Source organism: Trachurus trachurus, assembly GCF_905171665.1.
Source record: "Trachurus trachurus genome assembly, chromosome: 1".
Taxonomy (NCBI): Eukaryota; Metazoa; Chordata; class Actinopteri; order Carangiformes; family Carangidae; genus Trachurus; species Trachurus trachurus.
In genome coordinates, this window is record NC_139891.1 from 6,391,548 (window position 1) to 6,530,860 (window position 139,313).

General features: G+C 41.3%; 8 protein-coding genes across 14 annotated transcripts; 1 reads left to right on the forward strand and 7 right to left on the reverse strand.

The window, feature by feature from the left end:
- Positions 1–1,656: 1,656 nt before the first annotated feature.
- Positions 1,657–18,190, reverse strand: rgl3a (ral guanine nucleotide dissociation stimulator-like 3a). The gene is made up of 17 exons (XM_083972517.1): positions 18,023–18,190; positions 15,939–16,231; positions 12,432–12,476; positions 12,106–12,290; positions 10,786–10,970; positions 10,369–10,680; positions 10,164–10,267; positions 8,799–8,883; positions 7,222–7,272; positions 5,193–5,279; positions 5,066–5,098; positions 4,826–4,947; positions 4,639–4,734; positions 3,767–3,902; positions 3,373–3,648; positions 2,648–2,762; positions 1,657–2,134 (listed from the first exon to the last, which is right to left on the reverse strand). The coding sequence occupies exons 1-17, from the start codon at positions 18,044–18,046 to the stop codon at positions 1,962–1,964; spliced, it is 2,322 nt and encodes a 773-aa protein (XP_083828643.1). The 5' UTR covers positions 18,047–18,190; the 3' UTR covers positions 1,657–1,961.
- An 11,119-nt stretch (positions 18,191–29,309) lies between these two features.
- odad3 (outer dynein arm docking complex subunit 3) lies at positions 29,310–37,103 on the reverse strand (the record flags this gene model as incomplete). Its single annotated transcript, XM_083974076.1, has 13 exons — positions 29,310–29,434; positions 29,530–29,617; positions 31,501–31,650; positions 32,007–32,163; positions 32,265–32,425; positions 33,239–33,382; positions 34,582–34,704; positions 34,930–35,055; positions 35,348–35,449; positions 35,567–35,758; positions 35,898–35,975; positions 36,649–36,770; positions 37,025–37,103. The coding sequence occupies 13 exons, from the start codon at positions 37,101–37,103 to the stop codon at positions 29,310–29,312; spliced, it is 1,647 nt and encodes a 548-aa protein (XP_083830202.1).
- A 509-nt stretch (positions 37,104–37,612) lies between these two features.
- On the reverse strand, positions 37,613–59,554 carry slc44a2 (solute carrier family 44 member 2 (CTL2 blood group)). 5 transcript variants are annotated; one of them, XM_083980735.1, is made up of 22 exons: positions 59,415–59,554; positions 51,013–51,061; positions 50,848–50,921; positions 49,336–49,420; positions 49,056–49,140; positions 48,844–48,963; positions 48,677–48,737; positions 48,452–48,578; positions 46,909–46,992; positions 46,504–46,616; positions 46,286–46,417; positions 46,093–46,192; positions 45,081–45,173; positions 44,850–44,934; positions 44,383–44,645; positions 43,600–43,694; positions 42,478–42,581; positions 42,309–42,382; positions 42,145–42,215; positions 41,957–42,045; positions 40,959–41,043; positions 37,613–38,490 (listed from the first exon to the last, which is right to left on the reverse strand). In XM_083980735.1, the coding sequence occupies exons 1-22, from the start codon at positions 59,449–59,451 to the stop codon at positions 38,381–38,383; spliced, it is 2,136 nt and encodes a 711-aa protein (XP_083836861.1). In that variant the 5' UTR covers positions 59,452–59,554; the 3' UTR covers positions 37,613–38,380. The 5 variants fall into 5 exon arrangements, with proteins under 5 accessions (XP_083836861.1, XP_083836858.1, XP_083836859.1 ...); XM_083980732.1 differs by having other exon boundaries at positions 41,957–42,215; XM_083980733.1 differs by lacking the exon at positions 37,613–38,490 and having other exon boundaries at positions 40,683–41,043.
- On the reverse strand, positions 39,128–40,725 carry LOC310990061 (uncharacterized protein; the record flags this gene model as incomplete). The annotated part of the gene is made up of 1 exon (XM_083977288.1): positions 39,128–40,725. A coding segment is annotated over one exon (543 nt), but the record flags the coding sequence as incomplete, so codon positions are not given.
- Positions 59,555–62,945: 3,391 nt separating the features above from the next.
- On the forward strand, positions 62,946–69,160 carry LOC310986481 (glutaryl-CoA dehydrogenase, mitochondrial-like). The gene is made up of 12 exons (XM_083972413.1): positions 62,946–63,023; positions 63,519–63,637; positions 63,857–63,889; positions 64,030–64,170; positions 65,171–65,233; positions 65,384–65,554; positions 65,647–65,776; positions 66,035–66,251; positions 67,360–67,463; positions 67,634–67,759; positions 67,882–68,042; positions 68,405–69,160. The coding sequence occupies exons 2-12, from the start codon at positions 63,526–63,528 to the stop codon at positions 68,476–68,478; spliced, it is 1,332 nt and encodes a 443-aa protein (XP_083828539.1). The 5' UTR covers positions 62,946–63,023; positions 63,519–63,525; the 3' UTR covers positions 68,479–69,160.
- A 10,129-nt stretch (positions 69,161–79,289) lies between these two features.
- On the reverse strand, positions 79,290–80,810 carry acp5a (acid phosphatase 5a, tartrate resistant). Its single transcript, XM_083969625.1, has 5 exons — positions 80,669–80,810; positions 80,390–80,589; positions 80,180–80,304; positions 79,707–80,052; positions 79,290–79,616 (listed from the first exon to the last, which is right to left on the reverse strand). Exons 1-5 carry the CDS (start codon positions 80,757–80,759, stop codon positions 79,377–79,379), a joined length of 1,002 nt encoding a protein of 333 aa, XP_083825751.1. The 5' UTR covers positions 80,760–80,810; the 3' UTR covers positions 79,290–79,376.
- A 1,736-nt stretch (positions 80,811–82,546) lies between these two features.
- On the reverse strand, positions 82,547–98,353 carry LOC310990434 (interleukin enhancer-binding factor 3-like). Of its 3 annotated transcripts, none has more exons than XM_083977802.1 (20): positions 98,253–98,353; positions 97,813–97,956; positions 96,842–96,953; positions 96,192–96,388; positions 95,874–96,042; positions 92,503–92,677; positions 90,614–90,705; positions 89,977–90,072; positions 89,696–89,807; positions 89,484–89,581; positions 89,253–89,361; positions 88,135–88,275; positions 86,291–86,481; positions 86,035–86,154; positions 85,758–85,889; positions 84,594–84,755; positions 84,372–84,498; positions 84,211–84,249; positions 83,282–83,626; positions 82,547–83,129 (listed from the first exon to the last, which is right to left on the reverse strand). In XM_083977802.1, the coding sequence occupies exons 2-20, from the start codon at positions 97,923–97,925 to the stop codon at positions 83,014–83,016; spliced, it is 2,646 nt and encodes an 881-aa protein (XP_083833928.1). In that variant the 5' UTR covers positions 97,926–97,956; positions 98,253–98,353; the 3' UTR covers positions 82,547–83,013. The 3 variants fall into 3 exon arrangements, with proteins under 3 accessions (XP_083833928.1, XP_083833927.1, XP_083833929.1); XM_083977801.1 differs by having other exon boundaries at positions 98,248–98,339; XM_083977803.1 differs by lacking the exon at positions 84,211–84,249 and having other exon boundaries at positions 98,248–98,339.
- A 3,352-nt stretch (positions 98,354–101,705) lies between these two features.
- LOC310986520 (prostaglandin E2 receptor EP1 subtype-like) lies at positions 101,706–105,917 on the reverse strand. Its single transcript, XM_083972456.1, has 3 exons — positions 105,696–105,917; positions 103,493–104,400; positions 101,706–102,727 (listed from the first exon to the last, which is right to left on the reverse strand). Exons 2-3 carry the CDS (start codon positions 104,357–104,359, stop codon positions 102,458–102,460), a joined length of 1,137 nt encoding a protein of 378 aa, XP_083828582.1. The 5' UTR covers positions 104,360–104,400; positions 105,696–105,917; the 3' UTR covers positions 101,706–102,457.
- Between the last annotated feature and the right edge of the window lie 33,396 nt (positions 105,918–139,313).

A 139,313-nucleotide genomic window follows, 5' to 3' on the forward strand; every position in this document is an offset into this window, starting at 1 on the left:
CCACCTAGTGGTCACAATACAAACACTACGCTTGTCCAGACAGTATCGGTGTAACTTGTCACACCCTTTCTGAGCTCATTTACGTTTATACTTATATTATAATAATACTTAGTAGTAGTTAATGTCAAATTTTAAGCTAAGAGTTAACTCTGTGTTGATACCAGCAGCGTTCCCCTGGGCTCAGGAAATGTATTCATCTAAAAAGCAACACAGCACAAAGGAACACATTCAAAAATTATGGCACAATGATGAATTGTAAATTAGCTTTATTAGTGGACATTTGATATAATAATTATAAACAACAAGTGCTTAGATTAAGCTTTAAAATGAAGAATCTGTTGAAATAAAATGAAAGATAACTCGGTTATCACCTGCATTGAGTCAACAACTTCTCTTACATTTTAAACATTATAAGGAAATAATTGGCAAGACAGTTGACTAAAGTCAACAGACAGACAGACAGACAGACAGACAGACAGACAGACAGTAGACTCCTTCATATATTGCAGCTGCCAGACCTCATTTCCAAACCTTTAACCTCAAAGCTCAGGGGCTTTAAAACTGAACTCAGCGATGTGAAACTCTGCACAAAACCAGCCGGGTCCTCACCAGTGTGTGTGCGCTGCTATTTATTCATTTAAAAAAACAGAGATGTGAATCACTATGTGTGCATGTTCCAGCAATGAGTTTTACTTTACTTTTTATTTTTCCTGTACCACCAACCAACACCGGCTTTGTGGAGGACTTCACATCACCGAGACCGTCATTTAAGTCACATTCATTAACTTACTGAGATACCTTGTTTCCACATACGCGAGCCTTCATTCAATTAAATCTCATTCACAGCGTGATCATGTACTTAAAGTCATCAGCAGCTTCACCTGAATCACAGCCTGTCCTGTCGACATATCGGTTCAGGAACGCACACAGTCCGGGCAAGACCGCTGGATTTAAACATTTCAAACATGCACACTTTTATGCTCGCACACAAAGTCTCCTTCATTTGAAAAGCTGCTTTCTCCCTCCAAGCAGACGCAGTCAGCAGCTGAGCCTCAGAGAACTCAAGTCAAACGCAAAACATTTTTATCATGCTACTTGCGCTCTAAAATCTGAATACTGAGATGCATTAAATAATTTAAGGTGATAAAATTACATTAAAACATTTCAACTGTCAACTAGAAGACGATTAAATATGTGAATATTTATTACTAATTCAGACAGTTAAAATCTCCACGGGTCCAAACGGATCCAGATCATTTCCGACGTCGTCATCTTATGGCGCGGATCCCGTCTTTAGTCACTCTGTCTGACCATTCATCGTGTTCTGTGTCAGCAGGAAACTCCTGTTAGTCATTCAGCCAAACGAGATGAAGGAGAAGTCCCACATCTGCTGCCTGCTGCACCCCAGTGTGTGTCCACGTTCACATCACGTTTCCCCGGAGCCTCATAAACACAGGACGCGTGTGTCAGACCAGCTGCTCCCTGATGTTTGTACTGGCTGCAGTGAAAGCTCAAGTTTTCTAACAGGGGCTGGATGGGGATTCATCACCAACAATGATCCGCAATGTAAAAAAATCCAAGCGTGTTTATGTCAGGAAGAAGGATCCTGGGTAAATGTGGTTCATTAATCCAAACATGGACGGAGAACAACTGGAGAATAGAAAAGTGGTTCTTCTTCTTAGTGTCTCTCTTCTGTATACTTGGACGTTTACCTCAAATTCCTCAAACACTATAGCATATTTTGCGGTGCGGCACCTCTCGGTGTTGCTCCCTGTGGTGATGGCTTCTAGCTGAGAACTCCTCCAGGTTCTGTTTCAGATGAAACTCAGCGGCTCATACCTGCTGCACAGCGACAACCCCGTGATGACGAGTGGATAAAAACAGCCACAAGTGTTGTTGTCTGGTGGTGGTTGTTGTGTCAGATGAGGGGCTCCTAACCCTTCAGTCATGGTGCAGGCTCATCACTTGGCGTGGCGGCTCTTGGATTGAGCTCCGGGGCTGGAGGAGGAGGAGGAGGAGGAGAAGGAGCCCAGGTGTTTCCCGTGGCTCCTCCAGTGCTGCCGCAGGACAAAGTCGTAGTTGGCGGTGGTGCACATGGCATAAAATACATTGGCTTTGTCGGGGATCAGGAGCTCTGAGGCAGAAAAAGACAATTTATTTTTCCTCAGCCCGTTTCTGTTTCGCTGCTGTATTTCTGAGGATTACATGCAGAGCTATTTTCAGAAATGTCTCCATTTTAAATCCATTTAGAGAGAATTATAGTATAATTGGAGGCAGTGAGTTGTTTTCCAGCTGAGAATTTAAACCCTAGTTGAAAACATAATGACTGATTTGGATGATAGTTTATTACACCACTTATTGTTATAGTTAAAGATGCCAAAACGTTCCTGCTTTTAAATCACATTTTGAAACATACATTTACAGTTGACATAGAAGTGATTTTTTTATTTTTATTATTGCTGCTTGACTGGCAGCTTTGTACAGAATCAGCTCCTACTTCTACTTGTCAATGGACTTGTTGTGTTATTTGATCATAAGTTAGAGGGAAAAAGAGAAACCTCTATAAAAGTCAGAGTCCTGCTCTATAAACAGCTCAGACCTTTACTCAGAGAAGATGAGACTGACACAGGCCTGAGGAGATATTCACCTTTTCCATTGTTGAGTTTCTGGCAGAGGCTGAAGTCGTGGCAGCTCACGTCCTCCATATTGTGCTTTTCTATGGCTCTCTGAACCACCTGAGGCGTGTGGTCCTGACTGGTCAGCTGGAGAGGGAACGTCACAGTCACGGTGTCAACAACAGTCTGTCATTTTATCTACACATTTTAACATCACTATTATAGTATTACATACTATACAAAATAAAAACACTGTGATTTGAAGTTAGTTAATTGTTTCAGGTGTTTATAAAGCAAAACGCCAGATTGGTTGTTGGTGAAAGCTTCTATCGCATTTATCATCCAACATCAACATTATCAGTTTTATCGGAAATTTGCATTGTTATGATTATTGATGTTAGAGCTGAACACTTGGAGTGAGTATCAGTATGAATTTTGAGTTACAAATCAACTGTTTAAAGCTTTGACAGAGGAAATAATTGATATTTTCAGCCTGATTGTGTTACTTTACCGACGCACTAAAGGATTTATTCATAAATCCTAGGCTAACAACAATAAATCAATTGTAGGATTTCTGATCAGGCATGAAAGCTGCTCAAAAGTAACCTCGGTTTAAACACTTTTGAATGACTGGTCATTGAGCAACACCGCTCCCCTCACACTCACTTCTGCTTTCCATTTTTAGAAAGTGTTAAACTAGATCAAAGGCCACAGACTGCCTGACCTCAAAACATGGTTACAAAACCAGCGTGCTCACCAGTATGCTCTTGTAGACATTTCCATTGCTGACAGACTCCACACTGACCCTGATGATACATGAGTCAGCGACCTGTTTGTTGTAGACGGGCAGCAAAGCCTGAGACGAGCAGCTGGAGGACGAGGACGAGGACGAGGACGACTCAGGACTCATCGGCAGAGACGAGGAGCTGAGGTCTGGGTGAGAGGAGCTGCAGGACGAGCTGGACAGACTTGGAGAGGAGGAGGAGGAGGAGGAGAAGTCCTCTGCTACGTTGTGAAGAGAGCCTGAGAGAGACTGGGCAGAAGACACAGGAGGATTTCTTATTATTTGGTTCCAGCTAATTGCTAAAAGGAACTTTGTCCTTGCTGCCCACCAACATTATGACATGACAGGAACCAGCTGGTGCTTATACCTTGAGTTTGAGTCTGAGGGGGGACGGCTGAGGGACGGAAAGGTCCTCCATGTCCGAGCTGCTGGAGCCTGACGACGACACACTGATCTGATCAGCGTGGGTCTTCCTTAGGGAGCTCTCACTGGCCGATCGCAACCTGCACGCACACAATTGAAGCAGAGCTTTTTCACAGAGCGGTAGCTGAAATCACTTTTTCTTAACTTGGAAGAAAAATACACTTTAGTTTTTAAGTAAAGGAAAATAGAGTTCAGGTTGTTTTCAGCATTGGGAGTTTTTGTTCATGACCTCGGCCATGTGTCACTGAGAAAAATGCAAATGATGTAATGTACAAAGCAGCTTATGTCCAAAATGAAAGGAAACTAGATTAAAGGTCCTACATATAAAATGAGATTTCAGTGTATTTTCGGATTATAAAACAGGTCTAAGTACTGTGCTCAGTCCACAGAGGAATGCACACAACCTGTAAACTGGGCCTTAAAACAGGCTGTCAGGACATCTGTAACTTTATGATGTCACAACGTTACAGTCACCGTTCTTTGCCATGACCCAAGTCCCGCCTACAGAGATCCACCACCCAAACTTGCAGGGGTGAATATCCCTGCAACAGGTCAGTGAGCAAATCTCTGGCTTTAATTGGCTGACTGACCTGTAGTTACGAGAGCTGCAGAGAGACACAAAAAAACACATTCCGACGGCTTCTGTCACTTAAAACCACAAATGTCATCTTGTGGTTGTCAATCCGTCAAAAAAAACAACAACAAAAAACACTTGAAAAGTATCAAATATGGAACCTTTAACTTCTTAAATAAACCCAAAGTGCTGTAAACTCTGACACATTTTACACAAGGCTGATCTCATGAATCCAGACTTACGAGGCAAGCTTCTTTGTGAGTAGACGACTGCTCCATGTGTTGGGAGAACTGGGACAGGGGTCAACTGGAGGCTCCAGCTCACGGGACAGCTCGTAGCTTCAGAGGACATAAAAAGCAGAGACTAAGACACTATGCAAACATTAATTGTCCTGATAGCGGATTGCTGCGGTGTCAGTGTGTGTCTCACCTCTCCTGGTCTGTGAGCAGCGTGTGCGTCTGCAGCCAGGCAGTGATACGAAGGCTCTCTGGGAATTTGTAGTGGGAGCAGGAATCCTGGAGTTGTCGAATCTGGGAAAGAATCTCAAACTCCTGAAACAGAGAGAAATAAAACAAGACGCAGGTCAATTCCTGAAACAGAAAGAATGACGGCGCACAAAATCTAAGTTGAGCATGTTAGTATGAGACACCACTAGGAGGCGACACCTACCCGCCTGCGTTTCTCAAAGTTGATGAGTCCGCCCTGAGAGAAAGGAAAAACATTACGGCATTATAAATCTGTTTACGGTAAGTACCACAAAAAGACAGTTGTGTTTGAGGATGTAATGCGTCCTCACCTCCACAGTGTCCGTCAGCGCCGTGTCCAGCATGGTGAGGACGGTCAGGTACGTGCCCAGGTACGGCACAACACCACTGCTGAAGCCCTGAAGGTACACAACAAGTGTTTACATTCAACATATTCTTAAATATAACATTTTAATTTAATACAGGTGCACACTTCTAATGTTATTGACTCTTGAGTCTGAGCAGGATATGGAGATAACTCAATGACAAAATATAACTGACACAGCTGACATCCAAATACCAAAACCAAATCTCTTGTCTTTTTTTCTCTCTTTTTCTTTTTCTTCCGTTTTTTGTTTTTCCTGTCTTTTAGTAATTTGACATCATTGGAGTATATGTATACATATATTTTTATTTTTTCGTTTTTCATTTTGTTTTTTGTTGACAGTGTTAGAGGAAATGTGTATCGCAATGCAGAGGGTTACATAGGAGTCTCTTTTTTTGTTTGCCTGCTGCTACCTTTTCACTTTGATACTGTAAACCTTTTTTTTTTTTTTACTCAGTTAGACATGCTGTGAATATTTTGTTTCAACAGTGATTGAGTAGTGGAGGGTATTCTGCAAGCATGATCTCTGTTTAATCTAGGCAAAAGGTTGTGTATTGTTGTCAGTTAAAGCAGAAGTAAGCGTTTTGGCTAACTTCCTGTCAGCCGATGGAGTTAGCAGTCCCCGCCCTCGTCCCTACGTCACCACATTCATGCGCATCCCTTGGCTGCACACACAGAGAGGACCGCCCCTTTATGCCGTTCTCTCTCCTCATTGGATAAAGGTTGTAGGATACAAGGAAAGTTTTCTCCTCGGGTTACAGCAGAGCGAGTGACTGACAGACCCGTGTTTCAGACCAAACACTCTATATAAGTGATTGCCGTCAGAAGATAGAACTATTTAAGACTTATATTAACACAAATATTCAGCTTACTTCTGCTTTAAAGGAGATATCAGTGAAATGTTTTTGTTAATATAAGTCCTAATTAGTCATATTTTCCGTCAGCAATCACTTACATAGAGTGTTTCGACCGGAACACGAGTCTCTCCGTCACTCTGCTCTGCTGTAACCCGAGGAGAAAACATTTCTTCTGGGATACAAGTGTTATCCAATGAGGAGAGAGAACGGCATGAAGGGCTGTGTGTGCAGCCAAGGGATGCGCGTGAATGTGGTGACGTAGCACGAGGACCAATTGATGCCTGACAAGGGCGGGGGCTGCTAACTCATGGTGCGTTCAAGGAAACTCGTACTTTGTGTTTTTCCTTCCTGTGAAGTCATACCAGTTCGATCTGGTACGAGTTCACGGGTCAGAAGTTACGAGTGGCCGTTATAGGGAACTTTCACAGACAACAGGATGGTAAAAACACGAGCTACGGGTTACCTGGAACGCTACCAAGTCGTAGTTGTGACTTGAAGCTGTAACTTACGGTTTCAAAAGCCTGCCTTGAACGCAGCATTAGCCGAAACGGCCGTGAAGCTGATATCTGCTTTAAGTATGAATATGGTTGGTCAAATAACTTTATTTGAACTACAAATTACAGGGCCAGCTGTATGAATGTTAACCCTGCTGTAAATGTTTGTTTACCCTTTTATGAAAAAACAATAAACACATGTTTAAAAAAAATATATATATATAACTGACACAGAAACATACACACAAGTGAAACCACACGAACGTCACTATGTAAACAGAGTGATCAGAGTGATTGTGGTGGGTGGGCTATAAAACTTTTACACAGACACAGCCCCACCCGGACTAAACAGTGCAAAACTCTGTACACGTCCTCTCCTACGCAAAGGAGAACCCAAACTGTCACATGAGCTCTACAAGTGCAAATCTTTTCTAGTAAATGAACAGACAGAAAAAGAAGAGGGAACTTGAAATCATGTGATTTTTGGGGAAGCAGAACTGATGATTGAGGCAGAAAGAAAAACACCTCTGCCTTTCATTTTCTCTGCCTTCACTTCATCCTGATGGTCAAACTGAGAAGTGTGGAGCAACAGGGTTATCTCCAAAATAAATGTCCATTTTCTTACCGTCTGTGATTTGGAGCCCGGGCTGGCACTGGCGTCCGACTGAGTCCCATCCTGCAGAAAACACATGACGGTCATGTCAGTTCTGATTGACTAAATAAGTGAAGGTCGATGTGTTGCAGGAGGCCGGGTGACGACTATGGATTCCAAGGAAATCCTGTCACAGTTACACCCTATCGTGTTATTTGCCATCAGGTGTGCACTGTGTGTGTACATGTGTGTGTGTGTATGTGGCTGCCTGTCCTCAGTGAAATTAATACCTCTTGATTAGCGCCACTGGTTCCATTTGTGGTTTTATTTGTGTTGGCTTACAAACGGCCTTTTCATTGTTGTATAGAAACCGGACTGCTGATAACAACAATGCCACTAATTACACATTCATATCAATGGTTTTTCACAGGGGACAAAGGAGACACATTAGAGAGCAGATTCAGAGATAAACACCAAAGAAAGCATGAGGCTGGGCCATGAGGAGCAAAACAAATCGGCTACCAATGAGAATCATGCTGACAGGTTGACGTGTGTGTGTGCAACCCTTAAAGGGACATTGTGTAGGAATTCCTCCCATCTAGCATTGTGGTTGTATATTGCAACAACTCAGTCGTATTTTTCATGCTGCATTCATGTGAAATTGGGCAGACGGCAGACGGACGACAGCCGCTGCACGTAGCGGCATAAACAAGCCTCTATGTAAACAAGTGGTCCGTCAGCACGAGGTAAAACAACACACGTGACAATATGTTGTCATGGCGATGTGGTATTGTTGACCTGACCCACGTTTTACGGGTTTTCTCTGGACTTCTGTGACTAAAATGACATCTGGTTTGTTACCGACGCCGTCTGCCCGACTGCAGGTGAATGCAGCATCAGTGTAACGCTCCATTCCTCCTCACTGCGTTACCGCGGTGACTTTTCACAGATGCCACCTCGACCTGAGCCGAGCTTACCCGCTCCATGTAGATATGAATGATATGAACGGCAAATTCAGAGCTGAAAGGAACACTTCACTTTGTTGATGGGGGGGATTACTGATTAATGAAAAACAGACTTTTGAACCAAATAATCGATTTTCGTGAAAAGACAACAGGAGAAGTTACACAATGTCCCTTTAATAATACATAACACGCCTGATGCTGCAATTACCAATTATATAATTACTGCTTATTGCATCACCTTTTAAATTAACTCAGCAACTTGTTTTGTCTTGTAAAAAGTCTAAAAGTCAGATGCATTCATAGCATTCATAGTAATTCTGTTGATCAATTAACTGCATGTTAAACTAGTTTTCACACCCCAGGGTCATGACAGTATGTAGAGTTTTAACAAGGCTGAGCCCCAGGAGCTCTACGAGGGACAATCAGGCAGCATTAAGTCAAACAAGGCTCCTGTGCAGCGCAGTGGGAAAGGAAGCCCTTCATTTAACAGCACTACATTTAATAATCCAACTCAATCATGACAACACCCTCCACCCATTCCTCTCGAAACAATTACAACACTAAAATAATAGCTGTGCAGGTATTTCCCTCAGTACACACTGTCCCACACGTGTACTCAACGTCAAACACACATGTATTATTTACCTCCACGAGGATTTCTCTGGTGATGAGCACGCAGTTATCATCAGGGAAGGTTTCGCACAGGTTGTCAAAGATGGCCATATTTTCCCTGAAATGGAAACAAATTGCATCTGTAAAGACAATATCCGAAATATCATCAACTTACTGTAAACCAGAGGTTTCAAACTCAATCACACAAGGGGCCAAAACTTAAAAACACAAAATATGTCACAGGCCAAACAAGTATCGACTAAAACTGACATTGTTTCAATCAGAGAAATGAATTTGAACAGCCAGCATATTGTCAATTTTCTCAATAAAAAATAAAATGAAGGGGCGGTGCGTGAAAAGCGGCCGCCCCATGTAGAGGCTACAGTCCTCACCGCAGGCGGCCCCAGTTCGAATCCCGCGTCGGGCAGCCCTTTCCTGCGTGTCATTCCCCCTCTCTCTGCCTCCCCCTTTCCTGTCTATCTCTACTGTGTGCTATCAAATAAAGGCAAAAAGCCAAAAAATATACTTGAAAAAAAAAATAAAAAAAAAATAAATGAAATAAGAATATAATAAATAAAAATTAAAATAACTTTTTCATTAACTGTGCCTTCAAGAATAAATCAGATATGAACAAGCTGGTGAAAACTGTATATAACACCAGAATTCATCTCAACGTAGATTGAGATTCGGTCTGGAACCACCCGTTCATTTTTTTGTATTTGAGGCTATGAATGTCTATCAAATGCTTCTGTACGCAGCTTATAGCCAATCATATCAATCATACCCGATGACGTATGTAGAGCGACAGAACGTTGCTCTTTTTACAAAATAAACCTGAGGTCTAAACTTCTTAACTCCCCTCTGCTATAACAGAACTAAATAGATTGCGTCGCTAAATGTGTGCTTCTGTTTAATGTGTATGGGTGGGTGATGTAATGTATGTATTTATGTATCTTGAGGTTGTGTGTTTTTGTACGGGGAGGTGAAAACAAGTTTCCTGTAAAGGACAAATAAAGCTGAATCTGAATCTGAAAACACCTTCTAATGCTGCATCGAAAGTAAAGTGTCTGCCGCCATGTTGGATCAACAAGTCACTTCGGTGTGTCGTCATCGTCTTGCTGCCCCCTCCCCTGTTCTGTGATTGGCTCTCTCATTGAGGTTGACTTGCAGAGTGAATAAAATCGCACGCAAGGCAGCATGGGTATACCCAGGCTAAAATTGTGATGGAAATTGCTCGCGGGCCACGTAAATTTGTAATTTGTATGTATTTGTATGACATGTGTGCTGTAAACCATTGATTTCATGTTTTATTCTCTCAGTCTCTTTCACTTTGTGCCTTCAAAAGGTAACTCAGGTCAACGTTTCTCTAAGTAGAGAGTGAGAGTCTTGTTGTCTGACCTGCTGACAGCAGCCCAGGTCTTCTTGAGGCGATACACGGCGTTGGACTGCAGGGCCGAGAGGATGGCCCTCAGAGAGGAGAAGTTCTTCAGCTGTCTGCACTCCTGAACAGACACAGGAAGGAAGGACAGTTGGTTTTGCTTTTTAAAACAAAAAAAAAATCATTTGTTTATGCCTGTGACCTGAAATCATTTGAAACCCTGACCTGGGCGATGGCGATCCACCTCTCGATGATGCGCGCTCGGTGGACGGGGCCGGTGCGAGGGCAGCGGGGTGAGCTCGGGGCGGTGGACGGGAACAGGAAGGTAGAGGAGGAGACGGGCGATGAGAGGGGAGAGGAAGTGGACGGGCCGGGCGAGGAAGGACAGAGCAGCGAGGTGATGACACGGTTGGTGACGGCGTTGAACTGGGAGATGGTGGCGCGGACGCTGGGCGCCAGGTTTCGGCTTTCTTTCTTGTCGCGCTGGGACCAGACGCAGCCCAGGCAGTGGAAGGGCACCACTCGGACAAACAGCTCCTGAGGGGACAGACGGCCGGGGACAAGGAGACACAATATTAACGCATGGAGCGGCGCGGTGACGTGGAAATGGAGCTTTATATATTTGATTTACGAAAAACCTACAGCATCCAGTCTGGTCAGCTGCTCTGCTACTTCTCCCACAGGACAGTCCATAAAGCTGAATCTGTCTTCCTCCTTAGTGGACGTCTCTCCTCCGTCCTCCTGATCGCTGGCCTGCTGCTGCTGCTGCTGCTGCTGCTGCTGCTGCGGTGATTCACGGCCGCGCTGTGACGCAGAGCGGCTGCAATCTGTCAAACACAACCCATCATAAATGACAACAAAACAGGCGGCTTACTGGACTCTCAGTAGAAAACATAGACAACTCTGCAATAATCATAAGTGACACATGATGCCTTTTTATCACGTGACTTGTTAAACACGATGAGTTTATTTTTTATTGAGGTCGTCAATTTCACTGATATTAATCATTGCTGTCAGCACACCGAGCACACCTGCACTGAGGGGGAACTGATGAGGGATTTTATATCATCTACACTTTAATTGTTCAGTCAGGAACAGCTGAGGTCACCGTAGCATGAGTAGTCGCTTTTCACAATGAATGATGTCATCTCTTTTCTTACCAACCTCTCCATTCATTTCGCAATGTGATGTGGTTTATTTTTTTGCTTCTTTTGCTACAATCTGGAGCTGTGAACTCAACTGACTGAATAAAAGAAGGGTTCATTTATAATGAAAGTGGAAGGGTAGGGTCGCTATAAACTGTTTTTGATATGTACCGTACTACTTTTGTTTTCGTTTTATTGTACTTGAACTTTGTGCATGTTCTTCATTGAGTCAGTATTCTGTCCTTGTATTGGTATTCTCTGGTTCTTCTATGTATTTCTCATGTGTCTTTTTTTACTGCCTGGAGACTACAGACGGAAATGAGCCGTGGCTATAATCTGGCATATATACATATTTACATGTGTACAATTTCCCCAATCTAAATAAATAAATAAAATTAAGCAGGGGTTGAGTGTAACCGATGGATTGTCTGCAAGCCATTTACCTTTAATATGAAACTCTAATCACATGATGTAATTAATAGCTCATGTATCTAGAGTAAACATGCACACACACCAGTGTGATAGAAACAAATAGTAGTTGCTTTTCACAATGAATGAAGTCTTTTTTTTTCCTACCAATGTGATGTATTTTTTGCTTTGAATGGAGCTGTGAACTGACTGAATAAAAGGAAGGTTCATTTATAATAGAAGCAGCGGTTGAGCGCGAGATGGATTGTCTGCAAACCGTTTACCTTTAATATGAAAATCAATGAGGCAAAGTGACTGAAACTCTAATCGGATTATGTAATTAATGTCTCATGTATCTAGAGTCAACATGCACAGACAGCAGTGTGATATAAACAAACACGTCTCTTACTGGATGTCCGTGTCCCTTCCTCCTGCAGACTCTTGAGCAGGGTCTCGGCAGTCTTAGCCAGGCGTCTGAAGCAGAGACGCTGTCGTAAGTGCACACACAGCAGTCTGAGGGCCTGGTGCTGGGGGGGCTCGTGGAAGTCCACGCTGTATTCCTCCAGCCACAGACGAATGACGGGGGGTAAGGGACTGAGGGGGGAGGAGAGGGGAGGCAGATTAACACCGGCCTGGACGGCAGTCTGCTTAGTGTCAGACCATGTTAAGCTTTGATTATACTACATTTGGCAAAACCAAACTAATCTATGTAAACAGAGGAGTCGCCACACTCACCTGCGAGGGCAGACGGTGTTGTCCAGGTTAGCGATTAAGTCCTCTCTGTGGAAAAGATAAACACAATGATCAGTCATTAAAGTGCCACATATCAGCGGTGGGACGGTGCGGCGACCTGGAGACACAGATCATCCTGTACAAACAACCTGCTCCCTCTGGGCCCGTTCATCCTGTGGAAGTGTCCTGCAACACCCGGGGACACGGTGGCCTTGGTGCAGGGCGTGGAGGACAAACAGACGACTGTTCCCCTCAGGAATGAATAACAACATCATTAAATATAACGCGGAGTAATTGAAGCAAAGTGCCATGCTGCCGTCCCAACTGTATCTGCATCAAACTGTGACAATAGCATCTATATTTAAATATGCATTCATAATGAGGCTGTTTGTGCTCAGTAAAAAGTAACAGGTCACAGGGAGCAAATGATTTAAAGGGATAGTTCACCCCAAAGTGATATTTCACTCATTATCTACTCACCCTCATGTGGACTAAGGGCTGGGAGAAGTTTCAGAGTCCTCCGTGGCTTCTCTGAGTTACAGGGGGTCTCGGCGTAGCAGTGCATGTCCATATAACGGTTGCAAATGGATACCAACTGTCTTCGTAACAAAAAGACACACCAAAAAACATCCAAATACCTCCATGCTGCTCGTATGTAATGTCCGTCTTGTATTGAAGCCCCGAAATGCGAAATTGTCCCGAAAAAAATTAAATAAGTCTATATTTCAAGCTTGTTTTGTAGCGGAAGCTTCTCGAAGCTCCTCTTCCCGGTTCGTCAAATTTGGACGAAGAGGGACAAGACGGACATTACATACGAGTACTATGGAGGTATTTGTATGTTTTTCGGTGTGTCTTTTTGTTACGAAGACAGTTGGTATCCATTTGCAACCGTTATATGGACATGCACTGCTACGCCGAGACCCCCTGTAACTCAGAGAAGGCACGGAGGACTCTGAAACTTCTCCCAGCCCTTAGTCGACATGAGGGTGAGTAGATAATGAGTGAAACTTCAATTTTGGGTGAACTATCCCTTTAATGTGACTTTTACAGTTTATAAAATAACAATCACCATCATCAACATCATGACCTGTCACGCTATAGTACAGGTGGTTGAGAACTTAATGGCAGCAACAAAACATCCTGTACAGAATCCTGTGAGGCGAAAACACACTTCCCATGTTGTGCTGTGGCCGGCCTCACATCAGGCTCACAGGAAACCTGTTGCCACCAGCACCTCAGATATGAGGGTGACTGTTTGACAAATAACACAGCAAACCTACAGCGCTAATGGCCACTTCTCAAACAGGCGGCACTTTGCAGCACGTTAAACAAAGGTGAGCTTTGAAGCACTGATAAGGAGCTGATAGAGGTAGAGAAGTTAAACTCATCCACTAATTTCTATCAACGGTCTCCTTTACAACCACTAACGACCGAGGAGTTTATTCGTGACACTTATTAGATGCGGATAAACATTTATCAGGTCAAATCCCTACGCTTCATCTAAGTGAAGAAGTTCCTGTGTTGGGTGTGGAAGGCGTAGTCATGACGACTCTGGAGAGGAACAAAGCTCCCGGGTGCTTTGTTTGACTCATGACGATAATACCTGTCATAGAAACTTACCCTGGGTCAACAGAGATGCTGTTACGTTGTTGTTGCCCTGTTTCCAGATAGTGTTTGTGTCACACTCTATTTACATTTGTATAAGAGCAAACACTAGAACAACAAATCAGTCAAGTAACAAATCAATGTCCAATACCAACGCCCTCAAATCTGTGTTTTGTTTCTCATAAGGAGACGTGTCACATGTCCAACAACTCTGGCTTTTTCATATAGTAAATTCACTGCTGTAAGTTATTTCAGTCATATTCTAAACACTACTGTTTTATGAACTTGTTTTTTTGTTATGAATCTTTGGGAGACTTTACAATCACAAAATATAACCGGTTGCACTGCATGTGAGAATACAAAAACAAAATCCAGTCATTTTGGAAAGACATAGCCTACATAATGTCACGACACGTATCGCTAATATGGTGGTTCCACTTGAGGCCAAGCTCTGTTTATTATGTATCTATCCTAACCACTTTGCACCAGGCCGCAACACTGCACCCATGATTGATCCATCCATCCCTGCTTCAGGCTAGGAGAGTAATTACACTGAGGGGGAAAAGTATGGACGGCCCTACACCTGAAATGTCATGCTTCACTGCAAAAACTCAAAATCTTTCCAAGATATTTGTTTCATTTCTAGTCAAAACTAATCTCTTTCCACTTAACCTAAAAATTAACTTTTTATAATGTATTTTTCACTTGTTTCAAACTAATTTTCACTTGAAATAAGTAGAAAAATCAGCCGGTTAAAGGTTTTTGTGCCTGAAATAAGGAAGAGAAACTTGCTCCACCATCAGATTTTTCTACTTATTTCAAGTGGGAAAATATGTTTGAAAAAGTAAAAAGTGTCTAAAAACAAGCTACTTTTTAATGTGATGAGTCTTATTTTAAGTATAATGAGATTTGTTTTTACTAGAAATTACATTTTGACTAGAAATAAGACAAATATTCTTGAGGTTTTGCAGTGTTGGCACTGGAGAAATTAACTTAAGTCGCCAAAGGGAAGCTACACAAGTTCAGAGAAATATGGGACACCAATGTCAAAAACAACAAATATATTGTTAAAAAAAAATGTAACCTGCTTGCCATGTTAATAAGTTACATTGGAAGATCTAGGATATGAATATGAAACTGTGGCCAGCAGCTGTTGAAGTTATCTTGGCATAAAGACTGGAAACAAACAGAAGTGGTCAGCTGGCTCTGCCCAAAGCTTATAAAACCCCCCATAAAACATGGTGGAAGTACAGTCGAGTTTGTCACATTTAGACAGCTGGTCTACGCTTTTCCCCAGTGCCAGTCTTCGTGCTGAGATAAGCTGACAGCTGCATTCGAAAACAACAGTGTTATAATCTTCTTATATAACTCTCAATAAGTAGCCAAATAAGCATCTTTCCTAAAATGCTTTAAAGGGATAGTAGCATTTTTTAAAAGTGGGGTTGTATGATCTACAAATAGCCCCTAAAGTACTTTAATTGCAGTAGAAGACTCTCTGCACTCCTCCCGTTAGCAACGCCAGCCCATAGCCCTGCCCAGAGATTTAGCCTACAACATACAGTGTCGTGAACAGACCCAAAGAAACGGCCTATTTTCGTGGCCTAAAAGAGGTTTTACCTGAAAAAAAATACACAGTTCCATTGTTCGCTATAATACAATTTTTTCCAGTCTTCTACTGCAATTAAAGTACTTAGGGGCTACTTGTACATCATACAACCCCACTTTTAAAAAAATGCTACTATCGCTTTAAACACAGGGTCTCCATCAGCAGAGAACTGTGCAGATCCCTCTCAGTGGAACACCAATAATGAGCCAACATGTGGGCTTCCAGACCGGCCGGCTGGGCCCTCATGGGTTTTGTTAGCATACGTGTCAGTTCAACAGTGTCTGTGGAGGGTTTCTCACCTCTGAAACAGCAGCTCGATGAGGGTGCTGGTGGAGGTGAAGGCCCTGTAGGTGGAGAGGAAGATCCGGGTGAAGTCGGCGTCCTGCTGCTCCCGGTCCAGCAGGTGGGTGACCAGCCGCTCCAGGGTGGCGGCCTTCAGCCTGCGCACCTTCACCGTGTGGTACTGGGCGAAGCCGAGCGCCGTGGGGAGCTCCGCCGCCGCGTCCGAACCGGGCAGGACGGGCTCCCTGCGCAGCGTGATGCCGAACACGGCCCCGTCCTCCTCCTCCTCCCCCCACTCCTGCACCGGGTCCTGCCGGGGGGAGAAAGCAAGGTCATCAAGATATGGCATAGAGAAATTCAAACACATGATACGGTCTATTGTGCTCATTTCTTTAGGACGGTGTACATAATACAGGCCACAGTATACACATATATGAGAGGTTGGTTTAGTGTCTGATAAAACTAGACAGAAACACAATGATTCACTGGACTTTATAGAAGATATTAGAAACAGTGCACATTTTAATAATATTATGTCTACATGTGCAAATATGTGCATTGCAAAAACAAGACTACATTAAATAGCCTCAGCTTGTTTCAGAATTTGCCATAGAAGTAAAAAAAAAAAAAAAAAAAGAAGTCACAGTCGGGGAGCTCCTTGGACCCAGGCTGTTTAACTGAATGACTGTGACAATCCGACATATCTGCAACAAATACCTCATGACAAATGTGATAAACCTTCAAACTCAGTAATGTCATTAAAAAGGTCAAACTCAACGTCAATTAAGCTCATTCTTGAGATTCTGGCTGTGACCCAGCCTTGAACTCTGACGCAGACGGACACCTGATGACTAGTTGGCAGAAAGACCTTCACTGCCTGAGTGTGTTTACGTCCAGGAACACAGGGAGAATTTATTCAGCCGTGACATACTTTTTTAAAATTCAATTCTAACTTGACACCTTTTTTTCTTTTTCTTTCTTGGCTCTGAACTGATCTTGAAGTGGAAAAGAGAAGCCAAGTAAGTATAAATGTTGATAACCTGAATATTTTTTAATTGATATATGACAGTTGTGGCATGTTGATATTTACACTTACCATTTTTTCATATTCATTCTATTGACAAAGAATAGCATCATAATATCGCCCTGTATGCTTACCCATTATTGATCTTGTATGCTGGCACCTATCTGCTTTGTCATCTAATGTGTTTAATGTGCTGTTTTCTTGTCTGTAACAACATCTATTGCACGTTTGTCCGTCCTGGGTGAGGGATCCCTCCTCTGTTGCTCACCCTGATGTTTCCCCCTTTTTCCCTGTTAAAAGGGTTTTCTATGGAGTTTTCCCTCAGTGGATGTTGTTGTGATGCCATGTAAAGCCCTTTGAGACAAACTGTTTGTAAAAATGGGCTATACAAATAAAATTGCCTTGCCCTTTTCTTTCTTGTCACACCATTTAACCACTATGTTTATGTGTTAATATTACTGTACTATGTCATCTTACATTAGTTTCACACAATTCCACCAATAAAAATAAGTTAAACACACTCCATTTAACCCTGGGGTTGTATACAAACACAACAATAATGTTCAAGTAAGTCTCTACTAAAACACTGATTTTCCTCCAACACCACATGAGTGATGATGGTGCCAGTAAGAAATGTCCTGTTATAGTGCCCTATAGTGACTGTGTCATTCAGATTAAAACATACAAAGACAATTACAGTATAAATCATTTAGATAAAGAACAACAACAAACAACAATAATAGGTGTGACCTGTCCTGATAAGGTGTGTGCCTAATGACAGATAAAGTTAAAAGGAAAGATGCTGTCAAAGTGAAGCCTGATGCTGATTGTCAACAAGCACCTCAGTTAATAACACTGTTATTTAGAGCTCATCTGACAAAAGCAGCACCCAAAAAGCACCTGATATCACATGACACAGAATGTGAACCAAGTCAGAGCAGCTGCTGGATCAGACATCCTCCACTGAATGCAAACATTTATCCATGTGTTTGTCTCGGTGAGCACAGAGAAGCGATTAGGCTCCACCACTCATGCAAACTTATAAAAAAATGCGAGGTTTTACGTCATTGAACCTACCATCGATAAGTGCCATTTTCCCATGTTATGTCGACTGAATAAATTAATCCCAAACTCCTGCTGCTGCGGTGCTCACGGGCTCAGCTCCGTCCTCCCACAGCTCACTTCACTCACACGCTTCATTTTTTCCAGACACGACTAAGTATGAGACAGAGTTACGGTTCTGTCCTGCCGCTGGAGTCACGCTCGAGCAAGTGGACAGACCAGTTTAAGAGCGGAGCGTGTTTCACTGGGCGGAGCTAATAAGTCAGGTGTGGGCGGGGCTAATATAGTGGACCAATGAATGAATATTACAGAGAAAAATGTTATGCAGATTTTAAAGCGAGACACTACAGGCAAAAACACTGTTTTTTCATGCACTTATAAATTTTGAGATTTTGGGTTATTTTTCTTCCTGAACATGTCTTCTTTCAGAAAAGTGAAAAGAAATGGTAGAACATCCACATTAAGGTGGTTATTTTACTTCATTTTGTCTCTTTCGTCAGTAGATTTCTCCTAAATTCACCAAAAGTTAACAGCTACTGTGACAGACTGAGCTGTGCCTGTTGTCTGACCCATGTCATGTCAAATCTCCACTTCAGCAGCACTTACAGACACCAAACCTTCCAGTTTTATTCCTGTCTATATTCTGAAGGTTTTTACAAAGGGGATTGTTGATATATCATTCAGAGCCTGATTTATACAACATTTTATTCCTTAAAAACATGGCAAAATTTGATTTTTTAGGGCTGGTGACAGTATTTTCTCATTTACACAGTGATAAAAAGAGATATCCAAAATCCCCTCTGTAAAAACTTTTGACTCTAATATGTCTACAAAATAAAACAAGAATTTTGAAAGGGGCTTTATCTATTTTTCAGATTTCGGTTCAGGAAATGTATGCAAATTAGCGCATACTTCATCAGATATTGCCTCATTTATATATTTAAACATAACACTTGACAAAACTTGTAATAAAAAAAATATTTGTCTTAATGTAAGTGATAAACTTGGGAAGTTTCATGGTCATATCTGTTATTCAAATTTTTTACCCTATTCACCTGTAGCGTCTCTCCTTAAACATGAATATATTATCCTATAGAAAGTAACAAACATTATATAAAGAAAGTATTAATAATATTGGGTTGCCTGAAAAAAACCCATTAAAAAAAGTTATCTTACCATTTTAATGTGCTATTTGAATAGTCACAGCAGCCATTTATAGTACACGTGCTGGCAGTAGTATACTGTACGTATGATATGGGGTCACATTATGGGCTTATTCAAACCAGTTAAAACTATTTAACATGGTAAAAAAAACACTCAGTCACTAAAAGATAAGTAATTTATTTACTTATTACTTAGTACAGTGGTCAAAGTCAATCCCTGCACACTGGAAATAACTGAGGCTGCAATAAGAATTGTTGTAAATATTCTCACAATGTCTTGCAAAAGTCTTAAGAAACTGTGACTGACAATAATAAATGACACACAATGACCATAAGGAGACTATGAGGTTCTATCACGGTGTCACTTCTGTGGGCCTGGAAAGCCATTATTCCCAGTTAGAGACGACGTCTGTGGGCTCTGCTGTCAGCTCCACTCTGTCTCAGTACATGGCCGCTATTTTATAGTCAGACCTTGAAACCTTATTCTGATGCTTGACAGTCTACTCTAGTGTATACCTCATGTGTTTTTATTATTGTCCATTTCGTGGGGCATTAACATCCATGTAGGCGGCAGGGTGGTTCAGTGGTTATTACCACTGGTGCCTCACAAAAAAAAGTTTCCAGTATCAAACCTAGTGGCTGTGAGGAGTTTTCATGTTCTCCTTATGGCTGTGTGGGCTTGTCCTGGGACCAGCTTCCTGCCACAGTCCAAACATGTGTAGGTTACTTTCACTGGTTAAGTGTTGACTCTAAACTGCCCATAGGTGTGAATGTGAGTATGAATGGTTGTGTGTTTCCCCTGCAATAGTCTTCTGACCTGCCAACCTGTGTACCCCACCTCGCCTGTCAGCTGATTATGGATGAATTACCATTGTGTGTGATAGCAAATTATGTTGTTAATTCATTTAAAAAATTTGAGTCAAATCACCAAACCCTTGACACCACTACAGTCACACATATCCCAGCTTTACGTTCATTTCATGACTATTTATTATCACTGTGGGCGTACTGTATTCTTATTGCAAAAACTCTAAATCTTTCCAAGAATATTTGTCTTATTTCTCAAAATGTCTAATTTCAAAACTAAACTCTTTTCACTTAAAATAAGACTCATCACCTAAAAATGAACTTGTTTTTAGATCATTTTCATTTGTTTCAAACAAATTTTCACTTGAAATATGTAGAAAAATCTGCCAGTGATCCACTATCAGAGTTTTCTACTTATTTCAAGTGAAAATATACTTGAAAGAAGTAAAAAAGTGTCTAAAAACAAGCTACTTTTTATGTGATAAGTCTTATTTTAAGTATAATGAGATTTGTTTTGACTAGAAATTACATTTTGACTAGAAATAAGACAAATATTCTTGGTAAGATTTTGAGTTTTTGCAGTACATGACAGAGACAATGTTGTAACACCTGATCAAGAACAACTTTGTTTAAAACAACTCCAAGTTCTATCAGGAAGGGTTATTTTCAGCTTCACAAATATCACCACAGATTATTTTACAGGAAGAGATCAAATGCAGTATTCTCAGGAAGATATTTCTGTCAACTAAGCCACCAACAACAGTGCACACAGAGCGTCTAAGTCTAAAAGAATCCAGTCGGGACAGTTTTACTAAATAGCTTAGAGCTTACATCTCTGCCCATGATGACAGGGGTGGAGGACATACCACATGAAACAGGTCTGGTGTGATTCTAAAGTGACGTCAACTCTGTGGCTTTAAGGAAGCATGAATCCTGAAAACGGTGGAGATGAAAATCTTTTGGTGGAACCGAAAACACCACACATTCAACATTAAATTGACTACAAGGGAAAAGAAAAGTTAGCAAAACTGACAAGCAAGCAAGATGAGATGTTATCAAATTAGGCCATCCGCCGCCTTTGTAGCTCAGGGAGAAGAATGAGCTTTTTGTTTCTCTAATGAGTTTCTTTCTCTCTGAACTGAAAATCAACCCTTCATCTCCCCCTGTTTGTCCACACCACCCAGTCCCTCCACACAGTCTGGACAAAAGAGCAGAGAAACAGACCCTCAATTAGTACTGATTAGACACATGAATGGGTGATGAGGTGGCAGGTCGGCCGGCAATGAGCCAAAGCACCATGATGCTGAAATATACTGGTTCCAGTTATTTCCTCAAAAACCTCACTTGGCTTTTTGTCTAAAACGTGCGGTAGAGCCACAGGAACAGGATCTGTCTACTGTAGATGTTGATCTGTGTCACAGAGCAGCTTCTGCCGTCCATGACGCCGTGTGAAAAAATGTTTACCTGAATGGAAAACGATGGTGGAAGTTCCCAGAGAGAAACCAAGAGCAAACAACGGCTGAATATATGACAGCTGTTCCGTCACAGACACGGATACAGTGTGTTTTATAATACACGAGCTGGTAAATCAACCCTGATCATGCTTTACGTGTAAATGACACTGAATCTAATAGGTGACATCGTGTCAGTAAAATTAAAATGATTAATTGAATAACATAAAAAGTAAGATAATCAACCATTTGAAAAAAACATAACCACTGTACTGAAAAGTAAATGGGACATTTAAGGGCATAGTGTTTTGGCTGTCTGTTAGACTCTAACACAAGTGTCTATTAGGCAACAATGAGTTCATTAATTAATTGACGATCAACAGAACATTCATCAGTGGTAAAATCCATTGGGTTTTGGATTGTTTGCCCATGTCAACATGTCAAGTCAATACTTCCTGAAGTATTATGGACTGATACCTGAGAGATGAAATCTGTAGATCAATAATTGATTAAAACTATTTGCTTATAGCCGCCCTAGAGGTCAGTGATTGATCACACGAAGAACACCTCACCTTAACGTGAGTGTTCGTATACTGTTAATGTTTCCATATCTCTGTGAAGACTTCTGAAGATCAGTTTGTCCAAAGACCAAAAAAGATGAGTGTGTGGATGCTTCGACCTCTGTGTCTTATATTTCAACAACCTGTAAGCCATTTCAGAACGGGTTTTAACTCTCTCACCTTGCACTGTGCATCGGTGTCCAACATCTGGAAGCTCCTCAGCCACACTCCGGGCTCCGTGTCCATGTGGACGTCCACGCACTGAGTGGGCCTGAGCCACAGCAGCCTCTTCATCCGGCCCATCCTGCTGCAGAGGCCTCGGGACTCCCCTCCGCCTCCGCCGCCGCCTCCACACGCTGCCAGAATGGTCCTCATCTCCCGCTCCGTGTCACGCTACAGATCCCACGCACCTCGTCAGATCTCTCCCACACCTGCTGCCTCATCTGTGTCGGGGAGGAGAGCGTGAGTACAGTCAGCCACCGGCTCCTCGCACTATCATTCCAAACAACACGTACTGTATGTATGTAGGCCTATGTAACGCCACGTAACACTGAGTGTGTGTGTCCTGCCCTGGTTTTGCTGTGGGTGTTAAAACAACACCACATAACCCAGTGTCTTCATGAAACAAAGACAAGCTCTAAAACAAAAACTGGGTCAATGGTGGCTGAATGTAAGTATACAAATCACAATTAAAGCAGCACAGATAACGTGAATCATTTAAACTCACCTAATTCCCTTCACAAATAAAAGGGCCTTGTAAAACGTGTAAAGTACAGAGAAAAGCTACAATCTATAAACTATAAACTCCCACTTTGTCTTGATGAAGTGAGAAATTGAAATTTAACTTAAAGCACTTAGCCGGAAAGGAGCATAAACAACAGTGTGGTTGCTTTTAATGAAATGGCAGTACTGGCATTGGCAGTAGCTACATACTGTATGCTCTAAAGTGGTATTAAATAAAATACCTTTCTGGTCAATGCTGCATATAACCATAAAATAGCAGCAGTATAAAAAGCAGTGTGATACCCACTACAACAAATTACACCACTGCTTCTCAAAGCTCAACCAGTCTTAATAACCGAACACCAAGTCTTCTTTTATATCAACCACAAGAAAAATATGGATAGCTACTTTAAATACAGTTAAAACATATGAGGGTAAAGAAAAAAAATCACTTAACTGTACTTGTGGCTCTCCTGGATCAGCATCATGAGTCCTAACGTCCTTGGAGCATGTTCAGATCTGTAGCCTGTGTGTGTGTGTCTTCAGCCGGACTGATCATGCAGAGACACAGTGTGAAACTTGGACGAAGACTCCGGCATTTATCACCGAGGGCGGATTGTTCTTTGCGTTTGTGGGTGGAGGATGCTCTGCGCATGTTTGTTGGAATGGCCTCCTCCGTGTTTGGCTGTGCACTGCTCTGAGAAAGATAATTATCTGCAATTATGCCCTAGTCTCTAACTCCCCATTAGAATAAGACACAAACCCTCTGGCTTCTGTCACTTTGGCTACTGATAGAAACAGTAAAAGACGGGCTATGTACACGAAATTCACAATAATCCATTCGCTTTTTTACTAATGAACTCGACCGTCTGATGGCATCTGTCGATTAGATATTAATTGTGTCTTACCTGAGTGGGCGACGGGTTACTCAGAGCAGATGGACGTCTAAAGCCATGATAGAGTCACGACTGAAAAACTTGACATGTTAGATTGAGAGGAGATGTTGAAGAAACGCTGTCCCGCGATTCAAAACGTGTACCAGGAAGCGCAGCGGGGACTCCCCTCTCTGATTGGTCAATATGCGCTGATGTATTGATTGACTGCCGTAGCCATCGGGATTTGTTTTGCACGGCAAATTACATATAGACCAATGTAAACAGTCCAAAGTCTCACCCAACTTCACGAGTTTTTTTTATTTTTATTTAAGGATATTAAAACCTTAATAGTGGGGCAGATAAGCAATATAATTGTGCGTTTTAATGACTAAAGCATGAAACTTTCAGCATTTCATCTACATACCCCAAGGTTTAATTTCAGACGTGGAACCACTTTGGTGGCTGACCTTTAGGGGTCTTTAGGGGTCTCTTTCCACATTATTCCATTATTCTCCATTGGAAACCTATGGAAATCTGGGAAGTAAATCATTACCAATACATTTCTTCACCATTGTGTTTAGGAAGGTGTGTAATATCATGTAATAAAATGTTGACATTCAACTCCAGTGGGAAACCCCCTAAAAAACTACTCAAAGTTGGGGTACCCGTGCAGATTTTGCGAAAATTCCGAAATGTTAAATTTGGCCTAAAGTAACTTGTGAGGGGTCAAACTAGGGGTTTTTCATGATTCTGAGTTGATCACAAACATTAGTTTTACACCCAAAACACTCCATGGTGGAAAAAAACAGCCACACCCACTTTTCCTGCTCATCGGAACCCCCCCCACCACCAATAGAATGTATTGCAGAGAAGCCATTCCTTAGCATGGCAGAGGCTGTGTCACATATTACTACTAAATACTCAATAATATAACTTATATTCTAGCCTTTTTTCTTGTAGGACATTATACAGACCCTCCAGGATTTTGTGATGTCATGATTGCAACTATTAATGCAAATTCATTTATGAATTCTTTGGCCTTGCCACTGCAACTTTTCTGCAAATTTACTGTCATAGACCGCTGTGGTCACAATGTTTCCATTACATGTTTTTTTGCGTGTCTATGTTTTTATTACTAGTTATTGTTTTCATATAACATTAAGTTTTATGCGGATCGGGAGCGAGAGAGAAGGAAAGACATCAGGTGCACACCAGATTTCACATCCCAGTAAAAACTGAAACATACACACTATTGGGTAGCCTACATGTAAATTAAAAGGTTGCTTTCTTATTTATTTTTTTATTTTTTAAATAAATTTAGCGACATCACAAAATCCTGGAGGGTCTGTATAATGTCCTACAAGAAAAAAGGCTAGAATATAAGTTATATTATTGAGTATTTAGTAGTAATATGTGACACAGCCTCTGCCATGCTAAGGAATGGCTTCTCTGTAATACATTCTATTGGTGGTGGGGGGGGGGGGGGGGGGGGGTTCCGATGAGCAGGAAAAGTGGGTGTGGCTGTTTTTTTCCACCATGGAGTGTTTTGGGTGTAAAACTAATGTTTGTGATCAACTCAGAATCATGAAAAACCCCTAGTTTGACCCCTCACAAGTTACTTTAGGCCAAATTTAACATTTCGGAATTTTCGCAAAATCTGCACGGGTACCCCAACTTTGAGTAGTTTTTTAGGGGGTTTCCCACTGGAGTTGAATGTCAACATTTTATTACATGATATTACACACCTTCCTAAACACAATGGTGAAGAAATGTATTGGTAATGATTTACTTCTCAGATTTCCATAGGTTTCCAATGGAGAATAATGGAATAATGTGGAAAGAGACCCCTAAAGACCCCTAAAGGTCAGCCACCAAAGTGGTTCCACGTCTGAAATTAAACCTTGGGGTATGTAGATGAAATGCTGAAAGTTTCATGCTTTAGTCATTAAAACGCACAATTCCTTCCATATATGAGCTTATCTGCCCCACTATAACACTTATTGAAACAAAAACAAAGCGTCACAACTACAAATCTATGAGAATCTTTTCAAAGAGGAGTAGCCTAATGCAGTGGTTCCCAACCTGGGGGGCGGGACCCCCCAAGGGGGGCGCCAAAGATCCAGGGGGGGTCGCGAAGCCCTCTTGATTTTAAGGGGTTTAATCATTTTAATATAATGAAAATGTTAAATAAATGAGTAGGCTAAGCATTTAATTCATATATGTGACAAAATCAACTAAATTCAAGGGCCACATTAAACATTTATTCGTGTATTTAAATAGATAAACAAATAAATTATAAGCCTATATCAATAGATGATTGAATATCAACAGTTTTAAAACATTAAATACATAATATACAGCAGGGCAATATCAGTCACAATGAATTTGTAAAACAGCATGGAACAATGAGAAAAAACATATTCTTCAGAACTTGTACTTTTAAAAACACAATTATGTTTTTAAAAGTACAAGTTCTGAAGAAATATGTTGTAATCATACACAGATTCTCCTGATTGTTTGTTCCATGCTGTTATTAAATTACTGAAATATAATAAAGTATTTCATGTAAAAGAAGTTATGATGTTCCTTATTTTATTTTATTTTATTTTACATGGGGGGGGGGGGGGGGGGGTCACCAAAGTTTTCAATGGTAAAAATATGGGTCCCTTAAGAAAAAGGTTGGGAACCACTGGCCTAATGCATGTCCACTCTGTTTCCTTTTCTTCTTATCCCCAAGTCATGTCATGTTATTTGTTTATTTATTTACTTATATTTTATTATTTTTTAAATATTGTTAATACTGCTCATATCCATATGCACAATATAGACTATTGAGTATTATTTTTCTCTGATTAATGTGACATTATGTGGAGCCCCTGTCTGATGTTATGGGTGCTTTCAATTGTTTAAATCCTTTTCAATAAAGTTCATTAAAAAAAGAAAAGAAAAGGATTTAATGCCATGAAGGTTTTCACCTTTCAGTTCATCTGAGATTTTTTTTTAAAATATATTATGTTTAGAAATGTTTAAAGGTTATAGCTACAACTTTTTCATCAAAAGGATTAATTTTTCAAAAATAATGCATCCACAGAATGTCTGGGGGAGTATGTATGGGGAGCAGAATAAAAGTATTAATTTTACTGAATTAAAAAAAAAAAGTATATAAATAATTGTTTAATAAATTTTGGCGGGTCCGAAATATATAAATATTTACATCTGGTTACGTTGGCAACGACGGCATGGAATGATCTCTGTGGCAACAGCATTAGAATGTTGATGTCATGTGTCTACTGCTGTAACTGGCAACCAGTACAACGGAAGGTTGGAGCGAGAGCTACTGGCCAGGAGGAATTAAACTTGTAGCTATCACCTTTAAGTATAACATAGTATGTTTATTATTTATTTTAGAGTAGAGTATTGTATTTGTATAGGTGCTATAATATGTGAGATGAGACACACAAACATAGACAGTGAGTTCTTTGTTGTGATCACCACATACTGTAAAGCAGGCTCTCAGTGTCTCTTAACTAACTTAATTAACTGTTTCTTATCATGTGTCATGCTTCAGTTTAAACGCATTAAATATGCTTTACATAATGACCTCGGCCAGTCAGTGACGTTACGTCTCACCAGAGCAGTTGGTGTATTTGCTTGTTTGTCTGTCATCGAGAGTACGAAAACAGTACTGACTGGACTTACACTAGACTTTTGAAAGAGGTGTGGGGGTCATGGAGGAGAGAGCAATCCAATGCATTTAGGGTTGGATCTTGTTAAATGGTCGGGGGCCTTTACTTTCACATACAATATTTATATATTTAAAAATTTTCGTCACGTTCTCAGGAGATATCATGGAAGTATAGAGCTGTATCAGATCAGACACATTAATTGTCTTGAGATCTTTGATAATCTGTACAATGAGTTATAGATTTGGATGACTGAAGAAATTATTTTGGTCTTTCTAGTACTTCAGCTTTTATATTTTTTGTTTAATATCACTGTACCTCTTGTCCTACTTTATATTTACTGTGGTTTTTCTCTTTGATAAAATTTAGACGATCATTCATAACATGGAGGTCTGTTGGTAGCCAGGCTAGCGCCGCCTACTGGTTCCGGCAAATTTCATTTGCCTCAAACATGTAGTCAGGACACTAGCAATGCGTTTCGGTTTGCTCCGTCCGCCAGAGCGGACGGACCAATCAGCGAACAGACGGGTAAGTGAAGGCGATGACGTTGAACTCAAGCGCTCAAGATTAACCTATGAGCTTAACCGGTGTATAGCACACGTGACCACCAAGCAGCAGCGATTAGTTGAAGCAAATGTAAGCAACCGCCTCCCGGAAGCAAACGAATCCCTATGGCTCGTGTTCAGACGCTATATGAAATGTAATGAAGTAAGCGGCTGATGCATCAGGCTAGTCTGTTGGATGTATGTATGCTAAATCCCAGTATTAACTATATATGATGTCTACATTTGCTATTCAACAGTTATCTGCAAAGCCACATTGGTGGAGACTTTCAAATGAGTGATTCCCAACCTAAGTGTCTGGACCAATCAAGTGGTGTTACAGTAAAGTAGATTTTTTTTTTTTTTCATTTCTATTTTTGGCTGGCCTGCCATAGTGTAGCCACCAAAACTTCTAATGTCACTGACTGAGTGTTGATATCTCCACCACTGGTCAGCAAAGTGCCAGCTGAAACCACAGCTCAGTCTTTGTCCTAAATGTATGTGTTTGATGACTTTGACCAATGATGTCATACCTAGAAAATCGGGATTTGAGGTAAAGCCCTGATTACTAGTAATATTTCATTTCAATTCATTTATTTGGAGTGAGAGCACTCAAATATAAATATGTGAAACATGGGCTACTGTAGATTTTCTAGCCCCAAATAACAACTTTGCTTCTGTCCTCACATCAAAAACATTATATCGGTAAAGACCTGGTGGCTACTATTATTAAATTTGCTGACAATAACAGTTGCAGGAAGTTTAGAGTTAAAATGTGGATAGACTTGGAGGAGCTGAAAGGAAAAAGCTATCTATATACACACACACAAAGAAACACCTAATTCTTGTGCCCCAGTCAATCAGTCAAAGCTTTTGTCCACAGACAGTAGTTGTGGTGGTCACACTGTGTTAACTCTCAGAGTTGTTGGACACTTAAGGACTTAAAAACACTGTTTTTAAGACTGTTTTTTTGCCTCTGACATTCAGGTATGGATATTCATTGTTTTGCCAGTTCAGCCATAGGCACTCCACCTGACATCAGTAAGCAGAGCAGAGGCGTTAATGAGATGTTCAACATAGCAGAGATAGTTCAGGTGTTGACGCTACACACAGTGGAGCTTGGAATCATGTTAGAGTCAAAACCTGAGCGTCTTTAGTCTTGATGTGGATCACACATGAACAAAGGTTGGTTCCTCAGAGTACGGCGGGCTACGGTGAATGGTGTCGGTGTATAGTAAATCCACAACATCACAAAAAAAAGAAGCTTTGGACACAGGTCTGTCATGATTATAAATAATATTAGTGCAACAGTGACTCCACACAAAGGACATTGTTGTTGTCACAACATTTAGCGATTAATCAGCCACAATAAACTAGAAATTTTAGATATAAAACATTAGCTGGTTGAAATAGTACTGAAAATCCTTACATGTTCTTTGTCCTTGACTTAAGATCTTCTTTTGGTAGTAAATATTTTTCTTGTGACTCTGGGGCTGAATCAGAACTTGCCCTTGTTCTTCTTCCAAAGCTTCTTCTTGGATTTGGAGTCAATGATGAGCTGAGACTGGCGCTTCAGTGCCTCCCGTGAGATGATGTCAGCCTCCTCCTCGTCGCTTACATCCTCTGAGACATACAGCACAGTTTTTTTTTCTCCATTAAACTGAGATTAAGACTGTGTGTATGTGTGTGTGTGTGGGTGCATGTGGCTCCCAACTCACCGTCTTTGAAAAGGTCCAGGTCTTGGTCCTCAGGGAGCTTGACCCGGGTGTTGTAGGCAGGCAGTTTCCTCTCAATCCTCACGTAGAACTGCTCAAAGTAAAACAAAAAGCGCAAATAGTCAATGATCAACGATCAGTTACCACCAGTGCCAAAATTATTTTCTACATTTGTCAGTGTAATTTTTCATGATGAACAAAGTCCATTATTTCCTTGTGGCTTTTTTCGTTTTTGATTTGGTATCAAAAATATTCAAATATACAGTATTTATGAAATACAATATCTATCAGACTTTTACTTTTACATCCACATTGTGGCAGTAATAAAAAAAGAAAATAAAAAATGAAATGTGATATTTCACAAAACTGAAAAAATATGTTTTACAGGTACAATGCTTACACTATTGCAACATGGGATATTATTTTTTTTTTCTTTTTTAAAAAGCAGGGACTGTGGCTGACATCACGTTTTGTTATGCAAACAGTTAATTGCAGTATTTAAGTTAATTTCCCTAATTGTATGGACTTGTTATGATGATATATTATGATCATTATTGGAGCTGAATGCCGGAGTGATTAGGGGCATTAAGTTCTCATTATGTAAAAGCGACAAGGGACAACCAGCGTTTTCTAGACTTGATATTTCCTTGGCAAGAGCGGTAGAAGCACAAGACCAGAGCATCGCTGGCCAACAGCAACTGTCAAACAAACAAGTCTCAACTGATTTTACGAATATCAGCTCAGAGCTGCGTCAGTTACATAGATTCCGCCTCCCTGAAGTGGACCTGAGTGTTACATTGTCAATGTCATTTGTAAGTGGCCCACAGACTGTTACGTGTTTCCTACGGTACACTCTGATATCTCACGTTCTCAAACAGCGGAGGTGCTGCTGAGCGTTAGTAATCAGGAGCAAACACTTGAGGTCACTCTGATGGCTGCTTTTCCATTTGGATAAGCTATGCAAGCACAGCAGCACGCATGCATAAATGCTCAGCCATGCTGTGCTCATGTGCCGGACCATGTACTGTAGGTTTCAGCAACAGTCACAATGTACTTTTTGCCAAAACTACATTTATCATTGGAGGTTGAAGTTGAGGTTTCTGCAGGGTTCAGCAAGTTAAATTTAAAGGGACAACGAGGAGTTTCTATTTGGTTATAAAAAAGTCTCACGTTAATGTGGATGAATCTACGCTACCCACACTTGTTAATGGGGCCATTTTCGATAAATATATCGTTTTGTCTCTATCGTTATTTTGTTATTATTAGTGGTGGCGGAAATGCTGGTCGAGCCGACCAGCGTTTCTTTACTTTCGGTTTCGTGGCGAGTTATGAGAATAACGCCGCCGAATCGCCGTTTATGGTCGGAACTACGACGGTATGTGATCGTCTTTGAACCTCTGACTTTAATTCTTGATGAATGAAAACATGAGTCTGTCTTGCGCCGGTCAAAGAATTTCACGGTGCGTGCGGAGGCTCATAAATGTAGTGTGAAAACGCTTTGCTTTTCCAAAACTCCTCGTTGTCCCTTTAAGACTACATCTAACTGACACCTCGACACAGTCATGCTATACCACGGTAGTTATTTACTATGTTTTTCAGCACTTCCCAGCGCTATATAACAATCATTCCTAATGGCATATAATAATAATTAAAGTTAGTTTTAGTATTTTGTTACAAGTGACAGGAGCTTCCCACCTACAGCAGCTATAGTGGCAGTAATGACAGTGTGTGATGACAGATCTGATGGAGCTGACTCAAACAGTGTCATGTGCCAACATTCTCTGGCAGTATGTGCATTGTGATTCATCTAATGATCAGCCTACACATTTCCCACATACACTGTAAACAGATATTCTGGGTAAGTGCACGAGAACAATTTGCATGCAGCTCAATTTTCGACATACTATCGAGTCTGTGAACCGGTATTTAAAACCACAGTGATGGCAGCTGACAGTGTGTAGAGCTCCCTCTCACCTCTTCTTTCTCCATCTCAGTCATAATAGCAGCCAGATCTTTCCCCTGAAGCTCCTCCTGCAGTAACTGCAGCTTCAGCTCGCACTGGGTCATCAGCTCCAACACAAACTCATCTGAGTCTGGAGACAGCTCGGGCGCGATATCCTCGCTCTGGAGAGAAATAGAAGAAAGCTTGTTGGCTGCTTGAGTGAAATTTCAAGAAGAAATGATTTATATAATAACCTCAATGTATTGGTGTTTCCTGTTTTCAGTAGACACTTTATGTCTAAGGCTATTAGAATAACTTGATCTAGGACTACAACCTTTCTGTTGGGACTACAATTCCCATGATGCTTTTCTAGCCTTTGCCATGTTTGACACAGGTGTCTGGCATTTTGTCTGGCATGTTACTGCCGGAACCGCTGGAATAAATTGATATATGTACAGTGTTTTGAGTGTGCGGTTGCTGTTTTGTTGTTTTCTGAGAAGAAAGGATTTAAAACTAAAGTCAAGAAGGTCGTATTTACCAGTGTGATGTGTTGAAGTTTGTTTGCCAGGTGCTCCACTCCTGCTCGGATAGTACTGATGGTTTTAACCAGCCAATCCAGATGCTCTTTAGCTGCATCGCACCTCTGCTGCTGAGCCTGCAGCTGGTGCTCACACTCCTCCAGCATCTGTTGGTCACTATTGAAGCAAGAGAAAAAGACAGGGACAGAGAGAGATGAAGCACTACACAGCTGCAGACATGTTACCTTTGATCCTCTGCCACTGTCCCGCTGTCTCACCTGGAGAGTTTCGCCTCTCCAGAGTACTTCATATCCTGGAACTGCTGGTACAGCTGTGCCTTCTGTTCTTTCAGCTGCTCCAGGACTTTCTCATTCTCTCCCTTCAGCTTCTCTAGATGTTGCTGTCTCTCCTTTTGTGAGATGAAGCGCTCCACTATCTCCTTCATGCCATGTACAGTACAGGAGAAAAAAAAGTATAAATATGTAAACAGTGACACTCACTTATTTAAAGGGATACTTCACCCAAAATCAGTAACTCACCAATTTTCTACTCACCGTCATGCCAAGGAAGGGTTTGGAGAACTTTTGGAATCATCAAAACGCATTTGGAGTTCCAGGGGGGGTCCGGCTGGCAATGGATTTTTTGCCGCATATAATGGCGGCAGATAGAGTTCACTTTTGAATGGTCCAAAACACACACTATGAAACATCCAGATACCTCCATACTGCTCATCTGTACTGACCCAAGTGTCCTGAATCCGCAACATGAAAAGGTTGTTCGGAAAAATTAATTAGATCTCTGTTTTTATCCTTGTTGTAGCAGTAGCTCCCAGTGGCTGCATGAGATTTGCTGCGATATGTTCTTCTGTGTTTACATCATACATCCAATGGTTTACAACGACGAACGAACATCTCGCAGAAAATTGAACAAAAAATACATTTTTTCCAAACAACTTTTTCATGTTGCGGCTTCAGGACACTTGGGTCAGTACAGACGAGCAGTATGGAGGTATCTGGATGTTTCATAGTGTGTGTTTTGGACCATTCAAAAGTGAAGTCTATCCACCGCCATTATATGAAAATCTGTTGCCAGCCGGACACCCCCCTGGAACTCCAAAAGCGTTTTGATGACTTTGAAAGCAGAACCCTTCCTTGGTATGACGGTGAGTAGATGATTGGTGAATTATCGATTTTGGGTGAAGTATCCCTTTAACAAATAAATACAGTAAATCCTTTTCTGTCCACACCCACACCTGTATATCTGTCACCCCAGTGGCCTCCTTGATACGTAGGAAGGCCTCCTCAAAAGTGGAGATGGCCTTCTCCTCCTCCACTGCCATCCTGGTGGTGCTGCGCTGGGCCTCACTGCTCAGCTCATCTGGCTGCATATTTGCTCTCTGGATCTGCAGGGAGCGAAGTTTACAACCAACGCAAAAGTGAATTACTCGTGTTTACCACACATAATGTCTCTGCTTTGAATCAAATTACATATGTGGCAAAGAGTGTAACGAGTGAAGGTGGCCAGTCATATAAAATATGAACCATGTGAGTGGGATTTTGTAATTGCGATGTGAAGTCCTGAGTAATGGCTAAGAAGTGGTTACTGAGGTCACTGTGACCTTTTAGCACCAAAGTCTAATCAGTTTGTCCTTTAGTTGAAGTGAATGTTTGTACCAATTCTGAAGAAATTCTAGGCATTACAGAGATATGTTTTGCAATATGGAAAATCCTGTCCATGTGATCGTGACAGATCTAGAAATGGAGAGACAACGTAAAAACGATCTGCCAAAGCTATAAGACGGAATGGTAACACTTTACTTGACGGGTGGGTGCGTAGCACATTCATAAGACCTTTCATAAGGTATTTGTAATAATGCATTCATGACGGCTCCAAAAGGAATTCATACATTCCTATGGAATAATGAACTGGGATTTTTTTTTTATAAAAGTACCCTAATTGCACCTGGAAACAAGAATACACACCGTACAATACAGTCAGTGAAGGCTTCATAAGGGCAAGGAGTTATTTGTCAATGCTTCTTGGATGGTTTATGAATGTTACTTTGCATGTCACTTTACTATACAGGTGGTGAAGGATTCATAACTGAATTACAAATGATGCTACCTCTGGAATGGTTCAGTGTCTGGGCAACTTTGGGCAACAGGAGCAGAGCAAACAATGCATAAATTCTGCATATATGAGTTCAATGAAGCCTTTGCACGACTTGGTATTTTGTCTCTGTAGGCCTACTTCCAGGTGCGTTAAAGGGACTTTGATGAAACATCTGGCTAACACACTATGCATTTGTGACTGTTTTTGAGGCCTTCATGAACCATTGCAATAGAATGTTGAATAGGGGTATTTTGTTCTTAAATTTCCAAGTGCATTTGGGGGGCTTTTATTTGGGAGGCTTTTATTTTGAAAAAAAATAATAATCCAAGTTTGTTATTCCATGACAGTGTAACCCGATGTACTGTATGAATTCCTTATGAAGCTGTTGTGAATGCATTATGAACAACTTATGAAAGATCTTATGAATGTGCTATGCACCCACCCTCCAAGTAAAGTGTTACCGTAACATCATGTGCATCTTACCCGTCTATCAATTTTCTCAGCCTGGGCCTTGTGCTCCTCAACTCTTTTCCTCAAGATGGCTATGATGCGTTCTCTCTCTTTGCGCTCCTTGTAGAGTTGTTCCTCCTGCTGCTGAGACTCGGCCTAGCAGCAGGAAAGAGGAGGCATAAAGGACAGGGAGTGAGGGAAATATGGGAAGGAGAGAAGGAAACCATCACAGTTTAAGAGCAGTGAGTTAATGCTGTCTATAATTAAGGCACAGAAATGAGGCCAAACACTACGACTCCACCCAACTGACAGTAATAGTCAGCGAATCGTCTTCTGATGCCTTTACTGGAAACGTGCATGTTGAGGAGGGTTATCGGTCACCTTAGCAGCCTCTTTAGAGAGCTGGGCATCGTTATTCATGATCTGCAGGTTGTGAAGCTCCTGTCTATGCTTCAGGATCTCTGCTTCCAGACTGTCCAGCCGGCCCTGGTAAGTCAGACTCTCCTCCTGAAGGGATGAATGTGTAAAAGTGAAGCAACAGAAAAGCACAGGAAATATATACAGAATGAATGAAAGATGAGGCAGATGTGTCAAACTGTCTCCTGGACCACAGCAGTCCATACTTGGTAATTGTTTTATGGAAAATAATTTATATTGTATACAGCATGTATTAACATCAATGTAATAGCCAATTCTAAGAGATTGGAAAGTGAATTTATGTGATTTTAGTGTGACAGTGGTGTTGAATTTGTGGAAAAAACATTATTTTGAAGCTTTAAAAAGTTCATGTTGGACAAACCTGCAGGTGACTTTTGAGTTTCAGATAGTTTATCATGATGTTTTCAGCCTCCTTGCACTTAAACTGGGTCTTCTCCAGACTGTTCTCCAGTGCCCGGATGCTCTGAAGACACAGTTTCATTTTGATTATTACTTATTTTTAGCTGTGTGTTTCTTTCTGTCAAGAAGAAGACAGAAATGTTGTACTTTTTGTGCAATCGCCACAGCAAGACGTAAATACCATGGCATCTTCCTCTTTTTTCTGAGCTCTTGCATCAGCAGACTGTACTCCCCTGCAGCCCTCTGGTTTCAGTCTCTGGCACTCCACCTTCAGCTCTTTTAGGCGCTGCTGAAAGGTATGAGTGGTGTGTTTGAAGGCATTGAGACGCTTCATCTTGGACAGCACCTTCTGGTCCAGTGTGACGACAGCCTCCTGAGAGGCAGACATGCAGACAGGAGAGAGAGGCAGAATGAAAACTCTTGTCTGAGGATTGAATTTAAAATTTTGATTTTACTCAGCCACCAACACCATAATGACTGGACAGTAACAACAAAACAATTTAAAGTCTCACCTTCCCTGACATTTTGCGGAAGGCATCCTTCTCTGCACCTCTGTTATGAAAGGCCACTTTGATGACAAGTTCATCACCCTGGGAGGGAATAAGAAAAGTATCTATTAGTGATAGTGTTGTGGTACTCGAGACCGGTCTTGAGACCACGTTTTCAAGGTCTTGGTCTCTCAGGATTGACTATATTTTTAAAGAGGGTCTTCTTCAGGGCGTGGGTCAGGGAGTTCCCTGACCCACGCCCTGAAGAAGACCGTGTCGGTCGATTAATTAATAGCCTTTTACGCATCACCTTGTCTCCTTGCGTGTGAGTGCCTGAAGCAAGCCTTGTGCTTTTTTCGTCTCTTTGACTACATTTTTACTTGGTCAGTTGAGCTGGACTTGGGATTTTTTCTCAAGACCGGTCAATACCACAGCTTTTTTTAAACCACTAATGTCTCTCTCTGTCACTCGCTCACTTTGCTTCATGTAATGTAATTCAATAACTTTAAGATTGTTTTACAAAAGTGTATGCTTGTGTAACCATCTGAAAAACTTGGTTGCACCAGCGTCAAAAGTGGAAGACTTTAGCAGGTTCTGTGCTGCTGTGTTATTCTGTTCAATCCAAACTTTATTTCAAAATGATATTTTCTTTTTAGCTGAGTACTACAGTAATAATGTAAATATTTGATATTGGTCTTGACTCAGACTCGGGCATTAGGTGGTCTTGACTACAACATGATGAAACCAAATGGTAAAGTTTGTTTGGTGTACTTACTGCATTGGCCTCTGCCAGCCTCCTGTGCAGCCTCTTGTTGTCCTGCCTCAGCTGGCGGATGGACTCTCTGTTCTTCTGGATGGCGGACTGGGAGCTCTCATAGTACGCAGCTCTGTCGCCCTCTGGTGGACACGTTCACGCGTTACACCAACAACACATTGTCAATGTAGGCGTCTCATTACTTAGAACCACATATTACACAGCTAATTGCTGTTTCCATTGGACAGAGTCCTGTGTGTAAGGCTTCGGGTTAATGTTAAGGTTAATTATGTGGTAAAGTTAACCTAAACATGGCAGCTAGCTAACTGTAGCGCACTTCCTTTAGCATGAACTGTAATCGACGCTCACCGAGTAACTTACTTGGAAACAAACTTACCCATTAGTTGTATTTTACGTTGCATCTCCGTTATTTGGTCATGAAGCGGAGGTTTGACGGTGTAGCTACTGGACGCCATTTCTGATGTTGTTGTAAAATAGAGACCCGACACAGAAACTGTGGCCACAATGAGCGTTAGCTAAGACCTGGAGGAAGAGCTCCTGCAGGCTCAGGGGTTGCCTAGCAACCTGTACACGGAAGCTTGTAACGCCAAAAGGCTGCAGCTCTACGGTCACCAAGGCAACACAGAAGCCAGGGCATCTATTTATGTGACAGCACGAGACACTACTCACCTGTCAACAGGTTGATTGTGTCATTTCATCTTAAAAAGTCCCTGGTGTTATACTGTATATTTCATATGTAAGGCCTATATAGCTATATGACTACACAATGGCTATTATGATTATAGGCTACACATTTCATACCTAAAACTGATTATACAATTATATTATAAGAAAACATGATTTTTCAGGATTAGCAAACATTATTTCCCCTAAAATGGTCAGAAGTGAAAAAAGCAAACAACCAAATAAATTGAAGAAACCACAGTATTTTCTTTTCTTTGAACACTGGTATGGCAACAGAAACTTTTATTAGTTTACAACAAAGGAGAGGCAATATAAAACTTTACACTGACTTGCACATTCATCTTGCCTATATTTTCTATCAAGTAATGATAATGTTAAAAAAAAAAGAACACATGCTATAAAAACTGCAAGTTCAACTTAAACCACTTGGGTCGTATAATCTCTTGAGGCTTGAAAAGTCTTTAATTGCCAACAAGTTAGCAAATCTGCTTTGGTGAGTGCAACATGTTAGGTAAACTGATAAAGCACAGCTTTACTTATGTATCAGGTTACATCAGTCAAAAAACTGGAGATCTCATTGAAAGATACTGGACCCTATAAAGCTTCAACATAAAATGCATAGCAAAAAAACAAAGGTAACATAATCCGAAATGTATCATACAAAATTAAATTACAACCTTTTAAGGAAAACCGTTGCTTACATTAACATAGTTATCAACTATAGTCTGAAACTCATGCTCCTAAATTCCTTCTGTAAATAAATCACACTTGTTGGGTGGGTACGGGGAGAGAATGAGATCAGAAATTTGAATCAATAATGTACAGACACAATAAATGAATCCCATGTGACGGCAAGGTACACTTATTCTGTACCTACATAATGCAGTACAGGTAATGGCACTACATTCCTCCTTTTATTCACTTACACACACACACACACACACACACACACACACACACACACACACACACACACACACACACACACACACACACACACACACACACACACACACACACACACACACACACACACACACACACACACTTAATCCACAGATTTGGCTGCTTCATTGGACTTCTTCAGGAGGCTGAGCAGGCTCTGCGACATGAAGTACGGCCTCTCTGCTGATCCATCGTTACGCTCTAGGTCCTCCACTGTGACATGGACAGATGAAGTTGAGGGACAAACATGCTAACACTGCGCTGTCGTGTAACCATGCTTGCATTTATGTGCTGTCTGTGATCAGTTTTGTCTTTTAGCATGTTACTGTAAGTACGAAAGGGACACTCCAGCAGGTTAACTACTGCATTTGTAAGACACTGGTTTTCTGCCCTAAAGATGAAAATTTGAGGCCTGTTGCAGTAGGTTGGTTGGAAGTGTGTGTTTTGTTACACTTGTAACCACACCCAGCAGGGATGTTGGTGGTGTGGTACATAAATCACTGCAGCATGATGAGAAGATAATAATGTATGAGTGCTCTAAATCAGTGGTGTACTGGGAGTTTAGACACATCATGAGAGGGCTGGGTCTTTGTTACAGAGAATTGCTTATTTTTCTGTAAAATCTCAGATATCCTAATAATTAAGTTAGTTCTTCGTAATGTATCAACCCCAAGCCTTTCCAGCAGATGTTTCATCTAGAAGTAACCACTTTGGACTTCAGAAAGCTCCACATAAAAACATCTACAACTACTGCCATTTACCTCTGATGTCACAAAAAAATGTTGGAGTGCCCCTTTAATCCAAGATCAGCCCTGTTATGTCTGATTCTGTTGTAAACAACACAAAACTCACCTGCTTTTCCAACACCAAACATAGGCATGATGCACACATATTTACCCATAACAGAACTACTATGATTAATACAATCACCTTTAATCAAGATTTACAGACATTAATATGGAATGTCATCATTAGTTTCAGTGGAAAATCAACTTACATAATTCACAAAGTGGCAAACGAGAAAAAGAGTACAAAAGCATCCAGAGACTTAAGATGTTAGTTGCGAGCATTCAGAAGGCCAAGTCAACACCATGCAGCACTTAGAGAGAGAAAGAGAGAGAGAGAGAAAGAGGACAGGGACAGAGCAAGGTAGTTGAAGTCAGTAAACAATGGTGGAGTCCACAGAGTCTGAGAGGTCACGATGGCTGCGTCATAGAGACGCAGTCACAGCACTTACGCCAGTTCAGTCTGAAATACCAAGGCAAGTAGGTGGCAAATACATGGGATCCCATCTGGGCGACGATCTCTACAAGACTGAAGCCAAACACCACATCATAGACATACACCACTGTGTATATACACACGTTCCACAGAGGAAAAAAAAAAAAAAAAAATCCAGTATTCATATAGTTTATCAAACATGTCTGTAAGATTTTGGCGTCAGCTGGTTTTGTTGTAAACAGTGAAAGAGGGTTCACCATCGACTGAGATGTGTTTGTTCCGACTGTGTACAGTACTTGAGTGGTTCTGTAGTGCATTCATCAACAGGATTAAGACAACAAATATTAGTGACAGTAATCAGGCACAGGTTCAGCACTCACAAACTTCTACAGATCTTCACGATATAAAAACCAACACTGTTCTAAAACCAACACAAGAGAGCGTTTTGTTCAAGCTACAGAGATGCACTGGGCTTTGACCTGCTTCATCCTCCTCATCCTCCTCATCCTCCTCCAGCTGGACGTCACGCTGCCGCTCACATACAGTAGCAAGGCCGTCTGAAACTTTAGCTTGTTGTATGCCGTTACATTTATCAGGTCCATATCACAAAGTCGTAGGGACAGGTCTTTCATTCTTTCTGCTTTCTGAGGTTTACCAAGCCTCACCTTTATGTTGCCATGACATCTACTCCTGTGGTGCGGAGGGAGGGGTTTCTTCCTTTGACTCCTCTGTTTTCTCTTCTTTCTCACCGCTCTCTTCTCCCTGAGCCTCGGCAGCTGGCGGCGGCGACGCCTCCTCCACCTTTTCTTCTCCCTGTTTTACCTCCTCCTGCTCTGCCACTTCTTTTTCTTTCATCTCCACGTCTTCTATCTTTTCATCCTTCTCCTCTCCCTGACTCACTTTCACACCTCCCTCTTGGTTTGGCTCTTCAGCATCTATCTTAGCCTGCAGTGGCTGCTCCTCTTCGTTGTCCTGCTTGAGCACCGTCTGCTGTTTCAGTTGGATCTCTCCGTCTTGTTCCTGGTGAAGAGGCGTTTCCTCCTCCAGCTTCACCTCGTCCACTTGCTTCACAGGATCCGCCTGCTCGACGCCGTCACGATCTTCCTCCTCCGGTCGTTTCGTTTTGGAGAGGATCTCGTGCAGCTCGGGGGACATGAAGTACGGCCTGTCAGAGGAGCCGTCATTTCTTTCCAAATCCTCACCTTTTTGAGTGTGCGGGGATGCATTTGTAGTGTGTTTGGTTGGGGGTTAATGGAAAATTAGGAGGGGAAATGAAAACATGGAATAAAGGGAATATGTGAAAATAAAAGTAAAGTGAAATTAATGGGAGAAAACGAGACAAAGAGAAGAAAAAGAGTCAGAACCGTGGCAGGAAGAAGAAGAAACCAGCAGCTCAGCCTGAAACCATGAAGAGGAAAAACAATCCACAGGAGATCTTGCTATGAAAGGAAGGTACTCACAGAAGCAGAGGAACAGTGTGTCCACACACATAGCATACACACTGAAGAAACCATGGGCGATGAGGTAGGATCCCACTACCACGGTCTGGGGGAAGAAAAATACACATGTCAAAACCTGTGCTGCAACATCAGAGCCCATACTGTAGGTGAGCTCATTAAATAATAATAATACACTTTATTTCTATATCACCTTCCAAAACCAGGGTTACAAGGTGCTTCACAAAATACAAAATACAATATCATTGAGATAATGAAGCAATTAAAGGACAATTCTGGGCAAATTCAACAGTATTTTCCTAACATTTTAGGTCTAAAAGAAGGAATTTGAAGATTTTCAGTTTAATTGCTCCTGTTTTGCGGTAGTTGTGTCTGTCCCCGCATCGCCACGGCAGCAATGAATGGGAGCGGATGCAAGTTCCGCTGCTTAGACTGTTTACATCCCTCAAAGCCGCAATTTTTTTCCACAGACAGCATCAGGTGGCCACTCAAACATGCGCCGAGAAGTTTTTTTTACTTGAAGCAAGTCAAGAGTTGATATTCCTGTGTTTATGACACAAACGGTAGCTTTCCCACTGCACGTGAACACACTGAGCATCAACTTGGGTCTCGCACGAGACTCTGTGAGACTTTGAATTTTACAAACATGTCGGCTTGCTTGAAGTAGATAAACTTCTTGGTGCATGTTTGAGTCGCCATCTGATGCTGCCTGTGGAAAAAAATTGAGGCTTTGAGGGATGTAAACAGCCTAAACAGCAGAACTTGCATCCGCTCCCATTCATTTCTGCCATGGCGATGCGGGGACAGACACAACTACCGCAAAACAGGAGCAATTAAACTGAAAATCTTCAGATTCCTTCTTTTAGACCTAAAATGTTAGGAAAATACACATACACAAACATCATACAGAAAACAGTGAACAAGCATAAGATAAAAATATTGGAAATAGATAAAACACTAGAAACAAAATAAAAAATCACACAGATATGACTGATTCTTACCAATATTGGCACCCAGTAATAGTTCAGAGATGGAGCGGCATCTTCAACTGCTTTGATTCTTCCAGAGAAGAAGAAGAAGGAGAAGATACCTGTGCAGAGAAACAGAATTAGAATGTGTGGGTAGCAAAAGAAACAAAGGCAGATCTCTCTCCACTGGTGTACATAAATATAAATAAAAGCTCCCTTACCAACAATGCCAACGATGAGGAGCTTCCCAAGAAACAGCAGGAAGTCAGTCACTTTGTCCAGAACAGCCACCCTGAGATGAAGCAGGCACAGGGCAGAATATGAGACTGCATGGAATCACACTAGGCTGTCTGTCAGTAGCTTCATGAATGAAATGAAACCCAACCTGACGATGTTCCTCATGAGAAGGAAAAAGGCATCTCTGGCAGAGGTACAGAAACTTTTTCCATAGATTGCAATCTAGATAAAAGACATTTTTTTAATTCATTTCATCAAAAAAAATCCCATCACATAGCACATTGTTCATATAACTATGTTGAGTTACAAGGGCTCACCATGATGTACGCGTTCCTGTTAAGGAATTTGATACATTTCTCCAGGCACCAGAAGCAGCACTTCATGCAGCTCAGCAGGAATTTAGCAAACTTGTTCTGAGCACCTGCAGGATGAGAGGAAAGCATGTGTTTACAACAACAAATTCAAGAAGCAACTGCCTATTAACCTATGTTTGGGTTGTATAATATTTATACTCATTGGTATATTTGATACTACAGTATACGAATCAAAGAAAAAACACGCACTCTCCAAAAAAACCTTAAGGAAAAAACTTAAGAGGTGCACGGCCAAAAATTGAACAATATTGTTCTATATACCTGTGATACTTTAGACGTCTACTTATGGGTTCCTGGGTATATTGTAATTGAACACTTTCTAATTTTTCTAATATTTGTCAAATATCTGTGATCCCACTTGTGATTCTTTATTATTGCTGCTTGTACGGCTTCATGGTATTGAGTGATTGACCACAGCTGCGTATATGCTGTGTGTATGCTATTTAAGTACATCACTTCCTGTTTAAGGTTACACACTGAGGAAGATGTTGTGGAAACCGGTCTGTGTGTTGTAAGCGCTGTTTGCAATAAAAAGTCAATAAGACGGACACGAGTGCTGCTGGCCTCTCTTCTTCTTCTTCTATCTTTGATACTATAATATCCTGGTTGCGATAATCACATCAGAAAATACGTTTCAGCACAAAGTGACATATGAGCATGAGGAGGTTATTAAAGGTAAAAACTGGGCAAAGCCGGTGTGGGAAATAAATAAATGTTAACAGTAATGAAGGACAATAGTTGCCACTGTAGCATATTGAATATCAGTTCTAAAAACAGCTTGCACCGACAATTAAAGGTAACGAACCTACTCCTAAAACTATAGGGATTATTAATTTGCCAAAATGTTGAACTATCCCTTTAACCAGGTCTGCTGTGACTGAAGCTGCAGATTATTCTGATTTATAGCTTTGCATTCAACACCAGCAGTACATTCAGTTTAACAACATAATTATAAATGCATATAACCATCGTTACTGATGAATATAGGATAATAATGAAGAGATACAGTGTCATTCAACACCCAAGTGTATTTAGTACTAGTTTTGTTCTGATAAATCATCTGACCTTTCAATTTATGATCCAGGTACTCCAGAATGACCCTGATGACCTGGACCACGGACAGGATCAGAGAGCCAAATGCCAGAGAGCCTGTGTGGTATCTGTAACGAAAGGATGAAACAGAGGCCAACTGTGAGCATCAAACCCTCTTCTCCCATCACACAGGAGGCTGAGCCACCCACTGACCTTCTCCTCTGTCGTATACAGAGAGAATAACTCAAACTCTTTCCAAGAATATTTGTCTTATTTCTTGTCAAAATGCCTCAATTTTAGTCAAAACTAATCTCTTTCCACTTAAAATAAGACTCATCACCTCAAAATTAACTTGTTTTTAAGATAATTTTCATTTATTTCAAACTAATTTTCACTTGAAATAAGTAGAAAAATCTGCCAGTGAAAGCTGTTTTTTGTGCTTGCTCCACTATCAGATTTTTCTACTTATTTCAAGTGAAAATATGCCTGAAAGAAATAAAAAGTGTCCAAAAAAACAAGCTACTTTTTATGTGATGAGTCTTATTTTTAGTATAATTAGATTTGTTTTGACTAGAAATTAAATTTTAACTAGAAATAAGACAAATATTAGTATGACAACTTCGCACTAAACATTAACCGTATTTGTTCATGAAAACGTATTGTCACTGAAAAACAGTAATTTCCCAGCTTGGAATAAGTAAAGTGTATCTTATCTTAAAAGCAATGAATTTATATACATCTACCGGTACATATACTGTATCGGTAGGTGCATGTGAACAAACCTGAGACAAAGAAAACACAAATGCATCTCTTTACCTGAGGGCGCGTCCCAGTGAGGAGAAGATGGGGTAGGCGGGAATATCGTCAGGCTTCTTGAAGGCCCAGTAATAAGAGGCGAAGGCTCCAGACAGAGTGACCTGGCCCAGTGCCGTCACGAAGTTGGCGCACCAGAAGAACAGGAAGACGTTGTAAAACTGGAAAAGGATGAGGTACTTGTGGTAGAGGGTCTCACCACCGTAGAAGGCAAACAGGCACTCTGCATCTGGACACTGAGCTGAGGCGTTGGAGATGTTGAATGTCTGAGGAAAGAGAGAATAGGAAGGTTAGGTAGGATTATCTATACAGATTTCTTCATACAGCAAACTGTAATGTTATCCTTGTATAGCAGGATGAATTAAAAGTGTAATGGGTCAGACTGTGTTGGCTCTTTGGCCTTTAGTATTTCTGAAATCTTCTAATATTAAATGTAATGTGAGTCTAAGGTGTTACAGTAAGAGACATACCTTGGGGTCGCAGGTATCTCGTGAGTACTCACACTCAGAGTTGTTGAAGACTTTGTACACCTGCTCATTAGAGGTGGACAAGAAACTGGTCAGAGCTGTCAAGGAAACAACGAGGTGAGGATCTATCCAAGCTACAGCTGCTACTTTGGTAAAAGGAGGGAACAATTGTAAACAATTAAAAGATGTATTTTCCGACTGTCCTTGATAAACATCTGGAAAGTGAAAGGATACACAGCGGTGATGGCCCAGTAGGCAATCACCACGGCCAGCAGGGCAAAGGTCAGCAGTGGGTAGAAGAGAGATGACATCACATGCCCCACGGCTCTGAAAAAAGAAAACAATGGTTTAAGTGTTGTATTAAAGGGATAGTTCACCCAAAATTCCTGGTTCCGTTCTCTTCCGGAGTTTACGCTACAAAACAAGCTTGAAATATAGACTTATTTAATTATTTTCGGGACAATTTCGCATTTCGGGGCTTCAATACAAGACGGACATTACATACGAGCAGCATGGAGGTATTTGGATGTTTTTTGGTGTGTCTTTTTGTTACGAAGACAGTTGGTATCCATTTGCAACTGTTATATGGACATGCACTGCTATGCCGAGACCCCCTGTAACTCAGAGAAGCCACGGAGGACTCTGAAACTTCTCCCAGCCCTTAGTCGACATGAGGGTGAGTAGATAATGAGTGAAATTTCAATTTTGGGTGAACTATCCCTTTAAAGAAGCCTGCATATACATACATCTGGTTCTTCAGCTGCTAAATTGTTTGCAGAATTTGGCACTAGATGTTCTGTGCAGTCTTTTTAGCAGACAAAATAGTGATAGGATCACCAAGGGAACAACAAGTGGTAACTGTAAAATCTAGACCTCCTTTGGGCAATCAGCCTTCTCTATGACGGGCTCCCAGCTGTGGAACTCACTACCAACCAAAATAAAACTAACCCGAGACATTAGGATTTTTAATAAAAATGTTAAAGTCTGGCTGAAACAAAATCAGAGCGGTATGCATTTTTAAATTGGTCATAACTTAGTATTGTATATTTTATTGTAATGGTATGTAATTTTGATGCCTTTTTTCTTCCTTTCTTTCTTTTACTAAAAGCTAATGCTAACTAGCATTCATTTCCTCCTTTATTGGTACGGCTTTAAAATACAGTAAGTGAGCTGGTCCAAGTACTGTTCTACTTCAGAAAACCCAGGAGAGAAATACAAGACAGATACATTTCCAGTTGAGTCTAACCTGCTGGCCTCTTTGATAAGAGCGATGGCGATCAGGATTCTCTTCCTGAGGAAGATGAGTAGCAGGATGATGATGAATTCCACAATGGCCAGGATGATCACTGTAAAATAATGAATGAAACAGATTAACAGGATTTATAAATAATCTATAAATAGTTGCATAATTCCATAAAAGCATGTCTGTCTGTGCTTACTAAAGGCCAGCCAAGTCTGTCTGATCTGCAGGTAGACAGAGAAGTCCGTCTGGATGCCCAGGTCACGGATGGTGACGTCAGCGCCAGGCTCTCCTTGGAGACTGGCATACTCCATGTAGCAGTGAAAAATGCCTACAAATATTTGTTGAATATTTAGAATGTTTTCAGTTTCATTTCAATACATGCAACCGTGTCATTTTCAAAGGATGAAGACTCACCATATCCAATGACTAGAATAACCAAAACAATCATGACCCAGACCATGACACCAGCCAGGAACCTCAGCAGGACGATGAAAATCAAGCTGACGACCATGGCTATCACCAGACCACTAGAGACGGAGGACAGTTTAACACAGTAACGGATGAACAACAGTCTTATTACATTTCAGTCTGTGATCTTTCAGTTGTGTTCGTGCATATTTTCAGGTTTCCAAGTGATGGTCATTCTTCAACATTTCACCCATGATAATAAGTGTAAGTGTAAACAACAGCAGAGGTCTAGAGACAACAAACTGATAGATGTGTATATTATGTATATATTTTTCTAAAAGTCTTTTTTATTTTAAAAATAATCTACAAACACATTCTGTTACTGTACCAGTGCAGAGTGCTCAGACTTACAGCAATATCCAATGCCAAGACTGAGTGTAGTCCTCAAAGATTCTCATGGCCACCTGGCGAGCTTCAACAACAACATTTGATTTCCTGCGATAAAAGGAAATGGAAATAAAATCAGCTCCGACATGTAGGTAACAGCAACTAACAAAGTGTGTGTTAGTTTAACAAAGCGTCAGTCAGGAAACTGACAAAGTTGCCTGACGGGGCATTCACCCGTGGGCATGAGAGCAGAACCACGGCGTATAGGCTGCAGCAAGTACACATCATTTTCTCTAGAACTAAAAAATAGTTATGACTGATGTCCACCTCTATGTTTCAATAGTCTAAGACCAAAGAGATTTCAATTTAACTGTAGACAATTCAACACTGAATGGTGGCCAGGAAAGAAGAAAAAAAAGGTTAAAGTCATATGTTTTTTGTTTTTTGTACAAGTTTTTAGACTGAAATACTAACCTTTAATCAATATGTCTCAGTGTGCCAACTTGCACTGGGATAGCTAGTTTATCCATCAATAGGTCTGAATGGAGTTTAAAGCCTCAGGTATCAACATCCACAACATCCATCTCTGGTGATCTGATCACCAATGTGCAGCTAAAAGTTCTGGTGTTAACTACAGTATGTTGTTGTTGTTGATGGACTGCCCCCCTATAATTTTTTTTTTTTTCTGTTTTATTTTGTTCTGTTTTATTTTGTAACTATCTTAGCAGGTAAAGATACCTTCAATTGTTCTCTTTTTTCTGTAAGGTCTTTGGAACTTTACATTCTGATGTTATATTCTCTAGTTCATCCTCTCCTCTCCTCTCCTCCCCTCCCCTCCCCTCCCCTCCCCTTTTTTCTCATAAAATGATGACTTTATTCTCATAAATTACGACTTTATTCTCGTAATATTATGACTTTATTCTCGTAAATTACGACTTTATTCTTGTAAATTACTGTTTTATTATTTTTCCTCAATGTGGCCCTAATACTCCGTCGTAGATTTGTCTGTTTGTTAAAAAAGAAAAAAAAAAACTCATAAAATTAAAGAAAAAAAAAAAGTTCAGGTGTGAACGCTTTCCAACATACAGTACATTCAAGACCCATTTGAGGCCTGATCACTCGGCAGCGTGTGGAGGAGCCTTGCCACATGGACCACAACCTCACACACTAAAGAAGACTAAAGACTAAAATCATCATCATTGCATATTAGGGATGTCACGATTATAGATTTTCTTGGTACGATTATTGTCAGAGAAATTATCACCATTATTACGATTATTATATTCAATAATTTTACAACAATATGAATGCATAAAATCAAATATAGTCAAAATATAATTGCATTACCAATTATATAAACAAATTATTTAAAGTATCTATTAATATAGGACCAATTATTAATCCTTCAGAGTAAATGTTTGAAGTTTTTTTATCTTTTTTTTTTCTTACAAATGAGGGTTAGGGTTAGGGTTCAATTAAAAGTGAAAACACGTAATCGTGACATCCCTATTGCATACTGTATGTATACAGTATTTGTACATGTTTTCATACAGTGAAAATGACTCACTTTGATGCCTCCAGCACCTGAGTGGCGTTGATACTGGCGCCCTGCCCGGAATCAAAACTGGTTTCGTTGCCCACCACCACCACCCCACCTTTCAATGTTCCCAAGGCAGGGAGGCAGCGACGTGTGACTGTGAAGGGGAGGGGGGAGATGATCAGTGTTTATATGGCTCTACTTGTTTATAAGACAAAGCAGCTTGTTGTGTGGGTGGAAATCTTCAACACTTACAGGCTTTACTGGGCATCAACATGGCAGGGCACAAGCCATCCCTCAGGATCTCAGGAGGACTCTGATTAAAGCAAGAAAGTAGTTATTGGTGTATGTATCTATTTAAAACTTATTTATCATTTAAACATGTATAGGATATGAATAAAGTGAATTGTCTAATTATTTACCATTGTGGCAAAGTTCACACCCTCCTTGCAGAATTGTCTGTAGTACTCCCGGTCTTCTTTGTTGCCTACCTTGGCTTTCACCAAGGTAAGATGCCGGTCAGGACATTTTTCCACGCATAACTGGACACAGCAAACAATCATGACAAGCTTTAATGCGAGACATATACATACATAATATATAATCTTAGAGATGGGCAGATTGTGTGTCTGACCTGGGTGGTGGGACACTGGAACTCCAGCAGAACCAGAGGACTGGCACATTTCAGGATGTTGAAGTAGAACAGAAGAGGCTTCTTCCTGTTTGAACAGGAACAACAGTGAAACAAAGCTATAATTAGGCCAAGATAACACATAGATGTCTCCAAGACCCAAATGAAGGACATCATCACATTACAGTAGTACTTGTTGTCTGCAGGGAACATGTGATAAACTGCAGCTAAACTGGTGTATTTACAGTGATCACCACAGTAATCACGTTGCCATGACACTCACTCCAGATGTGTTCCAGCTTGTCCACAGAACTCTCCTCTGCTGTCGGTGGGATAGATCACTTTCCTGGGGTCACCCTGAGACCAGGCTGCAAGGAGAGACATGCACATGAAATCAACTGACAAATGCTTACTGCAGGGCCTCCAGTAACATTACACTGAATGTGTTCTGTGACCATACGCGTTAGACAAAATGTTTTATTGTCTTTGCAGTTTCCAGTGACACAATTTCAGCTTGACAGACTGGAAGGTAGAGCCTTCAGTTACCGGGCTCCTTTACTGTGGATCCAGCTCTCTCCATGGGTCAGAGAGGCAGACACTCTAACTACATTTAAGTCTAGGCTTAAGACCTTCCGGGCTGGTTCAGGTAGCTCTCCTCTCCTCTGCGCACATTTTGAACTGTCATTATCATTATCTGTTGCACCTCGTAGTTTGGCCTTGGTGTCTCGCACTCTCTCTGTGTTTCCACAGATCCACCGGAGCTCCATCTCTCTGCACCAACTGCCGCCTGCCCTCCCTTCCCATGAACCAGTCTGTCCTCCCATTAAGCTGGCCAGCTCTCCCTGCCTTTCCTCCCACCAGAAGCTGCCTCCATCAGCTGTTGTTAACATTACCATGTTTCCAACATTCTGTTGTAAACTGTTTTCTTGTCTGTAACAACATCATCTGTCCGTCCTGGGTGAGGGATCCCTCCTCTGTTGCTCACCCTGAGGTTTCTCTGATTTTTCCCTGTTAAAAGGGTTTTCCATGGAGTTTTTCCTCAGTGGATGTGAGGGTCTAAGGGCAGAGGATGTTGTTGTGATGCCATGTAAAGCCCTTTGAGACAAACTGTTTGAAAAAACGGGCTATACAAATAAAATTGCCCTGCCTTACTCTCATCAAAGCAGCAAAACACTAGATTAAAATATGAACCAACACAAGACAAAAACTAGATAAAACAACAGCATATACATAAAACATCAATGAAACAATAAATAACAAGGACATGGACAGACATTCATGTTGCATTCTCAGAAAGCAGATAGACAAAGCATAATGTCTTGAAATTTAACAACACAGAGAAACACACACACACACTTACACAACATACTGCAGACCACTGTGACCTTCGATGCCAGCCTAACTAAAAATATGTAGCACAGATCTTCTCTCTGTTGCCATGATCAAGGACTGTCACTCAAATCTTTGGGGTGATGATCAGTGCTTTTGAAATACAACACTTCACCGCTTGTCATTTTATGTAGTTAGTGCTGATGGTGGTTTATATTTCTCTAGGAAATCATGTATCTATACAAAGTGTAAAAGACCCAATACAGCACCCTGACAAAGACATGACATAATTAAATTAATAAACGCTGCTGTTTTGCCAGTGAGTGACCTATTTTGGTGATTGGTTTTAAAATATATGATGTACAGGTGTTCAAAAGCAGGTTATCCTCTAACCCCGTGTGTATAAGCACTGAAGTGTCTATGAAAGAGTACTTGTAGTGTTGTGGGGATGAAGGGTCTGGCTTACCGAGGATACCCACAGCGAAGTAGCCCAGCAATCCCAAGATGAAGAGAATACAGCAGAAGACGTCTGTGCAGCCCCTGAACAGACGATAAGAGACAAACTGTTACTGTCGTCTGGCACTACAGAAGGAAAAGGAGTGATGGTGAGTGGTCAGAACAGATGTCTCACCTGTTGTGGATCGGCCCTTTGAAGTTTGGATCAAACTTTCTGGACTCCCCTGGTGATAAAGAGAGACCACAGGTTCATAAACAGACTTTTTTTAAACCTCAATCTCACTTTGACTTTGGCTTCATTTCAATGACCACCTTAAAGAGAAACAATTCCCCACAGCTAAAGTTAAGATGTAGCAAGTCATGGGTAATTTACACGTATGAAAATGACCCATCACTCTGCCATGTTTTGAGAAACAACATTTAACTGTGTGTTATAATGAGGAGTGTTCTCTAATATTGAAGTGTCAATGTAAATGTAAAACATCAAACTGTGTCCAGTGCAACAACATACAGTTTTCAGTTTCAGTTTATTTCAAACCAGAATACATGTACTGTATTGATATGTTAGTGTTTATTGTTTGTTTTGTTTGTTTGTTCTTGTTGTGTTACTGTAACGGTCTTGTTGAATTGTGACTAATGTGGTCTGGTTTGAAATGAACTGAAACCCAACATACAGTTTTCAGCTGTCAAGTTTTTTTTATATATGAGATGACAGCAGTTCACTGGCGCCACCGTGTCTGATAAATTACTGCATGTCATTTCTCCATTCTCTCCTTCAATTTCCTGTCACTTTCCATTAATACTGTCTATAAATCACCCAAAAAATACTTTAGAAGTGATAGGGAATGGTAAATGGTATTTATATAGCGCTTTACTATACCTGCAGCGATACCCAAAGCGCTTTTACATCATACATCGCATTCACCCATTCATACACACATTCACACACTGATGGCGGAAGCTGCCATTCAAGGCGCTAAACTCTTCACACTTGTTTATAATATATATAATATATTATAATACCCTTTCTCAGTCTCTAGTCACTGTGATATAATCCCCCTCACTATTTAGTAGCTGGATGTGTGGCAAAGTTGGATCTTTTCTCAGTTAATAGATAGTGATTTATTGATCAGCAGTGTTGGATCTTTTCTGTTTTCTAGCACAGTTTGTCCCTGATGGCCAGAGTACTGAGGCAATCAGTCATCACATGAAAAATAGAAATATGCCACAATGGAGAAGACACTGCAACAATAAGTGTGAATGTATATGATTTAAAGAATTGGTCAACGAATTGATTGATTCAAGCAGACATTTGTCTGACAAGCTGCTCAGTTGTTAGGGTTTTGCCAAACTGAAAACTGAAAATCTTGTGATTTGATGCATTCCCCATTAGATTCAGATACATCATCACTGTCAAACAGTAACTGCAGCTGTACAACTATAAAAAAACAAATTAGGCCCGACTACAACAACAGACATTACCTTCATGTAGGAGGATTAGTTTCAGTATCAGCTGCGTTTAATCCACAGTGTGTCATGGACACTATTGTGATTAACTGCACTGTCAAAGTGTTTGTATACTTTAAGCCCATGTACTGACAGAGACAGGACAAAGGGATTCTTCTGCCTGACTGTTATGCCCAGGAAACCTACAAAATGGCTCCCTAGTGACAGTGAGCTCCCGGTGGGCATCGCCAGCAGCCAGCAGCCAGCAGCCATGGTAACACCTCCGGCGCGGCAGAGAAGAAGCATCAACCCAGCCCAATATGTCTGTGGTGAGATCATCATGAGTCAACACCGTGAGTCAACATGAGCAGGAATAAGAAGAGGAACAAGAACGTGGATTTCTTCATCTGTGCTGTTCAGACTTCTGCTGCCTCCACCACATGTAAACACAACATCCTCCACACACACATCTCTTCATGAGATAACCCGTCTACACATCCTGCCACAGTGCTGTGTGGCACGCAACCTTTGCAACATTTCAGATCATCTTTTTTCTGTACATGATCTGCTATGGACTCAGAGTGGAACTCAGCTACGCTTGCTGCGTCAAACATGTACACAGGATACACACATCACACATCCTCTACCCACACACACTGCAGACACAACTGAAAGATGCGACTTTGTATTTTAAAGTACACTTTGTGTCTCCATTAGCTTTCACAATTTGGAAAGGAGCCTTCAGTCATCTCTATCTGACAGACTGTAGTCACATCAAGAAGACATTCAACAACAACAACAACAACAAACCAAATGAATCCAGCTGGACTGACTGTTACAGTACTGTACCTGCTCTTTCGTATTTTGTCATTCTGTCCTCACTGCTCTCAGAGTTTCTGTCATGTACGTGTGTATAGACTCCTCTCCGTCTACACTGTATGACAGTTTCTTTGTGTCTATAAGTTTCCTTCCTGTAGGAGGTCTGAGTTCTCAGACCTCTAACTCCTCACTTCCTCCTTTCAGAGCGCTCAGTCAGAGCTCTGTCAGCGTAGCAGCTACTCCCTGCCTCTGGTGCCTCTGCTCTTGGCTCAGGGTTCAGGGCTCGTCGGGGGAATTGCAGCAGAAAAAAAAGCACTGATGGGAGAATTGAGAGAGGAGCTCAAACAAAGACGTATGGCGCCTGAGAATCTGCTGCTGCCAAAACTGGCTGTTTACACACACACATACACACACAGGCGCCCGTGCACGCGCACACACACTAGCCAACACTAGGGGGGCGTGTTAGCTGCAGCAGTAGGTGACGATGGCTTTGAATCAAAGTCATCATAACAGTTATTTTAGCCTTCGTCTTGTGTTAGCTTTCTACTGCTTTCTACTGCCATGTTCAGGTCAGTTTTGACCCATGTTTTAAATCAGCTGTAAAACACACTAAAAACATTTTCTTTCATCCAATTTGTTTTTCTTCTCTTGGTTACATTGTTAGGCTTCCTTATCCATGAAAACATTAGTTTTAATATTTTTTGGTGTGGGCCCCTGGGCCTTTTTTTTGTCAGTATGACCCTTGGCTTCAATGGAACCTCCCTCTTGACAGCTTTCTGCTACCATCCATGGTGTTCGGGTCAGTTCTGACCCAAGTCTTAAATCAGCTGTAAAACACACTAGAAACTATTATTTATCATCCCATTTGTTTCTCGCCTCTTGGTTACATTGTGTGTTGACTTCCTTATCCATGAAAAGGTTGGTTTTGCACTTATGATTTCAGTTTTAACTCCCAGGGGCCTAAATAATATTAGTTTTGACCCTAACACCACAAATGTCATCATTTTAACCAGAGCATTTTAGAATTTTGTGGAAATTTTTGTTTTTGTTTTATTTTGTTTAAATAGAGGTTCCTGACAAAGCCAAAAAGCCTTGATGCTGTAAACAAATTTATGTGGTACTTTTATGCATTTAAAACCTGGAAACGGGTCACTGGTGACCTGAACACAAGAGGTTAGGCTCTTACTCAATCCATTAAATGGATGGTTTAAGTGTTTCCTTAATTCAGCTATTTTAAAATGTCTATTAGGACACAGAGCAACAGCTGTACCCTCCCTTCACTGTAGTCTGACGTCTTCTACGTATAAAGATTAATGGTCCTCTCGATATTTTCTCAGCTTCCTGTTTCTGTTTGCAGATGTAGTTACTGGACTGTAACCACTGTTTTGACTACAGACCCTGTGTAAGTGTTTTTAAACTTTCCAAACAGTGCGTAGAGATTTCTTGGAATAGTTTTGTGCATCCAGACAATAATTTGATTATGATACATCGGGCTGATTGTCACACATGAGCCTGCGATGAGATGTATCAGATATGAGACAGTCCTACATGTTCTCTGGTGGCATGTGACTGTGGTCCGCTCTGCCCACCTCCACTGCCATGTGATGTACCCACAGCCTGCACCAAATACCATCTACTGAACTCATGCACCAGCATGTTACAGTTTCATCTCACTTGCAAACCCAGTTTATTTCACTTGCATTAGAGCCTGTATTGAATTTCTCCAGGTTTTATCATGCAAACATACCATAAATTATAATTTTATTTTATATAAAAAAAAAAAAGGTGACCAATCCAGAGCAGGATGTTACAGCCAGGCCCGCCGATAGGGGGGGACAAACAGGTCTGCTGTCCCGGGCCCAGGAAAGAGGGGGGGCCCACAACTGGGCCCTCATTAAATTGTGGACTTTTTTTTATTATTATTGTCAAATTAGTCCTATGTGGAAAATGATATGTTTAATACATTTAAGTCTTTCTTATTTGTTTTCTTCCTAATTTTCCTTTAAAATAGTGGTGGTCAAGAACCCCCACCCCCCACCCCAAACACAAAAATGGTTTGGCCCGTGATCGAATTTGTTATTGACGTTATTATTAGTTCAGAAGGCCTACACTCAAAATGTCTGGTCAGCACAAGTCCGGTGCCCAGAAAAGAAAAGAAAAGAGAAAAAGAGAAGAGGAAAACAAAGGGTTGAGAAATGCTCTAAACAAATATTTAAAAAAATGTAGTGACGGTGAAGCTGGGACAAGTAAAATAGAGCAAGGTAAGTAGTGCGGCCAACCTGGTAACGTAACCTAACTGACGAACGTTAATTAGCCTAGCTTGTGCAAAAGCCTGACAAAACATGTTATCTTTGACAGAAACAGAGAGGAGGGAGGTCAAGCAGCAGTCAGGTGTCAGGAGTCAGGCTACGGATGAGGAGAGAGAGAGAGGGTGTGTCACGGTGAAGCGGAGCGGCAGAGTGAGGCTACAGGTGACAGAGAAGAGAGAGAGGGGGTGTGTCACGGTGGTGAAGCGGAGCGGCGGAGTGAGGCTACAGGTGACAGAGAAGAGAGAGAGGGGGTGTGTCACGGTGGTGAAGCGGAGCGGCGGAGTGAGGCTACAGGTGACAGAGAAGAGAGAGAGGGGGTGTGTCACGGTGGTGAAGCGGAGCGGCGGAGTGAGGCTACAGGTGACAGAGAAGAGAGAGAGCGGGAGGGGCCCGCTGAGCAGGGATCAAAGACTGATCGTCAGTCACATAATTTCAGCGATCCTGCATTATGGCCAACTACAATGACCGACTCTGATAGAGTAAACGTCGTACGTGTGATGGCAAAACGAACACCTTTTTCAGAGAGGGCAAAGGAATTGCCGGCAGATGCAGAGGGCAGGGAATTTCCAAAATATTTGACATATTCCACATCCCACAATGGACGGGAAAAAAATGATAGGGGCCAGCTGACAGTCTTGGCTGGGAGGAGAGGAGAAGAAGACAGGAGATGAAGACAGAGGAGAGGAAGAGGGGAGGGAGAAATCAGAGGAAGACAGGAGAGGGAAACAGAGGAGAGGAAGACAGAGCAGGAGGAGAGGAAGGAAAGGAGCCAGAGGAAAGGAGGCGAGATGGAGAGGGGGGGGCCCATCTAACATTATCTTGTCCCGGGCCCAGCCAAGACTGTCAGCTGGCCTGGTTACAGCTATAAAAATTAATTTGGTCTCAGTTGCTCAAAATGAGTCTTTGTGTTTCTGTGCTACAAATCTTTCTACTATTGTTCATGCTGATGCCACAAACTGAGACAGTATTTATGTATAATATATGTAATTTACAATTAGAAATTATTGTTTTTAAAAATGTCACCTGTACAGTTAATTATAAAATATATTCCGGTAACACTTTACTTGAATAGGTATTCATAAGATTGACATAACACTGTCATAACCATGACATAACAGCTGTCATAAACATCAATGAATACTTATGACAGCTGTCGTTAAGTGTCATTCGGTAAGTTATGTCACTTTTAATGCAAAGTTGACATTGTTTGAGATGTCCTTGTTATGACAACTTGACATAAAGACAATTTAAACTGTCATAGCAGACCTAATTGCCAAACTTTGCATCAAAAGTGACATAACTTACCGGGTGACACTTAACGACAGCTGTCATAAGTATTCATTGATGTTTATGACAGCTGTTATGTCATTTTTATGTCAATCTTATGAATACCTATTCAAGTAAAGTGTTACCTATATTCCAATGTCAGTACTGAGATATCTTTGTTAACCAAAGAGCTTGCTGTCTGTCTGACTCCTCCACCCTGCCTACAGTATGTGTACACATTTTCTCTTTCTTTATACTGAAGAGGACAAACACTGGGAGTGATTTTTCCATCAGCCTTTCATTTGTAGGACCATCTGTGAATGTGAGAGACACAGCTCCATTAGTGCTGCAGCAACAGGCGACTCTATGCCTGTTCTGTCCCTCCAAACAATCTCTGATTGTGCAGAAAAGCATTTGTTGTTGTTGCGTACAGGCTGCCAAATGTCTTGTTAATGGTCTTGTTTGTGTTTGTAATTGGGACAGTGGTTTACTAATGTCAATTTGCTGCAGTACATGTCCCACTCCCAACATTTGGATAATCTGGGTTCCTTTGGAAGTTCATTACACACACACCAGGGACACTGATCATGAAAACACAAGGGAACTATAGGTAGTCTCAGTCTGCATTCATGTCTGTCTGCCAAATGTTACTGAAACCTGATGAGCATTTATTAAAAATCTCTATTCTCTATAAATGACCAAGGTATAAAATCCAAAACTAGAATAAATGCGACTCTGCCTCTACTGACAATAAGATGTGTTTTTGTAGTTCTGTCAGTGTGTATGAGTGTGTGCGTTAAAGGAAGTGATGATGTCATGACTGATGTGAATCACTAATGGGCCCAGAGGGGTTATCAGATGAGCTCTTCCCTGGCTACCTTAATGGGTTAGTGGCCAATGCGGTCGTCTGTGCCTGTGTGTGTGTGTGTGTGTGTGTGTGTGTGTGTGTGTGTGTGTGTGTGTGTGTGTGTGTGTGTGTGTGAGTGTGTGAGTATGTGAGTGCAAATTGAGTACATTTTGTCTCCTGTGCTCTTCTTCCTGACATTACCTTTCTATTTAGGACATATAGATGAGGATGATTGATATTGCATTCATAGAATTTCAGAAGCAACAGTATCAGGCAGCTGCATCTACATCAAAAACTCCTCCATGCAGCCACTTACGAGGTCAGTGGCCTACAGTACATACTCTTAGAGGGAAAAGAAGAAACACATCTCAGTCTCTCTGAACTGTTAGATACATAAAAACTGACAACCACGGGCTCAGATCAGCGTTTCCCTCGACTCCTCACAGTGACTGCTCGGATCAAACAGCAACAGGCAGCATTCAGAACGATAAGAGACCATTGTTTAACATTTACCAGCAGTGTATCTGTGTGTGTGTGGCAATGCATCTGAGCGTGTGCCAGCTTGGTATTGACTGGAAGCCTCTTGACACTGTCTGCTGAGTGGGTAGAGCGGGCGAGGCTGATCCCAGAGCAGGCTGCAGCCTGCCTGCTGCCTGGAAGCACACAGGTCCAGACAGAGGGGAAGTGTAGTAGTAACAGTAGGAGGAAACTAGAGGGACAGCTGACTGAGCAAACCACTGTTTAAAATGTGCTTGAATTTATATTGTTTTATTGTTTTTGCATCCTATAAACCTTCAGTGGTTTTAAAAGGACTGTGGTTTTCGACCTTTAGCCTTCGTGGGGGAGGGGAGGGAAAAGAGCTGTTTACGTGGTAACAGGAAAGCAACAAGGAAATGCTCCACAGTGGGAGCTCCATGGATGGACTGGGTGGGATTATTGTGGGTGTGGGCTGTTGGAAGCATCTTATATTGTGAAAGATGTAATAAGTCAAGAGTCAGACAGTATTAGTGAAATACCAGTGTGATGACTGGGGTTTGCAGCTCTGCTGTCAGAGGCCTTGCTCTCATGTAACAACACTGACATGGGGGTATTAAAGCAAGAACAACACGGGTTATGAAGACTTCATGACTAAGCAGTCCATATGAACCACAGCCCATCCCAGACACACGAGGAACACAGCAGACTGCTGCAGGCTGGCCTGTTAGTGCTGGAGGAGAAAATGCATGTGTGACACACAAAATAGCCGGCAATGAGTCATGTGTTTGTCTTATATAGAAGAAGAATTTTCCATAGTAGCCTACATGCATGCAAAAGATCAGTGTAAACATGTGTTTGCAGGTTTGTGCAAGTGTCTGTGAGTGAGTGTGTGTGTATCTGTGAAAAAAACATTTGTCAATCCAAATGGTTTTAGGCCCAGGGGAAAACACAATAAATCAAATACTATATTCTATCCATGCATGTGTTTCCTTAATCACATGTTTTTCAGAATAACACAAATGAGATGATCAGTCATATTATGGCATTTATCTACACTAAACACCCGGGTGCTTTTCATTTAGAGCTGTAGGAGCTGTAGGCTATTTTAGTTTGTAATAGGCCATTTAAAGCGATCAAACCAGTCATATAGGCTACACCAACCCGCGAACAACACGCTGCTTTCATTTATTGTAGGTGTCTAATTAAAGACTAATCTAACGCACAGTGTCCTATAATGAAGCTGTTGCCTCCTGAGGAACTGGCTGTGGAGGATGAGGATGCCTGCAGATCTGCATATACGACCCATGAGGTCCACACCCATCCATCCATTACACTCATTGTTTCCATTTCTTCGCCCGTTTAGAGAAAAATCAAAAGATCGAGGACAAATCGGTACCGAGCGGCTCCTCTTACCGTATTTAGGGTCCGGGTTCTTTTCCTCCGGCTCCATTCTCACTCTCCGTTTGACTGCTCGCTGCTGATCAGACCTTAGACTGGACAGTTACCATGGAAATGTCGAGGCAAAAAACGTCAATAACAGTGGCCCACTGCTGTAGATATTGAGAGAGAGAGGGAGGCAGTGAGAGACCATCCCAACCCAAACTGAAGCACGGCGCATTCCAGGCTGACAGAGAGGGACAGCCAATCAGAGGGCAGAGGGCTGCTGACTGACAGCTGACGCAGCCAACCAGAGGGCGCGTTAGCGGGACAAAATCATTTGTCCTGCCGCTTCTTCAATGGAATGTGTTGGATGTGTTTGTAAAGACTTGTGGGTTTCAAATGAGTGAGACTGAAGAACTCCAGTTTTTTTTATATGATCAATTACACCCAAGAGCATCATTTATTATATATTTGGCCATTAGAAACATACACTCTTCAATAGACAACAGTGGTGGAGAATAACACACATTAAATTTAATTTAATTTGTTCAATGCAGAGCTAATTCTTAATAGCCTACTAAACTTTGTAGTATTGATAGATGAAAGTATTAAATAAGTGTATACAAAGTAGCCAAATTTGGCTTAACCTCTACCAGATAGCCTACACCACAATAATGACATAAGAGAATACTGCACCTTTTCAGAGAGACAGATACTACACTAAATGGAATGGGGCCTTAATTCGTATCCTTTCGTAACACCTGTATTTGTTTATACTCTCTGAAAAGGTCTATATGCTTTCATTCCATTTTACATAGCCTACCTTTTCTGTAGGCTATTCTTTAAATTGTTTAAACAAAAGTTTGAATGAGGAAATATTTTTTTTTAGTCATGTAGGAGTGACAGATCTCCTCCACCACTGAATTATCCCTCTACTTTGAGACAATATCGACAATACTACATCTCCTCACATGAACCATATACTGAAGTTAATTTAAAAGTGGATCACAGTGGTAGCAATAGCCTATCCTAGAGGTTTTTTTTTTTTTTTTTCAGATCATAAATTTCACAAGTGAGACAACAGAGGAGAAATGGCTGGTCTATTTTCTGTGTATCCATGCGGCTCATAAAAACACTATGATGATTCTAACAAATAATAAAAAATAGTTATATTAATGATAAATTCTGTCAGACAAATACACTGGAAATATTAAATGTATTTTTTCTAAAACTGATCTGGCTGGAAGGTGAACTGTGGCAGCTAACTGCTCTGCCCAACCTTTGACCACAATGTCATGTGTAGACAAGGTGTGCCGGTGAAGTGATGAATAATTAACATCATGAAATATTATCAGCTTTCCAAAGAAAATCATGAGAACAATTTACCCATCTAAAATAACAAGCAAACAAGCAAACCCATTTTTCTAGACATATCCCCTGACAAATTAACTGCACTGTCTATAATCAAAGCCCTTTGATCATCATTTTAGATGCTGTAAAGTGCTATATAAATAAACTGATAAGACTGTTTCTGTTTCTTTCTTCTTCTTTTTTTCATTTAACCTTTGTTTACCCAGGCAAGCAATGTATTCTTATTTACAAGTGCAGCCTGAACCAAAGAGTAAAAAGGCTCTTTTGCTAAAAGTAAAAACAAGGTTATATAAATGACAGAATAACAAACAGTTCATACAAATACATTACAATAAAACAGTAAAAACAGTGAGACGTGACAAGTTTATTTGTTTATTTGTTTATTTGGATCCCCATTAGCTGTTACAACTGCAACAGCTACTCTTCCTGGGGTCCAAGACAAGTAGGCCTATTCAACAGGTGCAAGAGTCAACTGTAATTTGTTGCAGATTTTGTTTAAAGACAGTGAGTGATGTGAGGACAGTGAGTTTGAGGGTGTTTTGTAAAGTGTTCCAGTCATTAGCTGAAGCAAACTGGTAAGTGCTGCGTCCAAAGATGGCGCAGGCTTTGGGGATGGAGAGTTTGATGAGTTTACTGGACCTAGATTGAGGGCAGAGTGGGAGAGGTGCAGAAGGGAAGAGAGGTAGAGATGTGTGATATAAGTATAACACCTCTCTAAGTATAGAGGTGTAATACAAAGTATAACACCTCTCTTGAAAAGGAAACAAATTTGGTCTGATTCTCCTGCTCCTCCTTATGTAAGCCTAAAATTCACACACAGCCTATTAGTAGGGAGGTTAAGCCACTTTTGACTTCAAATCATGATGCAAAGGTCCCCTTTGGCATGGAAGTACCTTGGGGTCATACAAATAAATCTAAGACACAAGTGAGATCACACTTTGTATCCAAAATAAACACGTTTTTTTTTTTAAATGGTTGCCGACCATACTTGAGATCTTTGCATCTGTTGTAGCTATAATGACAATTTCGGTGTCAAACTGTAGGCCTACATTTTCGGAGTCAAGGAATCCAATAAAATAGGTTCCAAGACAAAAAAAAACAATGATGTTCAGTTTACCACGACAATTTGAGCTAAAATATGCCTTTATTTATTGAAGAGAACACCTGCTAAAACACATTCCATTTAGAATGTCCACTATAAACTATAATGCTTTCAGCTCCTGGATGTTATCTACAGCTTATTTGTAACATGATTGCAATATTTCAGGATTGTTTCTCAGTTTGAATGATAAACAGGGATCTAATGTTTTTCAATCTGTAGGGTGGACTGACATACTATAAAGTCCAGTCACAACATTCCATTATGGCTAATTTGAAATAAGAAATAAAGATACTGTAACATCATGAGATAGCCTAAATAAGATCAGCATTAACAAGCATTCACAAAAGTAAAAATCTACCAAAAATAATTAAGCTACCAGTTTGTTTTAAGCATTAGGCCTACTCTAAGAGAGGATCTTAGCCAGTTACTGATCTGCTTTATGTGGGAGCTGTTAACCTAAACTTCCCTCTGTATAAAAAGTTGAACATTGCTTATTAAGGGCGCTCTACACTAACATTTGTTAGTTTACTTTAGGAGCACAATGAAAAATGTTTTCAGTAGCAGGTTATTAATATGATAATCCAAGCACATGAGGCTGTACAGTGTGTTGTTGTGTCAGCCTGTGGTCAGGTGGCTCCACCACCAGCTGCACTGTCACTTACACAAGTTGCATATCTATAGGCGCTCAGACATTCAGTACAAGTACATGACTCCTTATTTTACCAGCCAATAAGCTGGGAAGTGGTGGGCCGACACCCTCCACACAGCCCGACCATACGTCAGTCCTCAGGCGCCATCTTGGGTGAGGACATTTCTTCCAAATCCAACTTTACACACCCCAATTTAAATGAAACAACTCCACACCAGACACAGAAACAAAGTCCTCACATCCACAACAGGCACGTGCTCGGTGTGTATCCAACACATTCATGATACCCCACTGGGAGCCACACTAAGGTTAGTTGTGTAACTTCAGTGTGTTGCATAAGTTCCAAGTGGAGAAGTGGCTCGTGCCTCACCTGTCATGGTGGAGCGGAGCGCCCACGTTGGCTGTTACGTATCTTGGTGACGTTTCACCGGGAGGAATATTACTTAAGCAACTTTTTGCAGCTCATGCTATCGGGGAAGTCACCGGATCACCAGATAAACTCACCGAGAGATTAAAAAAGGTACTGTGCGTTTAGGACGAGGCTTCCTAAAGAAAACTGAAAATAAGCCACTAACTGTAAACTTTGCTGCACGTGCAGGTTAATGCTGCTCTGACTCACAGGACAGACTGCCTGTTTGATTTGACATGTGTACAAAACATGCTATTTTAGTTGTTGAGAAAATATTTAAAGGTAAAGATTTAAAATGTAAACATTTAAATGTCTAACCCATTGCCACAATAAAACCCAAACTCATACAGCTTGTCTTGCATTGAGTGTTTATAATGTAATAATAATAACAACAACTCTGGTCCAACACATGTGTGTTTATTATCATACTGAAAACTACCATACTGATTCATTTTATTGTGCATATTTACTCTGTTTTCCCTTGTCTGCCTACTGAACCTGCTACAGTGTTGCATAACAGTGTTCCATTGCCACCTGTAAACCGTGTCCACACACTGTTATGTTAAATATGACAACTTATGTCTTCTTCTTCTCCTCCATTTTCAGTAAACACATGGCTGTCAGAGGTGCTGTAACGCGTCTGCTCTCCAGCAGTCAGAAATGTGCTGCTGTCACACTGTCCAGAGCCCAGGGCACAGCTGCCACAGCTGCCACAGATCACAAAGGTAGGCTACATTAGACACTCCAGACTCATTCTGTAAATATACAGAGAAGGTGGTAAGTTTAATGGGTGGTCTTAATGTAGTTAACACATATTCCCATTAGCATGCACAAGACAAAACGAACACAAAGGATTATGATGTATAATTTGTTTAAATTGGTGTAAGAGGATGTGTAATTCACAGGACTTTTTTTTTTTTTTTTTTTTACTTTTTCTCCATTAGATGCGGAAGAAGTCAAAAAACCTGCCAAGGCTGGTATGTGACATTTCAATGAGCTCAGTCTGGCCTGCTCAGTTTCTTTTCCACCTTCTGTTACAACATCTGACTGTGACATAACCAAAGCGTATGGATGTATGTGTGTGTGTGTGTGTATGCGTTCATATTTTGACCCTCAGCCAAGGTGGCATTCAACTGGCGGGACGCCCTCAGCCTGGAGGGTCAGCTGACAGAGGAGGAGATCATGATCCGAGACTCCTTCCGTGACTACTGCCAGGAAAAGCTCATGCCCCGCATCCTCATGGCTAACAGACATGAACGTGAGCTAAACACACATCCGTGATCAGAGCAGATGGGGTTTTTAGGCGTGGGACGGACTGTACAGATTGTTTAAGGGGAGACACTACAGATGAATAGGGAAAACATTTTAAATAACACCATGAAACTTCCCAAGTTTATCACTTATTACGTACGACAAGTTTTGTCAAATTTTATGTTTATGAGGCAATATCTGATGAAATATGCACTAATTTTATATTGTAGACATATTAGAGTGAGAAGTTTTTACAGAGGGGATTTTGGATATCTCTTTTTATCACTTTGTCACCAGCCCTAAAAAAATCAAATTTCACCATATTTTTAGGAATAAAATGTTGTATAAATCAGGCTTTGAATGATATATCAACAATCCCCTCTGTAAAAACCTTCAGAATATAGACAGGACTAAAACTGGAAGGTTTGGTGTCTCTAAGTGCTGCTGAAGTGTAGATTTCTAGCTCAGAGTCTGAGGAAAAACTCATTTTGAGAAAAGGGCCTTTAAAGACTTGAAGCCTACTGTAAAATTCCATAGATTGTTAATGTAGATCATACTTTTGCGATTGGTTGCGGAAACAGAGGAGATGACCATTTTTGGAGAGAGAGAGCTTTACAATGACATGACATGGGTCAGACAACAGGCACAGCTCAGTATGTCACAGTAGCTGTTAACTTTTGGTGAATTTAGGAGAAATCTACTGACGAAAGAGACAAAATGAAGTAAAATAACCACCTTAATGTGGATGTTCTACCATTTCTTTTGACTTTTCTGAAAGAAAACATGTTAAGGAAGAAAAATAGCCCAAAATCTCAAAATTGATCAGTGCATGAAAATACAGTGTTTCTGCCTGTAGTGTCTCACCAGTGGTTTTGTTTATGAAATCTCATAGAATCTAGATTACAAAGAATAAATTCATTTCTGCTGACCCTACGCGTCAAATGTGTAAACTGTTGAGTCTCTGCTCAATCTTTGACTATCGGTGTCTGTTACCCAACATGTTACAGATTTCCACCGTGAGATTGTTTCAGAGATGGGAGAGTTGGGCGTCCTAGGCCCAACTATTAAAGGTAAACAAAAAACACTCTTCATTTTTATTTTCTATAGGTTTATTTCTCTCTGCTTTGTCAATACACAACATGATATTTTTGTCATATTATGTAAGTCTACTCACTGCGCAGGATTATTTGGAATTAGATTCCCTTCTGTTTACCCTGCAGGATACGGCTGTGCTGGCACTAGTTATGTGGCATATGGTCTAATCGCCAGAGAAGTGGAGAGAGTTGACAGTGGGTATCGGTCAGTCATGAGTGTCCAGTCTTCACTGGTCATGCACCCAATTAATGCCTATGGCACAGAGGCCCAAAAGGAGAAGTACTTACCAAGGCTTGGTAAGAAACACCTCTTGATCGTGACATTTTAAACAGCAAAGTTCAAAGCACAAGGTTTTTTTTTTATTGTAAGCTGTCGATTTTTCCTGCAGCTCGTGGAGAAATCCTGGGCTGCTTTGGCCTGACGGAGCCCAACCACGGCAGTGATCCCAGCGGTATGGAGACCAAGGCCAAGTACAACCCGTCCAGCGGCACCTTCATCTTAAATGGATCAAAGACTTGGTATGTGGACAGATATATACTTCCACTTTTGCATTAGATTATAAAGTAGGTTATGAAATATAATGTTGATCTGGTATTTGGAGACAAAGCCCACCCCTCTGCATTTTTATCTGCTCAAGAAAAACTGAAACCTTAAAACTTTATATGAGTCTTTGCCAATTGTCTTTTTTTTTTGTTTATATACTTCTCCTGCTATTACAATCTATCATACTATTATTATCTGACTTTTATCTTTGATTCTCACTCTCCTTCTGGTAGGATCACAAATTCCCCAGTGGCAGACATTGCAGTGGTCTGGGCAAAGTGTGAGGATGGAAGGGTGAGGGGTTTCATCCTGGAGCGTGGAATGAAGGGGTTTTCCACCCCCAAGATTGAGGGCAAGTTCTCACTGAGGGCGTCCGCCACTGGCATGATCCTGATGGACGACGTAGAGGTTCCCCAGGAGAACCTCCTGCCCAATGTCTCTGGCCTGGCTGTGAGTGTTGGCTCTCTCACTTTCAACTCCAGCAAAACCAAATTAAAGGGCATTTCCAGTTGTAATCAATGTTTACCTCAGATATCAAGTCGCCTATGATCAGTTCATTTCATACCATCCATACTCCCAACTGCAGTGTGTGGACGTTATATATATATATATATATATATATATATATATATATATATATATATATATATATATATATATATATATATATATAATTCGCTTTACAATTAAACTAAAGCCCCAGTATGTAACTTCTTTGGCTTTTTATTAGCAAAAATCAAATAAGTCTTTTATAAATACGTATTTCACTGAAGTGGAATCACAGCCACATACAAATGAAAGCTTTCTCGTACCTTAGAGTGAGTTGTTAAGTCGTTACAAATACACAAGTGGGTGACGCACCGAACCGAGGCGGCCATGTTGCATCGCCATTTTTTACATTGAGTGGCAGCGTGACCGTAGGTAACCATAGAAACCAACCGGATGTCATTTTACTCCACGAGAGAAAGACGGTAAAACGTGGGTCAGGTAAACAATACGACATCACCATGACAACATATTGTCACACCTGTATTGTTTTGCCTCGTGCTGGCAGACCACTTGTTTACATAGACGCTTGTTTATCCTGTTACATGCAGCGTCTGTTGTCTGTCTGACTTCTGCCTGATTTCACCTGAATGCAACATCAAGAATACGTTCTCATGCAACCGCATCGCCAGATGGGGGGAATTCCTACATATTATACCTTTAAATCAAAATTCGGAATTACCACGGCTTCCACATTGTTCCTTTCCGTGTCAGAGAACAAACGCCTCAGAGTCCCTCTACTGTTGTGTTCTCTGACCCGGAAAAGAACAATGTGGAAGCCGTGGTAATTCCGAATAATTAAAATTTTTTAATGATGGTCAAAAATACGTTACTTGTTGCGACCACAGAACAATTTTAAAATGATGGATTGTATGAAATGAACTGATCATACTGTAGGTGACCTGATATCTGAGGTAAACATTGATTATGATTGGAAATGCCCTTTAATTTTACTCTAATTTGACAGCATAAATGTGACTTGTGTTTTTCGTCTGTGGCCTTTGTAACCAAGGGTCCCTTCGGCTGTCTCAACAACGCCCGGTATGGCATTGCCTGGGGAGCTCTGGGAGCGGCTGAATTCTGCTTCCACGCTGCCCGACAGTACACTCTGGACAGGTACATGACAGTCTGTCTGTTGTAGTGTGCATGAAGGTCAAGTTTATAGGACCTGTCTGATGTGAGAGAAAATGTGCAAACGTTAGCATTATCATTCTGCATACTCAGATTGTCTCCCTCAGCATCTATTTAGAGGTGTTAGTTTACATGACTTTATATCCGCCCATCAGAATCCAGTTTGGGGTGCCACTGGCCAGGAACCAGCTGATGCAGAAGAAGATGGCTGACATGCTCACAGAGATCACTATAGGTCTGCAGTCGTGTCTGGCCCTGGGAAGACTTATTGATGAGAAGAAGTGAGTTTCTGTCCTTGTAGTATTGAGTTTCTTTCATGTTTTGGACTTGGTTTGCGACTGGTCCTCTCCTTTCCTTAAAAAAAAAACATTTTTCCCTGATGTGATTGCTCTCATCCTATTAGAGCGGCACCAGACATGATTTCCATGCTGAAGAGGAATAGCTGTGGCAAAGCTTTGGATATCGCCAGACAAGCCAGAGACATGTTGGGAGGAAACGGCATTGCAGATGAGTACCACATCATCCGTCACGTCATGAACCTGGAGGCTGTCAACACATACGAAGGTAGGCGCACACAAATGGCCACATCCACACTTAAATGTAAAATGAAAATATTTTCAAAAGCACCAGCAGCTGACAGTGATATAGTGACAGTAGTTTTGAGATTTAACTGCAGTTATGTTTGTCCACCACCAGAGGTCGGCAATGCAGAGATTATTAAAGGTTGACCTGTTGAGTGGAGGAGCCCTTTTTTTCATACAACAGATTGTTGAAGTATAAAAAAAAGGGTTTACAACTATTGTCTGTGATTCTACAGACTTAAGAATTTTATTCTTGATACGAGGAATGTGATTTTTAATGATAAATCAAATATCTCTAGCTGTAAATATAACTTGTTCATTATATTTTATGATTTTTTTCAATAGGAACTCATGACATTCATGCCTTGATCCTGGGCAGAGCCATCACTGGACTGCAGTCTTTCACTGTTGGAAACTAACGCCTTTGAACTGTTTTCCATGAAATGGACTTGATGTAGAATAATAGTTTGTGTACCTTCTGAGAAACTCAAACCAACTGGGAATTCATTTCTAACTTGAGGTGTCATTAATCTTCCTCACGCTTTGCCTGGTGGGATACCACAGTCACACAAATACCTCATTACATACAATATGTTTTCACTCAATATACGTGTAAAGGCAACTGAGTAAAGCTTTGGGTCCAACTGAGTTATAAGACATTTGTACAGTTTTAAATGTCTGAATTATACTGCAGACTTTTGTAAGGCTTATTGCATGTTACGTTGTGGCATTATGAGCTGGTTTATTCTGTGATAACTGGATAGCATGTAAATGAATGGTTCTGAATGAGTGGGAGGATGTAGATGTGTAGATGAGATATTGTATGTGCAAACTCCTGAATACCTGTAATCAAATTGTCATATGTTAAAAATGATATTATGTTATGTTTGTCACTTAGGAGTGGCTTATCAGTGCTAACACATCTCTAGTATGGTGGGATGAAGGGAACTATATAAACAATAGGGCATGTTAATGCATAAGAAATGTAAAATGATAACATCACAGAGTCAAATCATTTGATTCATTCTCTTCTTTTTCTTTGCAGTGTATTTATTGAATCAACGAATACTGAAATTGAACATGAATAAAATATGAATTCAGCATTTGTCTTTGTATTCTTGGGCCACAATTGGGAGCTGTAACCTGAACTACAGAGACACAGACAACGGTGTATTCCTGGAATAAGAGGAAAGAGGATACCAAAAGAGTAATCTTATCCTCTCGTTTGGGGCAGACAAAGTGAACTATTCTGAACAGTCAATACAATATTAAACAGAAGAACATATTAACTTATTCAGGACGATAACTACCGTACTTTATGGGGATGGCGATGCCTTGCTAATGCTCAGACCCCCTCGTAGACTTGTCAGGGCCTGGCTGGCCTCCAGGAGGTCACCGTTGAGCTTGGTGCAGCTCTCCAGCACCTCGGTCAACTCCTGCAGCTTCACTTGCATGTCATTACTGTTCCTCTCGTAGACTGTGTACATGTGCTCCTTCATCAGCTGGCATGTCTGTGACACCTGCGGTTGGAGGTTGGAGGATGAGATCATTCAGGATACGTAGGTACCCACCCAGCACATACAGTACATTCAGGACCATCATAAAATGAGAATTTGGTAGCTGTGTAAATACAGAGCAGTGGACCAAAACATTCAAGTTTTGTACCTTCTCTGTTAACTTCTCCCGAAAGCTGTCCATCACTTTCTGGTCATTGGTGCGGCTGCTGTTAATCTTTCCTACCAGTTCCTCTACTCTTCTGCTGATGTAATCTATGTTTGCGCTAGAACAGGATATTAGCATACAAAAGTTGGTAATGCAACATAATTTTAGTCTGAGTTGGTCTGTAGGTGTACTGGGCACCTGGTATCATCCTCTTGGATCTCAGGCACGCTCACCCCTGAGGACTTCCCTTGTGCCGAGTCATGGTCTTCGTCCTCGGCCTGTATTGTAAGGACAAAGAAAAAACAGCTATAAACATTTCTATCACATAAAATGTCATAGTATTTCAAAACAAACAAAAAAAAACCCAAAACAACTATACTTAGCTGAACTGTGTAAAAACAATGTGTTAGCTTGGTGAAACAGTGTCATCTCACACACCATGGGATCACGGCAGTTTGTTGTTGAAGTACCAAAGCTCATAAGTTATGTTGCTTTTAAAGTTTTAAAAAGTCTTATTTGGTCATTTCTGTGTTGGGTCTTTTTATCAGACAAAGTGTTACCATGTGTGAATCTCCATAAGCGCCTCTGGGGATGGACTTGGGGATGGACTTGGAGGTGGACTGTACCGTTGCTGGTGGGTCCTCCTCAAAGTAGAAATCAATATCATCCATCCCAATCAAGTAGATCTGAATTTAATGTAAATTAATGAATGAAAAGAAAGAAAGAAAAATCCCACAGCTGTTTTATACATATAGAAATACATGAACAACGTCGCAAGAGGAATTATCTACGCTGATATGATTCACAGTTTGACCATCCTGCTAATTTAGTTACCCATTTCGTAACAGTTAACTAGCAACAACACTGTTAGCTCATGTTAACCTGCTAAACTATCATTTATTTAAACAAAAACTTCACACTTGAAAATATATTTGCAGAACAAAATAAGCTATATAAAACACACACACAGTTGAAAACGAATAACTTATTGAGTTACCTACAGAGATAAAGCCGTTGATACGACAGTGCTGCTGGTTTAGTGCAGCTGGATGTGGTCAAGCTAACTTGTTAGCTAGCTCAGTGCTAACTGTCCTGTTAGCTTAGCCTCTGATTTCCAACCTCCCATCAACATTAGCGATAACAACAACAACAAAACAAAATTATACATTTTATTTGTAAGCACTTATACAGATGCTCAAGACACTTTACACAGTTACTAGAAATTATATAAAATAAGTCATTTAAACAGTAGCCAATAAACACACAAATATTAAAAGCTAATGTAATATTTATTTTATTTAATCAAGTTGGGTTTTGAGCATGGGTTTGAATGTTGGGAGCTGTGTGCAATTTAGGATGGGTTTGGGGAGTGAGGAGATTATTGCTCAAGACAAGTCATGAACCATTCAGTTTAAGGTTAAAATTATCTGAAACAGTGACGAAAAAGAAATGTAAGAAATAGGCATTAAAAGTGTTAGGCCTAGGCTACTTCTTGCAGTTTATTGCTGCTTTTTCAGTTTCTTATTTTAGCCTAGTCAATTTGTAGGCTGGTTACTGAACGATGTCATTGTTATATCATCATACTATGACCATGAGAAATTAGCCTACAGTAGATCTGCAAGTAGAGCAGGATTTAATTTCAGCCTTTTCAGTCCGGAAGTCATTACATTGAGGATTTATTTCTCATGATCCCAAAACAACTTAGAATTTCTTAGCAAAGACTATGATCTTTCAATTTCTTTGTGTGTAGGCTATTGGGTGTGGGTGGATATAATGTGTGAGCGCATTTTAGGGAAGAAAGCACTCAATCAGATTATCTGTTGTGGATTAGGTAATCTGTGTGAGATAGGTTGGCAGTGGGATGAAGGACTCATTGATCGCTGCTGTGATTGGAAGTGTAATCCCTCCCTTCCTCTCTCTGTCTGTCACCGCCCACAGCCTGGATTATTTCCACAGAGAGGACACAGCACACAGCGGCAAGGCTCACAGACCGTCTGAGATGTCCTGATGTCCGCTTGGTGAAGGATAAACTGAAGGCAGCGACATGCTGGCACTGATGACAGGGAATAATCATGGTGTAGAAAAATGTTAGCAACAAAGATGCAAGTGTATTTTATCTGGAAGCTGCAAAAACGTGGTCTTGTCAGGTGGGTGAATTTATTCACAGACCTATTTATGGTGGATAAAGGTCAGAAAAGAAATCCATTAAAGTAGATAAAATGTTATTCAAATGGATGCAATAAAATAGGCTACATTACTTTATTAATCAGAAAATGATGAAACATTAGTATTTCATTTCATTTTCAACCATGACTTTCCTTCTTTGCTTTTCAGGGAGTGACATCAAGTGGTTAGGAACATTTTCACCTTCAATGTAATGGAATAACTTAGACTTGCTGGAGGCTCCTACTCTGGGAATATGGACAGCTTTAATTACACTGACGGAGGTGGACAGCCATTCCAGTTCCTGGTTCACAATGTGGAGCCTCTGTACAAGGAGTACAAGCCTCCACCCAGGGACCTCATCCAGCTTCCCAAATCCGTTGTCTACCTCCTGATGGCCGCCCTGGTTGTGGTCGCTGTCGCTTACGCTATCGTGGGTCACCTCATCAAAGACCTCATGCTGGATATAACAGGTATTCAAGTCTATTAGAGGTACTTCAATCCATCTCACTACAACACTGGATGATGCTATAGTGTGAATGAACTCACAGTGTTACTGATTTCTTAATTACATATGGGAAGTACTGAATGTGACATTGGAGGATAAACAGCAAATGTGTAAGACATCTGTAGCTACTCACTACATTGGCATGAAATTATTATTAAGGGCAGAGTGCAAACGACCGACAGACACATGGGTTACCTCGGTGGCGGATATGTAACGGATGCACTGCCACTCTATTCAATGCACATGAATGACGCATAATATTCAATTTCTTTTGCACAATTTGCTAATCAGGTGTTATGAGCTGATATCTGGTATTTTGGCATCACATCTTTGCAGCTCCAAGCTATTGTGTGGTGATTTCCTTTTGCTTTAAATGTTACAATGCACTGAAAATGCCACTGCAGTCTTGCAGTCTCAGGCATAGTTTGATTATGCTGTGCTGAAAATGTAGACACATGTGACACCATGATGTTTTGACTTTATGTTTTGACTTTAAGTCCTGTTCCTTCTTCTAAACATTACACCATAATTGTTTGCCTGTTGTAACACAAACGGAACAAAGTAATTGTAGGAATCCAGACACTTTGAATTTTCTCTAGCAATTACTGTATGTGGTAGGCTACCTGAACAAAGCAGTGTAAGAGTTGTATAAGGATGGTGGAAATAACCTCTTCTCTCCACCCTCTGATTGTCCACAGACTGTTTGCTGGGCCCGATCGATGAGGACATGAAAAAAGACGGAGAGGTGGGGGGAAAGAAACCTCTGCACATGCCACCTGTCCTCTGCCACTCCCACCCGAATGCATTTCACGTGTGGGACCAGGATGATGTTATCATCCCCATGACGCCCCAGCATGGCAGCCCACTGGGCAGCCCTCTGATGTCTGTCATGCCATACATACCTTCATTTTTCCCCGCCTCCATGGGCAGCCCATCCTACAACCATCCTATCCCTAAGGAGAGTGATGCATGAGGGACTCGGTCCAGGACGGTGTTCACATAATCGCATCGTTATTGTGTTTCTCTCTCTCACTTTGGGTGTCTGTAGTTGAGCTTCCGTGGCTCCTTGTTTTCACCTCTACACACCTTCCACCCCTCCACCCCTCAAATTGGAACAATTTCTGGAAAAGGAAATCAGTGTCACAGTTGTAGGCACAGAATATGACCAGCAAAGACAATGTTTCATATTAAACTGGACACACACAGGCAGGGATCAAAGACAGTATGAATGGATTCACTTCTGTTGTAGCCACTGATCTCTGGGCTTGACAAAGACAAAAACTCTGAGAGAGGCTGGGATACTCAAAGGGAAAGCCTTCACTTCTTCATTTTCCCAGTGGATTTGTGCCAAGTTAGCATCATGAAATTTCTCCTTCTCCTGCCAGACTCACTCGTAACATCAGTCCAAGCTGTCATAGTTTGCTTGGATGTAAGATCGCCCTGAGTCCACATGATTCAACCTGATACAACAAGTAGTTGAGTTATTAGGAGCTTGTAACCATATTCAACCAAAAACAATTAATATTCAACACTAGTTTGGGATTAGCCATCAACATGACTGTATCGTTAATGCCAGTTAAAATCATGACTCATTATAACAGTGTATTTTAAGAGAGCTGTGTGCACATCACAGAATGATTGTGTTGAATTCTGGTGTCAAATAAAGGTGAATACTGGTGTCTACAATGTTTGCTGACACTCGTGCTTCAGTCTTATTCTGATACTATATATATTGCCAGTCTTTAGTAGGATCGACCTGACTTACTAATAGGGTAGAGTTAATTCAATTAGTGGAGGTGACCTCTTTCAGGTGACTCTGTAGTGCCCTTTTATAAGGACAGCTACTGTGTCCATTAAATAGTGGTTAAATTACAGTACGTTCACTTCTCAATTTTGGTAAAGAAGGTAAATTACATTAACAGAAAATCCCAGTGTCAAGTTAAAGAGTAAAATGTGACATTGTGTGTTTGAATGCAGCTGCAGAAGCTATACAATCCTTTTTGCTTTGTTTTGCTTGTTGTCAAACACACAAGCATGCACGCACGCACGCACAAATACATGTGTTACACAACTCAAAAAGTTGTTCATGAATATGTAGAGTCCCGTTTCAAATAAACTAATAATAATAATACACAACTCAAAAAGATGATTTCAGGGTTTTTTCAGCAGGATATTGGCTGAAAAGCAGAAATCCAAAGCACATGAAGGCTGTGACTGCATCCAAATATGAAAACATTATTCCACCATTACGGTCTACGTCCACACAAACAATGTATAAACATAAAAAAATATATATATTTTTTATTTTTAGAGGAACTGTCATCGAGGTAACATTGCTCATTCCATCTGTGAAACCCAGAGTGCCTGTATTCAGTAAGGGATGGAGATTAGGGAGAGAAGATTAGATGAGCAGCTTAGCCTTTAATACAGCGTCCTTTTATTACTTTTGAGCTGTGGAATTAGATAATCGGACAGCAGCAGCACAACCTGAGGAGACGGGCTTCAGAGACGTACCGTGTGATTCTGGTCGTCTGACAGGTGTGACCTGATCCAGGCTCAGCCCTGCAGGGTGGGCTGGGCCTGACTGAGATGTGGGTCTCGCGTGTCAACGGCCTGTCTGGATTACTGGTGGCCTGGGCAGAGGTCTCCATGATGTCGGCGATGCTGTTTTACATGGCGGGACAGTGCCAGGAAAGGAAAACTCCAGCCCTGCGCCGCAGAGACAGTCAACACACTGTATCTAAGGCAAGAGCTGATGTTTGTAGCAACAAGACGGGAAAACAAAAGCACAGATGTTGTGTTGAGTGTAAGTGGTTTTGCAGCTGTACATGTTGTGATGTGTGCTGGTGCAGCCAATTCACGAAGGGGGAAGTGGAAGAGAAAATTGATTATTTTTTCATGTCCTTCATGAGAAATTCAAACAAAATAAGTTCAAAATAAATGGAGACTTGGACTTTACTTCAAACAAACTGAATTATAAAAAAGAAAATCAGTTTTCTCTCTCAGAAAACCAACTAGGAGCATTTTGAAATGCACAAGTTGCCTCAGGTTTGAGGTCTTTTAGGTATTCTTAAAGTCCCTGAGAAAATAGCTCCTCTATCAGACCATTTCACAATTCTAACACAGTTGTCTGCCAAAGAAATAACATTTTCGGTTATTTCTCATAGAGAAAATGATGGGGAACATTATTCTTTAAGCACCAATCAGGATTTAGTAACAGTTCCCTATTCTGTGATCTGACAACGTAGCCTACGTACTGTATGTGTATCAAATTAACCCACACTATAACTTAAATGTAAAAAAAAAAAAAAATCTACATCTTACAATATAGGTGTGACTTTTTTCTATGACTTGAGGGAAGATAAAAGCTTCCTTCGCTAATCCTATTTCCTCAGGCAGGAGATCTTGTGGCTCTAAACACCACAGTGGCTCAGTGGGAGGTCCACTGGTGGCACAGGATCTGTCCAACTGGAGCAGAGGAGTTAGGGCTTAAGAGCCAATAAGACTCAAAGAAGGTCAGGCTGTAAGCAGGTGATTCACCAGAAACTTCCATGCAATGTTAATAAAAATATAAATGAAGCACTTGACCTCAGACTGAGACGTTTGTGTGGTGTGTGTTTCTGTACATATCCAGTGGTAGACTTAGATCAGAATAACAACGTGGTGGTGACATAATGAGCTGTCGGATCGACAAATGGACAATCGGCATGGGCCTGACTGCTTTGTGAAATCATCCTTTTGTTTGCTTTGTTCTCGAGAGACATTTTTAGGATAAGCTGCTGTTTGGGTTTTGAAGTGGAACATGTGAGTGCAGGATTACTGTGCTGCAGTTCTGGACATTTGGCAGCAGATCATAAAACCTCAAACACACAGCTCATGGCCACTGAATCTGTGACCGAGAGGTTGGCTGAAAAGATCGAACACGATCACAAAAACTGTGAAGTCAATATATGATAGACTGCAGTGTCAAACTGTCACAACTTTAGAGAACAAAAACATGTTTACAGCCTGGCAAAACTAACTAATTACATTGGATTGAACAAATCACCCATTTGAATTTCATGATGCCTTTAAAGCATACAACATTGAGGACACGCTGCTTTTAGTGACAGGTGGGTGAGCATGTGAACTGGCACTCACTGAAGCATGGGATCCAAACATGCTCCGCCCCTTTGCCCATTTCTGACAGTAGGGGTGAAGTCAGGCTCTGACAGGATGCTGATGCTGCAGCAGCCCACTCTGAGGTGATGAGGTGATGCTACAGAGGCTACATCCATCTTTAAATGGTTTCAACATAAGAGCTTGCAACTTGGCCCTGATTGAGCTCTGTGAGGTTTCTTGTGTTGCTTTGAATCTAATTCATGAAAACAACATTTACGAATCATCGACACTCGCTCTTCTCTCTGTTTTTTTTTTTGTACCTATCTCTTTAGCCACTAAATGGGCCACACCACCACCTAGCTTCACACCGTGTCTGCCTGTTGTTTGGTGCTGGTAGCATTTTTCTTTTGACTGCTCTCATAGAGGTCATTATCTTCAGCATTATTACTGTGTAAATATTGATAACTACTTCAATTGTTTTTTTATTTGCAGCTAACTGATTGGTGCACCCATCCAGGACACTGGTAAGCAACAAATTAAAACATATACATATGCAGTTACTGTAAAATCAGACCTTGTGTCTATACGCATCTGTCCGTCTCAACTGATGTGCAGTGAGACTTTCAGTCTGGAGGGAGTTTACGTCACTCAGGGTTAAGTGAGCCTCACCTGTCCTTTATCCTCATTTGCCAGCCTATCCCCGGCCAATCTCTTGTTGATACTGACTCAGCTGTGCAAGTCTGACGATGCATGACACCAGCAGCCTGTAACTCATCCTAATTGGATCAGGATATGACCTACCAACAGTCAGTAACCCTATAGTAGCCAAATTGTGGTCACCACTGGAAAAACAGTAGGGATAGCATTGCATTGCATACTACACACCATACTGTGGGTTATTTGTATGTTCCTTTTCTCTGTGCTACTTCAATCATGCAACGTTCAAGACAGAGCTAAACAATTTAGCATGTCAGCAGGAAAGCAGGAGAAAAAATAGAAACCCATCTGTTCGGGTCCATGCTTTATTTCCAGGTTAATTGTCATTGGTTGGTTGAGTTTATCCTGCAGTTGCTGCCAATCGGCTGTCATCCAGCCTAATCCTCTGTTGGCAGGCCAGGTGGTTCTCTGTGTGACGGACAAAAGAGCAGCAACTGTGTGTATCTTGACCTCTCCTGCCCTTCAGCAGCAGTCAATGTCAGCATTTAATTCTGCACATGAGCTTCTGCCATGATGAGCATCAGACTGATGCACAGTTAATGGCTGGGTTACAGGATCAAAGTATGTCACAATATAGGACCAACACAACAAAATGACTTTGAAAAAAGGATGATTGCCTTTAGTTTTGCAACAAAATCCATATATAAACCAACTGTTTATTCAACTATTGATTTGCTTAGCCAAGTTGTATCATTAGAATTAGCAGGCAAGATTAATATGCAAATACAAGTCTGACAATTTATCACTCAACAGCCAACTGCAAGTTTATGGTTTATTAACCTTCGTCTTGTGTCAGCGTTCTGCTACCATCTATGATATTAGACCCGTGTTTTAAATCAGCTGTAAAATACACTAAAAACATTTTTCATCCAATTTGTTTTTCCATCTCTTGGTTACATTGTTAGGCTTCCTTATCCATGAAAATATTAGTTTTAATATTTTTTGGTGTGGGCCCCTGGGCTTTTTGTCAGTATACCCATTGGCTTCAATGTAACCTTCCTCTTGTCAGCTTTCTGCTACCATCTATGGTGTTAGTCAGCTGTAAAATACAATTATTTATCATACCATTTGTTTCTGATCTCTTGGTTACATTGTTAGACTAAGAAAAGGTTGGTCTTTGCACTTATTTCAGTTTAACTCAATTATTGATGGTCAAAATTGACTCAACACACAAATGTCATGCATTTTAGAAATTAAATTTTTTGTTTTATGTTTAGATGTTCCTGACAAAGTCAAAAAGCCTTGATGCCATTAACAATTTATGTGGTACTTGTATGCATTTAAAACGGGTAACTGGTGACCTGAACAAGAGAACAATCACCTGATGTTTCAGTACAGTAGCCGTAGTCTCTGTCCAGTGATGTTTACAGTAATAGAGCTGTGACTAAATAAACCACACGTGAACAAATTCCACTAGTTTTTCAATTCCTCTTTTGCAAAAGACTTGATTCTAAGCTAGATATGAATCCAAGCCTAAAAATCTGACGTTACAGTTTGTCAGGGACAAGTGTAGGCTACATTATGTTTGCATGTTCAAATGACCCAGTATCAAATGTAACATGACATAGCCCTTTAAATGCCCCAACGTCAGTCCAGATGTCGCGCTACAGGAAGCAAAACTGTATGACACACGGGGCGCCGAGTGGCGCAGTGGGTTAAGCAGGCGCCCCATGTGTCGAGGCTATAGTCCTCGTGCAGGCGGCCCCGGTTCGAATCCTGCATCGGACGGCCATTTCCTGCGTGTCATTCCCCCTCTCTCTGCCTCTTCCTTTCCTGTCTTTCTCAGTCAAGAGGACAGGAAAGGGAGAGAAAAATATACTTAAAAAAACCAAACTGTATGACACGACTTAATTGAGCTGTTCAGTTCTGGTTCAAAGGGGAAAACCCATGACTGCAAGCTACGATTTTCCACAGAACAAAGCACGGAAAATGAGCAGAGCGAAGCAAATCATTTGAGAGATTACCAAGTCACAAGACTGAAACCAAGATGACAAGGCATTTTTTAAACAAAACCACATTTATTCTTTTATCACAGTAAATTTACATGTAAAACTAGTTGATTCTCTTTAAAATAAATGTTTTGATACATTAATGCCATAGATTAAAATACAGACTCGTCAGCCATTTCTGCTGACTGATGCTGTATGATTGTTCTTGTACGCTCATCTATTCAAATTGCCTTTGAGAAAGGACAGTGCGGAAGAGAGAGGTCCCTTTGGCCTGGAAGAAGGTCAAAATCATCTGGTTCTTGGTGACTTCTGCATGGACAAAGCCTCCGAGCGTTGAAGCTTGGCCTGTGAAGAACTTCACCGTACCTTTTGGAACGTGGTTCCAGTGACGGACGTCAGGATCCAAGAAGTTTCCGGCTCCACTCACCACGTAGCCCACACCAGACTCTTCAATGTACTGTGGACAAGAGACACTGGGAGTGAAGCCAAGCTTGAATCGTTACTGCAAATTTACCAAATCACATTTCTTTAAAAAAAACAAACAAACCTGCAGATTGTGGTCATGACCGCAGAGGTAGGCAGTGGCCTTGTATTTAGTGAGCAGAGGACGGAGCCTCTGCAGTAGGCACTCTGTGGGCCCGTGTTCCGACACCGACCACACGGGGTAGTGGCCGGCCACCAACAGGAAGTCTGCCTTGGACTGTGCCAGTCTCTCCTGCAGCCAGGCCAGCTGACGGTTGGCATCCACCTCACGCAGCGGGCCGCGGGGCTTCTCATCTACGTAGTCATCAGAGTTTCCACATAGCATTATAGTGTCCAGCATGATGATGGTCAGGGTCTTCCCAGTGTTGGGGATGTGAAAGTCCAGCTCATAGTAATAAGAAGGAAATCTCCTGTGATAATGAAGCATAAAGACAGTTTAACCAAGTCTTTCCTCTGTCGGTTTTAACACTTTTCTCTCCTGGATGTTTTAATTCCATTTGATTGGAACTGAAAAAAACAAAACTAAATGTGCCATACCATCTGTCAGACTTGCGGGTGTAATCAATCTGGGCTTTAACATTTCCTGCGTGGTCATGATTACCAGCGAGCACATACCAGGGGACCTTGAGAGACTTTGCAGTGTACACAGTCTCAAAAGTATCCTGATGGAAGCAAGAGAAGAGATAAAATTAATATCACAATCATTTTGATTTATCACCACTTTCTTTTCAGATTCTCTCCACAAACCTTAAACCGAGGAGAATCCACGCTGTCCACACCTTTGTAGTAGAAGTTATCGCCGAGGGCCAGAACAAAGTCAGCTCCCATCTGCTCTGCCACTTTGCTCATTTCTCGAGCTGTGGCCTTCTGCACAGCGGTGATGTAGGGGGGGTAAGGTACTCCACCCCAGTCTCCTACGGCCAAGAACTTAATGGAGGTTCTGTTGCCTGTCAGTGAACAGGAGATTAACTCTTAGCTAAGAACCCAGGGAACAAAACACTGAGAGATCAAGGGGGGGAGACTTACTGGTGCTGTCCACCAGGTCCTGGAAGGCAGTGGGGTAGCAGCAAGCCATGGAGATGGCAGCAATCAAGATGGATCCCAGTAGAAGCGCCATCTGAGGAGAAAGAGACAGATCTTCAGCAACAGGACAAAACAGAACTCAAACCAAGATGAGACATTTAACACCGACTGAAAGTGAACCGAAAGTAAAGTAAAAGAGGAACAGGAAACAAGCGCGACAAACCACTGCTGCAGCTGCACCACAGGCAGTCTCACCTTCCCCCTACCTCACTAAACAACAATATGCTTTTTATGCCTGCAGGTGGCGCGTGATTGGCTGCAGGCTGAGGCTGACACATCCCAGCTGCAGCTAATGGAAGCTAATCAAAGGAGCCTGAGAGGGTCAGAGGTCACAGTTTCATTTTGACAAAGCGCATATCTGGATAACTGAGCTTCTGCCTAAACAACAACCATAACCCACAGATCAAATGACCTGCATCAGCCTCAGCAGAAACAGCATCAAACACAAGCACAGCAGAAGTTAAAGCCTCACTTGTCTCAACGAAAGACAAAAGCATCTCAAAGGGAGAAAAAAAAAGCTTGGATGTGAGGAGAGTAGGTGTGGGTGTGCAGAGATAACAACGCCAAAGATAAAGCACTCACTGCTGAGGTGTGCTGAGGATGACCTGACGGGACACAGCTTGTCCTCGCTGCGCTCTTCCTGCCGTCCTTTTATCAGCATTCCTGGAGGAGAGGCTGCAGGAGGGCCAGCCCAGGGGACACGCCGCAGCAGCATGAGCATTGCTCACACAGACACTGTCTCAGTCGTGGGACAAAAGAGGGTCATCTGGGCCACATGTGATTCACAATGGTTATTTTAGCTGGTGCCCAGACTCCACTGTTTCCACTTTGGTGTTAATCATCATTTTCCTCCTCTGTTTTTGTCCTTGTGTTTCCGTGTTTTTGGGCAAATCGGGAGTAAGACATACAGCCCTGATGAATTTATATTTCCGCAGTCTAGTGGATCATGGCGTGTTCAGAGTGTATCATAGTCTCCCTGAGTGTGGTCTTGTTTTTTTGTTTTCTACTCCAACCATACTATCTATGTTTCCACAGTTTCTGTCACTTAAAATGACATTTCTCACTTGCACATTAATTTTTAGCTTTACAGTTTGGAGGCATGCAATGCAAGAGTGCATTATGAAATGATGCATTAGACAGTTAAATTCCAGTTTGGTCAGTTAGAGAGCATTTGGAAGGAGATACAGATGAGAAACTTTGAAACATAGCCTTCCTTCCAGAAAGTAACTAGTAATATTCATTAAGGTCTGTGAGTTGGAGGCTATAGTACAAATGCATTTACTTTCATATGCAGAGAATATTCTGAAAAATATGCAGCAGACTATAAGTTTGCTTTGCATGCAACAATGACACATTTGATGTGTCCTTGTGCTTCTATGAGTCCCTAGTATCTTTGCAGCCAACATGACCTAATTTCCTCACAGAGGTCACTGAGGCCTCATCCCACCTTTGTAACAACATAGCTGCTCATATACATAATGCACGCTACATGATAGAAGGTGCATGCTGGACTGAGTGATGTGAAGCATCTGCATGCATTGCAGAAGCCATTCACAGGATTTGTGGGTGTTGCAAAACATTCTTGGTATCACAGATGTGAGGAGTATGTTTGGCATTTTAAAGGGAAGCTCAAGCTGAGCCAAAGACATAATTCAGCTCCTGTGGATGATAACTCCACTGACTTGACCTGTCTGTCAAATTCAATATCAAAGCCTCATATTTCAAAACAATTGAAGAGCTGGAGCTCAGAAGTTTTACTTAACCATGCATTTGTTTGTGAATTAGTAAAGTAGTGGCAAGAAAATTCACTCCAAAGTAAGAGTCATTTATTTTTATGAGAATTATTAGAGCATTTTATGTAACATGAGTGAACAAATCATCAGTTTAAAACTAGCAGCTTCAAATCAAAAACCACATACTGATACACAACCAGTATGTTAGGTTAAAAAAACAACAACCACCCAACAAAACAGGACATAAAAATAGACCAGGTATGTTTTTTTTTTTTTTTTTTTTTTTTTACATATCCAGGTGAATGAGGGCTGCGGCAGTTAAAGGAAACAGGGACTTCAATAAAACATTAGCTTTCATCTGTGAACTAAAACTTGTAAGAGACAAGCGAGGTGAAGAGTGACCAAAACAAACAAACACAAAAAATTCCAGTTACAGAGACACAACAATTTTTTTTCCTTTGTTTTCCCGGAGTGGTATCCTTGGATCATGGTTGAGGGCGGACAATCAGAGATGGCATAGAGCTGAGGTGAGAAAGGCTGTACATGACACCACGGTTAGTAATTCATGTCACTGTATCCAGAGTTTGAACCCTGGTTCTGTCCTCCGAAGCCCTGGTACATGTTGTAGCTCTGCTGCTGCTGACCGCCCCAGGACGACTGGTCTCCCCACCCTGTGGAGCAGGACAACACACTGTTACTTAAACCAGGACATTCATGCAGGAACGGATCATTTTCAAGTGCAAACAGAAGAAGCGTCAGGCAGACACAGGCAGATTCTGTTTGATAGAAGTGACTGAATTCACCTCGCTCCGTCCTTACTCACCATAATTATTATACACTTGACCGCCCGTCACTGAGCTGGGGTAGGCTGTGCTGTACATAGAGTAGTCCCCCTGGTTCTCAGTCTGACCTTGGGTCAGCATCTTCTTCTTCTCATCTCCGTAGCCGTAGCTGTAAGGGCTCTCCTGGTCGGCCGGAGGAGGCATGGTCTGGTAGCTTTCCGGCTTCGTGGCGCTGTAGTCGGCGGTGGGGACGGGTGGGGAGGAGAAGGTGGTGCTGCTGCTGCTCTCAGGGTAAAAGGTGCCGTAGCCGATATCACTGCCTGATTCAGTGGATGCGGGGGGGTTGGAGGCCGTGGTGCTGGCTGTGGTGTTTCCATAGAGCTTATCTAGAAAACAAACAATCAAGTATTACTGCTATGTACAATGAATTGTTCCTAGTGTTACAGTACATCCATGCTACAGTGTTTTTATTTTAAAACTGAGGTGAGAAACAAACGACGGACAGGCTTTGTACTACAGCTGCAATTTAAGCATGTCTACGTCTATCAAAGTTTTCATATTTGAATTGCTCATTTTGTCCAAATAACAAAGGAGGAGACATCAAAGACACCAATAAAATGTTGTTTACCATCAAAGAAGTAAATCCATTTTAGTCACTCTGCATTAATCACATTTAATTGATCAACATTTTTTTTTAAAGGAATAGTTCAACATTTTGGCAAATTGGCCCATTGCCATAATCCCTATAGTTTTTAGGAGTGTAGATTTGTTTTGAATTTAAAAAAACACTGTAAAGTAGGTCATGTTTCTCCATGACTTTGAACCCTCTTGTGTTTTATTAACAATAATCCAGTTTCCTTTTATTTCCTTAAAATGAAACAGGAATAATGCGGAACAATAGTTCCTCTGTGTGTTCAGCAGATAAGACAATAAAAACACAACACAAGACAGAGGAGTGGGCCATACTTACGATAGCCTGTGCCAGTGCTGCTCTCATAACTGTAGTTAGCTTTTAAAATAATGGAGAGAAATTCATCAATTTCCTCAAAGCTATAATGATGTATATTCAAAAGAATCCTACTTTCTCTTTGCACAGCGAAGGCAACGTCTAGCGAGTGTAAAATTCCTTACTCTTGTTGTAGCTGGGTCCTGAAGGAAACAATTTGCCTCGACCCCGGCCACGACCTCTGTTAGGACCCCAGCCGCGGGATCCAGAGTCTGAAGGAATGCCACGGATGGTGCCAAACCCTGGGATGTGCTGTTCAAAAGGATACAGCAGAAAAACCAATGTGAAGTGCCGCTAACAATTTAGTTAACTCGTTGTCTTTGAGGATCACTAGCTGGATACGTTACCATGTCGGTGTAGGTAACCTTCTTCTTTACAAAACCTCTGTTGGCGCTCGACACTCCGTTATCATCTGGGAACAGCTTCTCAAGGGCGGCGAGGGCGGCATACGCCTTTGCCTCCTTCTTGTTGGAGCCTCTCCCTTTGAACTTCTGCCCATCCACCTCCACCTGTGAGACAAGAACCAGAACACACATCAAAGTCTTGTTGGATTCAACAGAAAAGAATCTGCAAAACATAAATGTGAACATTTTTAGTTGGCTGCAGTGGTCTTCTTCTGTAAGAGCAACATTAGTGACAAAAAAATGAAGCCAACGCTGAAGTGCCAAGAACTGCGGCCCTACAAACTGCCAGTTGCAGCTGGCTCCAAAAGTAACTCAATGTTAAAATGTCTAACTTTACAGCAGGAATAAACATGTTTACAGCCTGGTGAGCAATATGTTTTACTCCTTCATGACAACTGTGTGGGGGGTGAATGTGAACATGAGTCAGGAACTCAAATTTTAGAAAAAGCTTTAAGGCCTGCTGTAATTGAGGTTGGTTCCTTTGAGTCACAGGCGGCCGGGTGAATGCTTATCACTACAGTCTCAGCTCCACACGTGCTCTTCTTCTTTGCCCAGCTAATGCTAATCCAAAAGAGTGAGGAAGCGCCAAGATGGTGACGGTGGAGCAGCCCACTCTGCTGCTCAGAAACCTCTGGCTGACATCAAGGAGGCTGCATCTGTCTTTATTTATTGCTATACCTGCAACACTTCAGACTTTAAAGCTTGATTATGGCAACACAATTAAATTTTCTAAGTATTTTCAGTGGATGTGTCCTCAGATCACTTGTGAACAATCAGAAACAGAGTTGGTTAATGTGCATGAGACCTTTATGTTGCAATAGGAGCAGAACCCATGACGTCGGGTGTTTTTTCTTTCTTTAGGGGAGATGAAATTTGCTGCAGAAAAGAAATGTGGCTGAACAGTTGGTATATCTGGAATGTTTTGTTTTTATAAATCAATGGAAGCCAAAATTATCATCAAAAATATATTAACTTAATCTAATAGAATTAACTGCCCAGCTCTAAAAGCTGTAGCACTGGGCAGACTCAAGAACTGCAGACATCACTTTAAAGGTTAAATTGTAGTATTCAATACACACTTGGTTAGGGTGAAGCAACAACACTCACCTCCATGACAAAACACTTCTCATGGGAGCCTCCTGTCTCTGCAGACAGCTCATACTTCAGACTGCGCCGCTTCTCATTTAGCTCCATCACAGGGTTTTTACCATGTTTGGTCAAGATGGGACCCTGACTGTTCTGTTAACAGAAAGAGCACAAACAATGACTTGGGAGTCCTTTACTCAAGAGCACCCCCTCTCTCTTCAGGATGCAAGTGTTACAGTGGCTTTACTGTGTGAGAGTAAAACCACTCCAGAGGGAGGAACAAAACATGTGCACATACGTCTTCTGATGTAGAAGAGGTTGTGGAAGCATCTTTCACCGAGTCCTGGGTTCCTTCAATATCAACACTGGGCTCAGATTTAGTCTCTGAACCCGTTGGAAGACCAAGATCCTGCAGGACCTGTGAAGGACAAGAGTCACGATTTTATACATGCACCATTAAGACTGTATTGGTTCAGGTCAGCAAAGATGCCAAGAACGGGTTTGTGATTGCAGCCAATGGATGAGCCAGTGCAGAGTGATTGACCGAGTCTTGCCTTGGTGGCTACATTGAGCTTGGCCGCTCGTTTGGAAGGCCCAGTGGCCTCGTAGGTCTTCCCATTCAGGTCCACAGCCATGGTGAAGACCGGCTCGTGGACCGGACCAGTTTGAGATGTGAGCCGGTACTCCAGGCCTGGTCTGTACTGGTTAAGACGCATCACAGCATTCATGCTGAAATCATCAGTGACTACAGAGCAAAAGAACAAATAAAGAAAGGGACAAAAAGAAGAGGTCACATGAATGATTTTAATAAATTTGGAGATTAACCATGCGGATGTTAGTGCTTGCTGTCTGCATTTCCTCACTTATTTACATAATTTTCCCCCACAAATATAGAATTAAAATATTCCTGATTCCACAGTGCAGTGTCATACACCAAGTGAGCGATGTGATGCCATAACACCCCATCCTGACATGCAGCGATGCGACGGCAACGTGAGCGAGAAAAAGTGATTAGAATGCGTCACTTTCCAGTCAGCTTGTCCTGACATGCCGCGGGCGACATCGCTTTGTCCAGCGATGACGCCCAACCCTGAAAAATTTGCTCGCTCTGTCTCTATATCTGGACGATATGTCCCGCCCCTAAACACTTCTTATTGGTTGAAAAGTACACCCTGCTTCCTGTTGACAAGCTAGTTAGCAGAGAGAGGAAAATATGAGAGAATTGCATTAAAAAAAAAAAAAAAAAAAAAAATACTGCAAGATGTCAAAAACGGCAACCAGGAAATGTGGGGAATCTAAAAATAGCGCCAGAAGATGATTGGTTTGGATTCTGAAGCAATAGAATATACTCGCAATACAATCGTCACGTTGCATATCAGGACACTTTCGTGTGAGATGTCGTCGCCGGTTCGCTGGCTGTTTGTCAGGATGTGGTGTTAGGACAAATGCAATGTATCCATATAGGGCTGCAACTAACAATTACTTTTATTATCGATAGATCTGTAGATTATTTAAACAATTAATTAAGTAGTTGTTTGGACAATAAAATATTAAAAAATGTTTAAAAATGTTGAAAAAACGAGAAAACTCATTCTACTTATGTAGAAGTCAGATAACGTGCCAACATACGTTATGTGGAAAAGAGAGCTGATTAATGTGATAAGGTTCTCTCGCAGGGACAAAACACAAATATTTAACAGAATCTGGAGTCCTGTACTTAAATACCTTGAGATGGATGAACTGTGTATTCTCTATGGCTACTTTATTTTATTTCATTGAAATGACAGTATCCTATGTTTTTTTCTTTTTTGAATCTGTAAAGACTGATGAATCATGGCTGAGCTGTTTATGAAATGTACTGTATGTTTGTTTAAATTGAAAATCAAAAATAAATGTTTAAAAAAAAAAAAAAAAAATTTGAAAAATGCCAATCAGTGTTTCCCAAACCACAAGATGACGTCCTCAAATGTCTTGTTTCGTTCACAAACCAAAGAGATACTCAGTATATTGTCATAAAAGAACAAGGAACCAGAAATATTCACATTTAAGAGGCTGAAATCAAAGAATTTTGACTTTTTTCCTTAAAAGAACTACTCAAACCAATTATTCGATTATCGAAATAGTTGAAGATTAATTTAATAATCGCTTATTGTTCGATTAATCGATTAATTGTTGGAGTTCTATATCCATATGTATCAACATACTAGGTCCTTTAAAATGGACATCTTCCCATACTGCGGTTAAGAAGACCCTTCAAAAGGCAGCATTTTAATGCCACCGTGTGTGTCTGTGTGTGTGATTACAGTGTCTGACCTCTAACTGCGGGTCATGTCTGCACAATCAAAGTACATAGTTTGATCTCAGCCTTCACCAACAACTCTCACAGTAAAACACTAACATGATTTCCTCTGAAATCGCTTCTGGAACTTGAGCAACTTCCTCTGTTTGCTGTTGAGATGGGGCTCATCCTCGTCGTTCTCCACCTCAGAGTATTGTCTCTTAGCTGACAGGCTGAAAGGACCAGCAGGACCGATCTGAGCTGCATGACACAACAGAAACAAGCCTTTGAATACATCCTTTCCAAATGATATGCAACATGGACAGGGCGGAGGTTGTAGATCACATGTGTCAAACTCAAGGCCCGCGGGCCAGATGTGGCCCGCCACGTCATTTTATGTCCAAATATCTTTGGCCCGCATGATAATATCTAATTATGGTCCGCCGGTATGTTGCACGTACCACTAAAACTACAAATCCCACAATGCACTGCCAGTGCATGTCTATCAGGGGGCCGCGAGCGTGAGTCCTTGTCCCACTTGTTCATCAGCACCAGCAACCTGATCCTCTGTTGTCAACTGAGAGGGTGATCGACGATGTGCTTTTTTTTTTCTTGCCGTTATGAAACACAGCACAACACCTCTGTGGAGCTGCAGGTGAACACTGGGGAACGCTGGAGAACACAGTACCGTCCTTTTTTTCTTTCTCTTTTTTCTTTTTTTAGCAGCGCCGTTGTTACAGGTGATGCACACGCAGACGTCCCTTTAAGTTCGTCGTCTGACCGTCTGTCACTGGACTGCGCTGCATAACTGTCACATATGTCTAACTTCCTGCTGAGAAACGAATGACTGATATGACTGAAGGCACGAGTGTAAGTCTGCACGTGTCGTCAAGCCCCCATTGGTTGACACATAGAAGTTAAAAAAATATTAATCGATATTAATCAGTCAAAGTTCTTGATATTGGTTAATCATGTGCATCCCTAATTAGAAATGACTATGGAAAGCTGCAGATAGAGCCATTAGAAATAAATGCAACTGATTTTTTTATTTAATGATTATTGTTGTTTTATATGCAATAACTTACAAGCTTTATTAGTTTTAGGTTCAACATGTGCAAAAAGGTCATTTCAATAAGTTCTCAATAAACAACCATGTGGCCCTCGACTTATACCATTTTTTTAAATTCTGGCCCGCGGCGTATTTGAGTTTGACACCCCTGTTGTAGATCATTAGGTACCTGTGCCATCTTTGCCACCGGCTCCCAATGGTCTCCGTGTCCTCATAGGTTTGTAGTCCCTCCCCAACACCTTGTGCATCTGTCCAAATGCACACTGCCTCAAGGCAAACTAAGAAAAACATCAAAAGTTAGATATTCATATCAAAATATGAGAGAGTGTGTGTGTGTGTGTGTGTGTGTGTGTGTGTGTGTGTGTGTGTGTGTGTGTACGTATTAGCAGCCTCTTCTGACCTGGGCACTCTGTGTAATATCTTGACGCTGTTGCAGAGTTAGATGCTCTGTGGCATCGACCGGTTCCCTCTCGCATGGATCCTTAACTCCAGGGCCATCTTTGGACAGACACACACACACACACACAGATCAATTAGTATATTAATAACATAAAAATAAATAAATAAAATAAGATCAGTGTATGAACATTTGTGCTGGTTTGACAAGCTCACCATCCAGGAGGATTCCAGAGGCAACACACTCCAAAACCCTGCGGAAGGATTCACCTGCTCCCATTGGTCTCTCAGATGTACTGATAGCTTTCTCTACCAGCAGCTCCAGCGGCTGTGTGGAGAACAACAGAGTGAACACACTGCTTACCAAGATGTTGCCACAATTTAAAAAAAAATAAAGTAAGATAATATTTAACCGTAAACGAGAAAAAAGTTGATTTATACAAAAAGAAAAACTACATCTTAGCTGCTGCTATCATGTGCATCAACAGCTTCCTTACCCATCCTGACAGTGGCATCCAGGTAGGAACACGGTTACACAAGTCCCTCACGATCCGGATCACGACAACAGCAGAGCTCAGCTCGCTCACTTTGGCCTAGAGACACAAACAAAAGCCAGTTCATTTAGAGGAGCTGCCGACTTCAATACCAACTCACCCCTGTGCTTTCAGGGCTCCAACAAGACCGGGAAAACAAGGCAGGCACAGAAAGGTCAGAACATCTGAGCCGTCTCCAAAATCAACAAGTGTTTAAACTAATATATAAAAGTAGTGAGATACAGTGGGATTCAAACATCTGAGACCACCCTCCCATTCACTGCAATGGTAAGGTGGTCCCAGACTTTTGGACTCCACTGTATATTAGACATGTCCGTTACTTGCTCTTTGTTGTACAGCTCTGGTACATGGGAGTTTAATCTGTATAAACAGTGTGCTGCTGTCTATACCAATTTAATTTTGTCGTTGGTATGGATCAGCAGATGACACCTCTAAAATTCTTTTAAACTTTGACATTTCAGGATTTATGAGCTACATCAACAACAACTGGGAGCACAGTTAAAAACTGTTACTGTCTAAATTTGAGATGACTGAAAGAAACAGTTCAACCTTAAGTACAGAAAAGGACGTGAATGCAAACCTGGAACCACTTGGCGTGGCGGAGAGACGCCAAGGCAGTTAGGCATTTCTGCCTGTCCAGAACGTCCGGCGGATCGTTGTCTGTTCGCGTTTCTATTCAGACGAGGTGGGGTAAGAAGAAAAGGTACAGTTTGACCAAGGGGGTTGCTCTGTCTTGCAGCTCAGGGAGTAGCAGCTTTCCACAAACCACCAGCAGCAGGGAAAGGGGGCCCAAAGTACCTAATGTGTAATAATGTTGGTCCCAACAAACCAGACAGTCACCTGCCATGGATCCCAACTAATGTTTCCACAGTGTATGAAAAGTGGAAGCAAAAATCGCATAGCATGTTGTTATGCGTTACATGCGGCTTGGTAAAAAAAAAAATCTATGATAATACCCCCTTTCCACCAGCCCCTCGGCTTGGGTTTGCTGCTTTCTCCCCCTTCCTGAGACAGTGTGTCCAGTTGGTCAAAGGTCCAGCGTTCCTAAAAAACTTGACAGACTAAAATGCAATCAGTTGTAAATCACAGGCATTTAGAGAATCTACACGTCTGCCCCACACTGCAGCAAAACTGATGGGAGTCCCTCATCCAAAACTGGTTTCAGCAGGCCTTGTGAAAACTTGGAAAACCAAAGAGCCATACCAGCTGTGTGCGAGTTTTAGCTCATTGTCTACACTACAGTTACAACTCAGCTAATCTAAGCCAAACACAGTTGATTTCAATCCTGTGCCTCAACAAAATGAACGGAATGAAGTTAAAACAAGGCTGTGTGATAAAAGCTTGACTATTCAAAATGTCCTCAGCTTTACACAAAAGTAGGTCTTGACATCACTATTTTCTTAAACCAAAAGCAATAGATATAATTAGAAGTTATAATAATTAAATTGCCACTTAAAGTATTGTTTTCAAATACAAATCAATAATCTCACTGAGGGAAGACGCAGTTTCACAACAGCTGTCTAAACTGTTACCATCTGCAGCAACAGCAGCCGTGTTTGAGCATCACAGGCGCATTAATCAGTCTGCCCATGACCACACCTGACTCTCACCTGTCAGACAATTTACCAGTGAATATGAAGCATGTGTTTCTGTACCTGAACAAAGCTTCTCTAATACAAAGTGTCACTGATGCACGAGCGGAAGCTAAAATCCAGAGTGCAGTGTAGTCAATGGTCTAAAACTGCACGGAGACCGGCATGGTTCTGTGCGTGGGGCTTCAGCAAACTCCCCCCTACCTTTAAATGACCTCACTGTTACTTCAGACCTTTGTGTGAAAAATCAGCTCATGCCGATTAACACAGAAGCTCCACCAACACTCCACTGACTAACAAATTCAGACATTACCAAACGATCACTTAGTTGTTCCTCCTCTTTTCTCCTTCTTCCTAGTTGAATTAAAATTCTCTCTTGAGATACTAAAGCAAACTCTTCTTTGCTGATCAGTTTTGCTGCAGCTGGTGCCAAATGTACATGTTCAGCATCAAGTACATGCAATGCGCGCTTTAAGTTGTTATTCTTGAAAAAGCCTTCATTTTAAACATGAAAACAATTCAACAAGAATACACAATGTTTTTTTCTTTTCTGATGACTGAGGCAATGTCATTAACAACATGTGCAGAATGTGTCAGCGACTACAGAGGAGATGTGTTGCTGGAAAACACCAGTTTGTCACAAAACGACGAAAGGACTCTCGAGCGAGTGAAGAGCCAACATCTGTTGGTTGTTCACTGGCCTTGGTCAGCGGCAAGCGCTGTACAAGCTCCACTGAGGTCGAATGAGAGGTTGCAGAACGTGCGTGAGGTTTGAACATCCAGAAAAGTTGCAGATCAGTGGAGCAGTACAGTGTCTGCACACTGAGAGCACACAGATCAGCCTTGTGGTAGCGGATGTCTGGACCAACGTATGTACCTTCTTCTTGCTCTTGCTCTTCCTCTTCTTCTGCAGTTTCACTCTTTTTCTCCATCCTGACAAGAGGTGACGTCAAGTGGATAGTGAGAGTCAGGTCCAATTCCTTTGTGCCCGTCACAACGATGGCTGCATCACCTGGACACTGGCTCACTGTGTATGTCCCCACTGAATTAGCCTGGGAAAACCACAAAAAGACAGGTATGCCAAGATGAACTCCTCAGATTTCAAGAGCCCAATCTTTTAAATCTGTGTTAATGGAGAATGATACACTGCCCGTCCAAAAAAAAAAGTCACACACTCTGATATTTCATTAGACCGCCTGTGGCATTGTTTCGATAAGCTTCTGCAATGTCACAACATTTATTTGTGACTCCTAAATCCATGTTTTCCTCGCGATTTTGTCTTTGTTGATATGGAAACAGTCCTGAGCTCGACAGTCAACTAGTAAGGTCTACCCAGGAAGCTAGAGTAAACAGAGGTACGTGATAAAAACACATGTTAACACTGCTCTCTCATATTAACGGAGTAATGCACACTCAGTGTTGTGTGGTAAGGAACTGGTGGATGTTGCAAAGCATGTGTAGTGATATTTTGAGCATTATATAGAGGCCAAAGTGGTGGTTAGAAGAACTGCCCCCATTACTTCACTGTTTAACTGCAGTGGAGAGGGGAGCTCGGCACAGATTTTTCTCACATTTTTTCCTAAGGTCACACTCAGGGACCTAGAGCTGAAGAGCGTTACTTAGAAAATAGGCTTGGGCGATAGGTTAAAAATTTCCAATCGGCCACCGTACCCCTTTAAATCGGCGGTTGACGATATATTCGGCAGTTATGACACGTGTGCGGAGCGCAGGTGTGTATGTAGATAAATAATTTCAACAGAATAATTATATTTTATTGCATAAAACGTTTTATTTGAACGGAATGTGGGGCGGATTCAAGGCAGCGGATCAATCACAACCAGAGCACCGACGCGTCAGAGAGAAGCAAGGTGAGCGCAGCTCCTGTGAGGAAGAAGAAAAAAGAAAAAAGAAGCCTGTGGTCCGACTCCGACCTGACCCGAGTTATTAAATGTTTACGTAGCCTATATTTAGAAGAAGTTTAATTGGTGCTGATTAAACTTGTAAATGAATGCTGCTCTGGATCCAAAGTATCCAAACAACAGAACTATTTTATTATATTAGACTATTTTCCATCTTTGCTGAGCATAAGGTTTGTTCTAAATTAAATAAAAGCCTGTCCCATAGACGCGTGTCTCTATAAGACGGGTCCGCTCGGCGCACACACACTCACACACACCCTCAAAAAAAAAAAAAAAAAAAAAAAAACTATTGGCAGAAGTCCGGGCCGTGAGAACCGGCAGCCTACCTTTCGTATGGATAATCAGCTTGATAATCCGTTGTTGTGATAGACACATGTGTCTTCATAACGTATCATAAAGTGGATACAATCACCGCAACTCTGTCCGGAGCTTCGCTACTTTTATTTCCGTATCCTTGGTAACAGTAACCCCCGGTACAAGGATTTCAAAATAAGGGCACACTGAATATTATAAAACATTACAGCCATAACGCTCTTCTAAAAATAATTCAGACTCGCTGGAAATCAGTGTGAATAACATAGGCTACATATTACATAACTATAGCTGCAAGATCCGATTTACGCACGCTTTGAATTGTGCTCCATGTAAATTAGAGTTGAATTCTGTGGAGGCAGACCATTAATTTGGCGAAATAAAATGCAAAAGAAATCGCCCAGACAATCGCCAAAAAATTAAATCAACCGTGACGGACTCAGCCGGTGGTCGATTGGCGATACATTCGTCCTATCGCCCAAGCCTATTAGAAAATGACCGGAATGGGGCGGCATTTAGCTCACTGGGTAGAGCTACCGCCCCATGTTGAGGCTCAGTCCTCGGTGCAGGCGGCCCCGGTTCGAGTCCGGTGTCGGACGGCGCTTTCCTGCGTGTCATTCCCCCACTCTCTGCCTCCCCATTTCCTGTCTCTCTCTCGACTGCACTATCAATTAAATGCAATAAAAAGCCCCAAAAATATACTTAAAAAAAAAAGAAAAGAAAATGACCGGAATTCTCCTTTAAGGTCTGGACTCTATGGTCACATTGGACCACATTTCTTCCTTGAAGATGATGGTTCTCCACTATCCTTCCAGTTTTTAATAATACGTTGGACAGTTCTTAACCCAATTTTAGTAGTCTCAGTAATCTCCTTGATGTTTTATTTGCTTGATGCATGTCAATAATTTGACCCTTCTGATTAAAGGATAATTGCCATTCTTTACAATCTGGACCTTATTTGTAGCATAAAATACGATCATTTACTCACCCAGATAACTTTGGTGTCATTACAAGTCGTTCTGACAAAATTAGCTCCAGCTGAGAGCCGCGTATATCCGTATAATGCAAATACACAGGGCAGCGCAATGCAGCCTCTAAATAACACATTATCCGCCGCGAAACTCGTTCATTCACCAATATTTAGTTATGATACGCTAGTGCTAGTCCCCTCTGAGTCCGGGGTTAGCTGTTATCAACGTCTGTGGTCTGTAGGTTGACCTACTGACCTCTGACCTGGATGATGTCATCTCCGACCCCGTTGCGGTGCGGCTTGTTGCTACCACTAAAGCTACGGTTCGTTTCTGTGTTTCTGACTTGTCAGAACAAAATGAGCAGCTGGATGAAGTTCAGCTTCCACAGGCTTCCTCTCCACAACCTGGACTCACTAAAGCTCCGGCTAGTTGAGCTAAAAATGGACCAAATGCTGAAGCAGAATGATTATTATCAGAATGAGCCGTGCAGCGCTCAGAGATGACATCATCCAGGTCAGAGGTCAGTAGGTCAACCTACAGACCCCGGATGTTGATAACAGCTAACCCCGGATTCAGAGGGGAATAGCACTAGCATATCATAACAAAATATTGGTGAAATGAACGAGTTTCGTGGCAGATAATGTGTTATTTAGAGGCTGCATTCTGCTGCCCTGTAGACTCGCATTATACGGATATACGCGGCTCTTGAATGGATCTAATTTTGTCGGAGCGACTTGTAATGACACCAAAGTTATCTGGGTGAGTAAATGATCATATTTTACGCTAGAAATAAGGTCCAGATTGTAAAAAACGGCAATTCCGCTTTAACATCTTTTCCACGACCACAGGATGTGGCTTCAGACAAGGTAGTTTAGGAAATGAGACTGCATCAGTTAGGGTTAAATAAGTTGTTGCCAGCTGAAACACAATCATCCATGCAGTAATTATCCAATGGGAGGCTCTTGCCTATTAGCTTAGTTAAATCCAAGTGGTGATTTTTTTTTGGACGGGCATTGTATAAAAATGACAGGTAGGTCAATGTGTACCTCCAACTGTTCAGTTAGCTTTTCAGCCACTTGTTGAAGAAGGGTGATCGTAGGTTTGTTGGAACAAAGCAGCACCAGCTCCAGGTCCTTGTCTCCCTTCAGCAGGAGTCCTTTGGCCACCAGGCCGACCCTCATTACCCCACGCAGGACCCGATCCTGTGAATCAGAACTTGGGTGGAGAGGGGGGAAAGAAAAAGAAGGAATATGATCTAATTATTCATATTAAAAACAGGATGAAACCGACTCATGCATTTTAAAACTCCCTTGTTGTACTTTGTGTGTCGGAGCAGCTGCAGTCCATTTGGACACTTCACTTACCTCGGTGTCTCGGTGTCTGTGTTTTCTTCGCTCTCTTTTGGAGTATCCATCTGGTCAGAGACAGTCTTCAGAGCACATTCAACATGGGAGACGATTTTCTGCACCGCATCCAGCTCCTCTGTTGAGGGATACACCTCAGAGTGTTTGGCCATCACGTGGCGATCATACGGCGTGCGGACCTGGGGGGATGAAGCTTCCTTCATTTGAGAAAAAAAAACAAAAACAAAAGCAATGATTGGATTGGACAGAAGAAAAACTCTGTGTGCATTATAGAAAACGTGAAGTCCATATAAAAATCACAAGATTATTTTGTAATGAGCACAACTTTGAATAGTCATTAAAACATTTCTTAAATTCCTTATGAACAATATTGTAACCATGACACAGTGAAACACAACAAGCTAAGCAAACACAGAATTACGAGGTAGTACAATATTAGCAGAAACAGTTAAGATGAGCATTATTAAAAAAAACACGCAGACACATTCACATAAGATACAGTTTTCATTAAGCAAGGCTTTTTAAAGCCAAGCAAGAAATAAAATAATGATGGAAAACAGTAGATGTTCCATCTTGTGAAAGAAGTGGATAAATGACTCCAACAACAATGGATTAAAAGTCTGCACCAAGTTAGCAGAAGGAAGAAAAACCTCATAGTGATGTTTATCCTCGATCTCCTCGATGGCGGCGATGTAGTCATGATACTGTCTCAGCTCCTCCTCGTAGCACAGGCAGTCGTACCAGTACCGCAGTTCCTCGTATCTGGAAGGAGAGCGTCACAAAATCAGGACGGCACCGAAAAACGAGATGCTCAGATGTTTCAGACAAAAGATGCAACAAGCTTCGATAATTTTGATCAACACTGAGTGGTTACCATGATCCTGTAGCCTGAACCCTGAAGCTTTACGTGGTTTATTGTAACCCCACATTTAATTCAAAGGGCTGCAATGCTAAAAAATATTTCTGCATGAAACCAACAAATTACTTTCTCTGTGTGTCTGTGGGACTTTAGGATGTTTGTGTGTGTATTTTTTTCATTTTGTTTTATTTATTTATTTTTACAGCATGAACTGTTAGTGATGGCTGATCTGAAACTAGTCTCAAACTGGTTGCATTTACATAAAGCTTAGATGCAGCAGCCTTTGCCATTTGATGGTGATGACTTCTGAAGGTTCAAACAACCTCTGCCCCACTTGAATGAGTTAAAATTTAACATAATTTTGGTGTGCGGACTCATTCATCTTCTTTAGTGTTCCTCCTTTTTGATCCAGCACCCATCCCAACTGGGCTGTTTTGATGTGCCTGTTTTTCCTCACAGTTTCTCTAACATTTAACATAACCAACGTCTGGAGGTATTAGTCACCTCTGCAAATTCAAAGTTTTTGTCTACATATCTGTCAGGCCCAATACAACACATCGTTTGTTTGGAGACAGTTGAAGTAAAGGTGGAGTCATTTTTTCAGATCCAAATTGAGAAATAAATGAAACTAATGGTAATGTACAACTGTGTATGTGAAATCGAAGTGCTTTTGCAGCATCTCAGCCATTACCCTGCTTAAGATGCCCTGGTGGTACCCTTGAAATCTATCTCTCGGGGTTGCACAATACTGTGTGTGTGTACCTTTCAAAGTCATGCGGGAGGAGTCGGTGGCCCTGCTGGATCAGACTGTCCCAGTACAGCAGCTCCTCATACGCCTGGTGCTCGTCCCACATTGACCCTGCAGCGGCCGCCATGCTGTCACGACTGTCGCGGAGAAGCTACCACCTGTTTCGGCAGCCAACAAACACACAAACAGCCGTGTTAGCCACTGAGCTCCGGGCTGGAGACAGGCCCGCGGTGAAAACATACGTCCGACAATCACGTTCACGTCGTGTAGCTCCCCCAGTCCTGTGTGCAGGGGAGCTGCAGCAGATGTTTACACCTCTGACCGCCCACCCGATGTCACGGAGCGGGCTAGCGTTAGCCACCGTGCTAGCCCGCCTGCCGTTAGCACCGGTCGGGTCGCACAGCGGTGCTGGCTGCAGCTTATGTTGCGTTTGACCACTGAAAACGTACCTTACCGAAAACACCTTTATGCTGTTCCCTCCTCCTCCTCTTTCTTCTTTAATTTTCCTCTCTGGCTTCTTCTCCTTCCTCCTCTGCTTTCCTTCTTCTTCCTTCCGTTAATGGCGGTTGTGAAAAAGTCGTTACCGCCCCCTACAGGCCGGAGTGTGGACCGCACTCACCTCTCCTCTTCGGCAAAAGGTAAAAAATAGGCTACATTGGCTCTACTCAAAACAATCAAACAAACAAATACACGTTTTAGGCTACTAATAATTTAATTATTTTAAATCGGTGTTTTTTCTTTCAAACAACACAATAAAGTCATCAATAGGCTACTAGTCAGGTACAAATATGACTTGACCCTAAAAAAATTCTAACAAAAGGTTTCTCAGCTGTTTTTTATAGTATTAGATGTCCTTAATAACATACTAAAAGTTTACCAAAATTTGACCACTAGAAAGGTGTTATTTTCAAGATGGCGTCCAAGATGGATAGGAAGCCTGAGGAGACACCACAGGTGAATAGGGTAAAAATTTTAACTAACAGATATCACCATGAAACTTCCCAAGTTTATCACTTACATTAAGACAAATATTTTTTGTATTACAAGTTTTGTCAAATTGTATGTTTAAATATGTAAATTAGGCTATATCTAATTAAATATGCGCCAATTTGCATATCCGAAATCTGAACAATGGATAAAAGCCACTTTCAAAATTCTTGTTTTATTTTGTTGACATACTAGAGTCAGAAGTTTTTACAGAGGGGATTTTGGATATCTCTCTTTATCACTCTGTAAATGAGAAAATACTGTCACCAGCCCTAAAAATTCAAGTTGGTCGTGTTTTTAGGGGTAAAATGTTGTATAAATCAGGCTATGAATGATATATCAACAATCCCCTCTGTAAAAACCTTCAGAATATAGAAAGGGATCAAACTGGAAGGTTTGGTGTCTGTAAGTGCTGCTGAAGTGGAGATTTCTGGCTCTTATACAACATTTTACTCCTAAAAACACGACGATATTTGAATTTTTAGGGCTATAGTATTTTCTCATTTACAGAGTGATAAAGAGAGATATCCAAAATCCCCTCTGTAAAAACTTCTGACTCTAGTATGTCAACAAAATAAAACAAGAATTTTGAAAGTGGCTTTTATCCATTGTTCAGATTTCGGATATGCAAATTGGCGCATATTTAATTAGATATTGCCTAATTTACATATTTAAACATACAATTTGACAAAACTTGTAATACAAAAAATATTTGTCTTAATGTAAGTGATAAACTTGGGAAGTTTCATGGTGATATCTGTTAGTTAAAATTTTTACCCTATTCACCTGTGGTGTCTCCTCAGGCTTCCTATCCATCTTGGACGCCATCTTGAAAATAACACCTTACTAGTGGTCAAATTTTGGTAAACTTTTAGTATGTTATTAAGGACATCTAATACTATAAAAAACAGCTGAGAAACCTTTTGTTAGAATTTTTTTAGGGTTAGGTGGTTTTTTTTCATATATGTACCCGCCTATACACCTATTACATGTTGGGTAATGTGATAGGATAGGATCCATAGGATTTTATAAGACAATATGCATTTTTGCTATGCTGTCTAACCTTGAAATGAGGTTGCAAATCAAATATTTTTCACTGTAAAGAAGTAGGCTAATGTTATTGGCATGTTTAACCTAGCCTATAGTATGATTAGCCCAAAAAACAATTTAAAAACAATACTGTGAATTTGATCCATATCACTCTTTTCTTTTAGTCTACTTGTCAGCCCATAGGGCCCCATCGTGAACCCGGAAATGTTGAGTAGCCTACCCCAAAGTTTTATGTTAGAAATAGATAGTATGGGTCCCCAGAAACTGCCGGATGCTAACTTATATATATTGGGCAATTAGCATAACTGACATAATTAGCATACATTAGCATAATTTCCTATGGGCAATATTTCAACAAAATTGACTTGGCTGATCTGGGCAATATTGGAGTGGTTTTAGGGGTTATTGATGATGCTGAATCCATTTCTGACATTTTCAAAATTCAAAATGGCTGTCTAAACCGGAAGTGACCAGATTTTAACCGCCAGTGGGCCGATTTTGATGGATTTCAAAATCTGGTCACCGGTTTAGACGGCCATTTTGGATTTTGAAAATGTCAGAAATGGATTCAGCCTTATCAATAACCCCTAAAACCACTCCAATATTGCCCATATAGGAAATTATGCTAATTTATGCTAATTGTGCCAATTATGCTAATTGCCCAATATATATAAGTTAGCATCCGGCAGTTTCTGAATACTGGGGACCCATACTATCTGTTTTATAACATAAAACTTTGGGGTACTCAACATTTCCGGGTACTCATTGTTGGCAAGTAGACTATTTATAGATGTAGCAGTCTAAATATTCAGTTACAAGTGCAGATGCAGTCTCATGAGGCCTTGGTGCAGGCAAATGCAATTTATGTCTTATGGTTAATTCCATCAGACTCTTTACAGTATAGGCCTACATGCATGTTCTTCTGAATATTAATCTCTGTTGCATTTTTAGTTATCATCAACCACCAGTTTATACTTAAATGCACACACAAAGCTCATCCCTCATGAATATATCAACACCGAAATCCTTTCTTTTACAAATGTGGAATTGAACCTCAAGACATGAGTGAGTATCTCACATGATCATGATCATGATTCATTTTCCATCTCCCATTGCCAAATTATCTGAGTTTGAGCATTGTTGTCAGACAGTGTTAAATTCAGTTTATAATGTTTAGTTTAGTTTAGTGAATTTGATCATAAATCAAATAATACAAAATGATAAAACTGGATTAGATTGAATATTCTGTTACTTTGTTGTAACACTTGAAATTTAGCTCAGTTTTCTCCAGTCTCTGACATGTTTCTACATCTTGACTGGTGCACCTGCTGTGAGTATGAGGTCTCACAGCTGACAGTTCATGTCAGAGGTGAACAGACTGTCTGCAGACTCACAGACAGGGTTGTGTTGAGGCACCGATCTGGGGATGGTTAAAATCTGCTGTGTTGGAGGTTTCCACAAGTAGAATTATTTTTGGGAGAACAGGTTTGGAACAACTTTTGTAGAGCTGGATGAGCAATAAGGAGACAGGGGCATTGGTAAGAGATGTAAGAACTTTATATTCTCCTTGTGGCTGCGCTCCAGATATCGTGTTTTGATGGAAGAAACTTCCAGAGGGATTCATTTTGCTAAATTTACTAACCACACACACACACACACACACACACACACACACACACACACACACACACACACACACACACACACACACACACACACACACACACACACACACACACACACACACACACACACACACACACACACACACACACACACACAGTATACAGATTCTTAATAGGTGTAGTGGAAAAGACAATTAGTGAAAAATACATTTTTAAAATTCAGGGCTATATGTCACATTGTATTGTTTTATTTACATTCAAAGTTCTTTACATTTCCTCTGTAATAGAGGGTGCAGTTCAAGTATTACCTATAAAATCTTATATTATTTCACATAAAGCACTGTATAAACACATACAAAGCATATCAAAGCTTAAACATTCATAAACTCCACAGTATTGTAATATTAACAGTCCTTAATGAAATACATTCACAGAATACGTCACATCACAAAGACACTCAACATACCACTGGATTTAGCTCCCTCTGGTGCTTACAGCTCTATTTTAACCAACAAGAACATGTCACTGTGCCATTTACATTTCACTTTCAAAGCTGGTGGAGGTGAGGCTTAGAAATAAAATCAAATACTACTCCCTTTGCAGCATGCCTAGTATTATAATCAATATTATTATTCCTGCAGCCTACATCTTTGCCCTTTGCTGTTATGAATTTCGAAATGAGAGTATAATTATAACAATAGTTATAATTCTAAGGAATGTTCACTTATTATAAGTAAACGGTACAATGTCCGTAATATGTTGTGCAAAATCACAGCAATAGCTAGCTTCTATTTTCAGACAATGAACTCACTGGTAAACTTTGACGGAGTATGAAAGAGAGATTTTGGTTGAATCTGTTCTCAAAACTGGTCCACACAGTCACTATGTGGCACTCTCCATCGAAATGTCTTTGCATGAGCTCTTCATATACTATATCCTCAATAACCTGGTGACAAAGTGCATCCATAAACTATCCATGTCAGTCCTTCCCCCCAGCTCACACTTGGTTGACTTCCTTTTTCTCCGAACTCTGAAAAGAGGTGTGCTCCCAGCGGCCTATTATGTTACCCCTCTGGCCCACCTGGCACTTAACAATGAGGTAGATTTTGCGGAGGACCGTGCGGCGCAACAGTATGTAGACCCAGGGGTCGAGGATCTGGTTCCACGTGGCTAGCCTCACAAGCGTCACCATCAGGGTTTTATAGCTGGACAGGTTGTCCCCAATGGATCCTGTGTAGGAGCGGATCACGGACATCAGGCCAAAGATCTGAAGGCATGAAACACATACATGCATTTATTGTTATGGTTATTATAAGGTGACAGAGTGAAAACACTGCCTTTGGACTGTTTACTTAATTTTCAGAAAGTGATCTAGTTTGCTTCACAGTGCAAACAGGTGATCACCAGTGTTGTTTATCTTATCTTATGTTATCTTATCTTACCAAATATGATCTTACTAAATATCTTACCTTGAGGTCAATAAGTATTTTACTAATCCTGCCCAATCATGGGTGGGTGTGACTCCATCTGAACCTTACAAGCCATACATTATAACTGTAAAAGTATGGAGGGTGATACCACAAAGTGGACTAAAAGGCCCTCGATTAAACCAAATAAAAATATAGTAGAAGTGTGAACATAAAGAAATAATAGAGCTGTAATCTGTGATGTGTACTGAGATTGGTGAATATGCATGTTAAGCTTTATGGTAAAAAGGAAATGAAGATGGCCGTGGTGGATCGTGTGTTTTTGGAATCAATCCTACTGAGGCCAGAACGGACACTGATACTCAGGACTATCGATTTGCTCACCCATGTTTCAAGGAGCATGCAGCAGAACCTGTCATCATATTGAAGGTCATTACTTGAATGCTGGAAATGATATGCTGACAACAACAGGTGAAACCAAGGTAACACAGCAGTGATGGAGCTGCCATTGCCTTTGCAGTAGGGCTGACTTCTTATTCTCATGCAAACTGACAAGAGGATGACAGACCGTATGCTTCCCTGTCAATGCATTTCCCCAAACTCACCAGCAGAGGGCTCCAGCAGATGCACGAGGTGACCATGATGCCGACCAGCTGCACCACCATCTCTATGTCGTGGGACTTGGCGGAGTGATGGGAGCCCGGCTGCCTCCTGAGCCGAGCCAGCACCAGCGTCAGTCCGCTGATGGTGTTGCACACCAGCGCTACAGCTAGCGAGGCCAGGCCGAGTCCAGAGAACAGCACCATAAACGCCACGTCCACTCCCTCAGTGTCACCGAGCACATTGATGAAACACCACGTCCCTGGGACATGGTAGGTGTAAGAGCCCAGCTGGAAGCAGGGAAGGATGGCCACACTCAGAGCTGCCAACCAGATGACAGACAGGCAGATCTTTGTGCGGGTCTTGGTGACCAGAGAGGAGTGAAGCAGTGGTCTGGTGACGCCCAGGCAGCGCTCGGCAGCCATGGCGCAGCCCATGAAGAGCGGGCACAGGCCAAAGAACACCATGCTGCCACCCAGGAACTGGCACATGCCATCAGAGGAGTGGTAGTTCTCTGGGTGCACACCTCCTTGGAGGTAGAGTCGGAGAACCAAGGCCCCAGGTATCACATGTCCAATGAAGTCTGTGACCACGAGTGAAGTGGCAAAGAGAAGGAATGTGGCTTTGGAGCGCCGGCGCTGGAGGGAGTAGGCGTTTACCAGGATGAAAAGGGCCACGATGTTGGAGATGATGCCCAGCGTCATGAACAGTATGACCACGATGGCGCCGCTGGTGGTGGGCTGCACCGTGAAGTTTCCCTGCTGCAACAGCCCTTCAACAGCCACCTTGACCTCCACCTTCCCTGCGCTGTCATTAGTGAAACGGGGGAGGAGCGGGGAGGCTGAGGAGTTGTAGTGGCTCAAAGCTAACATCACTGATCTCTGAAGGGCTTGAAGTCCATCGTCAAGGGAGGCTGCAATAAAAAAAAGAAAAGGAGGCAGTTATGATTTGCAAAACACCAAATAACTGAAAAAAGTTTAATTTTGCTTATTTGTTGATATTAAAAGTCTGATTAATAACATTAAACATCAACATAGAGGTGAAAATTAAATGATCAGTTCCACACACATACAAGAGGACTTGCTAAGTGATCTAATAAACAAATAAAGGTTGTGAATCATATGCTGTGGCCTTTACAGTCACCAATCTCATCTGAACATTATGTGGGCGAGTTAGAACCCTCCATTTGTGAGTCTGTTTTGGAAGCTAATGGGAATCACACCTCACTCATAACATTTATGTTGGCGTTTGTTTTAATTATAAAATTTAATCTCTGTATCTTTTCCGATCAAGATCTGAGGCCTTTGAACCAAAAAGAGTTTATTAACTACAAATTATTTATAGATGCTAATCAAGTTGACAAGACAAATTAATCTCATAAATTCATATCTAAACCTCACCTGATGTGTTGCCTCGAGCATGATTTCAAAAGTAGTAGTAGTAGCTGTTATGAGGTAGAGCGTTTCATCACTCAGGTGTATTTTGGCTGAAGGTCAAACAGGTCATAAACAGGACAGATCCCCCAGCGAGACACTAACTACTAAAGCAGTTTACATTAAGAGCACACTGAACAATATGGTAGGCTACATTATTTTCATCATGACCCCATGATCGTATGGGACTTTTCTATAATAGAGAATAAACAAGCCTGTTTTTTTTTGTTGTGTAACTGGCAACTACTGTTTAGATTACAAGCATACATAAGTTTACCTAACTCAAAACTTTTTTATTTTATTATTTTGTTTTATTTTAGATTATCAGTAATAGCATCTAAAATAAATGTACCTTACTTTATGTAAGGTAAAGATGAAATTACTGAGGACGACTGCCTCTTTTACAATCTGTGTTTGTAATGTTTTTATTACTAGGACCATTCTTTCAAACGCGTGCAGATCACGAGCCTATTTAAATATCTGACTGAAAAAAAATTACTATATATATATATATATATATATATATATATATATATATATATATATATATATATATATATATATATATATATAGTTTTTTTTCAGACAAATATTTAAAATGAAAAAAAATATATATATCGTTTTTTTCAAAAACTATATAGTTTTTTTCAGTCAGATATTTAAATGGGCTCGTGATCTGCATGCGTTTGAAAGAATTTCATCTTTACCTTACTTAAAGTTAAGTAGGGTAAAGATGAAATGAAGAAGATTTTAAAAAAATAGCAAAATGACTCACCACGACATAGTTCTGATATCCTCCTTCTCAGACCGAAATGAACATCCGAAAGATATTTTTCCTTGTGAAATCTGGTTTGTTGAAATTGGATATATACCCTCAGCGGTCCATAGACGTGAGAAAAGATGTTTTCTGCTGAAGATCAGAAATCATGTTTCCCTTTGAAAAAGTCCTGTGCAGAGTAGGCTCCATGTCCGGCTGCTGCATGGCGGCTTGGAGGTTGTAAAGGATCCCTTCTGACACTACAACACACAAACACGTTTTTATAGCGCGTCTTTCAGTCTTGAGTGTGTGTGGGCGGCTCTGCTGCTGTGCGCCCCCTCACACAAGTTCACGTCTCATCCCCTGTTACTGCTGCTGCTGCTGCTGCTGTTACTGCTGCTGCGCTTTGTAGCGCTGCGCTGTTTACATTAACTCCTCGGTTAGTGAGCGCAGTGTAATGTCGTTACTCACCTCATGTGTGTCACCTACAGTTCTAAGAAATTAGCTCAAACAGTTCTGTTTTATCTTTTGGCAGCACATTGGAGACACCAAAGCTCCCTTGATTTACATTGCTGCAGATGTTTCAGCCATTACAGTGCTGTGTCACCACATCGTTTAGATTTACGCACTTGGTTTGAGTCTGTGACTTTCACTTGTCGTGGCCCCAGATTGTTCAGTTACCTACGCTCGAGGCCTGAATCATGTGAACAGATTCAGTTTCGCAGACCACATTAACTTTATTTTACTGTTAAATGCAATGTAACCCTGCGCTCAAAATAACCCCTGAGGTAGCCTATCAGTTGTCCAGGAGGATCCGGGGCTGTTGATGCTGTTAATCAGTCTGGTTTTCTATTTCAGTCCTCTGAATAAATAACCTCAGTGCAGGGAGGGTATGTCAGCTGGTAGTTGGAGTTAAATAAAAAGAGCAAATTAGGTGAAATTATCTAAAAATTAGTCTGTTTTGCAGTTGTGTTCTTGAAACTCCACATACCTATTAGTTCTGGAAACTTGCGGGGATAGTATGGAAAAGTCATATTCGCCCTCATGAAAGATCCAGATGTTCCTCCAAGACTGATGTTAGTCCTGAGGAGTTTTGCAGCTGCATCAAGGACAACATGTCAATTTTTCATCTTGCTGATTGACAGGCTGAGAGGGGAAAAACTAGGGAGAGGCATGATGTATGTCTGATTTTGGTTCTCTTGCTGCATACTGGGGACAGGTGGTCATGTTTGTTTTAATTTTACAATGAACTGGCAGCACAGCCGGCACATACTTGCACAAGTTGTGGTTTGGAATTAGGGGGAAAAAGCAACATTTCAGATGGGCTGTGGGTTCACTGGAAAGAGAGCGAAGGTAGGCACTGACACATAAATTGGTTTACAAAAAATTAGAGAGAGAGGCAGCTGAACAAAAGGCTCTATTGGCAACGGCGAGGTGAGTTTGTGAACAGAGGAAATTCAAGGAAAGAACAACATGCTGCGTTTGAGTAAGGAGTTTGGCCACTGCACAGTGAGAACAGCTTCAGTGCTCTACAGAAATCTGGGTCTTTGAGGGATCAACACCAGTTTCCCCTGAAAGATATTTCCTCATTTGCTGTTTAGATGATGATGGTGGAGAAAGCTGCTATAGCACGACGGACAAAATCTCCCATAGGTGTTCAGCTGGGTCACCAATGAACCCTATTTCACTTGTCACTTGAATATTTTCCTGCTGTTATGATGTAAGGTCACAATTACGTAATTCTAAACCTGTCACATGATTGGCTGTTACCAAGCAGTGCACCATGTCTCCACTCATCTCAAAATTGATTCTTTAATTTAGTTTCGAAGGTAACTACACTACATTCACATTCAAAGGTGCATCTTTTAGATTTCCAGGGAGGGATCCAGCTCACACTGAAGAAAACAAGCTCACAATTTACACATACATACAAAGGTTTCCCCGCCTGTGCAACACAATGCTGGAGTTTCAAACTTTGTGTTCGCAAAACTCACTGTTTTCAGGAAGTGCATTCTCTGAAGTAATGTGGACATGGGGAGGAAATGTAGCAACAGCTAGAGATGTGTTTTAAAATGAAAACAGAACAACAAAAAAATAGCCAAGTTCTCAACCTCATATCAGACAGGACAAAAGTATAGTGGACTGACAGACAGAAAGACTGACAGTTGGCCTCCTCAGATCCATGCTGTTCATTTAGCCTGTATTTTTCTGTTGACCTCTCATAGTAAAAACACATTTAGTAACAGTCGAACTCAAAAACAGATGACTATAAATTTATGCACACTCAGTCCTGACCAGACTGTTGTTGATTTCAAAGACCACAGAAGGGATTCGGGACTAGAGGTTAGATTGCTTTTATTTCATTAGCCTCATACATCTTATTAGCACATCAGAATAAACATGTTTCAGTGTCTGTTGCTCTTGGAGCAGAGAACCAATAATTCATGTCTGATCGCTTCCTTTCCTGGTGCCCATTTAGACTCTTTAAGTGCAACAATCAGGAGTCTGGCCGCCATGTGCGTTATTCCTCCAGGTCTGAAAGGAGACCCTGTTGCCCCCATTTTTCTCATCAATTGGTCCTGCAAATGCTGCCATTTGGCCTCTGCAGACCACTGGCTCTTCCAACACCAAGTCTAGGGTTTATGGGATTGAGGTTCGTTCTACACCCTTTTCCCTTTTACTGACCACAAAGTAAAAAAAAAAAAAACCTTACTCTTTGCATACCTGATCATCTTGAAAGTGCTCTGCGATCGAGGCGCTCTTCAGACTGGAAAAGTTTACAATGAGATCTCTATCTCTTCATGAAATGTAATATTTCAGAAAAAGCTTTCAAAAAGTTTTCTTGTTGCATGTGCACACAAGTATTCCATCTTGGCTTTGAGACTCCAAACTCCCCCCACCACAACTGTTCAACGGTTCCTCTCAACGGCCATTTCGCCAAAATCGTTCTGCAAGAGCACATGCCTGTATGTCAGGGAGATTGAGTATTTCTTACCATTTGAGTTGCTTTGAAGCAGACAGGAGCTCGGTTTGCCAGCGCTCGGCTCTCTAATCTCTGAAATGATTTTTTTTTTTTTTTCCTGCAAGGAAATTCAGGCCGAAGTCAGTAATTCTCATGACTACAGTGTGCCAGCTTCAATCAAGCTATGTGACATCATGTAAATGCATTCAGTGTGGCAAAGGTAACGACGAGGTCATGTATTTGTTCATTCCTCACTGACATTTTAAGGAGATGCTGGCTATTATGAGTGGAAAGCCACACGCTATCTGTCTGGGCGTCTCAGAAACTACTGGCCAAAAATGAAACAGTGGAATGTTTGCATGAGAATATTCAGCGGAGAGGAGAGGAGACAAACAAGCTGTCAGAGGCAGAAACAAGTTCAGATACTTTTCTCCCTGATGAAACACACACTCCTTGTGGTGCAAGTTGTTTAGAAACTGCTGTCTGTCTGTCTGGGTGGAACTAAGAGGTCATTTCTAATATTCAGTTACTGTTTTGCCTACTGTATGTCTCAAACTGTTAGGATGGGGTGAAGTGGTCATTGTGCCAAGCAAAAGAACACAATCATAATATGGTGAAATCCACAAATACTTGCAATTGTAATTCATTCTGGGCAACGCAAAATATGAAAAAGCACCCGTTAACCAGCATTCCTTTGGATACAGTACAGCATTATGATGAAGTATGTCCTGTGATACAGCACAGGTTTTGAGGAAACAATATGCCAGTGCATGTCAAAATACATGTCAGTCAAATAGTAAAGAGTAAAGGCAGGACTGATGGATGAATGCAGAGGGGTTAGTGCTATCTCCAATAAGCTTAAGAATATTAAAGGCGAGTAGTACTGGTTCCTGACTTTTTCCAACTCATGGCCCACTTGAAAAACTCAAAAATGTTGGCAGCCTGTCTCCGACCCTGTAACAATACACAGGCCAAATTATGCTTTCTCAGAGCCCTTTTTATTTTAATGATAAGGACAGAACATACAGGACTGAACTGAAAGCAGTGGCAACATGGAGGAAGCTCAAGTTTTATTTTTTATTGTAAAGGAGAGATGGCGTGTCCATTCTCCATGTACGTAATAACTGTATCTCCTTCTGATACTTCTCATTTCTAACCCAGTTAACAATTTTGATATAGTAAGTGCACAATCAGAGGTAGCAGACAAGTATATTAATGTTTAAAAAGTTCCTGTTGTTAGCTTATCACAGTGATAGGCCTCAGAACAAGAATAAAACAAACAAAATAAAACAAAATTAAAGAATGAGATAGAATTCACTATATAACATTAAAATCATTATCTTCATTTGTATTGCTCACAGGTTTGGGAATACTGGCATACAGGTTCACCAAAGGTACCTGTACCTTCAGAGAAACAAAAGCACGAAAACAAATAGGAAGATAGATAGATAGAACGATTTCCTCACTGTGTGTCAACATGTGCAGGTAAAAACTTACCGGAGCATTTGTGCAAACAGAACTAAAATGTTTAGACAGACGGGCTTCAGTGGGCTGATTCATTCACCTTCCCTCTCAACACAGAGTAGCACCCTGGTCTAACATGACATGAGAGAAATCAAAGGCTTTCATGAGATGTTACAAACGAACGTATACTGTAAGCTCAAGATCCTGGAGAACCGTGCACTTATTCTGGGATTGTGTTTTATTTAGACCTCACAGAATCTCATCCAGATCAAATATTTTCTCTTGAAGTGTTAAAGGGATAGTTCACCCAAAATTCAAATTTCAATCTACTCACCCTCATGTCGACTAAGAGCTGTGAGAATTTTCAGAGTCCTCCGTGCCTTCTCTGAGTTACGTAATTGTCCATATAATGGTTGTCAATGGATACCAACTTTCTTCGTCCAAAAAGACACACCAAAAAACATCCAAATACCTCCATACTGCTCGTCTGTAATGTCCCTCTTGTATTGAAGCCCCGAAATGAGAAACTGTTCCGAAAAAAATTAAATAAGTCTATATTTTAAGCTTTTTTGTAGCGGAAGCTCCCAGTGTCTCGGTTCACTGCTCTTCCTGTGTCAGTGCAAATCTCGCATGATTTGCACTGACCGGCAGAACAATTTCTCGTGTCGGGGCTTCAATACAAGAGGGACATTACAGACGAGCAGCATGGAGGTATTTGGATGTTTTTTGGTGTGTCTTTTTGGACGAAGAAAGTTGGTATCCATTGACAACCCCCCCCTCCCGTAACTCAGAGAAGGCACGGAGGACTCTGAAAATTCTCCCAGCCCTTAGTCGACATGAGGGTGAGTAGATAATGAGAAATTTGAATTTTGGGTGAACTATCCCTTTAAGAAACCTGCTGTCCATATTTGGCTTGGGTTTGTTATGCTTTGTCCAAAGAAATAATTCTATGTCAATATATATATATATACAGTATATATATATATATATATATATATATATATATATATATATATATATATATATATATATATATATATATATATATATATATATATATATATATATATATATACTGTATATATTTTATTCAACCTCTCCAGAGATCCATGATTATACTTATCCTGTGAAATATATTGTTACAGAGTCTCATGAAAGCACCACAAGAGCCTCAGTGTTAGAACAAGAGCGTATTATGTCCAACATCTGTCAACCTCCTGAAACCGATCTGCCGAATTCACACACACCTGCTGTGTAAATCAAGCAGGACATGAATGTATCTCTTGGGTCTTTGTCTTAAAGAATGTCTTTCTGGAGTGACTGCATAAAAATGTGTACATCAAAGCAGCAAAGCCCTAGCCTGATGCATCAGCCGCTTATTTCATTACATTTCATGTAGCGTCTGAACACGAGCCATAGGGATTCGTTTGCTTCCGGGAGGCGGTTGCTTACATTTGCTTCAACTAATCGCTGCTGCTTGGTGGTCACGTGTGCTATACACCGGTTAAGCTCATAGGTTAATCTTGAGCGCTTGAGTTCAACGTCATCGCCTTCACTTACCCGTCTGTTCGCTGATTGGTCCGTCCGCTCTGGCGGACGGAGCAAACCGAAACGCATTGCTAGTTTCCTGACTACATGGTTGAGGCAAATGAAATTTGCTGGAACCAGTAGGCGGCGCTAGCCTGGCTAGCAAAGCCCAGCCCTGACACAAACACCCACCAGTCTGACATTTTTGGTTTTGTGTCAAATGACTTGTCCACAAGTGGATGTATTACCGTAGAATCTGCTGCAGACACTCATGTTCTCTTCACTGTGTCAGAGATGTAAACGCCACACTGCCGGATACAGTGTCTACTGATTGCTTCCAGCAACAGCACAGCAGCAGATAATACTGTATGTAAATCAGGCAAAACCTCACATGGCTCCTGAAGCTAAAATGTTGGCTTAATTCTTCACAACAAAAGAAAACGGTTCTGTGGGACAACCTTCTTTATTACAAATCTGTCACCATGTTGGCTCCCCTGAAGTGCCTGCCTACGTCATGTCCTTGAAAGCTCTCAGCCAGCCAGTGCACTGTGAACAGTAATGATCCCAGTAGACTCTGGGGGGACCCAGACAAAACAACCCATCGAAGAATGCAACAATTCACAGATGTTCCCTCTTCCCCCACTTATGAGAGGTCTGAAGTAACAACAGTGCACACTAGAGTCTATATGGGAGGTTCTAGATGTCACTGCAAAATGTACCAATATGAGGGGCCATCAGAAGCCCCTTTTCCCCAATGAGAACCCCAAACATTTCCCTGGTTTACCTCCCCTGACATTCCCTCTATTTTCATTGTTTCACCTCACTGAAGGTTTGACACCGTAGACAAGAGGGCAAGAGGACAAGAGGACAATGACTTCTGTGGGTTTAAGTGTCTGTGTTGAGTGCTGATAACTTGATGATGTCTGTCTATCTCTGAAGAAAGAAGGTTTCTGACTGAGCAGTCTGTCACAGACACAGGATATTGGCAAAGCCAACAACGTGCGCCTGTGAGATTTATGACCCGTGTCAGGATTTAATTGTTGAGGTTTAGAGAGTTGGAGGTAGAGCAGACAGAAGAAGGCAAAGAGCAAGATAGCTCCAGTCAGGAGAGTGAAACAACTAAGTGTCATTATATGCAAATAGGCTAGTAGGCTACCAAGAAAGAAAGGCGGGAAACATTACTGTAACTGGGACATGAGCCTGGCTATTACTGTTATCCAACCTCACACATGCTGAGTCCTTACCTGGCATTTGCCATGTAAAGGTACTTTACTGCTTTCCTATGATTTATTTTCCCTTCTCCATTCACTTTTTCTGTCACAATCCATCTCCTAAAATGTCCTCAAACACCACTTCTCCCGACAGTGACTCAATTTGCAATAAATTAGGAAAGTATTAAGCTGCAGGTTTTCTACTTTTCAAACTCAAAGTAAAGCACATTTGGATGCTAAAACATCAGTCTTTAGAAATTCTTGGTTGATGACATGCCATAACAGTCTGAGTTTTCTGTGCTCTAGTTTTTATTCTCTAAGATCAGAACCATGACCTTTTCTAAAAATACGAAAAAGCAAAGTAATGTAGTTCATTTTAAAGTTAAACTGAAATCCAATGTCATGATGTAATTCCAGAGCCTCAAAAATGCAGATGGCAAGAAATGCATCCAGGACAGGATCGCCTTTTTTCAAGACGTGAAATTCTCGAAGCCCCTTTCCTGTTGTCTTTACAAATAGTAAAACTGCAACATATCTGTGGCTTTTTTTGTCATAAATCTGATTTCACAGTGAAAACCAACGAATGGTTTCCATATCAATGTTAAATGGTCTGAATCAGATCAAATTCTCCCTCATCTGCCTTGGCCAAACTAAACCTGCGTTGAGTCAATATCTGTATGAATCTATATGGAGACTCCGGCTGTAGCCAGCTGTGTTGGCTGATGTGCTTTGCTTATCCTGGACAAAGAGGGAGAATTTTAATACAAAATTGGCACGCAGTGACAAACACAAATCCTGAGGCATTAGGACATACATTTTTTTGCACTACTTCATGAATATGATTTTCAAATTCCTGCATTTTAATCAGAAAAGAAAAGCCTGCTTCCAATGCAGCAACATGTCTAATCAGTGCAGAGGTGAAATAGGCGAAGGGACTGAGCTAATCTGGTTGAACTGTGAGATCCACCACAACAGCGCCCACCCTCACACCACATGGATCTTGATCAGTCGCTTTGCTGATGTCTGCGGTAATACAAGTGAAGGGTTTGCCTCTGTGCAGTGATTAATGATAAGTCCTGTCAGTGGGAATAAAAGAGGAGGAGTGGTAATTAAAATGGGTCTGCAGCAGGAGCAAGATTTAAGAACCACTGCCTGCTATTTAAGTCAGCAGGAATGTTATTAATAGGAGCTCCCAACTACCTATCATCCCACCCACACACAAACACACAATTACTGTGTCACAGGTTCAATCAGCCTCATGCATTGACCTTTTGTTTTCTACAACCTGGAGCACACAATTTCCATTTAAAAACAATGTATTTGTTCATTTTGCACAAATCTCATGGCTATTGTAAGATTTAGATGCTGGTATTGTGCACACAGTATGTTTCTCTAAGTGTTTTATACGTTTATTGTCATTGTCATTTCCACAACAACGAAATTGAAAGTGCATCTCCTGCAGTGCAAAAATTCATAAAAACATTTTTTTTTTTTTTTTACATAAAACACACATTAACCACTCATCATTACTCAGCATTAAGTGCAATCAGTGCTTTGGGGTAAAAACTGTTCTTTAATCTGTTTGTGGCTTTAATTGTCCTGTATCTCCTGCCAGAGGGGAGTAGCTCAAACAGACAGTGACCAGGATGTGTTGTGTCTTTGAGGATTTTTTTTTGCTTTTGTGAGACAGCGGGCGCTATAAAGTTCATTCAAAGTGGGGAGAGTGCAGCCGACGATCTTTTGGGCAGTGGTTATGGCCCGCTAAAGCGCCACCTTCTCTGCTACTGTGCAGCTGGCATACCACACAAACGGACAGTATAGCAGAAGTAAGCGATCCGGTTGTTTTGGCTAACTTCTTGTCAGCAGATGGAGTTAGCAGTCCCCGCCCTCGTCCCTACATCACCACATTCACGCGCATCCCTTGGCTGCACACACAGAGAGGACCGCCCCTTTATGCCGTTCTCTCTCCTCATTGGATAAAGGTTGTAGGATACAAGAAAAGTTTTCTCCTCGGCTTACAGCAGAGCAGAGTGACTGACAGACCCGTGTTTCAGACCAAACACTCTATATAAGTGATTGCTGTTGGAAGATATAACTATTTAAGACTTATAACAAACATTCCGCTTACTTCTGCTTTAACAAACTTTCAATGCAGCAGTGGTGGAAGGCCAGCAGTAGCTTCTGGGAGAGGCAGTTCTTCCTGAGGAGTCTCAGGAAGTAGAGTCTCTGCTGTGACCTCCTCACCAGTTCTGTGGTCAGGTTTGTGACCTGAACCCCCAGGAACTTGAATGTTGTTGCCCTCTCCACACAGACCCCATTTATGTAGAGTGGATGAATGCCCGTTTTACTGGTGGTGTTGAGGACCAGATTGTTGTCCCTGCACCACACACACAGCCGCTCCACCTCATCCCTGTAGGCCGACTCATCTCCCCCAGAGATGAGTCCGACCACGGTTGTGTCGTCTGCAAACTTTACGATGGTATTGCTGGGGTGGGCAGGGACACAGGGTGTAGAGTAGGGGGCTCAGCACACAGCCCTGTGGGGAGCCAGCGCTGAGACTGAGAGCTGTTGAAATGTGGGGGCCTACTCTGACCCTCTGGGATCGACCTGACAGGAAGTCCAGGATCCAGGAGCAGATGGATGTTGAAAGACCCAGATCTGTAAGCTTGGACACCAGTCTATGGGGGAGGATGGTGTTAAAATAAAGAGTAATCCACCAAGAGCTCCAGATGGGACAATGCAGCATGGAGAGCTGCAGCAATAGCATCATCCTCCATGGATCTATTTGCTCTGCATGTTGTGTGTCCAGGGCTGGTAGCAGGCTGGCAATAATGTGCCTCCGCACCAGTTTCTCAAAGCACTTTGTAACAATTGGTGTGAGTGCTACTGGCCGGTAGTCATTCAGACTCTTTATGGTGGGCTTTAATGTTTTGTACATGTGTTTACAGGACTCTTGGCTACATATTTACCAGATGCTAAGATAAATATCTACATCTGGATGATTAGAAATTGTAAGGGTAAAAATCATTAATCCCTTTTTCTTTTTATTTAGACCATGACTGATACTGTATGTAGAGATGTTGTAAAGTACATGAGGTGTGGAGAAGAAGGCTACAACTGCAGATGACAAGTTAATCCATCTTCATTCAGCAGTTTCTTTTATCAAGAGTGATCAAAACATGCAATATTTAAAATGGCTTTATTTACTTAGTACCATTAGCCTATTTGGTGTTTGTAAAGACAAGACTGATAAGATTTAGACAAGAACCTGAGAACCATCCTCACATGATAAACCTACCAACGGCTTTAGAGCTCACAAATGAACAAGCTGTATGTCATTTATTTAATCCACACAAATACTAAGGTGTATTTTGGTGTTTATGCTGGAACCTTGGTTTGTGGCTTCAGACTCACGCAACACAGACATATTGACATTCTCAACCTACTCTCAGGCAAGGAAGTCAAACAATTCCTCTTTAAATGGCAGGTTGTTTTTCAGAGGCAATTTGCTGAGTGAAATCTATTGGTAACAGGCAGGCTTAAATAATCAAAACAACTGGCAAGAAAAGCTTAAAATACTTAACGTGATATTTAATGAAGATAAACAGAGTCTAGCTTGAAACGATGAAACCATTAGCTGACCCACAGAGCCTTAAATGAGCTGTGCCAGAAAATGAAACAGGGACCGTCATTCTCAGGTCTTCTCCTTTTTCTCTGTTTCTGACTCATGCCACCCAAGAAAGTGATAAACTCCCACAAACCCTATAATGAATGCTGGATGGCATCAGATGATGCAGAAAGTTTCTCTGGTTTTCTGCCATGTCTTGCTAAAATCCAGCTCATGTTCTCTCACACATCATAACTTTCCTCTGACAGAACCACAAACTGGAAAATAAGTGACCAGAGAAATACAGAAATATTTTTGGCAGGTTTTTTAAAAAAAAAGTTCTTCTTGTATCTAAATATAAATTCAGCTGTCAGTCTTCTGTGTGTTGGCCATGATTTTGTTTGATATTGTGGAGGAAATTCACATCAAAAGCTGTCTGCTAAAGCTGGTGGAGAGCAGCAGCAATGTTGCATACTGGTTCATAGCAAGCATACGCTTACCCAAAGTACCACACTCACAATTATGTATAAATTTAAACCTTCACAAAACGTAAAGGGATAGTTCAACATTTTTGTTGTCAAATTGGCCCATTGCCATAATCCCTATAGTCTTAGCAGTAGGTTCATTACCTTTAATTGTCAGTGCAAGCTATTTTTAGAACGGCGGAACAGAGCTGTGAGCTGTTCAGACGCTACGGAGGCTCATGGGTTTTCTTGGTTTCCCTCATCAAACTCATCAAATACACAATCCAACAACTCCACAACGCTCTGGTGGACAAGTTGTGACCTGCACATTCACCACGCTATGAGATAATAACAGAACGTTACCAGACAGAGTTGTTTTAGAGGTAAATTCATGCAAAACCGCTTCCTTTCAGGAGCAGTTTTTCAGCAAGCAGTCTCTGCATTTGCCTCGAAAACAACTGTTGAACTATCCCTTTAAGCAAGTGACTTGAAGATCAAACCATTTTTGTACTGGTCTGTAAACGTGATAAATTTCGCTGTATCATTTCTCCATGAGAGTGAGGGGATGGATTCACAGCAGCATTAAGTGGCCATTTGGACAGTTGCAGCTATTACCACTGTTGCAGCTTGATTATAACCTGCACAGACTGTCATGTACACATAGACACAAGTTAGACAGATTTTAAAGCCACCACAGACTCATACAGTAGATCAAATTGAATGCTTTGCACAAAAGTTTACAATGCCAAACAACTCTGGTTTGGGTGGGATTTTGAAGCCATCTATCTTTGCACTCCACTCTTTCCCCTTTCTTCCATTTTGTTTGTGTTTCATCATCAGAGTCACAATCAATGATGAAATGTCATTGGCAGAAAGCTGTGACTTGAGGCTTGAAATCCGTGGGATGCATCTGGACTCAAGTATTAACACTCATCACATAGCAAATGCTCCTTTCCCACAAATAAAGTACATAACTGAAAGTCAGATTTTTAAAAGTGTCATTCATATTCAGTAATAAAAGCTTCAGATGGACTAGCCTGATGGGGAGAAGCTTTATGTTAGATATTGGACACTTGCCTCAGTTACTTCCCCTGCATTTGTCTTCAGCTTGGACACTGAAGCAGGGATGACTGTACAGTACCGTATGACAGATTTAGCGCAGGCTGCACACAGCAGTGACGTTACAGAGGGACAGATAACTCACACTCACCCGACCTTGAAGCTTCTGCTGCCTTCATGACTCTGAGCTTGCAGTTCTCTCCAAGGTACGGACTGTACTGTGGTGACACAGCTGAAGCAATGTGCCAGCTCACTGATTTTAGTAATACTGCTGATAGTAATTACACAGTGTTTACCTTCAGTCTGACTCTCTCCACTTGACTCACAGAAGGATATTTATCTTTTGCATGTCCCCGTAATTTGCCAGAGCTCAAACCTTGTAACTCTTGTAAATGTCCAAATGTTTCCCCTTCTGCAATAACTTTTAATCTTCTGTCATGCAAAACTGAAATAGAAATATTTTATGAATGACACAGTATGACTGCATTTTTAATAAATAATATGTATTAAAAATTAATAATTTTGCAATTTTGCAAATTTTTGCACTGCTAAGCTGAGACCCCCTGTAACTCAGAGAAGCCACGGAGGACTCTGAAACTTCTCCCAGCCCTTAGTCGACATGAGGGTGAGTAGATAATGAGTGCAATTTCAATTTTGGGTGAACTATCCCTTTAAACTCTCGCCCTTTGTGTCCTTTGTGTGTGTAAGGATTCAAGACATGGCTCACCTGTCCACATCATGCCTTCATTTAAAACTGTCACAAGTTCGAAGAAAAAGTGAGCACACTCAATATTGATTTCAAAACTACAGGTGCATAGCAAATTTAATTTAAAACTGTGACACGAAGTATAGCTGTCAGTCTGATGTCTCAATAATTTACAGTATTTATCATCAACAAGTGAGTTCACAGTTCACAGGCCCGTTAATGTGCTACTTTTACTCACTATGGAGGATACAAAGCTCTGTGTCTGTGCCCTCTCTGCTGCTGAGGCCTGTTAACTATTAAGTTAACCTATTATATCTTAAAGCAGATATCAGTGGAATGTTTTTGTTAATATAAGTCCTAAATAGTCCTATTTTCCGTCAGCAATCACTTACATGAAGTATTTCAGCCTAAACACGAGTCTCTCCGTCACTCTGCTCTGCTGTAACCCGAGGAGAAAATTTTCCTTGTGGGATACAAGTGTTATCCAATGAGGAGAGAGAACGGCATGAAGGGCTGTGTGTGCAGCCAAGGGATGCGCGTGAATGTGGTGACGTAGCACGAGGACCAATTGATGCCTGACAAGGGCGGGGGCTGCTAACTCATGGTGCGTTCAAAGAAACTCGTACTTTGTGTTTTTCCTTCCTGTGAAGTCATACCAGTTCGATCTGGTACGAGTTCACGGGTCAGAAGTTACGAGTGGCCGTTATAGGGAACTTTCACAGACAACAGGATGGTAAAAACACGAGCTACGGGTTACCTGGAACGCTACCAAGTCGTAGTTGTGACTTGAAGCTGTAACTTACGGTTTCAAAAGCCTGCCTTGAACGCAGCATTAGCCGAAACGGCCGTGAAGCTGATATCTGCTTTAATATCAGGATAGCGGGAAATTGTCTGAAAAATTTGACTTTTGATTTGATAGGAGCTATTTATAAGAGATAGAGACCTGTTTTCAACTATCCAAAAACTAGTTACTGTAAAAGTGTGCTGCTGCACCTTCCAAATTTAGCACAACAAACACATTTCTTCTGAGGTTCCAATGATCTGTGATGCATCTGGTGCAACAATCATCACATGTTAATCATCATCAGCATAGACGAGAGAGAAATTAGACTATTTTAAACCAGTTTAGTGTTGTACCCTGATATATTAAAAGGCTGTCACGATCCAGTGTTAAAGGCAGCACCAGGAGAGCACAGTTGGTTTGATGCAACTCACACATCAGATACATCATTTTTAAAGTTTTTAATGCACTTCTCAGCACAGTTCATTTTCTCCCAACACACAGATACAGATAATTTTGGGGTTAAATAAATAAGGCCGTCTTTGGGCACCCCTAAGCTCAGGCTGCATAATAGTTGGAGCTGAGCCATTGTCAAAGAGTTGCTCTGTAAGTCATCAGGACAGCTCTGCTACTCTGCTGTGATTCATTCATGCAGTTCCCTCTAGAGTAGACCCCAGGGTTTAATAATTTGGATCCAAGGACATGATGTATTAATTATTTAGTGGTTTAATAACCTTGATATGCTGGGAATAATGATAAAAAAACATTTATGTTGGCATGACTTAAAAAGTAGCAAATCAAACCCATCTGCAGTGTGAAGACACTTTTCATCGTCGTATAGACACTGAATCAACACCACAGACTGAGAACTGCTCTTTAACTCACAATCACTTCTCTTCTCATCATTATTTTAACAGTGATATTTTGGTTCAGTCTCACAAACAGCCTGGACGAGATACAAGAATGACCAGTCAGTAGCTTTTCATGGACCTGTTGAGGCTTTGAACAGGATCAAAGGCTCATCACTGGGCCACGTCCCGACAGCAACAACGCAGGCCAGGCTCAAACTGATGCGATGGCCTCTTGGGTTCAGGGTTTAAAATACAATGGAACAGGAATAACGTGGTCTGAGGTGTGGTTTGAGGAACACAGCTGCTCTTTGACAAAGAATTTAGCATTTCTTGCCATCCACCACACCATGTCTGCAGAAAAGAATACTGCACCATCAACACAATATTTATGAAGGGATTTTAGCAGCCAACTGGTCAGACTTCATGATGTAAACAGTGTGTGGATACGATGAGATGTAGCACTTATTTAGCTGGAATTAGACCTATAGGCCTCATTAAGGCTGCCAACTCAAAATACCAATATACAATTCATTACTTGTACATAATCCTGTTTTATGGTCCTTCGGTCTTTACAAAAAACTGAAAGGCCAATGACGGTTAGGACCTCCTTCATTTTAAACTAAAATGTGTTCATAAATAGTAAGCTCCAATATACAAACACATACTGCTGGTGCTGTTTAACACATCTTTCATTGGTATCCAACTGCTTTTAGCTCTGATTACTGGAAATGTCAAAATATATGATTCACCTTATTTTCATAATCTAGCTACTCAGTGATCCCAGCATCAGATCCCGCTCCTCACATTTTTCATGTTTTTAATTAGTTTGACAAACATTTGTTTAAATTCGCACGTCTTTGATCTTTGCTTAAACTCAAATACGTTCCTTTGTTTGATGGAGAGACGATGTTATCACTTTGCTGATGTGTAGCCTATAATGTTCATGTTGGCCTGAAGCAACTTTCGCCATACTACGGCTGAACCTAGACGGGAAAAGGCAAGGCATGGAAATGCAGATTTATTTCTATGGTAGGCTACATTAGAGCTTCAGAGAAATAAACAGCACAAATACAAGTAAAAAGCATAAAAAGACTTAAGCTGTAAACAGGGAGGATGAGTTTGAGAGATGTTGTGTGAGAAGGTCCCCTGTTACCCGGCCTCACCTCAAATAATTCATCTTTAAAACAATAAACACAGCAGAAAAAGCATGGATGTTGTCACCCTGATTGATAGAGCACATGTATTTATGTGAAAGATGATTTACTGTGCATATATTATATGGAACACATCCTTGAAACATAAGAATAAATGAGAATGTCTGTGGTGTCTACAGCTGTCTGTGTACATGGGTTTGCCAAGCTGATAAATTCACTTACAATTTACTTGTTAACTTTATGATAACATGAGGCTTTCTGTTTCCAGTTGCAGCTTCCACAGAGGATGCCAATTTGTCTTAAACTATGGAAAATAAAACAACAGGAATATGCTTACATTTTTCACAAAGCCTGATGAAGAGATGGGGATTTACAGAAGTTAGCAGAACATTAGCTGGTTTGGTAGGCTACATAAACCTCCCATTAAACTGCACAGTGTGTGGTTTTTCACACATATTTTTTCCTATGGATAAAACAAATCGGTATCATGTGTTGAAAGTTACGGAAGCCGAGAACGGCCACGTCCATAATATTTTTTTATTATCGTTTTCTCGTGATAACGACTTATTATTTCGTTATCTCGAGATAACAAAGTCCGTTTTCTCGTGATAACGAATTAATTTATTTCGTTATCTCGAGATAACAAAGACCGTTTTCTCGTGATAACGAAATAATCATAGAATGTGTCGTTGACATGGTTGCCTAGCAACATGTTTCCCCGGTGCAATAGCTTCTGTTTACGGGGTTAATATAATACATCAATGGCATGGATGTATTGTAGCAGCTGGTTAGCCGCTGTAGCCTATGTTCGTAGCAGGAGGCTACTAAAGCGAGTCTGTTGGAAACACTACACATCTACAGATCTAACGTAACAGAAGAGATGTTTTCGTGGGATAATCAGAACCATGTGTAGAACTCGTATCAGTGAGCTGATTAATGTGATCACATCATCCTGATTTCAGCCTTCAAGAGCTGCCACTAACGTTAGTCTGCTCTGAGGAGCTGTCAACAATGAAGTACCGGTAAGTTACACTTAACGTTAGTTTGTTTACTGAGCTGGGTTTATTTAAGGGGCTACAGGTTAACTTAGCATAAACACATGAGTAGACTAGTTACGTTATGGCAGCTTCAGCTAAGGTAATGTTAGCTAGTTGCTGCTCAGATAAAGCTCATGAACACTGCTGTCTTGCCAAATGAACATTAGCCTACATGTCAGTGGTCGCAGGCAACAGGTGTCTGATGGTTGTGGTTTCTGACAGCAGCAGCCAGTAGCTAACGTTAGCTTAGCTGAACCAGGATAGATGGGACCACCAGGACCACCGGCCGGTAGCCCCTTAAATAAACCCAGCACAGTGACGTTATACAAACTAACGTTAAGTGTAACTTACCGGTAAGTTATTGTTGACAGCTGGTGTGGACAATAATCACACCAGTGAGTAGAGTAGACTGAAGCAGAGCGATAGATAGATGTTATATCTATCGCTCTGGACTGAAGTTAACTGCCCCATGCTCGAGCTGAACAGTAGCCTCCTGTTGCTAGGCAACCATGTCAACGACACATTCTATGATTATTTCGTTATCACGAGAAAACGGTCTTTGTTATCTCGAGATAACGAAATAAATTAATTCGTTATCACGAGAAAACGGACTTTGTTATCTCGAGATAACGAAATAATAAGTCGTTATCACGAGAAAACGGTAATAAAAAAAAATGTATACGGACCTGGCCGTTCTCGGCTTCCGTAGAAAGTACCAGAGTTGTAGTTTTTTTTTTCTTTGGAAAGAGCCTGGCAAAATATTTCCTGTTTTTATGCTAACCAAAGCTAACTGTCAGCTCATGGCGCAGAAGGTCCTTGATTATCCTGAGAGTCGCATCAGTCACATCTAACTCCAATCAGTCAAAGTCAAAATCATTTCCAAAGTCAGTATTTGGGGTTATAAATAACATCCATAGCAGAATAAAACAAATCCTGCTCATCCTTGTGCAACAGTCACTCAGCTGCTGTGACCTGGCCAGATGTGGATTCACTGGCAATGAAAGTTTAGTCAGCAGGGAGGAGACAAATGATTTGACTTTATGCACTTTGTTTTATAATGCCGACTTAATCCAGTTGAAGGATGCAAGTTTGACTTCTGCCCTTTTGTCTTTCTCACATTAGAAACTCAAAACATGTGCCGGATAAAAGATCCAGTGAAGAACCTACTTCAGAGGGCATAAGTGCTCCAAAACGCCTGGTTGTAAGTAGCCTATGTGTGTGTGTTTAACTACTAAGTTACAGGATGTCAGTGTGCCCTGGCATCCTCACACACTGAACCTAAACCACATGTTTGGCACATGCTGCAGCTCACCACAACCAGAATCTCAGCCAAACACTGCTATATCCATGTAAGGGTAGACAGTACGATACAACTCACACTTTAGATTAAATCAGCAGCTGCATACAGCTTCCAATGGGTCAGTATATACAGCATTTGAGTATATGACAGAAAGGTTAAATGAAGACCCAGAAGATTATCAAAATGTCTGGAATTAATGTTACATTTTTCGGATGAAAATTAAGATAAATTATGTATCAGATGACTCTATGACTTACACATTGATCGCTGTGTGATTACCACAAAGTGATGATATGCTGCCAAACAATACACAGGGTTATTGTTTGGCAGCATATCAAAACAATCAGCAATCTATATCCTAGTCTGTTTGAGTCAAACTTTATTCCCTCAGGCTATTTCAATAGGGTCACGGGCTGAAATGTAACGTAGCTACATGGTGATAATCTTCTTTAAACCAACTTTTGAGCTACTTTTAGTGTGTGGACCAAGTTCTGAATGGGCTTTCAGAATTTCACCACACCCCTCTGATTGTTCCTTTGCCTTCATCCATGTGTAGCAATGTACAGTACTATGATGATAATAATGTTACCTTTTCTTGTCAGAATCCAGGTTTAAAGCTAAAAACCCATTTTGGCCTCCAGGAATGGTGCAGTTTATGTGATTTATATTGTAGATTGAGCTAACCAATGTAAACTTTGGTATTAAGGGGATCAAATCAGGATTATCCTCATAAAAACATCCAGTGGAGTGAGAACAAAGTACAACAACTGATCTGCACAGCTGACTCAGATGCTGCAGGCCAAACCAGATATGATAACTGGTTTTACAGATGTCAGCTTTCTGCCAGAGTATGATAATCCTGATGTGTGCTGAATACGTGCAAATTTATTCATGCTGAAGGTCAAATGAGTATGAATGGAAACAACTTCCAACCTCAGAAAATCAAAGCCTCGGTGATAAGGTGTGACTTGTGGAGGGTTTTACCACCTGTCCCCAGTTGTGTCTGTCCACATTGTTGTGTGAGAAAGCTGTGTCCAAAACTTGAGTCTGAAGGGCCTTAATTTTCAAACAGTTGCATCATTAAAATGATCTTAAAACCCTGTACTTGTAATCCTGGGGCCGTCTGTTGTCGTTGTTAGATGCCATATTACTTTAAACACCAGTGGACAATGCTTTTAGGGATAGGAATAGGCCATGATAGATCCACCAAAAGGAATGAAAGGCTACTAATTTCAGTTGCAATTGAAGTACCGGTAGCTACATTTGCAGGGTGATCACTCTAAATAACTTAGCTAACTTAATGAACTAGACAGAATGTAAATTAGAAGAGTTACCAGGCTATTGAAAGCAAGACATGGCAAAGTGTGTGTGTGTGTGAGGGGAAGCTGAACTTCTCCCTCAAGCTTTCTCTGCCTTTTCACTTCACCTTTATGTGAATGTTCAGAAAAGGCCATAAACACCTTTTCCTTCAGACGTAGTTGGACGACAGGTCATACAAATTTCTTTTTTATCTCAAGCTGCATATCCCAGTCTTAATAGCTCCCAAGCGCCAGCTGCCAGTCTGCAATTCTATGTGATGTTCATGCCAGTCCAAAGCAGGACAGGCTCTGGCTCCTGCTGTCCTCCATGCAGGTGTACCCAGCCTGCCTGAGTTTCTGTTAAATGAGCAATGTGATGACAGCTGTGATAAACTGCTGCTGGACAGCATACGGATGAGGGCAGCCATGAATGGAGGCCAGTGCAGACGAGGCGATCAATGTGCAACAGGGCGGTGAAAGATTTCATCTGAACACTCACTTTTTGTTTTTAATTAATTTGCTATTAAGGCTGTGTTTATCTTAATATATAAATATAGTCCTCAAGAGGCGGTGCTGAGGAGTCTTGCTTTAGTCATTTTGCAGATGTTTAATCTCAGCTGCATAATATACATCTGCACACCATTATTGCACCTCCTTGCTAGACAGAACTGAACTGAACTCAGACATGTTGTAGAGCTCTCACATTCACAATTCAGTCCATTTGTGATACACATCCATTAATTTAAATGAATTAAGCTGAGTTTGAATAAAACTCAGCTTGAGGAGCAAACTGAACACTCTTCTAGTGATCAGCTACCTAGAACAGGAAATAGTCTGTATACAGCTAATATATTCTACTTTTGTATTTTCCTGTGCCTGGCTGGTTTTATTTTAAAATCTGGTATCTAAATTAAGTTAATATTGAGAGATGAATGAAACAACTGTTGGACTTTCCAGTTACTACCAGTGAAGAAACTGAGCTGTTTTCTGGCCCGCAGTTATTGGACAGTATTGTACAGCTCTTGAAAGCCCATTAGATATTTATATGATGAGTCTATCAGATGCAAAAATCCCCGCTGATATACATTAATTGTCACTTACTTCCCAACTGTTGCGACTGTGATGACAACCATAGAGCCTGAACTACAAGTTAAAGATCAAAACAGATGTGTCCTCGGCTATTAAAGAATCTTCTTCATACTCTTCCTCTTAACAGTGATTATCTAATCCTAATTTATAACTAAATCAGCCAGGCATTGTTGTGTAAATGGGTTTCTACATCTGCTATTATGTAACCTGCACTCAAACTGTCTGACTATGAGGCTCACTGTTTTTAGTGGTCATGCTAAAGGCTCAGCAATATACTGAAAGCTAAATAAAACACTTCATCAGGCATTTGGGGATTTCTGCCATCATCCCCAGTTGGAGGAGCAGCTTGTGAAAAGAAGAACTTAACTCCACAGCAATGGACAATAAACTAAGCTAAACTAAACTAAACTAAACTACAACTTACAATGTGACAATGTTGAAGTTGTTTGGTTACTTAAAAAAAAATTATTATATCCGTATGCTCATATTTTCTAACCCTAACCCTAACACGGACATTTGGGATTAAAAATATTTAGATTTTTAAACATTTTTCTTGGTTTCAGATAATTTATTACTTAACGGTGATTATGGTTGATTGGGAGGCCCCAGGGCAAAATATATCTGCCCTGGGCCCGGACAAACTCTAGAAACACCCCTGTCCCCAGCGGTGATCAGTGGGTGAAAGATTGGATGTACTTTCTCTGCTCTTTGTTACAGGGATGTTTCAGTCTTTTGTAATCTTGACAATCACAACATTGATGATTTCTTAAGCACACTGTGTCTCTCCCCTGAACCTCGGACTTCTGAAATGCATGAACCACAGATCCCAGCGGAAAGAAGGGGGGGTTGGTCCAATGGGTGTGAAGCTGAAAATCAAGAGGTTTCGTGGATGTTAGGGGAGAACATTCATTTTGGCAGTTTGTCCAGTGGATTGGCTGCACGCTCTCCGTTTCTAAACTATCCACACGAGATCTGCTATATCGCAATGTCAGATCATGTTTTCTCTCCTACTTAATGAGTTCTTGCTGGAAATGCTGTGGGTGGGCGTTTCAGTTAAAAATCACTACACATACACATTTTTACCCCTTGCACTTTTGGAGGTGCAGCATGTCCCGAAGTAGTTGGAAAATTTTTACTGGTAAAATTAGAATACACCAAAATGATGATTCATGTGCTAATATGTTGACAGGCCTACGAGCGCTGTGGGTGGAGAGGACACTCTTACTGGATTGGCTTCATCCATTCACAAAGCGAGTGGGTGGAGTCTGCTGGCTGATTTCCATGGCTGTCTAAAAACAGCTCATGAGGATTTGCAGCAAAAGACTCATCACTAAGTGATATAAAAAAAGGTGTATGTGTGTGTCAGACTGTTCAACGTTTTTTGCTTGTGAGCACAGTCTGGTTTTGTCTTCCTTTTTCACAATTAATTCAAAGCCCTGCCTTCAATCCGATCATATTGATCTGTTCCTTAGCAGCCACGACTGAAACACATCGTCAGTCACAAACAAGTCTGCCAATATTGTTCTGAACAAGAGGTAAACAAGATCCATCATGAGAAGGCCATTAGTGTCTGTCTGCAGCCTCAGGGGGCTTCAAAAACGATTTCTCGTGTAGCCGGAGGAAGTGACTTTTCTATGGTATGGATGGACTGGAGTGTACCCATGGGTTGGCTTCTACTTACTATGTGGTTTCATTGATGGCACACAATTGGTTTGTTTATACATGTAATGGCAGGTCAGTGAGCTCCCATGGGGAAAAAACTAATTTAAACCTTATTCATAGTATTAAATCCCGCCTACGTGGAGGACAACTCCCCAGGGTGTTTTTAAGTATTTTTCCACTTCCACCATGTTTTGATTTTTGAAGGGACTCCTGGTGAGGTGACTCCTGCTCCACAGAGAGCAGCAGGAGGAACATGATGAGACAAATCGAGGAGTGAGCAGTTCATTATGAAACAACATGAGCCAACTGCTGCTCAGCGGCCAAACTCTGTTCTCTCTCTCTCAGTGGTATCAAGATGAAGCAGGCGGCTACATCAGCCTGCACTCACTGCTCCACGAGGCGTCCGTGTAAACACAGCAAAAATAAAATCATGCAGCCGGCTTTTAGAGATTTTGGTCGTCTCGCTCCCCAATATTTTTTGGTTCCATATTTGGAGCTTGCACTGCCCTGTTGAGCATCACCGTGCTGCAGAGTGTTTATGTGACACAACGAAGACTCACCAATGTTATGTACAAATGTATACTTTCACTGTGCTCAGCAAATGATGTGAGATATACAAAAATGTCACTCTGGGGTTTTATCGTCTAGAAAAAGTACAGCTAGCTGCTGCGCATATTGCATAAGATGTCTGATACAATATATAAACACATTGTGCTGTGTGTATTGAATAAAATGTTAGTGTAGAATATGGGATTAGTGCTGCTGAAGTTGCTTTAGAGTTATAAATTATGTGTTGCATTTTGAATAATTACAGGAGATAATGGCCTGCTCATCTCTCATGTATTTCCACAAATACTCTGCATGTGTGTATGTTAAGACTTATTTAGTCTGACTCCACTGTGCCTGGACCTTCTTGACTGATTTTATGTTGCTCTGCTCACTCTTAGATGAACCATACCAAAGTGTTGACAAGTTAAAAACGGCTAACTCTATCATAGTTTTTTAAGAGTTCCCACCCCCCAGCTTTACTGTCCTGTATGGTTCCTGGAATTTACTTGGTGGCTTGGTTGAGTCAGTAAAGAAGCTCAGTGTGAATCAGTTACAGGCACAGTTCATAATTCAGCCCAGTGGATTTTAATCTGGTAGGTAAAAATAGTAGAAATCACACTGCATGTATAAACATCATGAAAAACAGGTGTATTATTAGCTGACTTGAGTACATTACTTCCTCTGCTTGTAACACACACTGAGTAATGGCAGAAATGAACCCAGAAGCACGATACCGGAGGCAGGCAAGTGCATCACTAAAGTCAGTCAGGCACAGTCCAAAAAAAAAAAAAAGGAGATCAAACAGAAGAAGGCAAACAAATCTGATAAAGGGCAGGCTGGAACCTTAAATCCAAAAAAGCAAGAGCAGAGTCAGAACAGGAAGACTAAACTGGAAATGCTGGAGAGTTTGGCTGAGAATACACAAGACAATCTGGCAGAGATTATGAAAATGGACAAGTATACACAGACACACTGAGGGACTAGTGAGCAAATAGGCTGCAAGTGAGGAGAGGGGCAGGAAAAACCAGGTGATGGAAATTAGTAGATGCTTGGCATGGGAGGGAGGCAGGATCTGAAATGACAGGAGAGTTAGTAAAGAGATGTGGATTTCAATTCAAATAAAGGAAAGCTAGTTAAACTACGTCACACTGCGATCAACAGACTAAGGGCTAGGTAGGCAAATCTATTCTCATGCTACAGTAGATGAAGCGCAAGAGCGTTGAATCAAACACAGGTCCAGGTAAAAGAAACAAGAAGTCCTTTCTAGAAAATGACTCATTGCTTAAATCTGAAGTCTCAAGAAACATCAGGTGTAAAACATGGTTAAACAGTTTGTCTCACTGAATGAATTGCAGAATTGTCAAAGTGCCACCTTGCTGACTTAAAACCCCTCTCTGTTCCTAAATCCTAAGTAAGACTGTTTTGATTTTGATTTCTTTTTTTCTTTTTTTTAAAGCAGAAGTTGACCTCATGATCACAATCACGTCATTAACATATTTGTATCTGAATTATCTTTTTTTTTTTTTTTTTAATCAATCAAAGAATCAAGAAAAAAATATTGTTTTCTCACATAGTCATGTAACATACGAAACAAAGGTGAGAACAGACAAAATGATTGTTAATTTTCCTTCTGTACAACAGTGAGAAGTGAGGAAGGAAAGCCAGTGTCAACAGAACAAAATAGCTAATCATCTGTCAGTCATTAAAAAAAAACAAAAAACAAAAAAAACTCAGTCCTGGGAGTGAAATATTTATTTTGCATGGCTCACACCTGGTTAAGCCTCCACATACGAGGAGCCAACTGGTCTGGAGTGAAGTGAGTTTGGCTGAGGGGCTCGTCTGTAATGAGCACAGCTGCACTAACTGCTGTGTCCTGTCACAGGATCCTACCAAGTTAAAAATGGTTCATGTAAGGTTATACAGTGTTGGGAGGGGAGGGACATTTTCATTGAACTATCTGGAATTGGTGGAAATTCAGGGACTTTGATGATTTGCTTTAAATTTCAAAGATCTCTCAGCTCATTCATCTGAAATGTGGCACTCTCTCTGGACCTATTCACACTATGTGGCTTACGTGGAGGGAGGGGTACTGTTCTGTTCAGGGGGGAGAGCATGAATAAATCTGGAGTCCATGATTCAGAGCTGGACAGGGGGTCTGGAAAATGCCAGGGATTACACTGAGGATATTTATTGTGTCAAAGCCTCTGGGTCATGTTGTCAGGGGGGGGGGGGGGGGGGGGGGGGGGGGGGGGGGCTTTCAACACATATGTTTATATAGTCAGGTTCACACTCAGAATAGTTATTAAGGAGTGACAGCTTGGGCCTGTATGCCACCTGTAAGTCACATCCATCCAGAAAAATTGTATATGAAAGGAAAACTAACTATTAATACTAAACTGTTTTATTTTGCCAAGCAGTCATTTCCTGAGAGAAGCAATCTGATGCTCTGTCACATCATTTTCTTTATACTGCCTGAGCATGAATATGAATCACATTGTGTCTTGTCGATTTGTATTAGTGAAATGATGGACTGGCAGTCTGGCCTGGCACTGTCCACTTTAATGCCACAGAATATTATTATTTTTTTGCCCTTGCACAGTAAAAATGTCAACACCAACCCAGTCCAGATGGACAGGAAATATTGTGCAGACCAAATAATTTCACCTTCACATTAATGTGCAGGTATGAAGTTCATGTTTTAAATCCTGTGCAGAAAAGCAACCGGAGGCCTTCAAGGCATGGCAGCTAAATAAAGAAATCCTGTTGTACTCCCAGTGTTGATGTGAGAGAAATAAGGCAACCAAAGTTTGAACCGTGCACACATGCTCCTGAGAAACACCCTACAACAACAAGCAATTGCTTACATGGTTTCCTCTTAGATGAATAAAAGCAGCGTGATTGATTTTGTTTTCATGTTGTTCCTCTCAACAGTTATTGGACGATAGTCAATACAATCAAATGTACCGACGGAAAAACGCCTGAGCTGCAGTATTGAGCCAATTCATCTGTGGAAGTCGCTCCCCGTTGCTCCAAAGTCGCTCCCTATAAAGAAATACGCATTGATTGATGAAAATAGAAAGATATTTTATATGTGTGATCAGATAACACTCACAAAGTACAAGTGATGGTAAAATATTTAGAAATTATTTGCTCCAGGCTAAAAGTGGATAATCAATTACCATCTATTTAAGTGACTCTGCAGACTCATTTAGCCACATTTATCTGAGCTCATTTTCTTAATTACGGATGAAAATAGTTGTGGTGAGTCATTGGGATCTGTGCAGCTCAGTGCCTCAAGGGTTTGATATTGTTTAGTGGTTACGTGTTCTGATGTAATCTTTCAGCAATCAGTATTGATTAATCAAGCATTTGAGAAATTACATGCAAACTTCAAATGATCTAGATCTGTGAAAAAAAATCCCCCCGTGACTCGTCAGCAACCCTAACATCACATGTGACATACAGTGGACTGGATGTATTCAGTTACGTTGCTTAACATCCTGAGTTATTGTTGTGACTGTAAACTGTTGCAGAGCACATGTCTCTCCTCAGATGAAAGTTGTTGGGAAAAACACCACAGGACAAACCCTTTTTCAGCTTGATATGCTCTCTTTTGGCACTCATGCGTGTGATTCACTCTTTACAGGAAATAAAGGGGGCATAACACTTCCACTCCACGTCCCTGCACTGTGTTCCTCTACACTGATGCTTTTGAGGACACTGAGTTTTTTTTATTGATTTGGGCTGACCCCTGAAGTTCTCTGGTGAATGATGTGAAGGGATTTACTGAAATGTTGCATGACTGGTTTTCAGTGAAGATGTGACGGGGAACTCCTGGCTCCATATTAATTTTTGTAACAGGGGGAAATTCTACCCATCTACAAAAAATAATTGTCCCTTTGTCTTCTGTCATACCTTAAATGGATCATGACTGTGATGTGAAAGGGGGTCACTCATAGTGATGAATATATTATTTTTGGAGCTCAGGACCTGATATTTCCCTCAGAGCTGAACTGGATTTACTTTTGTCAGTCCAAATGAATGATGATGTCACTCCCCAACTGCTTGATGTGTAAATAAATATGTTACTGTTAACAAGTTTGCTCTAGGGTGATAATGTGTCATTGTTTATAGCAGCTGCAACAAAAGGAATGTCTGATTCACCATTGCACTCTTAAAACACTATTAAATTTTTTTTTTGAAAATTGTTTCAAAGTCAATGTAGCAGAACCAGGAGTGTTTCCCCAAGCCAGTGTGGTGCCTACATAACCCACAATGCAGCTGAAGTAAAAGGTTGACATGCACACTAGGTAGACTGGCAACTCTATTTCTGTAGGTGTGAATATGAGTGTGTGTGCATTATTTTGACTCTATGGGCCCTAGTTTCGTCGACCAGGTGAAGTCTGTGATCAGCGCAGCTTCGCCACGCCAACGGGGTGTGGTCCAGGTCCATTTCGCAAGTTTGCTGGGCCGCGCAGTCAGACTTAGACCGGCGCAACCCCTCCCCTCGTCCCTCCCACCGGCGCAAACGGCAAAGAGGGAGGAGAGAGGGCGGGAGGGAGACAGAAGGAGGAGAGAAAGGCGTGGAGTGGGTTTGACACAGCCGAGTCAGATCTTCACCAATCAAAGGAGCTCCTCTCCTCACCTTTAACTGCGCGGCGGGTGATGCGCGCTGCAAGTTTGTCATTTTATACTTTGACATGGACGGAGGAGACAGCGACGCCAGAGGCCGAACCTCTCCCCGGAGGAAACAGCTGTTTCCCCGGAGGTCCGAGCTCAGAGTGACCAACAATGAGTTTACTAATATACTTAACCAGGATTGATCTGATACACTGAGAACCCCTACGCAATCTAAGAAACAACAACTAATAAACTAATAAAGAAACTCACATTTATTCAAACCCTGTGTATAAGATCAGAGGTGTAGGCTACACTAATCACAACATAAACACACACCATGTGGATGAAATCAGCAAGGACGCGCTCTCTCTCTCTCCCTCTCTCTCTCTCTCTCTGTCCTCCTCTCTCTCTCTCTCTCTCTCTCTCTGTCCGTCTCTTTTTTTTCTCTGTGATAGAGATGCTGAGTATAGGCTATATACTGGACTAAGAGAGATGAAGATTTGTGTTTTGTTTTTCATTACGGCTGCCTGATCTGGTCGCTGGCGCTAATTAATTAATAAGTAAATAAATAAATAAAGCGATCATCACAAGGGCAGAGTGGTATCTCAACACGGCAGCAACATGCAGTCAGCCACCCTCAGTCCTGCTTTTGGGACATCCACAGCTGCTTTTCAGTGCCAGTTCGTCCCTGCTGTGTTAATTCAGGTGGAGTTTCCATTACGCACCGACAGCATTTGATCTCTGCTTTGATCTGACGTCAGATGTGACGGGACAATCTATATAGATATAAATTCACGTGTTGATTCCATTAGTTGCATTAAATAGTGGTTATTGTGGATATTTATTGCATTGAAATGTGTCTGGAACTGTGGAGATCTGCCTGTGAGGTCTTGGTGACGTGTGTGCACTGCAGGTCAGTCAGCCAAACTTCCACTGCACCTGCTGCGCTCCGCGCTGCGCTGAGACTAGACCTGGTTGGAGGTGGCGAGCTTTCAGCGCAACTTCGGCGGGACATTTTCGGACGAAACTTCCACTGCACCAAGCTGAATCTGTGACGCCTCCCCCTGCTGCGCGGCCACGCCTATCTCAGCGCAGCGCGATCTGCCAATCTTCCAATCTGACTTTGCGCTCGGCTGCGCTGGTCGAAACTTGCATTAGACCGGCTGCGCTACCTTGCGCCACCTGCGCTGCGCCAGCAAACTAGGGCCCTATATGTCAGCCGTGTGATTGGTGACTTGTCCAGGGCCGGCCCGTGGCATAAGCAGTATGGGCAAATGCCAAGGGTGCCGTCCATCCAGGGGGCGCCAGCGCCACAAATGAGAAAAAAAAGTGTAACTTTCACATTTTGTATAACTAGTTGGTACTATTACTTCTTAATACAAAAAAATAACAAACAAACAGCACCACAGTGACAACACATGTAGGCCACATTATATAGGCTAAATATTGTAGCCTACATTTTGTGTGTTTTTTGTCTGTTTAGTTGATATTTTGTTTGGAGAAAAAAAAAAGCTAATTTCTCATTTAAGGCTACACACATATCATGAAGTTTGAAATGTGATGTGAAGTCAATATTCAGCTTCTTTTATTTCACATTTGAGACATTTGGTGAAAATAGAATGACAGATAACATTTATGCTCAAAAAGCGATTTCACAAAATTTTATTTTAACTTGTTTTCTACACTTATCTATTACTTTAGTCATACAGTAGCCTATATTCCACTGCTTTTGTAAGGCAAAGACTTTCATATACCCATTTCAAGCACCACAACAGGTTGTTTTCATGACTGTAGAGAGACTTGACTCAATGAAATTTTACTGATTGTTGTGCAAGTTGTGTATCTCAGGGTCGGAGGGGACATACAGATACACTGATATGTTATCGTTATCATCATTATTATATGAGGGAGGGGGGGGGGGGGGGGGGGGGGGCTGGGAGTAATCTTGCCTAGGGCACCAAAATGGCTAGAGCCGGCCCTGGCCCCGCCCCCACCCTATGTCAGCAGTGATTGGCTCCAGCCCCCTGTGGCCCTGCACAGATAAGGTGCACAGACAGACAATGCAGGGATGGAGTGTGGTAAGCTCTTTCTGACACATCCTCAGACTTCTGTCACTGCCAAAATTGCTGTGACTCTGAACTACTTGGGGCTGCGTTCAATACACTTTAAAAAGACACAATCACAATGTTAGCCATCTCGTCATGAATGCTCCAACACTTCACGGAGGAATGAGATGCCACAAATTCATTTGACTTGTTTGCGAGGTGACTAGTAGTAGCTCACTCTTTCCCCTCTGCGTTTGTGTGATTAAGTGCATGTGATGCTATTGTGTGTGTCCTCTCTGAACAGGAAGGAAAACATGACCTGCTCTCAGGGAGTGAATCGCCTTTTTTAGTAACATGACTCCCTAAGACATGAAAGGAGACACTGATATGAAAACTCAATAGAGTTCTCCTTGAGGTGGCCAAAAACTCTCAGAAACATGTTTAATGTTTACTGGCATCGTTAACAGACTTTGGACTCTTTATCACCAGTCAGCTCAAAAATGTGTAAGAATGTGATTAACAATTGTTTATTAATAAGCACTGACTTATTGTTCTTTATCTCTTGGTCTCTGTGTTGAATTTACGTGTCATCCTTACAAAATACACTAAGAAAATTCTGGGACATAAGCACTGCCCTACAAAGGCAAAGTGCAGTATCTGCACTTTTTCAAATATATATATTTTTTGACCAATCAAAAGTGTGGCATATTCTCTTCAATCTGGTAGAATTTGATATTGGTACTGCTAAAATTTCCAGAGTTATTGGGCTTTTTATTTTGCTGTCCATCCAAAAAAGCATTGTGAAACCAAGGCAAAGTGCAGTATCTGCAAAGAGTAACTGTACTCCCTATTCTATAATTTACTCTATAATTCCATCAGAGTAAAACCAAGGCAAAGTGCAGTATCTTCCATAACACGAACGTTACAGACGTCAAAATTGGTCAGATAGACAAATTACAAAATACATTTAATTCAGTTCTAATCAATTATAGACTTGGTAGTTATTCATAATTTGATGCTTAAACCTGACAATGAAAAACACAAAAAGCTGTTTTTCTCAGTTTGGCATTTTTACAGATAGGCCTACTGCATTTTGCCTTAGTAGGGCAGAACAGAATTCATCTTTTTTGTCTGACCTCTTCTCCATCATCACGTCTTTCTTTTGCGTTGTGGGAAACAACAACAACAACCTTGACAAAGCTCTGAGTGATACCTTCAAGTGCTGCACCAGAGGTGACATTAGTGCTCAGAGTTACATAATCCTGCTCCCACTGTGATTTATGTTGATATTCTCCCATGACCTCTCTGTCATGGTGTGTTTGTTTAGCTTGTTGAGCCAGAGGTGCTACATGTCTACATCTACACACATGTTGTTATAATGTGCCAGGACACATCACTTCAGGGGCTGCACATGCACAGGCAGAAACTCCCACAGACACGCAGATAAAGCTACTACCACACGCAAACACCTGTGCGCACGCAGAGCAAATGTGAGCTCCACTATTCTCCAGTGTTTTGCTGGTAATCATTATGCAGAGTGACAGAAGTCTGTTCTGAATCTCTGCAGCGGTCGTAGTTTCATGGTCAGGTCTGTCTGGGGGAGGATTAATTATCCAGAACAATGAAACAATGTCTTTCTTTCTTTCTTCCTTTTTTTTTTTTTAAATCATACATCAGTCTGTAGAGGATGAAAAGCAGGGCACAACTTTTCTGGATTTCACATCTGACTTGGAATGTGAATATCTGACATTTTGACACAGACAAAGCACTTTTTAATGAACATAACAATGTAATGATATGGGTCACTGCAGAGGGTGAACATTTGATTTCCTCCTAAATTAACTTTAAAAGATTGATAGTTTGATGAATAATTGTAAATGCAAACGCTCACTCCTTGTCCTGTCTCGCTGCAGTATCCCGTCTGACTCTCATCTTGTGCTTTTGCAGCTGTTTAATCAGTTGGTGAGCTGGTGTTTTGTTTTGCACTCTCCAGCCCTGCACAGCTTTTGCTTGTTAACTTCTTGTAAAACTGAGTTGTAATACACAACTATGAGTCGGGGCTGGATTTCCAAAAAGCATCTTGGCAACGAGTCATGTATTTGTTCCACTGTAAATCACTGGAATGATTAGTTGCTTGTGGCAAATAGGTTGCAGATTCTTCTTGACTGATCCAGGGGTTATGTGAGGTCGTCTGACCAGCCCCAGGAACACCAGCAGCAGCATGACCACCTGGAAGAGGCTCTCTGCTCGTCTCTGGTGTCTAGTCTCAGTGGAGGCTGCTACAAAACAACACACTGCAAAACATACAGAGCGGCAACGTGCACTCCGATGATCTCATCACATCCTCAGTGCCTAAAAAACAAGCCTGAAAATGCTGAATCAGACTGAACTTAGCGACGGATTGCTTTATTTGTGGTTTATAAAAGTAAGGAAAAGGAAACTTGATTTTTTCATTAACTAAGCAGACACTCAGTTATAATTGCATGCATTGTTGTGTCCATGCATCTGTGCTGTCGACACACTCCTCTTGAGTGTGTGCAAACACCCGTCCTTGAAACACAGTCGGAGACTAGAAACAAGGAGAAAACTGAAACGGAAAAGTACAAATGAAACAATGCCAGAGTTGCACAGTCTCGGGGAATCTGTCCTCTCTGAGGGATGATTGCGAAGCCACAAGTTATGTGATAAAACACCATCCTCTGCCAAGCCCTCAAAACATACTATAAATCATGCTGGAGATGCTAGAAGAATTTACTTCCAGACACATGAGTCATTCACAAACTCAAGAAAGTAGAGAAAGCCTTGTTCCTTTTTTATCCCCTCTCTGGTTTCCTCCCTAATAAAGCAGCAGGCGTAAACTCCTACATTAATATCACCTTAAAGAGAACATTTTAAACAAACTGGGAGAAATTACTTTGCATTCCTGGAAGAAATATTATTAAGAATAAATATATAAGCTGAGACAGCAGAGATCCCTCTCTCACTATGAGTGTATGGCCAGACTTAGAGCTGGTGTGAGGACTGCAAACCCATAATGTGCACACTGCAAACACAACGCAGCCTTGAAGTAGGTTCATTTTCATCAAAGCAGAATACAACAAACTGTGGTCAGAGTGCAGAATTTCACATGTTTTGAACAGTGGTGTGATGGATTAGACAGCTGTTTACCATTACCCATGACTGGTTAGCATTTCTAGGAAAGGTCAGAGCAGATTTAGCTTGTATTGACTTCTGCTTGATAATTTGGAAATTGTATTTCCTTTTATATAAATTTGCTTTGGCTGATGATGGATGTTAGCTCTGTTTATTACTGTAAACGATGTTTAATTGGTGCTGAGTCAGGCTTTGCTGATTTTTATTTCTTTGTTACATGTTTCAAGAAGAAAACAGACTTGCAATCACAAACGCTGATGGCTCAAGGCTTCTGCTTTAACTGCTTGATTATATAATATTGTTTGATTTATTTTTTCCCCTCCTTTATTCATATTTTTTGGCTTGACTGCAACAGGGGGGTCACCCCATATAATACTCTTTTTCTTTCCATCCCTGGTAAACCGAGTTCATGCTGGTGTACTGTAGGGAGCCGGCCTTCTGAGTATTCTATCACCTGTAGGCCACCGGAGCTTCTTGGACAGAGGGGTATTCAGTTGGTTGCAATTTGTAACCTCATCACTAGAGTCCAAAACCCCACTCACTGCTCCTTTAATTGAGAAATATGGAAATTATTATTTGGTAAGTTTTATGATTTTCCACTGCTGAAACAATGTAGACAAGTCTTTAAAACGACCTAAGGGATTTATGGTCCATTAATTTACCCTTTAATTATTCACAAAAAGCCCACAAATGTCACCTAAATCACATCATTACTGTGAAGATTATTTAGTATTTAATGGTTTTAAAAACAAGATTGAGTTTCAAGTCATCACTCATGCCTGCAGTCTAGTGAAGGGTAACCTACTGTCCAGCTTCTTTGCAAACTGGAGCCATAATAAAGCCACAATGGTTTTAAAACCCCATGAACCACAAAATGATTATGCCAGATCTCTAAGATCCCACAGCTCTGGAAGACAGATGTGCTCCTAATTTGGGCTCTTACTTCAATGACTGCTTTGAAATCCCTCCGAGTCCCTTGCGTCTGTGTTTGAAGCATCAGGTGTTGATAGCTGTGAGCAACAGCCCGGTCAGATCTCGTCAGGTGGGTTAACTCGCTCACTCCGTAAGTGCCTTATAGCGCCAGAGGAGCAGATTTG

What these genes read in the sequence shown, in the direction of transcription:
- rgl3a (XM_083972517.1), bottom strand. Translation starts at nt 18,046, where the DNA reads ATGGGAAAATGGCACTTATCGATG. An exon ending in CTGCTCACAGACCAGGAGAG is followed by an intron (nt 4,735 to 4,825) that starts GTGAGACACACA and finishes TGTCCTCTGAAG; the next exon opens with CTACGAGCTGTCCCGTGAGC. An exon ending in CCCTCAGACTCAAACTCAAG is followed by an intron (nt 3,649 to 3,766) that starts GTATAAGCACCA and finishes TCTTCTGCCCAG; the next exon opens with TCTCTCTCAGGCTCTCTTCA.
- slc44a2 (XM_083980731.1), bottom strand. Translation starts at nt 59,451, where the DNA reads ATGGAGCCGGAGGAAAAGAACCCGGACCCTAAATACG. An exon ending in ACAGACTTGGCTGGCCTTTA is followed by an intron (nt 46,193 to 46,285) that starts GTAAGCACAGAC and finishes ATTATTTTACAG; the next exon opens with TGATCATCCTGGCCATTGTG. An exon ending in TACTGGGCCATCACCGCTGT is followed by an intron (nt 44,935 to 45,080) that starts GTATCCTTTCAC and finishes AGCTCTGACCAG; the next exon opens with TTTCTTGTCCACCTCTAATG.
- LOC310990434 (XM_083977802.1), bottom strand. Translation starts at nt 97,925, where the DNA reads ATGGCGGCCGCTGCAGGGTCAATGTGGGACGAGCACCAGGCGTATGAG. An exon ending in GGATGCCACTGTCAGGATGG is followed by an intron (nt 89,808 to 89,976) that starts GTAAGGAAGCTG and finishes TTCTCCACACAG; the next exon opens with CCGCTGGAGCTGCTGGTAGA. An exon ending in CTCTGGAATCCTCCTGGATG is followed by an intron (nt 89,582 to 89,695) that starts GTGAGCTTGTCA and finishes GTCTGTCCAAAG; the next exon opens with ATGGCCCTGGAGTTAAGGAT.
- LOC310986520 (XM_083972456.1), bottom strand. Translation starts at nt 104,359, where the DNA reads ATGTTAGCTTTGAGCCACTACAACTCCTCAGCCTCCCCGCTCCTCCCC. An exon ending in TCTGCTGGAGCCCTCTGCTG is followed by an intron (nt 102,728 to 103,492) that starts GTGAGTTTGGGG and finishes TCATGCCTTCAG; the next exon opens with ATCTTTGGCCTGATGTCCGT.
- LOC310986481 (XM_083972413.1), top strand. Translation starts at nt 63,526, where the DNA reads ATGGCTGTCAGAGGTGCTGTAACGCGTCTGCTCTCCAGCAGTCAGAAA. An exon ending in GAAGTACTTACCAAGGCTTG is followed by an intron (nt 65,555 to 65,646) that starts GTAAGAAACACC and finishes TTTTTCCTGCAG; the next exon opens with CTCGTGGAGAAATCCTGGGC. An exon ending in AGACTTATTGATGAGAAGAA is followed by an intron (nt 67,760 to 67,881) that starts GTGAGTTTCTGT and finishes TCATCCTATTAG; the next exon opens with AGCGGCACCAGACATGATTT.
- acp5a (XM_083969625.1), bottom strand. Translation starts at nt 80,759, where the DNA reads ATGGCGCTTCTACTGGGATCCATCTTGATTGCTGCCATCTCCATGGCT. An exon ending in TGGATTCTCCTCGGTTTAAG is followed by an intron (nt 80,305 to 80,389) that starts GTTTGTGGAGAG and finishes TGCTTCCATCAG; the next exon opens with GATACTTTTGAGACTGTGTA. An exon ending in GTCATGACCACAATCTGCAG is followed by an intron (nt 79,617 to 79,706) that starts GTTTGTTTGTTT and finishes TCTTGTCCACAG; the next exon opens with TACATTGAAGAGTCTGGTGT.